This window comes from Salvelinus namaycush, chromosome 40, assembly GCF_016432855.1.
Source record: "Salvelinus namaycush isolate Seneca chromosome 40, SaNama_1.0, whole genome shotgun sequence".
Classification (NCBI taxonomy): domain Eukaryota; kingdom Metazoa; phylum Chordata; class Actinopteri; order Salmoniformes; family Salmonidae; genus Salvelinus; species Salvelinus namaycush.
Window position 1 is genome coordinate 9,468,869 of NC_052346.1, and position 144,179 is coordinate 9,613,047.

A 144,179-nucleotide genomic window follows, 5' to 3' on the forward strand; every position below is an offset into this window, starting at 1 on the left:
AACCTATAAAATAATCAACAAAACGTGAGGAAGTTTGCACTGAGAAGCCAGACCACTTCCATTCGGCTGGCGGCACTATTGCAATTTAGGGCTACTATATCTGTCTGTCCAACCTGGTAACAGAGCATTTCACATTATTCTGTGCGTAAATCTGATATACTGTTTTTGGTATGATATGTTTGTTTCATATGGTATGTATTAATTAGTGAATGTCCACCACCCATTTTGTATGATATCCTACAAATTACAATTCTTATTATATGTTACGAATTTACAAAACATACAAAATGTTACGCTTTTTCAAATGTACAATATGTTACTGATTTGTAAAACGTTCGATATGTTACGAATTCTTGCTAGGTAGCTAGGTGGCTAACGTTAGCTAGGCTAGGGGTTAGGGTTAGCTAAAACGGTTAAGGTTAGCAAACATGCTAAGTAGCTGCTAAGTAGCTGCAAAGTAGTTGAAAAGTAGTAAGTAGTTGAAAATAGCTAATTAGCTAAAATTCTCCATGATGAGATTCGGCTCACAACCTTCAGGTTGCTAGACATTCTCGTTATACACCTACTCATCCCCCCCGACCAACCACCTTACTTTTGGTTTTGCTTTAAGTAACCATCTGTCTTATACCAAACAACATATCATACTAATTTGAGTGTCCCAGGTTTTCATTTACTATGTTACATCTTGTCTATGAGACCAGGCTGGTCTGTATGCCAGTGGAATAATACTGTACAGCGGATTTACCTTTTGATGTCTCAGACCCAAGATATAATCTGCCCTAGTAGGAAATAGCAGTTTCCCGTGTGTGGAGCCAGGAGAGGGAGAGAGAGGCTTATTTTTCCCTGGATGCATATTATAATCCCACACCAATTAGAAAGCAAGCACCCATCTCTCCCATTTTGTCAAGCTAATGCATTTTGAAAGATGTTCATGACATATAAATACATCTGAATCAGGAAGTATTCTTCCAAATTCTCCAACCAGTAGACCAGTACCCCTGCTTTCTCACAGGTTTGATTCAAATAGATGGATTATGTGGCTTTACTGTGTAATACAAGTAGCCTGATATAGGCTACTGTATAGCCTATCTACATGCAACATGCATACACAGAGGATATAGGCTACTGTGACTGAAAACCATCCATTCTATTTGATAATTTCTCCCCCCTGAAAACAGAATATAATAATATGGTTAAAAGCGATCTCAGTGTACTAATTTAATCAAATAATGTACATACATTTATTGACACTTTTTAGTCACATAATCCATTGATGCATCAGACACACACATGGGTGGTAGTGTATGCACTATGCTAAGCTACGTCCTCATATCGATGAGCTATCATGTGTCTTTTTCTCAGCGTAGCATTGCAATTTTACATTTCTCCCTGCCTGCTAACACGCACCGCAGCTGTCCACTGCATAGGAGCACCACCATTTGTCATCAGTTAGGGCTTAAATTGGAGGGAAGCACACAGGGCTCCTGAATGGAAAAGCAACTTAAGCGGAACTAAATCCTTGACAAACAGATGTATGGCAGATGTGGCTGCCACAGTGACTGATGGGATGGAATCAGTCCTCTCTCTCCCTACACAACAGGACCTCATGGGCCAGTATTTCTGTAATACATCGAGTCACCAGTGCAGTCCCTTCCTCTCCCATCCTTTGCTAGTTGCTATTAGTGACAAGGGATAGCTCATACATGACACCTCCATGGGGTCATGTACCATTTGTCCCCTTTAAGATGTACTTTAAGTCTGATTGGTGGATTTTCTTTCAGAGGGATGCTTCATTGTCAAGTGTTTAACAAAATTAAAACATTTGACTGCAACCTCAAATTATGTACACATTTACACTGGTACAAGGAGAATAGTACACATAACTAATTAATATACTGTATCTGAAATTACTTTAAATAGGTTTGATTTGTATTGGAATGAGAGCATGTAATGGTGTGGCTAGTGGCAATTTACTTTGTGAAAGTCCTTAATCTTGAAAACATGATTGCTGACATGCAAAACAATTTTGGGACTGTGTCAATAGTGGACTAATGAAAAAAAGACATACAAGTTCTTTTTTTGTGGATTATTCCTTTAACACAAGATGTCACAGAGACATACAAATAAAGAAGCATTTTAGTCACTGCCTCTATATACATGAAGAATGTCTTTGTTGCCTAGGAGATTTGAATATAAAATAATAATAATAATAATACTACATGTAGTTATTGCATTATCTACAACATGATACTTTAATGAGAACTGTAACGTCAGTGACATTTAAAGTATCCATCCGTCACCAATATCATATCCATAATTATCCATCTATTCTCTCTCTGTACATGCTGTGTCGACGAGTTTATATGATTCTAAGGAACAGCTTGTTACATATAGGCTGTATCTCCATCTTTTACTGAAGTAGGGATTCTTTTTTCTTCCCAGTATGGTGACCTTGAAGCACAAACTTATTCTTTCTTGTTTCATCCATTATTCTTCTTTCTCTCTTTAAAAAAAAGATACAGTCTCTCGGTCTCTTGAGTCTGTAACAAGAAAGTAGGTGTTACCACAGAGGCACCATGCCCCAGAGCCATACCCACATGCTCTCCTTCCCGTACCCTGAACAAAGCGCCTGGGCCTGGGGTGAGGGTGGGTGGTCGGTCCCATGTGGTTGGTTCTCTCTCCAGGGGCCATATCAGATAGTGTTTAACAGGTACAAGCTCATTATCCCAGGCTAATTAGATCCTAGCGGACTTCGGGGACTGGGGCCAATCTGGTCATGACACAATGAGGATAGGACAGCAGTGTAGGAGGGCTGTGTTCAGTAGGGCAAAGTGTAGCAAAATGTTTTGAAACGGTAAATGAAAATAAGTGTTTCTTACTGGACAAATCCAGGAAGTCCCTCCCTGTTTCAGTCCGTTTTTCCCCCCATTTGATGCCTAAGGAACACGACCCTGAAAACGTATCCTGTTACAGTACATGAGTTCAATCTTTCACACCAAAGGGCAGCTCAATACTTCAAATTAGGCATCCACTCCCTCTAGCTTAGGGAAAACACTTTCATTGCAATTGAAAAAGTCAGACCTAATCAACCAACCATTTTATAACTTGGTAATGATTAGAATGATCCGACTGTGCACTTTCACCTAGGTTGATTAGACTGTACCATCAATTACATCACAGCGTTGTATCTTGCTAGCTTATTTGGCCTCTGTCTCTACAGTTAGACCCACGTTTGTCAAAAATTATTAATCTGTACATTATATAGAGGTAAGAAATAGTAACATTTTAAATTGTACAAACAGTACATGTGAGATGGGCAAAAATGACAAAAGTTTAACAACGTATGTATCCAATAGAGATAAGAGAGATTTGTCCGCAGTATTATACAAACTTTACAAATTGACTGGAAATTACACTGAAAAATCATTATTCGCCACTTTCCGTAACAGCCTAGCTTCCCCTATCTTACTTTATACTACTAACACAGCATGTGTTTCTCAGTCTCCTATTCTTCAAGATGACAGGGTTATAAACAACAACATAATTGCCATGACCGTTTTCAATTCATTTGAGGCCAGGACAAATGTCCACACTGCAGCATTTCAAAAGGTCCTTGTCGAGTTTCACTTTCAAAATGCCATTTATTTTCACTTTCAAAATGTCATTGTTGAATTAAAGCAATGTACAGTAGGTATAAAGAGGGAACATCAAGGCAAAGATGGTTAGAGTATCTCTCTAAAAGCTTCATGCAAATGACAGTATGAGAAAGACAGAACCCATGACATCTCCCATCCTTTGGGACACAGTAGCATTTTTTTTAGCAGTTTGTAGGCCAGTATGGTTGAAGGTAGGGTCGTGTGTTTGACAAAGACACTATGTTGGAGCCAAAATGTTGACTCCTTTGATGACCGGTTCTCTGTTGAGGTAAGTAGCCCAGTACACGAGGTTAAAGGTTCCAAATAGGACAGGGAAAACTATCCGGGACATTTTGTCGATTTTGCTCACGCTGTTGTAGGTTTTCTTGGGGTCCAGGACTTCCGTTTCAGACGATCTTAGTTGTATGGAGGTGCTGTTGGAGATGGTGGAGATAGAGATATCCTTAGTGATGTTGGGGGTGTAGTTTACTCCTGCTGTACAGACGTTGTTGGGCTTCTTAGAAAGCACCATAGGGTCCCTTTTCTGTTGAGATAAAACATTTAAAATGTATCATTTAATATTTAATACGGTACTATTTGTGTTGGATGGATACAAATAGTCCGTGTTACAGGTAGACCCACACAAACCGGGGCGAAACGGTTTTTTATTTTAACTTAACGATTTCTGTCAGTAATTATTATGCATGTACAGCGTCAACGTTTCCATCACGTCATCCCAAAAACACGACTATAGCTCTCTATCACTTTTCAATAGTGGGATACGTGCTGGGACCCTCCATGGACTCACCTTTGGGTGCTGAGCCTCCATGGCCTTCTTGCCATCCCACGCCCAGCTCCTCTTGGTGAAATAGTTGACGGTGGCAAACTCGATAAGCGCGGAGAAGACGAACGCATAGCACACAGCGATGAACCAATCCATGGCTGTGGCGTAGGCCACCTTAGGCAGCGAGTTGCGAGCGCTGATACTGAGAGTAGTCATAGTCAGCACTGTAGTGACACCTGGTAGAAAAGCAGAGAGGTCATGTTCATTAGGGCACACAGTGGAAAAGGTTTTCAAACGTTTTGCAATGGAAAAAATGCAATAAGAGTTACTAATTGGACAAGGCCATGTAATCCCTCCCTGTTTCAGTCCGTTTTCTTTCATTCTCTGCCTAATGAACCCTACCCATGTATGATGAGTGAGCAACAGGTTGTAATATAGTATTTAGTGTTTGGGAATCGAGTGGTTGACATAATCTGTAGTGACGTGTGGAAGCATTTTGGGATCATCAACTACATTCAGCCACGGGCACATTTGTTCTTGAGCGGATGGTCAGGGGGCCGGAACATAATTACAAATCATTTGTAGACTGCAAATTGACTGCAAGAAGACCAAACCAGTATAATATTTCACATAAACATAATAATTTCAAACACTGCTACATTTGTATTCAATAACATACAGTATATACAACAGTATGTGGACACACCTTCAAATTAGTGGATTCTGCTATTTCAGCCAAACCCATTTGCAGACAGGAGTATAAAAGCAAGCACACCGCCATGCAATCTCCATAGACAAATATTGCCAATAGAATGGCCTTACTGAAAAGTTCAGTGACTTTCAATGTGGAACCGTCATACAACAGCTCAGCCGCGAAGTGGTAGGCCGCACAAGCTCACAGAACGGGACCGCCGAGTGCCGAAGTGCGTAGCATGTAAAAATCATCTGTCCTCGGTTGCAACATTCACTACCGAGTTCCAAACTGCCCCTGGAAACAACGTCAGCACAAGAACTGTTCATCGGGAGCTTCATGAAATGGGTTTCCATGGCCGAGCACACAAGCCTCAGATCACCATGCGCAATGCCAAGCGTCAGCTGGAGTGGTGTAAAGCTTGCCGCCATTGGACTGGAGACGCGAATGCATAGTGCCAACTGTAAAGTTTGGTGGAGGAGGAATAATGGTCTGGGGCTGTTTTTCATGGTTTGGGCTAGGCCCCTTAGTTCAAGTGAAGGGAAATCTTAACGTTACAGCATACAATTACATTCTACACGATTCTGTGCTTCCAACTTTGTGGCAACAGTCCTGTTTCAGTCCCGTTCCAGCATGACAATGCCTCCGTGCATAAAGAGAGGTCCATACAAAAATGGTTTGTTGAAATTGGTGTGGAAGAACTTGAGTGGCCTGCACAATGCCCTGACCTCATCCCCATTGAACACCTTTGGGATGAATTGGAACGCCGACTGTGAGCCAGGCCTAATGCATCTTGTGGCTGAATGGAAGCAAGTCCCCGCAGCAATGTTCCCAGAAGAGTGGAGGCTGTTATAGCAGCATAGGAGGTACCAACTCCATATTAATGCCCATGATTTTGGAATGAGATATTCGATGAGGTGTCCACATACTGTTTTTGGTCATGTAGTGTGTCTTCTCTATTATGGGTGAGAATACTTTGGAATAGATTTTCAAAATTAAAATCACTTAGAGCTGATTTGCTGGTGTTTTTACAGTCTTATTTCCAACAATAAATAAATAAAAGTATTAAAAAAACAAAGCATTTATTTTTGCTCAGAAAACAAATAAAATCACCCGCCAGTTAGGGAACCCTGCTGTAGACATTCAGTTTTTTTTAGGGACAAGAGAAAGGTGGTCATCACCTGTGATGTCTATAATTGCCTGAAAATCTATTTCAAATTGGCGTCATCATGGATGATACAGATCATTGTAGTTTAACCAGGTCGTTATTGTGAAAGATAATGTGTTCTCAATGACTTATCGGGCTAACTAAAGGTTTAAATAAAAAATCTAACAGGATTCATGAAAATTGTGATGAGTGTATGTGTTGGGTGACGGGGCAACACATAGTGTCCATTTTGAGTTGAAAGTACACTTTTAGCTAGAGTTGATCCAAGTGGTTGTGTTGAGGTCATACTAACCAAAAACGGTCCTGGCTGGTACAGATTCACGGTTGAGCCAGAAGGACACCTGGGACAGGATCACGGTCATGAAGCAGGGCATGTAGGTCTGAATGACAAAGTAACCAATCTTCCTCTTCAGGTAGAAGTGACACATCATGACGGTGTACTGTCCTGTTGGTTTAGAGGACGGTGGGACAAAGAAATGAATTATTGCGGTGGTAACAATGATGGAGATATACAGTAGGACATAGTGAATCGCTAAGTCATCCTGCATTTTTATATAATTGTATTATATATTTGATAATTTTATCGAACTTTATAATATGCATTTTTGTAAAAATGCATTTAAGCGTTATATAAAAAAAACACATGACAAGGATGCAACAATCGGCAACAAATATAATTATCTAAGAAAATAACTATGCAGATGAATAAAATATGATAGAAAATGGTGTCGCTAAAATATGTATGTTTTACACTCAATAATGTGACAGTTGTTGTGTGAGGTAAATGTTAAGTGGTAAAAAAGCGGAGAGGAAAAAAACAAACATATCCTGTTAACCAACTGAAGATTGCATTTGAAGCTTTATAAAAAATCCTTTCCAGCTTCCCACAGCCGGCGCCTGATAAACTATAGAAAATCCACTGATGACTGCTGCGTTCTCCAGGCAAAATCCGATTTCTGTATCTCACTAATCCCCTGTCACAATCTGCATCCTGCCATCAGGGAAAACGCTAGCTCAGTCCTGCCCACTCACTCAGCTCGGCTCTGCTCTGCTGTGCTCTGGCCTCGCGCACTCGACAAGGACGCGACGCTACCAAATCTCCAGCGACTGACGGACAGATACCTGCACACCTTAGCTCCTAGTTAATCACAATTCTCCCAGGGGTGTGATGGAGGGGGGCTGACCTGGTGCCCCATGGGAAGTTTGTGTTTCTGTGAGCCAAAAGGACGCAGGGCCAACGCAGGCACCATGTCTCCAGCCCCAGAAGCCCCAGCTAGCCGGCGTCTTCTCGGCCTACCGGGGAGACACCCATGACTCCCAGCCTCTCTCCGCCTCGAGCGAGCGAGCGAGCGACTGGGGACCGATCCTCCATCCGGACTGTTTGCTATTGATGCATGGAGCCCGATGAGACTCATAGAGGAATGAACATGTACCTTTGGTGGATTTTATTGCAAGGATTTTGGAGCGTTTATGGGGAACTTCCATTCATTGCAGACAATAACGCAGCCATGTTGGTCAACTGGTGAGTACTAAGGCAACGGTGGTCCCAGAATGTTCTTGAAATACTAAGTAAAATTTTTTACTTACATGTAAATATGCAAATATAAAAAGAAAACAACTGGAATGGGCTGGGTTTTGGGATTATGTCCAAAGGAGACATTGCATAAAGGCACACTGTTCTAAACCCAACTAAGGCACTCCATTTTGCAGGCTATACTATATTTCCCTCTTTTACCAAACAGTGTACTATATCATTTTAGGGGAGTACGGTACTTATTTTGTAAATGTACTGTGAGGGGGTATAGGATGTCATGTCCCTAAACCGAGCCGTTTGATAATCTCGTCTTGATTTAGCCATAGAGGGATTGTACCTAAGATTAGGCACATGCTAATTCAAGAACCACAACAGAACTGACCCAGTGGATTCCCATTGGGGACAGTGAACTCTACAGACTTGGCCCTGGGCCAGACAGACGGCCTACAGCCACCGCCTGACCTCCGCAGCTCCCATTTGTCACTGCTGGCAAGCAGAGAGGAGCAGGTGGAGGAAAAGAGATGCACAGAAACACACTTTTAGCTCGCGGGCCTACTGAAGTTCGGGGTCAGTCCACAAATGGACTATAGTTTACACTTTACAGTGGCCCCGCAGGGAAGCTTATAGGATCCCGCTGCCTACTTAACAGGCAGGGAGGGTTTTAGTTCTTATCCATGATCAAGGGAGATTGCCATGGAGGGACTGTCCTGCCTCTCCTCTCCTTTCATGGCCAAAGTGTTAAACGGCTATGATGATGACTCTGACTGGGCTGGATGGTTTCTGCTATTCTACGCACAATACCAGGGAAATCCACACTTTTAATAGCCATTCTGCAGACAGCAGCTGATGTGTAATTACAGTTCCACTTTACATAAGGGTATTAAGCCTTTCAGTCCCACGTGTCCCTGCCCGGGAGCCTGGAATGTCCAATCCCTTGTGGGGCTGTGATGTCGTCCTCTTATGCAAAAGCCTGATGGGACAGTCAACACGGGATTAACCCTTGACTGAGGACAGGAATAAGTGAGTCCATGTGTAGCCTAAGTGACAGCTGGCTACTTCCCTTCCTGCTCTTGCTCCTTCTCCAAACTATTTCCCCCCCTCTAGCCTACAGTGAAGTACAGTGGAGTTTGGAGAAGTCAAACTAAAAATGATATTTGAGGAAGGAATAGGATACTTTCCCCAAAATATAAATTCCGCCAACGTAATCGTTAAGAGTCTAGTGACGCACCTGTGCGTCAATCTAAGTAGCATCATAACAAAATCCCCATGAAAATCGGTCAGTTTAAGATGGAGATATTTGCATGGGCTGTGTCTTAATCCACCTCGTCCGCCTATGTCAGCGTTCCGCACCTCCGGTGGAAGGTGGCCGAGCTACATCGGTGTTTGTCAGACCATGAGACATCCCGGGCTTCGGTCTTCTCACGAAAACGTCTGTAGCGTCCGAACGGTTTGGCCTACCAACTAAGATGACCACTCTATGGAAAGATGAGACTTTCGTTTTGCTCTACGACCCCCACTAGTGTCACAGGACTCGTCTGAAGGTAACCCATACAAATGAACGGAAGAATGGAGGTAGTTTTGTGGCAACAAAAATAATGGGTTAAATGTGTCCAAAAAAACACATATTTCCTGAGCTTTCTTATGTCTCCTAGATATGACAGACAATTCAAAACCTTCTTTTTAATCAATTTTGAATGTGTTACTCAATGCGTTTCTATGGGGTATAGTAGTAAAGGCCAAAATACAATATTTAATCAAACATTTTTTTGATTTAATCTTTGATACCTAAAGGGGTCCTACAAATCTAAATCAAAATGTCTCAGTCTACATTCCATTCCAACATCCATATGTGCATAGCAATTAGAATGCATACCGTAATACATTGCTTAATTCTAGGGTATGCTAGTGTGGATATTGGAAGAGACCTGGAACAGGTTGAGTGTATATACAGTTGAAGTCGGAAGTTTACATACACCTTAGCAAACACATTTAAACTCAGTTTTTCACAATTCTTGACATTTAATCCGAGTAACAATTCCGTCTTAGGTTAGTTAGGGTCACCACTTTATTTTAAGTGTAATGTCAGAATAATAGTAGAAATAATGATTTATTTCAGCTTTTATTTCTTTCATCACATTCCCAGTGGGTCAGAAGTTTACATACACTCAATTAGTATTTGGTAGCATTGCCTTTAAATTGCTTAAAAGCTTCCCACAGTAAGCTTGGTGAATTTTGGCCCATTCCTCCTGACAGAACTGGTGTAACTGAGTCAGGTTTGTAGGTCTCCTTGCTCGCACACGCTTTTTCAGTTCTGCCCACAAATGTTCTATAGGATTGAGGTCAGGGCTGTGTGATGGCCACTCCAATACCTTGACTTTGTTGTCCTTAAGCCATTTTGCCACAACTTTGGAAGTATGCTTAGGGTCATTGTCCACTTGGAAGACCCATTTGTGACCAAGCTTTAACTTCCTGACTGATGTCTTGAGATGTTGCTTCAATATATCCACATCATTTTCAGTTAGCCATGCTAGCTAATAAGTTAGCACGTTAGCGAGCGTACTCGGCAAGTAGCCAATACTATGGCATGATATAATCTATTTTGTGATGTGCACCAGTCCCTCCTGCAGCAAAGCACCCCCACAACATGATGCTGCCACCTCCGTGCTTCACGGTCGGGATGGTGTTCTTCGGCTTGCAAGCTTCCCGCTTTTTCCTCCAAACATAACAATGGTCATTATGGCCAAACAGTTATATTTCTGTTTCATCAGACCAGAGGACATTTCGTACTCCAAAAAGTACGATCTTTGTCCCCATGTGCAGTTGCAAACCGTAGTCTGGCTTTTTATGGTGGTTTTGGAGCAGTGGCTTCTTCCTTGCTGAGCGGCCTTTCAGGTTATGTCGATATAGGACTCGTTTTACTGTGGATATAGATACTTTTGTACCTGTTTCCACCAGCATCTTCACAAGGTTGATTTGCACTTTTCGCACCAAAGTACATTCAGGCGTTTGGAAATTGCTCCCAATGATGAACCAGACTTGTGGAGGTCTACAATTGTTTTTCTGAGGTCTTGGCTGATTTCTTTCGATTTTCCCATGATGTCAAGCAAAGAGGCACTGTGTATGAAGGTAGGCCTTGAAATACATCCACAGGTACACCTCCAATTGACTCAAATGAAGTCAATTAGCCTATCAGAAGCTTCTAAAGCCATGACATAATTTTCTGGAGTTTTCCAAGGCAGAATCAAGTTACTGTATGTAAACTTCTGACCCACTGGAATTGTGATACAGTGAATTATAAGTGAAATAACCTGTCTGTAAACAATTGTTGGAAAAATTACTTGTGTCATGCACAAAGTAGATGTCCTAACCGACTTGCCAAAACCATAGTTTGTTAACAAGAAATTTGTGAAGTGGTTGAAAAACGAGTTTTAATGACTCCAACCTAAGTGTATGTAAACCTCCGACTTGAACTGTACCTCACCTCGACTGGTGTAGATGTCCTCAGAGCCTGCGGTCTGGCCAATCAGGTGGTACTGGTTGAGACGGGATCCGTCTTCTGCCACCACTACAGACTTGGCAGCACCAGTTTGCCAGAGGTACACCACCTCAGAGACTGGATAGGCATCTGAAAGAGAGAAACAGGACACTGTGAGGACGCTAATGAGATATTATACAGGCCAGGGCACATATCAGGAACTAGCATGTCTCAGATCGAAATTATAGTTGAAACTCAGATGTTGAGTCAATCGACACTAGGATGAAGCTATTTCTAGGGCTAAACGTTCTTCTGGCAACACAATCGGAGGCCTATATCGTGTAAGCATGACATGCATGCTGGGAAAGGAACATAACAGTTTGTTACTTATGTCCAGGACACAAGGTTCCTCATATCCTACTCTAAGTGAAACTAAGTATTGGTTTGGTGTTCAAGTTGATTTATTTAGCAAATGCAAAGTCCCAGTGACAAAAAGTTGCTTCTGATCCTGCTGTGTTGAGTACAGCTAGGCATCCATTGCGTTTGTGGATTTGTCAGTTATGTGGTGAATGGTTTTCTCTCTAAGAACAGATCTTAAGAGACAACACAGCTATACCCAATCTCTTTTCCTTTACCATAGTAAGGAAATCCACCGGAAGCTGTACAGTATAGACTAGAATAAGGGACTCTGCCAACTTTGCCCCTCTGGGGGCTTCAGGCTTGGATTGAATTGTGGTTGAGCGCATGTTTGCAACGCAACACAGCTTGTTAATCACATAGCCACAGTGGCTGATTGGCGCTGACAGTGTCGGCTAACGCTGACCCCCAAGGTCTGGTCCAAATTACGCCTCTGCCACAGCAGAGAGGGTCATCAGGCATCGTGACATACAGAAAGACACAGATGCATACGTAGACAGACAGACAAATGGGCAGACGGACAGGTAGACAGACAGGCAGGCAGGCATACACACACACAAACCCACCAACTTCAGATTGTAGCCTACTAGTTTTCTGCTCAAATCAGTGATCTGTAATCAAATTATTTCCCAATTAATCTTAAAGGGAAATGATTTCTCTTGTCAGCTCTCTGTGTCGATTTTCCACCCTTAGGACCTCATCCCTCTTACCTAGAGGATTACAGGAGGGTCCAGTGTGGAGGTCATTCTAAAGCTGGGTCAAAGCCCTAAAGACTCATGACATCCACAAGGAGTTGCATTGGCTCCTCTCCTGAAACACTGACCCAAGATAGAACACAAAGGCCTGCCAACCATTAGGATCTCTTAATAGGCTGTATCAATAGAACAGTCTGGATCGATGAGTAATACAAAGTTCAGGTCAGCTATAGTTTACAGTAGCCAGGTAGAGCATATTAAATATGAAGATTTTGGAGATCTGTTACAACCAGAAACACACTTTTACACTACTCATGATGTATCTATTTTTCCTTTTTTAAATGAATTAACAAAAGTATTGTTACTCTCAAATTTCCAATCATCAGATATATACTATGTACATTATACACTGAACAAAAATATAAATGCAACATGTAAAGTGTAGGTCCCATGTTTCATGTGCTGAAATGAAAGATCCCAGAATTTTTCTAAACACATAAAAAGCGCAATTTTGTTTCTCACAAATTTGTTTACATCCCTGTTAGTGAGTATTTCTTCTTTGCCAAGATAATCCATCCACCTGACAGGTGTGGCATTTCAAGAAGCTGATTAAACAGCATGGTCATTACACAGGTGCACCTTGCGCTGGGTAAAATAAATGGGCATTCTAAAATTAGCCGTGTTGTCGCACAACACAATGCCACTATAACGACACAGGATAACACCCAAATGCAGACACAGGAGGCAGATGGTTCGAGTCGCTGATATTTATTAATAGACAAGGGGCAGGCAAGAGGCACGTCGAGGACAGGCAGAAGTCCGTAAACCAGGTCAGAGTCAGATGGGTACAGGACGGCAGGCAGGCTCGAGGTCAGGGCAGGCAGAATGGTATGGCAGACAGGGTCAGGGCAGGAAGAAAAGGTTGGAACCGGAAGGACTAGAAAAACAACAGGAGTACGGAAAGATACGCTGGTAGGCTTGACGCGACAAGACGAACTGGCAACAGAAAAACAGAAACCACCGGTATAAATACACAGAGGATAATGGGAACAAATAGAAGACACCTGGTGGGGGGTGGAGACAAGCACCAGACAAGTGAAACAGATCAGGGTGTGACAGTACCCCCCCTCTAGGGGCGCCACCTGGCGTCCTACCCGGGCGCATACCTGGTTGACCGGGATGCCGGCGGTGAAAGTCAGCGATGAGGGCCGGGTCCAGGATGTCCTTAGCGGGGACCCAGCACCTCTCCTCCAGTACATAACCCTCCCAGTCAACCAGGTACTGGAAACCCCTGCCCCGAGGTTGAACACTCACGAGGCGTCTCACCGTGTATGCCGGATGGCCATCAATGAGACGGGGAGGGGGGTGGGCCTGGAAACAGGAGACAAAGGGCTGTGAGACAAAGGTTTAATCTTAGACACATGAACCATGAGATGTATACGGAGGGAAGCAACAGAAGACGAACAGCAGTGGGACTAAGGATTTTAGAGATGGGAAAGGGGCCGATAAAGCGGGGGGAAAGTTAACGGGATTCCACCCTGTGGGGCAGATCCCGAGTGGAGAGCCATACCCTCTGCCCGAGACGATAACGGGAGGAGTTCTTAAGAAGAGCGGACCGGAATCTCTTCCAGGTACACCGACAGCGACGGACTAACATCTGGGAAGATGTCCTCTTGCTCTGGGAAGAGTGGAGGCTGGTAACCCAGGGAACACTCACAAGGTGAGAGCCCAGTGGCCGAGCAGGGAAGGGTGTTCTGGGCATACTCCACCCACACGAGTTGCTGGCTCCAGGTGGTGGGATTGGCCGAGACGAGGCACGGAGAGTCGTCTCCGGGTCCTGATTGGCACGCTCCAACTGGCCGTTGGACTGAGAATGAAACCTGGAGGACAGGCTAGCCGACGACCCAATGAGGGTGCAGGTAACTTGCAGGTAACTTGAAGGTAACTTGGGGAGGGGAATGAAATGGGCGGCTTTAGAAAACCTATCCACCACTGTAAGGATGGTTGCTATCAGACAGAGGGAGACCAGTGACCGGGATATATGGGACCAGGGGCGATGAGGCACAGGGAGTGGTTGAAAGAGGCCAGCCGGTGCTTGCCGCTGAGTCTTGTTCTGAGCGCACACAGTGTGGAGACATCAGAAACCATAGTGGGCCACCAAAAACTTTGTCGGATGAAAGCCAGGGTCCGGCGGGAGACGGGATGCTAGGTAAGCATTGAGGAATGTTCCAATTCCAGGAGTTGGGGAGCGGGTCCGAATCAGGGCCCTCTGGGGTCCGGCTGGGAATGCTGCACGTTGCTCTTGATTCCCCAGACACTTGTAGTAGGGAGACAGGAGGTAGGGGAGGATGGTCTCTGGGTCTGCTGGTGTAGCCGCAGAACTATACAGGCGAGAGAGAGCATCAGGCTTAACATTATTGGACCCCGGGCGGTAAGTGATGGTAAAGTTAAACCGACTGAATAACAGAGCCCAACGAGCTTGTTTAGAGTTCAGGAGTTTGGCGGTGCGAAGATATTTACGTTTCGTACGGTCAGTCCAAACTAAGAATGGGTGTTCTGCCCCTTCAAGCCAGTGCCTCCACTCCTCCAGCGCCAACTTGACCGCAAGAAGCTCTCGATTACCAATGTCATAGTTCCTCTCAGCAGAATTCAGACGATGAGAAAGGAAAGTGCAGGGGTGCAACTTTTGGTCCTGGGCCGAACGTTGGGACAAAACGGCCCCCACTCCAATGTCCGAGGAGTAAACCTCCACCGCGAACTGACAGGATGCCCTGTCGGCAGCTTGGGACCATGGGAACCGTAGGAGAAGTGAGTGCAGAGAGGGATGAAGCCAGGGTGCTGTGGCTCCGAATGAAGCAGCAGTACAAAACATTGCAGCTGCACTCTAGAGGTGGGTTGGGGCCAATCCATCACCACTCTCACCTTGTCAGGCTCCATCTGAATGTCCCTTTCAGCGATGACGTATCCCAGAAAAAAGATAGTGGAGCGATGGAATTCACACCCTTCAGTTTTCACAAACAACTGGTTCTCCAGGAGGCGCTGGAGGACTTGTCGGACATGGAGGACATGCTCTTGAGCAGAACGGGAGCAAACAAGGATGTTGAAGGCGTTCTTCCACTTGTCTCCCAGCAGCCAGAGAGGGAATATAGCCGCCCACGAGGCAGTGTGGTGGAGGAAGTCATTGGCGCAATCATGGGGCGATGTGGAGGAAGGGAGGTGGCGCAAGCCTTGCTGAAAACCTCCAGGAGGTCCTGGTCCTCCGTGGGTACGGCGGAGAAATCCAAGGCTTTTCCAGAGCCCGCAGGAGGACATCCCGGGGCAGACTGCGCCGCTTTAAGGCAATGTGAGTGGCAGAACGGACTCCAACCCAGGATAGAACCAGTGGTCCAGTCAATCAGGGGGTTGTGCCTCTGGAGCCATGAAAATCCCAAAACAACAGGAACATGGGGAGATTCAATATGTAGAAGCTGTATGGACTCAATGTGATTGCCCGACACTCACAGGTTAATGGAAACCGTACTATGAGTGACCCTGCCAATGGAGCGTCCGTCCAGTGTTCTGGCGTCCATGGGAATGGAGAGGAGTTGTGTGGAGATGCTCAGATACTAGAGTAGCGTACACGAAACTCTCATCAGCCCCAGAGTCAATGATCACCCGGAGAGATTTAGACCAATCACCCCACAGCAGGATAACATGGAAAGGGGTACGAGTAATAGGAGTTAGAAGACTCCCAGTATGGCCCACCAGCGTACTCGTATCTACTGATGAGCCTGGTCTTTTACTGGACAGGTGGATATGTAATGCCCTGTAGCACCACAATACAGGCAACTGTTGGAGCTCAGCCTGCGTAATTGTTCCATAGGCGACAATCTAGCCCTGCCCAGTTGCATAGGCTCTGGAGTAAACGAGTCGTCCGTCCCTGATGATTCCCGAGGGGGCTCGGATGACTCGGATCCTCTCGAGAATGCAGGCGTCGGGGAATTCCTGGGTTCTTCGGAGGCGAGGAAGCGACCAGTGTGGTCGAGAACAGATCTCCCCCTCCTGCGTTCCCAAAGGCGCCCATCGATCCTTATGGTTAAGGCTATGATGGAGTTGTGTCTACGGGTAACTCCAGAGCTGCGAGTTCGTCTTTAATCTCCGCCAATAATCCATGAAGGAAGATGTCGAACAGGGATTCCATGTTCCAGGCACTCTCGGCGGCCAACGTGCGAAAGTCTACCACGTAGTCTGCCACACTACGGGAGTCTTGACGTAGTAGAAGTAGCTTTCGGGCCTCCTCTCTCCCAGACACCATTGAATCGAACACCTTCCTCACCTCCGCCACGAAATCCTCCAGACGAAGGCAAATGGCAGATTGTTGCTCCCAAAACCCCGTAGCCCAGGTGAGAGCCCTTACAGACATCAGCGTTATTAGATACGCTATCTTCGAACGATCCAAAGGAAACGAAGAGGGTTGCAGCTCAAAAGATGAGGGAGCACTGGGAAAGAAATGCCCGGCAGGTTCCAGTATCCCCAGCATAGCGCTCCGGAGGAGGTAAGTGGGGTTCTCGGGAAGCCGGGGTAGGCTGGACAAAATCACCACTGGTAGCACGATTACTGAGCATCTAGGAGGTCTCCGTTGTGGCATGCTGCCTGATCGATAGTCCACGGAATTTCTCCAGTAATGATTTGAAACACTGGACATGGCGTTCCGCCAAAGTATGTCCTTCCATAAGGTTCTGGAGTAGCTCCTAATTCTTCCAATGGTGGCTCCATGTAGGGAGAGTGCTGGGTCAGTCATGGCCAGTTCATACTATAACGACACAGGACAAGACCCAAATGCAGACACAGGAGCCAGATGGTTTGAGGCTCTGATATTTATTAATAGACAAGGGGCAGGCAAGAGGCAGGTCGAGGACAGGCAGAAGTCCGTAAACCAGGTCAGAGTCAGATGGGTACAGGACGGCAGGCAGGCTCGAGGTCAGGGCAGGCAGAATGGTATGGCAGTCGGCTCAGGGTCAGGGCAGGCAGAAAAGGTCAGTACCGGGAGGACTAGAAAACAGGGACTAGGAAAACAGGAGTACGGAAAAACGCAGACGACGAACTGGCTACAGATAGATGGAACCACCGGTATAAATACGGAACCACCGGTATAAATACACAGCGGATAATGGGAACAAATGGGAGACACCTGGTGGGGGGGTGGAGACAAGCACAAGACAGGTGAAACAGATCAGGGTGTGACAGCCACAGATGTCTCGAGATTTGAGGGAGCGTGCAATTGGCATGCTGACTGCAGGAATGTCCACCAGAGCTGTTGCCAGATAATTTAATGTTAATTTCTCTACCATAAGCCGCCTCCGACATCATTTGAGAGAATTTGGCAGTATGTCCACTCGGTCTCACAACTGCAGACCCCGGGTATGGCGTCATGTGAGCAAGCGATTTGCTGATGTCAATGTTGTGAACAGAGTGCCCCATGATGGCGATGGGGTTATGGTATGGGCAGGCATAAGCTAAGGGCAATGGACACAATTGCATTATATCGATGGCAATCTGAATGCAGAGATACCGTGAAGAGATCCTGAGGATATTTGTCATGCCATTCATCCGCTGCCATCAGCTCATGTTTCAGCATGGCAATGCACAGATTAGGGCCTAATGAATTTATTGCAATTGACTGATTTCATGATATGAACTGTAACAAAGTAAAATCTTTGAAATTGTTGCATGTTGCGTTTTATATTGTATGTAAAGTATAAGGGTGCAACCTTTAGGCTAGTCAGTAACCTAGTCTCGGGATTCAGGAAAGCACTGGCTAGGACATTACCTGCAGTCCAACAAAGAGAATTCAATCAAGTGCAGATGAAGGATTTACGCTTTATCAGAGGTGTTAACCTCATTTAAACTGAAACAACTAGCAAGCTGTTCCTCTCTTGAACACTGTCACTGTTGAAACAGTGTTGGATATTTGACGTGAAACCCCACCTGTCCTAAAAATACAGCGCCAACATTCTGAGAGAAACCTCAGAAACAGCACCTTTCCTATCTGTATCAATTTGAGGCCTAGGTCTCTTTAAGCATGCAGGGAGATGCAGAGGAAAGTGGATAGGGAGGAATATTGGGCCAGTCAGAACCATGGGAAATACGTGGAAGTACAGATATAGGATCTTAATTTGAGACAGTTTGCTATAGCAGGAAAATAATCCAACAGCAACAGGACATTTGAATTGTTATTTTGATTGTAATTGACGGACATTTTTCGTAAGTTAAAATCCAGTCTGAAATGAATTTCAAGGTGGAAATTACAAACTTCAGAAGCCTTTTAAATCCTCAAATACACTACATGTACATGTTCTGCATTGCAGCAAAGTTCTCCTGCAACAGGCTGATCAAAATTAATATCCTGCATCTGTATCGATTCCTCAGCATTTGTAGATGGTTTGTATATAAAATTGAAAAACACAAAGGCCTAGAGAACCAGGTTAAGAAAGGGATGAACCACAGGAACCTGGAAGAAAGAAAATGAGACAGAGAGAGAGAGAGAGAGAACACTGAGAGAGAGAGAAAGAAAATGTGAGGGTGAGTCATGTTCTTCAAGGCTATACACTGTACCAGTCTACTTCATTTCAACTTAATTTCCATGTTCCATGTCATTTAAAAAAAAAATATCTTCTTTTTTTTCTAATTAAGGATGAAAAGAATGACTGTAGTTTAATCCCCGGATGACAAAGTGTCTTTCTGGATTAAAGAAAATAATCAAAATGAGGTACACTGTGAATGTTCCTAGGGACTAAACAAGCATTTCTCCCTAGTTGTAGGAGGAAAATGCCTGTGTGTGCGCGTGTGCGTGCGTGTGTGTTGGGTGGGAAGAACAAAGAAAAAGAAAGTGATGGATCAATGTAAAGTGCAGTAACTAAGCAACCAAGCTCAATAGCATGTCATAGCACTTTGCTGTAGTACTGGTACCACTGGCCATGCCTAGTGGATTGCTATTTACAGTCAGACTTCTTGGATGGCTTTAGCCGAAAGCCAGGGCCAAAATGTAAAGTTGGGTGGGTTTAGAAGCATTAAGGATAATGACGCGGGAGATACCACGATTTAGTAGTAGAGCTAAAGGATTTGGCAGGCGGTGCCTGTCACCTATGCCAACTTAACGGCAACCTCTTCCTGACTGAGATTGCACGATACAAACCCATCTATTACGTAACATGAACATTAGGAGTTGCGATTGATGAATGAGTAACTGAATGAATGGATGAATGAGTGAATAAACAAATGAATAAATGAACGAACAAATACATGAACAATGAACAAATGAACAAATGAAATGATGGATAGATTTGATATAATCTTTGTTTAGATACTGTCCACGCACTCATATATCATAATCTGAAAACCTGAGCCATCTACTGTACCTGCGAGGAGACTGTGCTAGTACCTAATAGTAATAGGAGGGTTTACCAGCGTCTAAAACCAGCGTGATTTACCAGCGTGATTTTAATTGACCATGGGAATAGAAAAGAGCTACACCGTGTATGCACTGATTGAGCCTTGCCTGTAATATGCAACCCATTTAAATCAGCCTCGTATATCAAAAGAGGCTGTGCCTAGGTCCCAAATGGCACGCTATTCCCTATATAGTGCACTACTTTTGACCTGGGTCAAAAGTAGTGCACAAAATAGGGAATAGGGTGCCATTTGGGGCGCATACGGTCCTCTGTACTCTCCACACAGATAACCTTGTGTTAGTAATGCATGGATGACAATTGAGAACCCGGCTCCTAAAAGCACTTCAGTTCACCACAGCTCTGATTGGTTGAAGACTGAGAGAGACTTGAGTGTCATCATTCCATAGACTTCAATGACTGTTTATTACAGCACTATTGTAGATTATTTCTGTATCATGATATAGTTTTTTACATCAATTTAACCATTTTATGAATTTAGATGTGGAATAGTGTCAAAAGGGCCCATTTTTGACCTGTGATGTATTTTTGCTGGTCATTTCAATATTTCACTGTTCCTTGTGTTACAGTGCGCTAATTATGAGTTAATCTTAGAAAGATTGCCTGCTAAAAATACAATATACAATAGTGTGTCAAAAAAGCAGAAGAAGGAGATCCCACGTCTCAAGTATGACCGTTGCATTGACCCCCGAATGACCTCTTAGCAGCAGCAGCATGGTAAGGTCAGACATTTTCCATGCTAATCCACAGACCTATACAAATGTAGGCTCTTAATTTGTTCCAGTTTGTTATAGCAGGAAAATAATCAGGAAACAGGAAATAATTAATGGACATTTTTGTAGAGGTTGATACATTTTTCATCAGGGCAAATCAAATCTAAAATTTCAAAGTGGAAATGACAAACTTCAGAAGCATTTTTAACTCTCAAATAGACTACACATTTGAAATGTCCTGCAACAGTTCTCCTGCAACAGGGTGATCAAATTACAATCCCACATCTGTACAAACATACACACACTCCCTCCTCCCCACACACTAGCACATACATTGTACTTAACATGAACATTATTTGATAAAACTTAGTTTTTCTGTGCCGCTTGAAAAAAGGTCAACTGTGGGCCAAGCGAGTTAAGGCAAGATGCACTTTCCATCATCCTTCATATCCCCTGTGAGCTGGGCTGCACAGGAAAGCAGTTGTATCTGGTGGTGAAGTGGGATGTGTGGGTGATGGAATGAGAAATAGAGCCTGTGGTCACAGTGCTTAGACAACTGTTATACCGTAGTAACTGTATCGGTATGCTCTGTATGTAAATGACTCAAATGCAAATGTTTTCTGAGTGTCTGTCCTTTTTCGTTAGGGCAAATCTAGTCTGAAATTTGAAAGTGGAAATTCTAAACTTTAAAAGCCTTTTTAAAACTCAAATACACTACAAGTGTGCGTTTCCTGCTTAGCAGAAAAATTCTCAGCAACAAAACAGTGATCAAATGAAGATCCTACATCTGTAGGGGCAGTCCAATCAGCTAGATAATCTGGCTATATACGTCCTATGGTGTGACAAAGCCCAGGGTTTACTATAGTGTGACATGCTCAGGGTATTCCTATTAGCTTCCCTGGGACTATCCATCTGTGGTGTCCCCGTCTAAAAGGTCAAGGTACGGCTGAGCTATTTCAGGACAGCACTTAAACCAGGCAGGCAACACCCATATACCTTGCCCCAACCCACAACACTTCAGGAGAATGTTAACATAACAGGATGAGATGCTTAGCCGCAGATGCTGGTGTGACTGCTGGATACAACAGTACAAGCAGTTTCCAGTTCTGGAAATCCTCTGGGTTTAGGAACTTATGGTTTTCAACTTGAGAGGGGGTTGAGGGGTTTCACTGTTGAGAATTCAAATAGTAGAATACACGGGGTGCAATTTCAAAACTCGGTTGTGCATACGCAATTTTTTTGTTTGTTATGCCAGTCACTGACAGTCACTCAATTAGCCCATGTCAGCATAAAAAAAAGGTAAATAGATCTAGCCAGCTATTTAAACTTGTAGTAGTGGCAGCAGGTAGCCTGGAAGTTTAGAGTGTTGGGCCAGTAACCGGACGGTTGCTGTTTGAATCCCTGAGCCGACTCGGATAAAAATCTGTCTGTGCCCTTGAGCAAGGCACTTAACCATAATTGCTGCTAAAAGTCACTCTGGATAAGAGCGTCTGCTAAATGACTAAAATGTAAATGTAGTAATCATGGCTGAATTACCGAGCAGGCACGAAGGGCCATTGATTTTGTTAGTCACTCTCACTCAAATATTACATTAACATGGCATAAGTTCTTGCAAAATGTGTCAAATTTCTGGACACTAGCTTTAAAACTGCAAATAATTTGCTCCACCCCAATAGCAAAATGTGTAGAATTACAGGAAATTAGCTGTAAAACGACAACTTTTTTTCTCCGCTCCATGGCAAAATGAGTAGAATTGCATAGAATGAGTTCTAAAATTGCTAAATGTTCTCTTCGCCCCATGGCAAAACTTGTAGAATTGCAGAAAACATGCTTTAAAATTGCTACATTTTTTCCCCTATGCCCATGGCAAAATGTGTGGATATGCAGGAAATGTACTTTAACTTTTTCTCTCCGCCCTCAAGAGGGGGGGCTACTAAAATGTTTTGCCAGCGGTGTGTGGGGTCCCCCAACCAAATCTCGCTGAGGGTGCACAAAAAGGCTAGGCCCTGCCTGACCATAGTCTGCTTTTAGGTCTAATTGGTAAATGGTAATACAGCCCTGGGAGCCCTGGCGAGGTGGTACAGTAGGATAGCCCAGGTGCCGAGGCCACAGGCCACGTGCCAGGTTACCAAAGGTAATTAAGGGCCAGGTTACCAAAGGTAATTAAGGACAAGCAATTTGATTAAAGGATGGATAAACCTTTTGACCCTCCACCTAGTTTAACTGAACCAGGTTTAGCTCGTCCGGTTTCACGATTCAGGTCACTCCTTATTGCGGCGCAGTCGTTGTGGCTGGATTCTGTGTTCTTTCCTTGTTCCATATGTACCATCCTATACTGTGCAAGCTCAATTGTCTCTTTAGAGGAATTGATTTGGTAGTTTACTGAGTTGGAGGTTTACCGAGGTATATATAATGCTGTCATTGTCTCATACGCCGATCATAAGAAGACTGGGCCAAGTAATGTTTATATGTATGGGATCTGTGCCGTTGTATTATTAGTGTGGCAAAGTGTAATACACAAAATATCAACAACATGGAATTTTACTCACAGCTTCCAAACTTCAAAGGGCAAGCATGAGCATCCATTGGGAAGTCCTCCAACTGCATGGGACACTCTGCCGATATGGTTAACCTAGAGAAAGACCCAAAAGATCAAGACAATAAACCCAAATCTCTTACGGATATACTATAATAATCCTGTTCATTTCAAATCCAGTGCTGCCGTCATCATCGACATCTTCATCTCCAGCGCTAATGTTAGTTGCATAGATAGTACAATGCCTGTACGGTTACATCACAGGCCGAATTTTTAAATTTTATTTGTTATTTTTATCCCTTGTAGGCCTCATCATTTCTAGACAGAAACACCAAGAATTCACCCTGATCCAAGCACATGGCATTACATAGATTATACTGCCATCTTGTGGTGGTTGTATTATTTGTGAATTCCCAGCTGTGGTTCACGTCAAATCCCCCATGTGCTGTATGTCAAGAGTGTATTCACAGAGAACTTCTCCACAAAGTAACCACATATAGTGACACATGTAAACACATTGATATAGCAATGAAATGAGGCCACCTCTAGTCCTTGAGGACCATATGGACTCAGGTTCTGTTCACTTCACTGCATCATTATTCAATGTTATTACTTTGCTTATATTGTGTCAAAAACAGCTGACATGTTTCAAGATCTTATTGGATCATATGAAGTCCAATTCTCATGGGTCTGTATTATGAACAGGGAAGGCTGCCATCATGTGGTTACAAGAGAAACTGCAGGACTGGAAATTGAATAACCTGATTTTTCTGTCTCACAAGGAAAGTATACTGGTATACAGGTATGATTAGCTATATCCTAATGTAGGTCCATGCATAGAGAGCTGCCTTTTCCCCTTACAAAAACATGGAACAGTAACATGTAACATGGAACAGTAACATGGAACAGGTGTCATCAAGTAACATGGAACAGGTGTCATCTATTCTATTCTATTCTATTCTATTCTCTTTTTGCATTCACAATAATGAACCTGCATTTGTTGTGCGATGAACATTTACATGTTATGTGTTGATGTCACCAGTGCACGTCAAAGTAATGAACATGCCAAAAAGACTGCACCAGCTCCTTAATATATATATTTCATGAATCAGAGGTACAGTTTGCTATGGAAATAAGAATACTACATGATGCTCTCTTGCTTCAACCTTTTCTGCATCATAATATAATGGGGTGCAGCCTGACCTTGTTAAGCACATACATTATGATGGAAATGGATTAGAACACTGTATGAATTATTTGTGGCGACAAATGTATGACTTGCTCTGAAAACTCTGTTGCTCTCGGGCTAATGTTTCGGAAATCGGGGGAGTGAGAATGCAATCACATTTAGTCATTATCTCCACTGGAGAGAAGGAGCTTTCCCCTGATGTCGGTGGATTCTGAAAGGCTGGTACCATGCAATAAATCTAGGTAGAGCGCTAATCTCTTTCCTGGTAATGGAAACACATTAGGAGACAGGAGTAAAACCGGACCGATTAAAAGCAGAAACGTCCTGATGTTTCATTTCCTGAGTCGTTGGGAAATCTATTATCTTTTCAAATGATGGGCCTGATATCCGCTTCTTCTTCTTCTTCTTTCACTCATCAGACTTTGATTCCAGTGACGGCGATGCCTGATTGTGCTTAATAGTGCCAGGTCACATGGCTATAAGGGGTTAATATGGTTCATCTATTTCTCTTGCATCTATTTATCTGGCATTAAGATGATCTTAGTGGGTGGTATTGATCTGGAATAAATTATACCTCCTAAAATGATACCAGGAAGTCCTGATCTATTGCTATTGGTTGTCATCACTTCCTGTTCCTGTCTATTATGAATTCAAGGGTGAATATTTAATCTAATCTGCCACATATTGGTCAGTGTTCCATAACATACATAATACAGCATCACAAAGAACAAAAGAACAGAAAATTGTATGAGCCTACGTTACCAAGAGCTGGACTGAGTAGAATAGCTGTGCAGAGGCTCTTGTTACCTCCTACACACACAACAACAATAACCAAACCAGTTCAGGGCCATATGTGAATCGTGGCTGGCTGTATTTCAGTGAGCATAACGTTTGTTTTTCAGACACAAAGCTCAGATATTATTCTCTATAAGTCTAAGCCTTTGGGTGGGGAAGGGGAGGTTCAGCTAACATATGGAATTGTTTTAAGATGGTCATACCATGGATCATTTAGCTATTTGATTTGGAATTTTAGGATCCACAAAAATATTTAATTTGGTCTTTACTACTATAGCCCATAGAAACGCATTGAATAACACATTCATAAATGGCCAAACAGACAGTCCAAAAATAAAAGGGGAATACGATTTTGAAGTGTCTTTCCTTTATCTACAGTCGTATGAAAAAGTTTGGGCACCCCTGACAATTTCCATGATTTCCATTTATAAATAATTGGGTGTTTGGATCAGCAATTTCATTTTCATCTATCAAATAACTGATGGACACAGTAATATTTCAGTAGTGAAATGAGGTTTATTGGATTAACAGAAAATGTGCAATATGCATCAAAACAAAATTAGACAGGTGCATAAATTTGGGCACCCCAATAGAAACATCACATCAATATTTAGTAGAGCCTCCTTTTGCTAAAATAACAGCCTCTAGACGCTTCCCATAGCCTCTAATGAGTGTCTGGATTCTGGATGAAGGTATTTTGGACCATTCCTCCTTACAAAACATCTCCAGTTCAGTTAGGTTTGATGGTTGCCGAGCATGGACAGCCCGCTTCAAATCATCCCACAGATTCTCAATGATATTCAGGTCTGGGGACTGGGATGGCCATTCCAGAACATTGTACTTGTTCCTCTGCATAAATGCCCGGGTAGATTTTGAGCAGTGTTTTGGGTTGTTGTCTTGTTGAAATATCCAGCGCCGGCGTAAATTCAACTTTGTGACTGATTCTTCAACATTATTCCCAAGAATCTGCTGATATTGAGTGGAATCCATGCTACCCTCAACTTTAACAATATTCCCAGTACCGGCACTGGCCACACAGCCCCACAGCATGATGGAACCCCCACCAAATTTTACTGTGGGTAGCAAGTGTTTTTCTTGGAACGCTGTGTTCTTTTGCCGCCATGCATAATGTCCCTTGTTATGACCAAATAACTCAATCTTTGTTTCATCAGTCCACAGCACCTTATTCCAAAATGAAGCTGGCTTGTCCAAATGTGCGTTTGCATACCTCAAGCGACTCTGTTTGTGGCGTGTGTGCAGAAAAGGCTTCTTCCGCATCACTCTCCCATACAGCTTCTCCTTGTGCAAAGTGCGCTGAATTGTTGAACGATGCACAGTGACACCATCTGCAGCAAGATGATGTTGTAGGTCTTTGGAGGTGGTCTGTGGGCTGTTTTTTGACCGTTCTCACCATCCTTCGCCTTTGCCTCTCCGATATTTTACTTGGCCTGCCACTTCTGGCCTTAACAAGAACTGTGCCTGTGGTCTTCCATTTCCTCACTATGTTCCTCACAGTGGACACTGACAGCTTAAATCTCTGCGATAGCTTCTTGTAGCCTTCCTCTAAACCATAATGTTGAACAATCTTTGTTTTCAGGTCATTTGAGAGTTGTTTTGAGGCCCCCATGTTGCCACTCTTCAGAGGAGAGTCAAAGAGAACAACAACTTGCAATTGGCCACCTTAAATACCTTTTCTCATGATTGGATGCACTTGTCTATGAAGTTCAAGGCTTAATGAGCTCACCAAACCAATTGTGTGTTCCAATTAATCAGTGCTAAGTAGTTACAGGTATTCAAATCAACAGAATGACAAGGGTGCCCACATTTTTGCATAGCCTATTTTTCACATCTGATTTAATTTCATACAACATAATATTGCTACACTAAAAATCTTTGTCTGGACAATACCCCAGTACTCAGCTTTTATTAGAAAATGAATGGCATGCCACTGTGATCATTTTCTGTGACGACAGAGTAAATTATTATGCAGCCTCAGAGGGGTGCCCAAACTTTTTCATACGACTGTAAGAGATATAAGAAAGCTAAGGAAATATTTTTGTTTTTTGGATACCCCCCTTTTTTTTCTTCCATTCATTTCTTTTTTTTACTAGTTACCTTCAGACGAGTGACACTTGTGGAGATCATAAATCCAAAACGGAGAACACCATCGTATTTGTGAGAATCTCTCCTTTCCATAGTAGGGTCATATTAGTTTGTAGCCCAAACGGTTCAGACGCTACAGAGGTTTTCGTGGGAAGACCGATTTTCGGGATGTCTCATGGTCTGAAAAGCACTGCTGTAGCTCGGCCACCTTCCACCGTAGATGCCGAATTCTGACATAGGCAGATGCGGTAGTTTGAGACGCAGCCCAATCAAAGAAACGGATATCTCCAGCTTAAACTGACAGATTTTGATGGAGATATTTTTACTATGTTATTTAGTTTGACGCACGGGTGCGTCAATAGACTCTTAAGGATTATGGTTCAGGGTCAGAGTTTCTCTTGGTCAGTCCACATGGTCAGAGCTCAAATTCAAGGATGTATTCAGTGAGGTGAAACATTTAGAACGTTGCAGATGGAAATGTGATGAATGATTACTGATTTAGAATGACAGACAATCCTATCTCTGTTCTACACCATACCTTTCTATCAGATAGAAATGTGATGAATAGACTTGACACGACCGGGACTCCTATCTGTCCTATGTGATACATTTCTATCTGAAATAGTAGTGAACGGTCCCGTGGTTGGTACCTCATAGTGTAGAGCAGCGTCCCGTCATCCTTCAGTCTCAGTAGCTTGTTGGGTGTGGTCATGTTGTGGGCGATAGACTTTTTCCCGTTGAGGAAGAATGTGTCTGGGGTCCAGATGTTACTGGCCAGGAGGTTGTTAAGAGGCAGCATCTCCATGGGTCCTTTGAAACACAGGCGCTCATCTTTCCAGCTTTGTCGGAAAAACACATCAATGGTGTATTCCTACGGTGGAGAGCAACATGGTGTTGATACATGGTGATAACACTCAGGGTCAAACCCCATGGGGCCAATTACATGGACACATACAGATTTGCTATTTTAATTTGATCACTCTGACTCAGAGGATGTTCCTGTGCAGGAGGAAATGCAACGTGTGGTGTACCTGAGGTGAGAGCATAAAAAGGTTTTAAAGTATTTTTTAATATATTTTTTTAGATGTATTATTTTCTACTAACCTTACAACCCCTCTCCTAATTGGAGTAAACTAACGAACAACAACACTTAAGCTTCTACTTCCAGCTTATACATGCTATCTTCGGGAAAGTATTGACTTTTTCAACATTTTGTTAAGTTACAGCAGTTTTCTAAAAATAGATTTACAAATGAATAATCCTTCGCAATCTACACACAACACCCCATAATGACAAAGCAAAAACAGGTTGACATTTTTGCTAAAAAAAAAATATATATATTTACATAAGTATTGAGACCAATTGCTATGAGACTCAAAATTGAGCTCAGGTGCATCCTGTTTCCATTGATCATCCTTGAGATGTTTCTACAACTTGATTGGAGTCCACCTGTGGTAAATTCAATTGATTGGACATGATTTGGAAAGGCACACAACTGTCTATATAAAGTCCCACAGTTGACAGTGCATGTCAGAGCAAAAACCAAGCCCTGAGGTGGAAGGAATTGTCCGTAGAGCTCCGAGACAGGATTGTGTCAAGGCACAGATCTGGGGAAGGGTTCCAATTTTTTTTGCAGCATTGGAGGTCCCCAAGAACACAGTGGTCACCATCATTCTTAAATGGAAGAAGTTTGGAACCACCAAGACTCTTCCTAAAGCTGGCCGCCCGGCCAAACTGAGCAATCGGTCGAGAAGAGTCTTGGTCAGGGAGGTGACCAAGAACACAATGGTCACTCTGACAGAGCTCTAGAGTTCCTCTGTGGCAATGGGAGAACCTTCCAGAAGGACAACCATCTCTGCAGCACTCCACCAATCAGGCCTTTATGGAAGAGTGACCAGACGGAAGCCATTCCTCAGTAAAAGGCACATGACAGCCCACTTGGAGTTTGCCAAAAGGCACCTAAAGACTCTCAGACCATGAGAAACAAGATTCTCTGGTCTGATGAAACCAAGATTGAACCCTTTGGCCTGAATGCCAAGCATCATGTCTGGAGGAAACCTTGCACCATCCCTACGGTGAAGCATGGTGGTGGCAGCATCATGCTGTGGGGATGTTTTTCAGCGGCAGGGACTGGGAGACTAGTCAGGATCAAGGCAAAGATGAACGGAGCAAAGTACAGAGTGATCCTTGATGAAAATCTGCTCCAGAGCGCTCAGGACCTCAAACTGGGGGGAAGGTTCACCTTCCAACAGGAGAACGACCCTAAGCACACAGCCAAGACAACGCAGGAGTGGCTTCGGGACAAGTCTCTGAATGTCCTTGAGTGGCCCAGCCAGAGCCCGGACTTGAACCCGATCGAACATCTCTGGAGAGACCTGAAAACAGCTGTGCAGCAACGCTCCCCATCCAACCTGACAGAGCTTGAGAGGATCTGCACAGAAGAATGGGAGAAACTCCCCAAATACAGGTGTGCCAAGCATGTAGCTTTATACCCAAGAAGACTCGAAGCTGTAATCGCTGCAAAAGGTGCTTCAACAAAGTCCTGAGTAAACGGTCTAAGGCTGTAACCTAACAAAATGTGGAAAAAGTCAAGGGGTCTGAATACCTTCTGAAGGCACTGTACTTTTTAGACACAATATATCTTACAATAGTTATCTTTTGTTTGTTTTTACTCCTATCCTTCCACTACCCCCGTCTATTTCTGAAGACCATCCAGTTTGATTTCTATTTGCCATATATTTTTTACTGTGCTTTTTCAATAAAGTTTTGAACCTATATACATTTTACGGACAGTGTGTATTTACATTAGTTATCTTGTTGTTATTAGTCCCACCCTTCAGCTCTAGTCAACCCCTCCCATACAGTTGAAGTCGGAAGTTTACATACACTTAGGTTGGAGTCATTAAAACTCGTTTTTCAATCACTTCACAAATTTCTTGTTAACAAACTATAGTTTTGGCAAGTCGGTTAGGACATCTACTTTGTGCATGACACGAGTAATTTTTCCAACAATTGTTTACAGACAAAATATTTCACTTATAATTCACTGTATCACAATTCCAGTGGGTCAGAAGTTTACATACACTAAGTTGACTGTGCCTTTAAACAGCTTGGAAAATTCCAGAAAATGATGTCATGGATTTAGAAGCTTCTGATAGGCTAACTGACATAATTTGAGTCAATTGGAGGTGTACCTGTGGATGTATTTCAAGGCCTACCTTCAAACTCAGTGCCTCTTTGCTTGACATCATGGGAAAATCAAAAGAAATCAGCCAAGACCTCAGAAAAACAATTGTAGACTTCCACAAGTCTGGTTCACACCTTGGGAGCAATTTCCAAACGCCTGAAGGTACCACCTTCATCTGTACAAACAATAGTACACAAGTATAAACACCATGGGACCACGCAGCCGTCATACCACTCAGGAAGGAGACGCGTTCTGTCTGCTAGAGATGAACGTACTTTGGAGCGAATAGTGCCAATCAATCCCAGAACAACAGCAAAGGACCTTGTGAAGATGCTTGAGGAAACAGGTATAAAATAATCTATATCCACAGTAAAACGAGTCCTATATCAACATAACCTGAAAGGCCGCTCAACAAGGAAGAAGCCACTGCTCCAAAACCGCCATAAAAAAGCCAGACTGCGGTTTGCAACTGCACATGGGGACAAAGATCATACTTTTTGGAGAAATGTCCTCTGGTCTGATGAAACAAAAATAGAACTGTTTGGCCATAATTACCATCATTACGTTTGGAGAAAAAGAGGGTGGCTTGCAAGCCGAAGAACACCATCCCAACCAAAATAGATAGCATCATGAGGATGGACAATTATGTGGATATTTTAAAGCAACATCTCAAGACATCAGTCAGGAAGTTAAAGCTTGGTCGTAAATGCGTCTTCCAAATGGACAATGACCCCAAGCATACTTCCAAAGTTGTGGCAAAATGGCGTAAGGACAACAAAGTTAAGGTATTTGAGTGGCCATCACAAAGCCCTGACCTCAATCCTATAGACAATTTGTGGGCAGAACTGAAAAAGTGTGTGCGAGCAAGGAGGCCTACAAACCTGACTCAGTTACACCCGCTCTGTCAGGAGGAACGGGCCAAAATTCACCCAACTTATTGTGGGAAGCTTGTGGAAGGCTACCCAAAACGTTTGACCCAAGTTAAACATGTTAAAGGCAATGCTACCAAATACTAATTGAGTGTATGTAAATGTCTGACCCACTGGGAATGTGATGAAAGAAATACAAGCTGAAATAAATCATTCTCTCTACTATTATTCTGACATTTCACATTCTTAAAATAAAGTGGTGATCCTAACTGACCTAAGACAGGGGATTTTTACTGGGATTAAATGTCAGGAATTGTGAAAAACTGAGTTTAAATGTATTTGGCTAAGGTGTATGTAAACGTCCGACTTCAACTGTATCTCTTAACACCATCAATGTTGGATTTCCATTTATTTGCCATATACAGTGGGGAGAACAAGTATTTGATACACTGCCGATTTTGCAGGTTTTCCTACTTACAAAGCATGTAGAGGTCTGTAATTTTTATCATAGGTACACTTCAACTGCGAGAGATGGAATCTAAAACAAAAATCCATAAAATCACATTGTATGATTTTAAGTAATTCATTTACATTTTATTGCATGACATAAGTATTTGATACATCAGAAAAGCAGAACTTAATATTTGGTACAGAAACCTTTGTTTGCAATTACAGAGATCATACTTTCCTGTAGTTCTTGACCAGGTTTGCACACACTGCAGCAGGGATTTTGGCCCACTTCTCCATACAGACCTTGTCCAGATCCTTCAGGTTTCGGGGCTGTCGCTGGGCAATACGGACTTTCAGCTCCCTCCAAAGATTTTCTATTGGGTTCAGGTCTGGAGACTGGCTAGGCCACTCCAGGACCTTGAGATGCTTCTTACGGAGCCACTCCTTAGTTGCCCTGGCTGTGTGTTTCGGGTTGTTGTCATGCTGGAAGACCCAGCCACGACCCATCTTCAATGCTCTTACTGAGGGAAGGAGGTTGTTGGCCAAGATCTCGCGATACTTGGCCCCATCCATCCTCCCCTCAATACGGTGGAGTCGTCCTGTCCCCTTTGCAGAAAAGCATCCCCAAAGAATGATGTTTCCACCTCCATGCTTCACGGTTGGGATGGTGTTCTTGGGGTTGTACTCATCCTTCTTCTTCCTCCAAACACGGCGAGTGGAGTTTAGACCAAAAAGCTCTATTTTTGTCTTATCAGACCACATGACCTTCTCCCATTCCTCCTCTGGATCATCCAGATGGTCATTGGCAAACTTCAGATGGGCCTGGACATGCGCTGGCTTGAGCAGGGGGACCTTGCGTGCGCTGCAGGATATTAATCCATGACGCCGTAGTGTGTTACTAATGGTTTTCTTTGAGACTGTGGTCCCAGCTCTCTTCAGGTCATTGACCAGGTCCTGCCGTGTAGTTCTGGGCTGATCCCTCACCTTCCTCATGATCATTGATGCCCCACGAGGTGAGATCTTGCATGGAGCCCCAGACCGAGGGTGATTGACCATCATCTTGAACTTCTTCCATTTTCTAATAATTGCGCCAACAGTTGTTGCCTTCTCACCAAGCTGCTTTCCTATTGTCCTGTAGCCCATCCCAGCCTTGTGCAGGTCTACAATTTTATCCCTGATGTCCTTACACAGCTCTCTGGTCTTGGCCATTGTGGAGAGGTTGGAGTCTGTTTGATTGAGTGTGTGGACAGGTGTCTTTTATACAGGTAACGAGTTCAAACAGGTGCAGTTAATACAGGCAATGAGTGGAGAACAGGAGGGCTTCTTAAAGAAAAACTAACAGGTCTTTGAGAGCCGGAATTCTTACTGGTTGGTAGGTGATCAAATACTTATGTCATGCAATAAAATGCAAATTAATTACTTAAAAATCATACAATGTGATTTTCTGGATTTTTGTTTTAGATTCCATCTCTCACAGTTGAAGTGTACCTATGATAAAAATTACAGACCTCTACATGCTTTGTAAGTAGGAAAACCTGCAAAATCGGCAGTGTATCAAATACTTGTTCTCCCCACTGTATATTTCAACTGTGCTGTGATGTTTCACAAAAGTTCTGAACCTTTCTATTGTCATAGTTTCTACAGATTTGCAAAGTCATAATCAATCGATCAGTAATATAATAATATTTTTAGCAAAAAAAATCTTTGATTTACAATCTGTATAAACTATGAGAATAAAAAGCTTTTAAAGTTTGCAATTTCCACCTTAAAATGTCAGACTTGATTTGCCCTAACGAAAAGTGTTTCAACGCCCACAAAAATGTCCATTAATTATAATCCACATAATAATTCACATTTCCTGTTGCTGCAGTATTCTTTTCCTGCTGTGAGAAACTGGTCAAATTAAGATAATAAACTGTAAACCTAGTCCTGGACAACAACAAAAATACTAAAAGCAGATTCTCCATTGAAATAACGTTTCAGTCCAGGACTGGGCTTAATCTGCATCCAGGAAACCGGCCCATCATGTATTTCTTTATAAGATATTGATTTATTACTTAACAAAAAACTATGAATACATGTCATTTATATGCATCTAGGATAATTGTTGTGTGTTCGTAACATTTACAGGAGGGTTTGGGGTTGCTCCTATCGCAAAATAATTACATTAATGGACGTCATTGAAACAGTGCATTATGAAATGGGCTGTAAATTGACTCACCATTTCAGTATCTGAAACTGGGCCAAAGCTTGTGACAAATATATTGGTTTTGATCTCCGTGACCTTTTCTGTGGATAGAATGGGATTTGGAATATGACAGTGAACATGAAGAGACAAGGGACAGGGACAAATTCAATTTATGAGTAATCATCATCGAGATTTCCATTTCAAATCTTTACAGCCTTCAATGACAGAAATAATTCTGTTCTCCAACCCCATTTGGCAAATCCATGTTGGATGTATCCATGTTACATTAGCGACATTATAAGACAAGATTTAGAAGGGGGGAGAAAAAGGGATAAAAAAATCACTAAGACCAAATCGGTGGAAGAACATTTTATTTTCTCTAAGAGATGCAGGATATTTCTATCTTCCAGTGAACACTCTTCGACTCCCTCTCTCTCGCGTCTGAATAGAGGTCTGGATCTCAAGGTTACTTTTTGCAGATGGAGGTGGTGGTCATGAGGGGGGCTGTGTGATATATATGGCGTGTTGGCAGTGCAGTTCCTTCTCACTTAGGATTGATCTATTACTGTGATTGCTTTGCTCTTGGAATATATTCCAGTCAATGCAAATCAGTATATTAGAACAGTCTCTTTTATTTTTTCTCACTGAATCCAAGAAGTCTATCGAGTGTGATTTTACAGAGGGGGAAAATGCTATGCTGGATCACAAATTATGTATGAGGCTAAGCATTGGCATACTGCAGTTTCACGAGGCCCCCCCGCAAGGTCCGAGCAAGTTTAATAGCTTATCTCATGCAATTCTAAACATTTTGCCATGAAACTGAGAGAAAATGTTGCAGTTTTAAAGTGAATTTGCTAATCATTTTGCCATGGATTATGACGTGTTCATATGCTATCTGGGGGAGAGGTGATCTCCAGGGGGCCCCCAACCAAAAAGAAAACGCCCCAGAGCTTGCCCCCCCCCCCCCCTCCCTGCAAGTGAGGGGGTGTTTCCAAAGCATATAGTTGGTCCCACGTGGGGCCACACAGCACATCTCGATATGGAGCGCAGTTCACTATGCATTTATCATCTCATCAGCTGGTGACTTTTTTTCTTGTGACAGGTCAATTTGCTGCAGCAGAGCCTGCATAGTCTTTAGGCTCCAGTAATATAATTGCTTTAAATCAGTGCACACGCAGGCACACTCTCTTAGTATTTATCTTCCCCATCAAATCCCTTCAAGTTGCAAAAGAACCACAATACATTCAGTATAAATTCTAACAAAGACAAACTGTACGTTGAAACAGAAACATCCACATTTCACACTGTATTTTGGTTCTATAAATCTCCTGCATCAACATGCAACAATGGTTCTGCTGCACCTGGCTTGAGTGTACTCTGAGGAAATCTAATGTCAAATAAGGGATGTTCCAGAACACAAGAGTATTAGTGAATGACATTTGCCCCAAGAAAATGAATACTGATATAATACTGCATTGTACTGTATTGTATTGCATTGTATTGTACTGTATTGTATTGCATTGTACTGCATTGTACTGTAACCTCTAGTGATATGAGTTTGGATCAGAGTGGTATGTAAGTCGGTATACGTTACCTCCAAGTCCTGGTCTGAGTCTGTTGTCGTAGCCGTCCAGCAGTCCGTCCAGTATCCGCGTGAAGATGGTGATGTTGTCATTAGCCTCCGCCTCTTTCAATGCCTCTGCTGTGGTCTGGCCAAGACTTGGAAAGACAGAACATCAATCAGGCTGGTTAGTTCCACATACTGTAACATGGAGACTGCTTGACAAGGCTAGTGTCGATGTAAATAAAGCACATCATAGTTGGACATGTACAGTCTATCTGCTGTTCAAATGAGGATGCAATGCGGTGTATAGACAGATTGGATTGTAAACGTTTCACTTACCCCACGTGACATGTAATACACACCAGCAAGACAGAGATCCACACGTGTTTCATTGTAGAAAAGCTGGGAATGTTGTCCTCTATGTCTGGAATAACAACATATAATCCACAATCAGTACTTTCAGTAGTATGTATTGTCATCATACTTACACTCCTACTTGTCCTTCTACACTATACTCCTACCAGACAATTATTACTACAGTACTACTAACACTATAGTACACTAATGATACCGTAGGTACGTTGGTGTTATACTGTACCCCACCCTCCCCCAATACACACACCTGACCACACACACCTTCAACTAGCAGCCCTATAATGGACCTACAAGAGTAATCAGTAGGCTAACCGTGATACAATAACTGTTTGGAACTGTGAATATACCAATCGTGTCTTTCTACATTCCTGGCCGACGTCCTTGTGTGCATTCATTTTGCCCAATGCTAAACACCTTGTTGCAGCAGTATTATAACATCTCCCCATTTTGCTGCAACTGTTCGTGTTCGCAGGAGCATTGTATTGGTGATCCTCACTGCGTATGAATCCGCAGGCAATGCAATAGGTTTTCAATGTAGGCTAATGATGTACCCTCGCTGTTCCCTTTCCCCAGACCCCCCCCCCCCACTCATACCCCCCTAACAAAAGAAAGAAGGAAGGTGGGGGGTGCTTCTGATGCCATCCTCGTGCATAAAAGAGGGTTGAAAATCAATTACCTGTAGAGAGAGCCATCATCTTGATTTAAATCCAGGTTAGAAAACGATACAAAACCCGCAGCAATGAAAGTCAAGGGTATGCTGCGGCTCCTTCAGAGGGATATAGATATTCTCCGTTTATATTTGCCACCGCAGGCAGTCTCGATCGTGTATTGTTCTCTCCTGATTTGCTTGACTGACTTCTTACTCATACCAAGCAGCTGTTTGCGTCTTGTGCTGCCACCTCCTTCCCGCCTTTTGGAGATGAGAGGTTTTAATGCCAACCCTCATCTTCGGTTGTGACAACAACGTTTTTCGTGTTACATACCCTTGGTCTCAAGTCATTTGTCCACTCAGAGCGGACTAGCGGCCCGGCGCCCCATCTAAATCAGAAATCACACTCACCTCCAGTTGCCGCTCACATGCACACACTGCAACGATTTGCTAACCGGTGCGTTATCATAGGTGCGACAGTGAAAACGATCCTCCAGGAACTCCAAGCGTCACTTAACTTTCCCCTGTTATCTTACTTGCCACTGTAGGCTACTCTAGCCTATGCACATTGCTGTGGTTAGTTAAAACGTCATCCTCTCCCGCAAGCTAATAAGCTGTCTAGTCGAATTCAATTTAATGAATGAGGGGCAGTGGGTTGATCCATCCAGAAGGAAAAAAATAAGGCTATATCCCAAGGACCCATTAAAACGGTATACCTATTCACCTACATGTTCAATTTTGGTCCTCTCTGTTCACCTAGCCTTTTCTCTCATTCAGTGGGAAATGCGTCAGCTTTGTCGAGAAGAAAATTACCGCTTATAACAGCTTTAATGCACATGGTACTGCTGCCTCCAGAGTACTGCCTATGATTTCGATCCGACCTATTATGCCACGATGACTCACCAGCCTAAGGTCCATCATTGAGAATTATAACGGTAATGACCAGAGGAAATCGAGAATGAACGCACTCAAATGCTAAAAGAAGGATCGCAATAAATCGGTCTATCAAAGGGTGTGATTACACAATCGTTCCTGAAAAAAAAAAAAAAACGTTTTATTTGTATTTTTTTACAGTTAGCCTACATCAAACAAAGTCGTTATACCAATTGCCATAAGAGGGTACTCTAACTCCATATTTTCTGACAGAACATTGTGCTGACTAATCATATTTCACTCTACTGTAGCACGGTATTCATTACAATCAATAGTTGACAGTTCAGTTTGACATATCTATAATGCGTGAATTATTTGCACCAAGTAGACACATGTTGCACTGTCTTGTAAATTGCTAGGTACGTCTGAGTTATTTAAGTGGTGCTAAGGTGTTTCAGCCCCATGTTTGAGCTGTACAGCTCCGTCCCTATAGCGCGTTCTGACCCTACCGTAATTCCATCGGGTGGTGCTGAAACTAACTTGTGCATGGAAAACACTCATTCCTAAAGTACAATGCTTATCATATAAAGCACTTCCAGTGTTTGGGAAAGAGAGTATGCCAAGTGTGTCCTATTATAAGAACATCACATGGTCCAAAAACAATTAACCCACTGCATACCTACTATAGCTACGCCTAAAACTAAATTGACTCAATAACAGACTTTACACTGTGTTGTATGTTACCAGGTGTGAGTTATCACCGTATATAAATCATAATCACCATGTGTGACTGTGCAGGTGTAAATGAAAGTGTTGTATTGAGTCATATTTCCTCTTGTTTCTCCCCCCCCCCCCAGGAACGCAGTCGATGGAAACAAGAAGTTGTTTGCAATCTATGATACCAGGTAAGATACCAGGTATGATACCAGTAAGATACCAGGTAAGTACTGACAGCCCCCACGGGCTAGAGTGGTCGATTTGATTATTGAATGGGACTTGGAGGAAGGGAGATAGACCCCTTATGACACTTTGCATCAGGTATAGCAATTCAGTCTAGGCCTACATCTATTTAGCCCATTATGTGAAATCTTATAGAGATTAGAAGATATTCAGGTTTATAGTCAATTAGATGAATATCTGGAGTGAGCGGGGTTGGCTCCAATCCAAGCCATTACCTTTACTGCCTCCACCGGTGGCGTCTTTGCCAGTAGCCTATATTCATTTCAGTGAGGAGTATAGTTCTTTCATGTCTCCCGGTTGCATAGAGAGAGAGGAGAGAAATCCGAAATACGAGGGATGTCAAACCGAACAGATCTGAAGGGTCTGAAAAGCCAACGACTTCCTCCACGAGAACTTGCCAATGGAATAATCTGATTTGTAAACATATTGTACCGTTTTTGCGTTGCACTTTTTTCACCTAAACAGTAAGGAATGTGGGCTTTTCTGAGTGGAAAATTATTTAGTGTTCTTTCAGCACCAGTGATTGTAGCTGTCGTTTGTTGCGCACAAAGGTGAGTGATTTCTCCAGTAAAAGTGTGACGGGAAAAACGAACGTGCAAGTTTTGTAGTAACACAATCTTTTTGTTGTTGTTTCAGCGTGAATGAACCAGGGAACATGTCGTTTGTGAAAGAGACGGTGGACAAACTACTAAAGGGCTATGATATTCGTCTTCGACCAGACTTTGGAGGTACGTTTTCAAAAGTAGGGCAACCATGTTGCAGCGTGTCCATGTTTACTATGCAGATTCGCTCATCTTGGGCTCATATTGCAGCCATTTTTCGAATTCACTGTCATTGTAAATGATACCATTGCATTTGCATTACAGGGGCCCCTGTTGCAGTTGGCATGAGTATAGATGTGGCGAGCATAGACATGGTATCGGAAGTCAACATGGTGAGTGAACCCCCCCATAATGTAAACATTAGGACTCACACAATTGTGCTTTTTGCTTTGCTCACTTTCATATAGTACTTGAATATGTTTCTCCTGGGATTCACGAACTGTGTAAACTTTCATTCAAAATCATACAATAATGTCCTACAATTTGATTTATTGTGCGCCTAACTATGTTTCACAATGTTTGTATTCGGCCAATATCACGTTAGATACCGGCCGCTGTCCATCAGACTAGTGCTGAAAATGGTCTACATTTAGGATGCAGAGTGGTACTCTGCTCTGCACTCTTTTGTCAGTTGTCTTGTGTTTGTATGTGTGTTTTTACTCTAACTCAATTAACATTTCTGAGTCATTCTCCCCTTGATCTTGTTCGTCAGTTGTGCTAACTCTGTTGGTATGTGGCATTGGAAATTGAAAAGTACAGTATGTTCAGCAACTCCAGCACTTCAAAGAGGAGTATTAGAAGCTCTCTCTCTCTCTCTCTCTGTCTCTGTCTCTCTCTGTCTCTCCAATTTGCTTTATTGACCTGAAGTAACAATGTACATATTGCCAAAGCTTACTTTGGAGATTTACAATATTAACATCATTAAAATAATAATAATCTATTGTCAACAGGACAACAGCAACAATGATAATCAAGGGTCAAAATAACCATACATTGAACAATGGCTTAGAGGACATGTGCTGGTTGGTTGGTGTGACAGACACTGTACCTCATCTTATGCCAGGCAGCAATGAAGTGCGCTGCCAACGCAGAGCTCTCTGCGTCCTCCCTCAACAGGACGGGTAGTTTGTTCTCATCAGAGAGGTCTTTGAAACCTTGAATAAGTTTTTTTTCTCTCCCCCAGCTCTCTCTCCCCCAGCTCTCTCTCCCCCAGCTCTCTCTCTCTCTCTCTCTCTCTCTCTCGCTCTCTCTCTCTCTCTCTCTCTCTCTCTCTCTCTCTCTCTCTCTCTCTCTCTCTCTCTCTCTCTCTCTCTCTCTCTCTCTCTCTCTCTCTCTCTCTCTCTCTCTCTCTCTCTCTCTCTCTCTCTCTCTCTCTCTCTCTCTCTCTCTCTCTCTCTCTCTCTCTCTCTCTCTCTCTCTCTCTCTCTCTCTCTCTCTCTCTCTCTCTCTCTCTCTCTCTCTCTCTCTCTCTCTCTCTCTCTCTCTCTCTCTCTCTCTCTCTCACACACACACACACACACACACACGTACCTCTATACCCGCACACACCTTTACCACCCCCTGCATCTGTGGCTTGTCTTTGAATACACCTGCCTGGGCTCAACTTCTTACAACTGTGCCTGTGCAGTGTGTATCCTGTAAAGTGGCGCAGCATGTGCACAGCAGCTGTTCGCGTTTCTATCAGAAATAATGATCTCTGGGCTGCTCCCCTATCTGGGACTGGCATTTCAGGTGAGAAGCCACTTAATTCGCCATGTGCGCAGGATACAACAGGTGTGAAACAGTACAGTGAAATTCTTACCCTGAGAATGCAGTGTTAATAATAATTAATAATAATAATAAAGATAACAAAAAATCTTTTAAATAATAACTACGATGTGAGATAAATAAACAAGAGAATACTGGAGTGGTTGAGATGGGTTTATACATAAAAAAGTGAATGGTATTAGGATATACATGTGAACAGGACTGAAAAGTACCTGGTAGTAGGATATAAATTTTGCTACACACAATACCCCAGAATGACAAAGCAAAAACAGATTTTTTTTTTTTTTTGCTAATTTATATTAAAAAAAAAAAAAAATACATATCACATTTACATAAATATTCTGACCCTTTACTCAGTACTTTGTTGAAGCACCTTTTGTAGCGATTACAGCATCAAGTCTTTTTGGGTATGACGCTACAAGCTTGGCACACCTGTATTTGGGAAAGATGGGGAGTTTCTCCCATTCTTCTGTGCAGATCCTCTCAAGCTCTGTCAGGTTGGATGGGGAGCGTTGCTGCACAGCTGTTTTCAGGTCTCTCCAGAGATGTTCGATCGGGTTCAATTCCGGGCTCTGGCTGGGCCACTCAAGAACATTCAGAGACTTGTCCCGACGCCACTCCTGCATTGTCTTGGCAGTGTGCTTAGGGTTGTCCTGTTGGAAGGTGAACCTTCCCCCCAGTTTGAGGTCCTGAGCGCTCTGGAGCAGGTTTTCATCAAGGATCTCTCTGTACTTTGCTCCGTTCATCTTTGCCTCGATCCTGACTAGTCTCCCATTCCCTGCCACTGAAAAACATCCCCACAGCATGATGCTGCCACCACCATGCTTCACCGTAGGGATGGTGCAAGGTATCCTCCAGACATGATGCTTGGCATTCAGGCCAAAGGGTTCAATCTTGGTTTCATCAGATCAGAGAATCTTGTTTCTCATGGTCTGAGAGTCTTTAGGTGCCTTTTGGCAAACTCCAAGTGGGCTGTCATGTCCCTTTTACCGAGGAGTGGCTTCAGTTTGGTCACTCTACCAAAAAGGCCTGATTGGTGGAGTGATGCAGAGATGGTTGTCCTTCTGGAAGGTTCTCCCATTGACACAGAGGAACTCTAGAGCTCTGTCAGAGTGACCATTGTGTTCTTGGTCACCTCCCTGACAAAGGCCCTTCTCCCCCGATTGCTCAGTTTGGCCGAGTGGTCAGCTCTAGGAAGAGTCTTGGTGGTTCCAAACTTCTTCCATTGAAGAATGATTTTTTTTTAAAAGTGGGTTTGGCGACGAATATGTAGTGAGGACCAGCCAACGAGAGCATACAGGTCGTAATGGTGGGTAGTATATGGGGCTTGGGTGACAAAACGGGCGTGTGCGGGCAGTGATCGGTTGACGAGCATGCATTTCGTTTTACTAGCATTTAAGAGCAGTTGGAGGCCAGTTGAAGGAATGTTGTATGGCATTGAAGCTCGTTTGGAGGTTTGTTAACACAGTGTCCAAAGAAGGGCCAGATGTATACAGAATGGTGTTCTATGTGTAAAGGTGGATCAAAGAATCCCCCGCAGCAAGAGTGACATTGATATATACAGAGAAAAGAGTCGGCCCGAGAATTGAACCCTGTGGCACCCCCATAGACTGCCAGAGGTCCAGACAACAGGCCCTCCGATTTGACACACTGAACTCTATCTGAGAAGTAGTTAGTGAACCAGTCGAGGCAGTCATTAGAGAAATCAAATTAAATAAAATCAGATTTTATTTGTCACATACACATGGTTAGCAGATGTTAATGTGAGAGTAGCGAAATGCCTGTGCTTCTAGTTCTGACCATGCAGTAATATCTAACAAGTAATGTAACAATTTCACAACAACTACCTTAAACACACAAGTGTAAAGGAATGAATAAGAATATGTACATAAAAATATATGGATGAGCGATAGCCGAACGGCATAGGCAAGATGCAGTAGATGGTATAGAGTACAGTATATACATATGGGATGAGTAATGTAGGGTATGCAAACATTATATAAAGTGGCATTGTTTAAAGTGGCTAGTGATACATTTATTACATCCAATTTTTTATTATTAAAGTGGCTAGAGATTTGAGTCAATATGTTGGCAGCAGCCACTCAATGTTAGTGATGGCTGTTTAACAGTCTGATGGTCTTGAGATAGAAGCTCTTTTTTCAGTCACTCGGTCCCAGCTTTGATGCACCTGTACTGACCTCTCCTACTGGATGATAGCAGGGTGAACAGGCAGTGGCTCTGGTGGTTGTTGTTCTTTGAGGATCTTTTTGGCCTTCCTGTGACATCGGGTGGTGTAGGTGTCCTGGAGGGCAGGTAGTTTGCCCCCGGTGATGCGTTGTGCAGACATCACTACCCTCTGGAGAGCCTTACGGTTGTGGGCAGAGCAGTTGCCGTACCAGGTGGTGATACAGTCCGACAGGATGCTATCGATTGTGCATCTGTAAAAGTTTGTGAGTGTTTGTGGTGACAAGCCGAATTTCTCCTGAGGTTGAAGAGGACCTGCTTCGCCTTCTTCAGCACGCTGTCTGTGTGGGTGGACCATTTCAGTTTGTCCGTGATGTGTACACCGAGGAACTTAAAATTATCCACCTTCTCCACTACTGTCCCGTTGATGTGGATAGGGGGCTGCTCCCTCTGCTGTTTCCTGAAGTCCATGATCATCTCCTTTGTTTTGTTGACATTGAGTGTGAGGTTATTTTCCTGACACCACACGCCGAGGGCCCTCACCTCCTCCCTGTAGGCTGTCTCGTCGTTGTTGGTAGTCAAGCCTACCACTGTAGTGTCGTCTGCAAACTTGATGATTGAGTTGGAGGCGTGCATGGCCACGCAGTCATGGGTGAACAGGGAGTACAGGAGAGGGCTGAGAACGCACCCTTGTGGGGGCCCAGTGTTGAGGATCAGCGGGGTGGAGATAGTTGTTTCCTACCCTCACCACCTGGGGGCGGCCCGTCAGGAAGTCCAGGACCCAGTTGCACAGGTCGGGGTCGAGACCCAGGGTGACGAGTTTGGAGGGTACTATGGTGTTAAATGCTGAGCTGTAGTCCATGAACAGCATTCTTACATAGGTATTCCTCTTGTCCAGATGGGTTAGGGCAGTGTGCAGTGTGATTGCGATTACGTCGTCTGTGGACCTATTGGGGCAGTAAGCAAATTGGGGTGGGTCTAGGGTGTCAGGTAGGGTGGAGGTGCTATGGTCCTTGACTAGTCTCTCAAAGCATGTCATGATGACGGAAGTGAGTGCTATGGGACGATAGTCATTTAGCTCAGTTACCTTAGCTTTCTTGGGAACAGGAACAATGGTGGCCCTCTTGAAGCATGTGGGAACAGCAGACTGGGATAAGGATTGATTGAATATGTCCGTAAACACACCAGCCAGCTGGTCTGCGCATGCTCTGAGGACGTGGCTAGGGAGGTCGTCTGGGCCGGCAGCCTTGCGAGGGTTAACATGTTTAAATGTTTTACTCACGTTGGCTGCAGTGAAGGAGATCCCGCAGGTTTTGGTAGCGGGCCGTGTCGGTGACACTTTATTGTCCTCAAAGTGAGCAAAGAAGTTGTTTAGTTTGTCTGGTTTTCTTTTTGTAGTCCGTGATTGACTGTAGAACCTGCCACATACCTCTCATGTCTGAGCCTTTGAATTGCGACTCCACTTTGTCTCTATACTGACGCTTAGCTTGTTTGATTGCCTTGCGGAGGGAATAGCTACACTGTTTGTATTCGGTCATGTTTCCGGTCGCTTTGCCCTGTTTAAAAGCAGTGGTTCGCGCTTTCAGTTTTGCTGAAGGTAGCCAGGTGGAAAGCGTGGCCAGCCATAGAGAAATGCTTATTGAAATTCTCAATTATCGTGGATTTATCGGGGTGACAGTGTTTCCTAGCCTCAGCTCAGTGGGCAGCTGAGAGGAGGTGCTCTTATTCTCCATGGACTTTACAGTGTCCCAAAATTTTGGGGAATTAGTGCTGCAGGATGCAAATTTCTGTTTGAAAAAGCTAGCCTTTGCTTTCCTAACTGACTGTGTATATTGGTTCTTGACTTCCCTGAAAAGTTACATATCGCGGGGACTATTTGAAGCTAGTGCAGTGCGCCACAGGATGTTTTTGTGCTGGTCAAGGGCAGTCAAGTCTGGAATGAACCAAGGGCTATATCTGTTCTGGTTCTACATTTTTTGAATGGGGCATGCTTATTTAAGATGGTGAGGAAGGCACTTTTGAAGAACAACCAGGCATCCTCTACTGACGGGATGAGGTCAATATCCTTCCAAGATACCTGGGCCAGGTCGATTAGAAAGGCCTGTTCGCAGAAGTGTTTTAGGGAGCGTTTGACAGTGATGAGGGGTGGTCGTTTGACCGCGGACCCATAACGGACACAGGCAATGAGGCAGTGATTACTGAGATCCTGGTTGAAAACAGGGCAAGTTGGTCAGAGTGCAAGTTTAGAGGGCAAGTTGGTCAGGATGATATCTACGAGGGTGCCCATGTTTACGGATTTGGGGTTGTACCTGGTAGGTTCCTTGATAATTTGTGTGAGATTGCTTAGATTGTAGGACGGCCGGGGTGTTAAGCATATCCCAGTTTAGGTCACCTAACAGTACGAACTCTGACGATAGATGGGGGCAATCAATTCACATATGGTGTCCAGGGCACAGCTGGGAGCTGAGGGGAGTCTATAACAAGCGGCAACAGTGAGAGACTTATTTCTGGAGAGATGGATTTTTAAAAGTAGTAGCTCGAGCTGTTTGGGCATAGACCTGGATAGTAGGACAGAACTCTGCAGGCTATCTCTTCAGTAGATTGCAACTCTGCCCCCTTTAGCAGTTCTATCTTGATGGAAAATGTTGTGAATGGGGATGGAAATCTCAGAATTGTTGGTGGCCTTCCTAAGCCAGGATTCATACATGGCTAGGACATCAGGGTTGGTGGAGTGTGCTAAAGCAGTGAATAAAGCAAACTTAGGGAGGAGGCTTCTGATGTTAACATGCATGAACCCAAGGCTTTTCCGGTTACAGAAGTCAACAAATGAGAGCGCCTGGGGACACACAGGGCCTGGATTAACCTCTACATCACCAGAGGAACAGAGGAGGAGTAGGATAGGGGTACGGCTAAAGGCTATAAGAACTGGTCGTCTAGTGCGTTCGGAACAGAGAGTAAAAGGAGTAGACTTCTGGGCATGGTAGGATAGATTCAGAGCATAATGCATAGACAAGGGCATGGTAGGGTGCGAGTAGAGTGGAGGTAAACCTAGGCATTGAGTGACGATGAGAGAGGGTGCATCTCTGGAAGCACCAGTTAAGCTAGGTGCGGTCTCCGCATGTGTGGGGGGGTGCAGCAACTGAGGCATGTAGAGTGGCACTAGGGGCTCCACAGTAAAACAAAACAATGAGAGCTACCCTTAACAACAGTATACAAGGCATATTGACATTAGAGGGAGGCATAAAGTAATCACAGGTGTTGATTGGGAGGGCTAAGACAACAACGGATAAACAGCTAACACAACAACAACAACGGGTAAATGGCGATGAATGGGGGGTCAGTTAGCTACACACAGGGCCTGAGTTTGAGGCTAGGGCCGACAGATAAACTAAATGAAGTACCGTGTTAAAGAACAGTCCAGTAGGTATCAGCTGTGTAGCCGAGTGATCATAGGGTCCAATAAGCAGCAATGGACGAAACAGGGAGCTGCTCGGCAGTCGTCACTACGTTAGGCGAGCGGGAGACACGGTGCTCAGAGAGTTAGCGGGCCGGGGCTAGTAGCTGGGTCCTCACCGACATCAACGACGCAGAGGCCGGTTGAGAGCACATCGGCCAAAATACGTCAGCAGACCAGTCATGATGGATCGGCGGGGCTCCATGTTGACAAAGGGTCCAGGCCAGTTGGCAAGAGAGGTATTGTAGTTGGTGTACTTCGTTTGCTAGCCGGCGGAATGGGACTAGCTCGAGGCTAACTGGTGCTTGCATCTGGACAAAGGTGTTAGCCACGATAGCCACTCGGTAGTAGCTAGCTAGCTGCGATAATCCGGTGTAATGGTCCAGAGCATGCGGCAGGAATCCAGTGATATAGTGGGGGGGGGGAAAGCAGTTCGATATGCTCAGGGCTGATATCGTGCTGTGCAGACTGGCAGATATTATCCGGGCTATCCAGGCTAAAGCGGCTGGTGTCTGTGCTAAAGGTAAAGACTGCTAGCAGTGGCTAACAATAGCTAGTAGCTAATTAGCTGGCTAGCTTCTGAAGGATAGCTTCTGATGCAGGTTTCAGTTATAAGGTCTAAAAAAAATAGCAGATCCGTACCACGTTGGGTGAGGCGGGTTGCAGGAAGGTATATTTAATTTGAAAATGGAAAAAGAGGGGCCTCCCGGGTGGCGCAGTGGTCTAGGGCACTCCATCGCAGCGCTAGCTGCGCCACCAGAGACTCTGGGTTCGCGCCCAGGCTCTGTCGCACCTAGCCGCGACCGGGAGGTCTGTGGGGCGACGCACAATTGGCCTAGCGTCGTCCGGGTTAGGGAGGGTTTGGCCGGTAGGGATATCCTTGTCTCATCGCGCACCAGCGACTCCTGTGGCGGGCCGGACACAGTGCGTGCTAACCAAGGTAGCCAGGTGCACGGTGTTTCCTCCGACACATTGGTGCGGCTGGCTTCCGGGTTGGAGGCGCGCTGTGTTAAGAAGCAGTATGGCTTGGTTGGGTTGTGTTTCGGAGGACGCATGGCTTTCAACCTTCGTCTCTCCCGAGCCCGTACGGGAGTTGTAGCGATGAGACAAGATAGTAATTACTAACAATTGGATACCATGAAATTGGGGAGAAAAGGGGGTAAAATTTTAAAAAAGAAAAAAAAGAAGAAAAAAGAAAATGGAAAAAGAGATTGAAATGTATACAGAAACATTAAAAAAGCTGAATATTTACACGGGACAAAAACAAACACGTCTTGCTGCTACGCCATCTTGGTTGAGGCCACTGTGTTCTTGGGAACCTTCAATGCTGCAGAAATTTTGGGGAACCCTTACCCAGATCTGTACCTTGAGACAATCCTGTCTCTGAGCTCTACGGACAATTCCTTCGACCTCATGGCTTGGTTTTTGCTCTGACAATGTAGTAGTGTAATAGTGGCCAGTAGCAGGATAAATAGATACAAACTAATGGTAATGGCAATCAATAATCAATGGACAGCAGTGTGAAAAATGTGGCAATTTTTCATACACATGACATTCTCAAGAACGAGGCGCAAAATTGAAAATACAGAGAGCCAAAATAGAAGAAAGAGATGAACTAATTAATTCACTGATTACACAATGAATGGTCTGGGTGATGTTCAATTAAGACAACAAGTTTTGGATTATGTAATATTCATCCTGGAGGATGTTCAAGCGTCTCAGGACGCTGATCGAGGATCTGTTTTGCCCTTTAGATCATAATACATTGAGGTGACGTTGACACGGAGGACCTAAACCTGGATCAGCACTCCTCCTTTTGAGCCACTTGACACATACGGACCCTGGTCTTGTAGTGATTGCGATCCTTCTAGTAAGCACTGTAACCCGACCAAGTAAACCATTCATGTGCTTTGATCTTCCTGAACCCAGGGACAGTTGTTTACCTTGCAACAGGAGGCACTTTTGCTCCGCGACAATGGAAGTAGCCTGTAGGAAATGTGTAAATGAGATACTCCTCTTTCCCTTTGATAGAAGAATCTCTTTGAAGATAATATGTAGTCCCATGGGGACTCTATATCTTTGAAATGGCAGAATTAGCTCTAAAACGATGGCTGGTCCTACATGTGTAGGTAAATACTGCTTTGTGTATAGTCAGTGATCTTGGGTTAATAAGCTGTTCTCTCTCTCTGTGAGAATCTCAGTGATGGCTACATTTGCAGTTTGTCTTCCAAAGGGATGTTTTCTCTCTACTCTTAACACTGCATGGAGGAAGCAGGGGAGAGACTGTCATAGCCGTAGCCATCAGTTACCATGGGAACTAGGGTAATTACTAGCACATACTGTATGACTGTGTATTGACTGCACCCAGGTGATGGTAGAACTTGAAAAACAGTATTGACCAAAGCAAATTGATGAACCATCTGAATGGCCACTCTGCACTTTCTTTGTTATGTTTCCGCAGTTTATTGAACAATAGATTTTTACTTAAATGACTGTCCATTTCAGGTTAGTTGAATCTCAAGCAACTGGAGTAGAAAGAGAAGAAATGTTGTAGGGTAGCTTCAGTCAAGTTGTTGTTGTATGGAGAAGATACGAACCCATAAGGGACTGCAGAAATGGAGAACGATTTGAATTCGCTATGAGATAACCAGTAACCAGCCGTCAGTCCCTCTGCAGAGTGTGTGTGGGTGGGTGGGTGTAGAAAATCTGTCATATGAAGTGGATATTTTTCCTCTCTCCAACTGTTCATGTCATTACTGTTTGCTTTTCTCTGTCTATCGGAAGAAATCCTGCCCATAGACCATACTGACCCTGGAATTTGCATATAGGTTCATTTTAACGTTCCATCAGGAACTATGTGTAACCAGATGTCGAAGGGCACCATTCTCACCATAACCCCTATGAATATTGGCAGGTCTACTAGGGGTTGTGAGGCAATTGGTCTCCTGAAGTTACGGCCGTAATTCCCAGAGTGCTGTAGGAGAGTTATAAGAGGTGTAATGGGGTTATGCTTAAACGCTGACCCCCACTTTATCATTTTGGATTGCTATCGGACATGATTCTATCGATCCATGAAGCCAGCTCTCTGCAGTAGCATGATCCCTCTACAAAGTCTATATAGTGTGTGTGTGTGTGTGTGTGTGTGTGTGTGTGTGTGTGTGTGTGTGTGTGTGTGTGTGCGAGGGCCTTCTTTTGTGCATGGCAAAGCTGAAGATGAGTGCCCACATTTCCGGTGCAATGCTTTGGCCCAGCATCTTATCATTTTATTTGTGTCGGTGTACACAGGCAGCTATTTATCCCATCAGTCTTCTGTGTAATTCTTGGTCGCTTCCTGCCCCTTGGGAATCACTTGTAAATCCTGTATGAATCCTTTTATCACAGTTTTAATTTATCTATCAAACCCCACTAATGCACATACAGAGAGATCCATTGTTATCGCAGCCAAAGCTCTGTGTGTTTAGAAGCCATTATTATCCATTACATCTCTATATACGGCTCTGGGTCTCCCCTCTCATAGTGTATTTAAGATCATTTCTGGGGTAATCAGCTCCTCCTACTAAAGGACATTAGAGTAGATCAGAGACCATGCATGCTATTTTTAATATGATTTTGAGGTTCACCACAGAAGTGGGGATTGAGGGTGATTTCCCGCAGTGAAAAATGGGCTTCCAAGAAGAAACCTCTTGGGGAAGCCTGTGGAATTGCTTTGAAAATGACCGACTGCGTCAAATGATTCTTTACTGAGTTTGGATTGACAATAATGTATAACCGAATTAGCTACATTGATTTGTTTTTATAACTGTGTTTGCAATTTGAGGGTCACTGTTCGTGTAGTTTATCGCCGTTTGGCTTAGTATGTTGTTATTGATGGTTACTATGGTTACTAAGGTGGCTATTATTTCTAACACTAACCAAAAGGCGTTTTAGCTAAGAGACTTCAGTTCAGTTATGAGCGACATACTGTAGTTAATAATAGAGAATGTTTACGATCAGTCCGTCAGCTGACTATTGTCACTGCACTATGAATATCTCATTTTATGTATTTCATTTAACTAGGCAAGTCAGTTAATAACAAAATCTTATTTACAATGACAGCGGGTTAACTGCCTTGTTCAGGGGCAGAACGACAGACTTTTATTATGTCAGCTCGGGGATTCGATCTAGCAACCTTTCTGTTACTGGCCCAACGCTCTAACCACTAGGCTACCTGATTTACATAAATCTGTTTGATAATATATAGCTAAGCACCTTATAGAGGTTGTGTTTGTGCCTGCAGTACATGATGGCATGTGGGGACTGCATGCAAATAAGCCTTACATATCTACTCACAATGTCAATTGGTATTGTATTGGCTAATGACCTTGGGGTCTACGCATAACTTCCTCTTTCTACGAATGCATGATGTCACAAGGAGACCATTTGTAAATGCACTAAACGTACACGGATTTACGGCAAGGGGTGAGATCATAGAATTACGGACGTTGTTGGTGGGATAGGGCCGGTTCATAAAGAGTGGTTTTGTGTGAAAGCATGATCATGATAAGCCAGTTGTTTGATAATGAGGAGCATCTGTTGGAGACAGGGAGCAGATGCAATGACAAATGAGAATAGTAGGCTACTGCGTCGGTCAGTATGCAGGGATCATCACACACTGTAGGCTGAATAAACGACGCCACCAAACAAGAGCAGGTTCAACTCCCCCAAAGGCTGCGTCCCAAATGGCACCCTATTCCCTATGCAGTGCACTACTTTTGCCCAGGGCCCACTGTGTAAGGAATAGGGTGTCATTTGGGACGCGCCCAGTGTCATCATTAACATTGGGTCACTAAATGAATTACAGAAGGACAAAAAAAAAACGCTGTCTTGGAGAATGTAGTAGCAGTAAAATCGCAGTAATATGGACGACCATGACTGATAAGTCCTTACAGGGTGCGTTATTGAATGAAAATAAATCCAAGGCTATACACAAGCATGCACACACACACACACACACACACACACACACAGCTAAACAGTGCGCAGTAAACATGTAAAGAGCCTTCCCCTCAGTCCTTCCAGGTTGATACTTTGAACGGAATTGAAACTGCAGATTCCTCCTTTAAGGAGATCACCACAATTGCCACTGTAGCATGTCAGCATCAGTGTGATAAACTGTCTGATTCAGAGTCAGACTTCACAAGGTGAGCAACTACTCCTTTATTTGAAATGATCTGTGATTGTCCCCGTGCAAGATTTATAAGAATTCCAAGGCAGCTGCGGCTTTGAATGCAGGACCCGGCTACAGTGGTTATTTAAATCATTCATGCTCTTTCATGTAAAGACTTATCTAAAACTACATCCCTGACTGGTTCACACTTCTCACCCCTGGAACACTCCCATCTTGAAATATCTGAAATAATCTCCAGGGACATCATTGAACAGTTGGTTGGAGGTATACGGAGTCATACATTTAGTGTACATTTTGTATCTCTTTATCCTAAAAACTGATCAAATGGAGGGAGTACGTGCCCCCTCACTTTCAATTGGCATGATGTCTTGCCTCTGGCTTTCCTCCATAGCAAGCTGCAAGGACTGAGTAGGCTGCACTGAAATATTGGACCCAATACTACACAATGTAATTGGCTTTAGTCAGAGACCATGTGGTTGGCTCCACTCATAACAGTGCTGCTGGCGTAGAGAGAGAAACACATTGCTGTTGGGTATTTTGGAGTGTGTGGCGGAGCCACTTGGACAGACTCCTGGTACAGCCTGGCCCTGCCTACAGTATGGCTGTTGTGTAATCGCCATTAGGACTGTGGCTGAATCACACAGCCATGCCACACTGTTCCTCCTGCTACCTGGTGGGAAGCGTTCTACTGCGGCGGCCATTTTGACACAGAGGGTCGGTATTGAGGAGAAGTGGAGTGGGTTGAGTGGGTCTGAGGGGAAATTTGGAAAATCAGTTTGGTTGGCAGGAGGATGTGTCAGAGTAGAACACTGTGCGCCATCACGTTGCAACCTTTCCCCTCACCATTCAGACAGCTTGTGACTGTAAACTCCTCATCTCTCCTCCCAAAATAGGCTTATCCACAATCATTCTCAGAACTATGGGTTGCAGACTCAAGAAACACACACACACACACACACACACACGCACTGTATGTCAATAAAAAATAAGGAAGTGGATATACTACAGTATATTAACATCACCATATGTTAATCTCCTTCCAGGACTACACTTTAACCATGTACTTCCAGCAGTACTGGAGGGACAAGAGGCTGGCGTACTTAGGGATCCCACTGAACCTCACCCTGGATAACCGGGTAGCAGATTCACTCTGGGTCCCTGACACCTACTTCCTGAATGACAAGAAGTCCTTCGTCCACGGTGTGACGGTCAAGAACCGCATGATCCGCCTCCACCCGGATGGAACAGTGCTCTACGGCCTGAGGTGGGTTCCAAAGCAGGGGAACCAATGGGTTCTAGATTAATGCATCCAAGACTGATTCATTTGAAGGGATATCACAATATTTTATTATTTTATAGTAATAAATGCTGTATGGTATGTATGAGCTGCTAGGTTTTTTTTAAAGAAGTGGGGCATTCCCACTCCTCTCTTTTTTTGTCTGTTTATTGGATAGCATAGACGGAGAGGAATACTAGAGGAGAGAGCCCAGAAATAGCAGTGGACCAGATTTTTAACCATGCTGCAGTGATCTTTGTGTTCCGGAGGCAGTGGCTTAGACCACTGGACCACCTCTAGGCCACCAGCTGCTATGTTTTTGGCTAGTAAATATAATCCCTTCCTATAGGCTCAATTTAGCTTTTCCCTCGACATATTGGTGCAGTAGCGTGTACATTGTCGAGCTTTGTTGAAATGTGCATTTTTAAAACATATGGTAAGATGAGAAGAAAACAACATAAAACAAGAAAATGTATAGATGATGATGCAAGCTCAGCTGTTGCTTTGTTATGATTCCCTGTTTCAATATCCTTAGCCATTGGTCTTTGTTGTTTGACAAGTCCTGAATTGTTCATCGGGCTAATAAATATGTATAATGCATGGTTTTCTTCCAAATTGAGCCATCCAGCATGGAAATTCAATAATTTTTGCATATTAATAATTTGCACTGGACTAGTTTTGAATTATACGTAGTTGGATTCAATACAATGCATTGATTCTGTTCTTTTAACATCCTGTCAATCTGTTTCATGTACCCCCTCTAAAGAACATGCGTGTGTGTGTGTGTGTGTGTGTGTATGTGGGTGCATGAGCTTGATCCTGTTTACAGCTCATATAGAGTTGTGTTATTAGCTGTGTGTGTGTGCGCGTGCGTGCGTGCGTGCGTGCGTGCGTGCGTGCGTGCGTGCGTGCGTGCGTGCGTGCATGTGTGCATGCTTGCACGTGCGTAGGTGGAATCATCCATCTTGTCTAATAGCTTCTGACAAACACACTCGTCTGGATGTAATGCATTTCTGAGATGACAGTATAGCTATGTGATCTGGCATTCTTATCCATAAAGACGTATATGACGTATTGTTTTAGATTGTGGAGCTTATACTGTCTAGTGGTTACAGATTTACTAATGGACTCCAGGAATTCAGCAACTTGTGCAAACATGATTCGATTTTGACTTCTTCAAGCCAAGGGCACGTCAGGGAGATCAATTGTTGTTGTACCGAAAATATTCAACCTCATGATCTGACCAAAAGAACAAAACCCCTAGGGTTCATAGCTATACCATTTAGCAGACACTTCTATACAAAGCAACTTACAGTCATGCGTGCGTATATTTCACGTATGGGTGGCCCTGGGAACAAACCCATTATCCTGGCGCTGCAACACCCTGCTCTACCAACTGAGCCATACAGGACCACACAGTCCACATCCCAACTCAATCAATCACTCACCCTGAAACCTACGGTCCACCTGTAAGTCATAATGTATGGAATGGAATGCCAGAGTAGGATCTCCAGACATTACTATGTGGAATGTTCAGATGTTACATTACCTGTCCAGTAAAGTAACCGAGGCGTGAGTGTACTGTAATGACGAGTTCTGGTTCTGAAGGCTTATTTCGTCATATCTTAAGGTAATCTGGTCTACCTGGCTGAACCTGATACCAACTGAAACACTATGAGTAAAAGATCAATGCACATATATAGTTTCTCTTCAACAATTATAGTCTATACTGGAATGTATTCAGTTTCAGCTCTTCTTGCTTACAAGTGGGAGCAGAGAGCTGTCCTTTCTCTCTGTGGAGTTGACTGTGGTTGTTCAGGAGATCATAACGTGATGGTGAATAACATTATAGTGTAATTATATGGTTTCATGCACAGGTGAGAAGTTAAGGTGGATCCACAGCAGACACTATGGCTGGAGAACGTGTGTGTGGGCTCCGGTAAAGCTTATGTTAACGTGATCCTCTTTCCCCCTTGTGTGTGTGTGTTGACCTCAGGATCACAACGACGGCAGCCTGTATGATGGACCTGAGGAGGTACCCTCTGGACGAGCAGAACTGCACTCTGGAGATCGAGAGCTGTGAGTGACCTCAATACCATCAACCTCTGAAATGACTATTTCTCTATTAGATTTCAGTATTTCAATATATAAAACAAAATGATGTGTATACCATTTTACAATTTCAGTATAAAAAATATTTTAGTAAAAGATATACAACCACAATGGAGATTACTGTGACACTGTATGTTAAAGGGCCAATGCAGCCTTTTTTATCTCAATATCAAATCACTTCTGGGTAACAATTAAGCACCTTATTAAGCACCTTATTTTCAGTTCAAATGTTAAACGAGAAACAAAAATGGACTCTTTGGGAGTGTTCGGAATGGGGAGGGGAAAACGGAAAACTAGCTGTTATTGGCAAAGATGTTTGGAACTCTCTTTCTTATTTGTCTATTATACTAATTTACCACATGGTGATGTCACCAGCCAGGCCAAAACTCCATCCCACCAAAACACGCTGAAATTTCAGGTGGTCTTTTCAAATAGCTCTTACTCTAAAAGGGCATTATCAAAATTTTCACAATTTCACAGTATTACTGCAACCTCTGAGTATGGAAATATACACTGAGTACACCAAACATTAGGAACACCTTCCTAATATTGAGTTGCAAGGACTCTACAAGGCATCGAAAGCATTCCACAGGGATGCTGGCCTATGTTTTAACTACATTGGCAGCACGTTTCCTCCATGTGCTGCAAATGCTTCCCATAGTTGTCAAGTTGGCTGGATGTCCTTTGGGTGGTGGAGCATTCTTGATACACACGGGAAACTGTTGAGCGTGAACAACCCAGCAGCATTGTAGCTCTTGACACAAACAGGTGCGCCTGGCACCTACTAACATACCCCGTTCAAAGGCACTTACATTTTTTGTCTTGCCCATTCACCCTCTGAATGGCACACATACACAATCCATGTCTCGTTCGTCTCAAGGCTTAAAACTCCTTCTTTAGTCTGTCTCCTCCCCTTCATCTACACTGATTGAAATGGATTTAACAAGTGACATCAACAATGGATCCTAGCTTTCACATGGATTCACCTGGTCAGTCTATGTCATGGAAAGAGCAGGTGTTCTTAATGTTTTGTATACTTGTATACAGAACACAGAAAAATCACGTTTCTGATTGCCCTGGGCCTTTTTAGCAGTTCAATTGAGTGAGTGGAGATTTAATGATCTGTGACTTAGTTTCTTCACATGGTATCCCACTCCAGGAGGTTCATTCTAACCCTGTCTTTCTTTCTGTGGTTCAGATGGATACACGACAGATGACATTGAGTTCTACTGGAAGGGAGGAGACAATGCGGTGACGGGGGTGACACGCATTGAGCTGCCACAGTTCTCCATAGTGGACTACAAGCTGGTGTCCAGAAATGTTGTCTTTTCCACAGGTAAAAACACATTCTCAGAAAATACACAGCTTTACCATGTTATTTTCCATCTAGCTTTTTACCAAACCAGTGCTTCACTGTGAAACTCTTCACTGCTACTTCAGTTTTCTAGTGGCTGTATCTTCCAGTTCGGAAGAAATGTTATCGGTATCCTTGACATCATTTGGTGCGTGGGTGCGTGCATGTTCATGTATGCGTGCACATGCATGTCAGGGTGTGAGAGTTTGTATGTATATGCACTTGCTTGTATGTGAGAATTCCTCACCATCCCTACCTTTATTTGAGAACCCGATGGCAGCCATTAAATTTGAGTGTCCAGTGTGGCCCCTCTATAGCCTTTCCTCTCTCTCTTCTCCCTGGCTCCTCAGTGTGGGCCCCCCTCTTCCCTCTCCCTGGGTCCTCGGTGTGACCCCATGTCTCCCTGGCTCCTCTGTGGCCCCCTGTCTCCCTTTTCCCTGGCTCCTCAGTGTGGGCGCCCCTCTTCCCTCTCCCTGGGTCCTCGGTGTGACCCCCTGTCTCCCTTCTCCCTGGCTCCTCTGAGGACCCCTGCATCATACTTCAAAGGCCTGTCTCCCTCCCCGAGCCTGGCCAACTTTCCTCCATGTGCTGCTGTTGCTGGCTTCACTCACAGAGACTCACACAGGAGCAGTGAATGATGGTAGGATGGCAATTACCCAGCTGTTTTCTTCAGCTCTTTAAAAGAGAGACAGCATGGAGAAGCAGCCTGGGAAACAGGGCATCAGACATTCATGTGGAAAATCAGGCCCAGAGCATCAATTATTCCCCTCCAAGCTCACAAGGAAACATTGCCATAAGGATTTTAAGTTTTAATGTCATGTACACGAGTACAGTGAAATGCCTTTCTTGAACCCAACAATGCAGTAATCAATCAACAATATAGTGCTAAAAATAACATAAGGTAGAACAAAAACACACAGGAAACAGAAATAAGAAGAACACAAGAAAGTAAGTAAGCATACTATATACAGGGTTAGTCAGTTCCAGTAGCATATTTACAATGTGCAGTGATACTGTAGCGGTAGAGGTAGATAAGTATAGGGGTAAGGTGAGTAGGCATATATGATAAACAGAGTAGTAGCAGCGTATATGATGATTGTATGTGAGTGGGTGTGCGTGCGGGTGTGTAGTCAGTATAAATGTATGTGCATAATATTATGTGTGTGTGAGCAAATTATGAATTGAGTGTTTATGTGTTGCAGTGTCTGTGTGCGTGAGTGTGCAGGGCCCTGTGAGTGTGCATAGAGAAAGTACAATGTAAATAAGTGAAATACAAAGGTCAACTCCGATTGGTTGTTTTCACATGCTTTTTTCCCCCTCTCACTTTAGTAGTGGATAAAGGGGATCTGAGTTGAACTGGTGAACGTTGTCATAACGTTGTCGGACATCTCACACTTTACATTACGAGAGTTTTCACGGTCGTGGTCGTCATGGGTGTTGTCATGGTTACCATATCACCATCATCACCATCCTCCTATTCCTTCCTCTCCTCCTTCTCATCCCCCTCTTCCTCCTCCTTATAACATATGGTGTACTCTCCCACTCACTGACGTACGTCCAGAGACACAGCTAGTGTGAACGCTTAATGCACACCTACATCCTCTGTATCACCAATCTTCATTCAACACCTACTTTCGCATCCCACTATTCCTTGCATAATGTTACCTTTTTTAAAGGGACAGTTCCCTCCCATGACGAATGTGCCTCATCTCACGTATACAGTACACGGACAGCAATCCATGGCTCCAGATAGTTTGGGATTCGAGAGTTTTGATTGGTTTGTTTAGAATGTTTGTGTGCAAATCAGTGGGAGTGGTATGATCCGTGTTAGCGTGACTCAAACCCTGTGCTTAAATAAATAGCCATGGTAATGTGTAGTATTGGAGAATATTTTTTAGGTCAACTTTTCTTAGTAGCAGTGGAAGGACTCCCTCCTATCGCTTAGAGGTGCACAACTGACACCCTTGAGTTCTGCATTCCTTCTGGTACTCGTTTTGTCCTTGGCTCTTAATGGATCAATAAGTGTCATTGATTGGCTGAGGAGTCCACACACTTGGATACCCAGATGTTAATTTGTCTCTGATTAACAAGGCACGGCATGGACGAAAACCAGCAGACGCTATGACCCTTGAGGACCAGAGTCAGGCATCAATGTTGTAATGCGACGCAGAGAGGAATGTGCAACTCAAATGGACATTTACGATGACAGATATGTGATAAAGTGTGTTTTTCATAAGCCAGGTCAGAGAAGAAATACGTACATTACCAAATGCCTAACAGATCAAGCTCCAAGACTTTTATACATGCATAAATTCTGAAATAGTTTAAAATAAATAATATATGTCGATTGAAAGTGCAACATTTTCTATCATCACAGTTTTATTATTTGCCTCGCATTCAGCCACCGTGTGTCAAATTGTTGTGAAGTATGGTTCAAGGATGCTTGTTTCCATAGCGATAAATCCAACCCATGCTGCCATTGCCATAGAAACAAAAACAAAAACACGAGGTGTTCCAGTATGCTCCTCGAACCAAGAAGTCGTTCATTCTATTCAACCGCTCAACATCTTGTTTTCATAGGTGCCTATCCACGACTGTCTTTGAGCTTCAAGCTAAAGAGGAACATCGGCTACTTTATCCTGCAGACCTACATGCCCTCCATCCTGATCACCATCTTGTCCTGGGTCTCCTTCTGGATCAATTACGATGCCTCGGCTGCAAGAGTGGCATTAGGTTGGTGTCAAAGCCCCATATGTTACACATTGTACAATATTAACAAGCCTCTGAATCCCGTTTCCCTATCATTGTGACTGATCACAACATCCCACTAATTATACAGTCTTAGAAGAAAAGGTGCTATCTAGAACTAAAAAGAGTTATTCGGCTGTCCCCATAGGAGAACCCTTTGAATAACCCTTTTTGGTTCCAGGTAGAACCATTTTGCATTCCATGTAGAACCCTTTCTACAGATGATTCTACATGGAACCCAAAAGGGTTCTACCTGGAACCAAAAAGGGTTCTCCTAAGGGGACAGGCGAAGAACCCTTTTGGAAACCTTTTGTAGGGTCACACATACGGTCTAGTCCGTGAGATAATTATATTCTAATTATATTTTGATGGTCTGCTCTGTATTACTGAGTGGACAGATTCCCCTGCACTCTCTCATGAACATAAAGCTGAGAAATGGGGGGTCTTTGCAAAGGCCTGCAATATCCGGTGGCTTGCTAATAAGGAGTCCACCAGAAAAAAACATGAACTCCCTCAGTGATGGATCGTTATGGGATTTCCGTTGCCACCCAGAAGGGTGCTTTGTGGAGGCTGCATGCCGGTAAGAGCAGCAATCAAGATATCAATGCAGGGGGAAAACAATTGAATTGTTTGAAGGTAAAATTGATTAGGGAGCAGTGTTACAGTGAATTCCAAATCCAGACGACCCACTTGGCCCTAATCTTGTTCCAGCACATTTTCTTCACTCTCTCGTGGTGTACCTTTACTCAATAACTCTGAGCAAAAAGAAATAAAACTCCCCATTGAGTTACAGTGCATACATTTTAGCAGACTCTCTTATCCAGAGCGATGTACAAGTGCATATATTTTCATCCTCTTTTTCATACTGGGTCCCCTGTGGGAATTGAACCCACAACCCTGAGCATAGCAAGCACCATGCTCTACCAACTGAGCCACTCAGGACCTACAGCACATTCAGTGTAGCTCACCTTCACCATGCATTCAGTGATATACAGGATGCACGGTGTGAGTAAAGCAGGGTACAATAACCTGGACCTGTACATGCAGTGTTCAGCGATGTAACACTCTGAATGTTTGTTCAAAGTACCAGTGCTGTTCCATGTACTGATACTGTTTTAAAGTACTGCATGCCTTTGGTTAATGTCCTCTAGAGTTGCTAAGGCTCTGTGATCATACTTCCTCACTTTTAGACTAGAGTATCTTCTGACACTTAAGTGTGGACCAAATCTCATTTCTTGATAACCTCGTACCCAATTTCAGAGAACAGATGATAGGAATAATGTATCAATAATGCCATTAGCAAGCAGAGTGCTACAGGATCTGAAGTCATTTGCACGATGCTTTAGTGGCTCCTTCATGATGATTATGCAGCAGAAATAGAGTATGGGGGCTGTCTGAAACATACAATTAGAGAGACGTTAAAGGGGCAGTCTGGGATTGGTGGATCAATTTTTTTACTTTTAAATAAATTATATGTACCCATTGATTCTTATAAATGCCTCATGAGCTTAGTTCAACTGTCATACCCCATCAGAAACCGACGCATTAGCTTGTTTAACGCCATAGTTTGTAAACAATGAAATGGTTAACATACACTGTATAGCCTGAAAACATGGTCGCAACTATGATTTTGGTATCATGTATGGTCAGTCCTTAGCACCAAAGTGACTTACAGTCATGCGTGCATACATTTTACGTATGGTTGGCCCCGGGAATTTAACCAACAACCCTGGCGGTGTAAGCTCCGTGTTCTACCAACTGAGCCATACAGGATCACAAAGGCTCTATACCACAGTAATTACCAGTAGAATAACCCATATAGTGTATTGTTCAGTAGCAGACCAGTATGTTAGCAGATGTGGAGTGCCTACCACTTTCTCACTTTGGGAGGTACTATTTAAATGCATAATACCTACACACCTAACATTTTTCCTTTGAAAGTGGCTAGAGAGAGAGAGAGAGAGAGTGCAAGAGAGAGAAAGAAAGAAAGAAAGAGAGAAATAGAGAGACAGAGATAGACAGAGGCAGTGAGAGTGAGAGAAGCTCCATAAAAATACATTTATCCCCAGAGAGTCCGGTCTCCTGATGAAAAAGGAGGGAGGCCCACGGGCACATGGCCCTGTGATTAAATTGTCAGGTCGGCGGGTGCAGTGAAGGACAGAGAGTAATAGAACCACAGAGGGAACACCGATAAAGAAGATGGCTGCCGTTCAGCAAAACCCCAGAGATCTCTGCAATGAATAAAAGCGAAAGGAGGAGAATGCTGCTATTCCTCAGAGCGAGAAAAACACACACACACACACACACACACACACACACACACACACACACACACACACACACACACACACACACACACACACACACACACACACACACACACACACACACAGCAAACCGGTAATACTTAAAACTGTCCCCTTTAATGTACCAATAAATCAAGGAAAGGGCCAGATTGATCCTACACTCTAACTACCTCCAATGTTGCTTTATGACAGTACTAGCTACTGGTGCACATGGTTTATATTTCTTGTAAAGGAAAATACATTTCTGCATGGACAACAGATTAAGCATGTGCAAAGAAAGCATTGTCTCCATAAAGAGACCTTTCTTTAGGACATAACGTATAGTATATTTAACATGAGACATTCAATTCAACTCCTTCCACGGTTAAAATGTCACTCACAGCTGGAGGCTGAATGTACACAATTATTCAATGAGTTATTTGGGGTTGGTGGTGTCCAAGGGGCAAGTAGAGGACACATTTTTGAATTTCTACTAGGGGAAGTTATTTTGGCTCAGAGCACAACAAGACCAGCCAAGTCCCATTAGTTATATACTGTAGCCAACTCTTCTACCATTGTCACACCATGCGTGTTTTGGAGGAGGAGTTCATTGGCCAAAGCACAAACAGACTGGAGCACCAAGCTACAATGAGGCAATCCAAAATTCTATCAAATAATATTCTGCTCTGTCCTGGGAGGTGGTTTGGCCACGTAATTACAAATAATTAATAGACTGAAAATTGACCACAAGAATCCCAAACAGACATAATGTTTGACTAAAACATAATTATTTAAAACCTTGCTTACATTTGAATATGATCACGTGTCTCTCCATTAAACGTGGGAACACATAAATAATTATGTTTTAGTTCCCATACTTGGGAACATATTTATTTAATTAAAATCACTTGGGAGCTGATTTCCTGGCTTTTTTACAGTCTTTATGTCCAACAATAAAAATTCGAAATATTCTCAGAAAACTTGTGGGGCCAGTTGGGGAACCCTGCCTTAATCTGTCTGTTGTAATCCAGGGATCACCACTGTGCTCACCATGACCACCATCAACACCCATCTGAGAGAGACTCTCCCCAAGATCCCCTACGTCAAGGCCATCGACATGTACCTGATGGGCTGCTTCGTCATGGTCTTCCTGGCCCTGCTGGAGTACGCCTTCGTCAACTATATCTTCTTCGGCCGAGGACCACAAATGCAGAAGAAGCTGGCAGAGAAAGCCGAGAGGGCCAACAACGAGAGGGCGGCCAAATACGACACCAATCGGGTAAGTCTTCATGAAGATCTCTGTCGAGATGCTCTAACTTCTTAAAAGTTCTTCCAAGTTTCTTGGGTTTCAGGTTAAGAAGTTATCGGGTGTTATCTTTGCGGTCCGCACACTCATGCGACGGCAGATTCAGAAACTCTATAAATATGGTGTTGTGTTTCTTGTGGTTAGTCTCCTCAGGAAGGAGGTAAAACGTCATCTCTTAAGCTGACTAAGCAGCCTAATAGAGCAAAAACGCTCCGTGTCTCACAGTCGGTGAGTCTTGACCAGCGGACACGTCTTTTTTCACTATCTGTCTGACTTGTCTGTCACCATTGACTGACATTACATGTTTCATGTCCGCATGAGAATTTAATGAGTCTGTACGTGTCGCTTGTTACCCAAGTTGTCATTGTCCTTTGTTCAACTTCTGGTTTGACGTTTGCACGTCAAATGCAAGTCTGCAAGCCCGCTAATGTCTATGTTCCATAGTGTCGCTACAAAAAAAAGATATTGTGCTGTGATGTCCATTCAAACGTTCCTTCAAAGTGCCTTGTTCTCATTCCTCCATAGTCTCATATCTTGATTCTCCAATGTATGTCATTCGTCTAAATGGGTTTATAATGGACATAGTTCCGGTTCTCATCTCACCCTTGAACCTGTCCAGAGCAGGACCATCATGTTGTCGTAGCTCCAGATCAAACATCAATCCTCTACTTCTATCTCCAGGCGGAGTCCCACGGTAATATCCTGCTGACCACCCTGGAGATCCACAACGAGGTGGCAGGAAATGAGGTCACCACCAGCCTGGCGGACAGCAGGAACTCCTCCGTCATGGGATTTGACAACACCAGCACAGGTACCGGCGTCCAGTGCAGGAAGGCGAGCCGGGCCTCGGTTCCTCGCCACAGCTTTGACAGGCACGCCCAGCTCAAGAGGCACAAACTGCGGCGGCGCTCGTCGCAGCTCAAAATCAAAATCCCTGACCTGACGGACGTAAACGCCATCGACAGGTGGTCGCGGATTATCTTCCCCTCCGTCTTCTCCCTCTTTAATTTAATCTACTGGATGTATTATGTCAACTGATTGACTGATTTTAGGGTTAGATGGTGTTAGAATATTTTTTTTTCCTTCGTCATTGTTTTGTCTTTTTTTACGTGACAGGAAATGTTTTGCTATCGCAAAACAAAGGACTGCCTCTATGTAACACGGACAAAATGCTTTGACTTCTTTGTTAAAGTTTTTATATTTGCAGTCAGACTCAAATTATGGATTGTGGTGGATTGCTAATTCTTAAAACTTTGTACAGAACTATGTAGATAAATACCCATACTGTAGGACTGGGACTGTACACTTCCCAGTCTTTTTGCCCTCTCTGCAGTTTGATAATGGAGATCTTTATACCCAATTCAATATGTGCAATTTGCAAGAAAGAAAAGGTAACCCTGACTTTTTTTTTAAACAAACCCAAATAAAATACAAATGTTATGTAATGTATTATGCATATACACAATGAATTGTAATGTATACTTTATAATGATTTACATATTATTTGTCATGAATGCGGATCAATGCAAAAATATATACTCATGTTTTGTGATGCTTTATCACGTATATATTTTTGTCTTGGTCAGATAATATAATTTTCAAGTGCACATACAGTATTTGCAAATTTGACAGTGAAGTGGTCCTGTTTATGTATGTCTATGTACAGTGTATTATTATTATTATTATTAGTAGTAGTAGTAGTAGTATTGCTATTATTATTATTATTATTATTATTATCATCATTATTATTACATACTGAAGTATACCATTTTAACATAGGTGCAAATTAATGTCTACTGTTGAGGGTTTAATATCTCAGGTTCTGTATTTTGCTAATTGGCAACCATTACGTTTTCAAAATCCTGTCAAACAGTCTTGAAATTTGAATATTGATTGGCAATCTAAACATACCCACCACTGCACTCAATGAATCTGTCACGGTTCACATCTTTTCTACCTGATATTGTGAATGCTTGACAGGATTTCACTCAGTAAATTGACGACATTCCTTGAAATCAGCTCCATCTTTGATAGCTGTCGAACTCTCCTGCCAACGGCCTAGTGCTATATACTGTATAACATGTCTTTGTGAAATGTTCTGATATTTTTGTAAGGTGTAACGTTGACTAAAGCTACAGTATATTAACTCCCTCTGTTGCGCGCTAGCATTGTAGGAAATAGATTCCCTCTGTTCACAGCATTCCATGGAAGTGGCAGGGTTGAGGGTTTGTTTGGTTTGGAGCATTTCACTGATCTTTACTGCTGAAATGACCTCCAACTGTAAATCTAATGTATATAACAGATTTGATTTTGTGTGCAAATTTTTGTGTGCAAATTTTTATTTGGGGTTGTCTAATTAGTTGTCTGTTTTATAAGACAATGTGAAATACCGATGACATTTCTGTCCTCTTTAAATGCTTGAAAATCTATTGAATGAACATGTCTACTGTTGATCATATTTTGTTTGATTCCTTTCTTCAGGTTTAGAAGCGATGAATGCCATGAGACTATCTATCAAATGCACAGACAATATAAATAATACAACGAAACGCATTGTAAATCAAGGGCATTGCGAACCACTGATAGACACAGTATATCATCCATTTCTATATTTCTATAATCTATTCTGCACAGCTATCATAGAAGCACATGCGACGTGTTAGTCTCTCAGTTTACAACGGATGCATGAATTCTGTTTCTACAGGGCAAGGACAGCGAGCCATAATCATTAGATTGTGACAAAACATCTAACGCATGCCATTAGGAAATGTAATCAACGGCATGGAAGTAGCTAACATTTGGTGAAACATTGCCGTTGTTCATATCATGCTGCTCTGGGCGAGAGACAATGCCAAGATGGCACTGTCTCTTGTTTCTCTATGCATGTTATATCGCATGAGTAATGTCGATTAAAACAAAAGAACCTTAACCCTATTATCTTAGACCTGTATCTCAGGTGACAAGTACAGTTCAAGAGATTGTGATAAACTGCCATTCTCTGGTTGGTTACAGAGCAACCAATCATATCCTGGGGTCAATGGCTGGGATTCACAACGACAGTCTTCAAATATATAACACATTTATATACGCATAAAGAATAAATCGTGTGCCCATGTATTTTACCATTACCAACTTGCAGCCAATTGCTTATAGTAGTGACATGTATCTCTGGTATGTGAATATGCTTTGCTACTTGATCATTAAGCTTGTTGTGCGTTTTGGTTTTGAGTGATATAATGGTAATGTGTGTGGTTACACACGCTGGCCTATAACAGTTACAGACCCTGGGGTTTCTCTTCTCTACTGTGTAGATGAGGCAGTGTTGGTGTAAGATGACTAATATCCCTTGTTCTTGGTGTAAGATAGGTAATATCTCTTGGTCTTGGTGTAAGATGAGTCATTTCTCTTGTTCTTGGTGCAAGATGAATAAAATATCTTGTTCTTGGTGTAAGATGAGTAATCTTTCCCGAGACGTAAAGACTTGAGTTAGCCCTTCAGAGCTAATGCCTAGTCTTTAGCTCAGAGGGCTGACAGTCTTGTGGCATGCAGGAGACCTGGGTTTGAATCCCAGTCAGTCACATTGGCACATTCAATCTGACACTGTTTCATGCATTAAGTGCACTCATCATTGCTGGCTTCTAATGTTGTCTGGCCCATTATGGAATGTCAACATGTTCTGTTCTGCCATAAATGTATATTTAGGTATAGATATCTGTGTTTATGTTTTTCTCCCTTATTTCTTTAGGTTATAATGTTGCTCTATTAATGAAATAATATCAATTGTATGACAGTAATATCGGGTTTTGCATCCATTCAAATCCATGTTTTCTGTAACACATCTGTTATAACCTATAGCAACAGGATGAACAATGGACAGATTTCAGAGACGACATTTCTTGTTCCTGATGCATTTATGTTGAATGATTGAATCTAGACAAAGAGCAATAGTTTATGATTTATATGTCAGGTGAAGATAAACAAATGATTACCAGTATTCCTGGATTGTGATTAAAACTGCATTTATCAATGAATATGTGTGTGTGTGTGTGTGTGTGTGTGTTGCATGTTCTGATGCCTTCCGTGACTTTAAATACACAAAATAGGTGTTCATAGCCATGAACACTGAATATAAATGCATTTGAACTCTCACAGTGTACAACTTCATGTGTACACTGAAAGTGTTACATTTAACACTGTCCCAGTTTAATTTGCTATGTACAATTATGATCTTCGACGGTAATCATGGACTGTAGGTCTGTGCCTCCTACAAATTGGGTATTCATGTCCAAACAATGCTTCACACTCTGCCTCTCCACCATCCAGCCACCTAGCTTGATTAAAGCAAGGGCCCTGGGCTGTGACCTACAGTACAAGTCGTCCATTACTCTGAAGTTGGACCCGCCAGACATACTATAATTTTATCAGAGTAAGGAACCATCCACACTTTAGGTCAACCTGCCTGGGGCACAGAAACAACACACTTAACCCGCATGGCCGAGGGATTATACTAGTCATGAAGTGCCCCAAAACACAACCCTTTCCCTTGAAAGTTATGGCATCAATGAATCATGTGACTCCGCCTCCTGAATTTATCCTTGTTCAGGGTCAGAACGACAGATTTTTTACCTTGTCAGCTCAGGGATTTGATCTAGCAGCCTTTTGGTTACTGGCCCAACGCTCTAACCACTAGGCTTATTGCCACCCCTGTTACTAGTAAGGCCAATAGGGTTTTGTATGCCAAAGTGCAGCCTACTCATCGTGGTTGCCGCCAACAAAACAACACATCTAAGGAGACATTGAGATGTAGCCAATAAAAATCACTCATACAATATAGGCAATATAACACGATGGAGTCATAACTGTTATGATTCTGATTATTACCAGTATCCTTATGGGGCAAGTGGTGTGATTGTGGGGGTTGCCATAGAGTAGGCCTATGTTGTGTAGGAGGTGTGGTTGATACATTGGTTGTAATAACGGGCTGAGGGAAAATGATTCTGTATTTCCTGGAGGGGATCTAAACCCAGCATTAGTGTACAGCTGTCAGAAAGGTGACAGAGGCAGCTGTGGAATAATTGTCACACCCTGATCTGTTTCACATGTCTTTGTGATTGTCTCCACCCCCCTCCAGGTGTCACCCATCTTCCCCATTATCCCCTGTGTATTTATACCTGTGTTCTCTGTCTGTTGCCAGTTCGTCAAGTCAACCAGCGTTTTTGTTCTCAGTTCCTGCTTTTCCCAGTCTCTCTTTTTCTCGTCTTCCTGGTTTTGACCCTTGCCTGTCCTGACTCTGTACCCGCCTGCCTGACCACTCTGTCAGCCCCTGAGTATGCCTGCCGACCTGTACCTTTGCCCCACCTCTGGTTTACTAACCCCTGCCTGCCTTGACCTGTCTATTTCCTGCCATTGTTGGATTATTAAACCGTTGTTAATTCGACGTTGTCTGCATCTGGGTCTTACCTTCATACCTGATAATAATGGTGATATTCAGGCTTTGACTGACCAATAGGCACCATTGAACTAATTCTCACTTTTATTACACCAATGATCAACCTCATTTGATCCATTACTAATATGATTCGACAGATATGAATGCACAAATCCCATGACAAAATACAGCCAATCACAAGCACTGTAACGGAATTCCTCCTCCTCTTCATACGAAGAGGAGGAGTAGTGATTCGACCAAAATGCAGCGTGGTTATGTGACATAATGATTTATTAAACAAGACGAAGACGAAACGAAATACACTTGATAAACTACAAAACAAATAAACGATGTAGACAGACCTGGACACGAACTTACATATAACGTGAAGAACGCATGAACAGGAAAAAGACTACATACAAAACGAACGAACAAACAAAACCGAAACAGTCCCGTGTGGCGTAACATACAGACACTGACACAGGAGACAACCACCCACAAACAAACAATGTGACACCACCTACCTTAATATGATTCTCAATCAGAGGAGATGAAAACCACCTGCCTCTAATTGAGAACCATATCAGGTACCCATTAAACCAACATAGAAACACAAAACATAGACTGCCCACCCAAACTCACGTCCTGACCAACTAACACATACAAAACTAACAGAAAACAGGTCAGGAACGTGACAAGCACTCTACGTTGTGATTAAACTTTACGTACTATCGGTATAAAATACCTAATATGCAGTGGTTTCAAGAGTTAATCATATACAGTATGCAATATTTATCCACCCTCAGGTACCGTGAGGATCTGGCGACTACATACAGACTGTGGAAATGAATTTCTTCGCAGCCTTCTCTCAGGTAAAAAACAATAGTGTATATGAATAATTACAGGGGAAACTGCTGCGGTAGGCAGTCAAACCCCAGGCACCCCCAGCTTCAACAGGGTTGCTCATGATAGATTTGTATACTTTCTTATTTAAAACTTGGACTCCATGGATCTCGATCCCTCAGTTGCATTACGTAACATACCATTATTAAAATCATCTAAAAATAACAGGACTCAGCACTTTGAGCAGGCAGAGGTATGGTAATTTGCCCACCCAGTTTGTTTCATGAAATAATTATCAATACATCCAACCCTGGATGATATTCCTGTAATGTTGAAATAAGGCATACGTTCTTTGAGTCACCTACACGTAGTCTAGGATACGGCTACCAAATTCTCCCCAAACAGAACACTCTCTCCTCCCTTCTCCCCATACAGTACACTCTCTCCTCCCCATACGATACACTCTCTCCTCCCTTCTCCTCACACAGTACACTCTCTTCTCCTCCCTTCTCCCCATACAGTACACTCGCTTCTCCTCCCTTCTCCCCATACAGTACACTCTCTTCTCCTCCCTTCTCCCCATACAGTACACTCACTCCTCCCTTCTCCCCATTCAGCACACTCTCTCCTCCCTTCTCCCCATACAGTACACTCTCTTCTCCTCCCTTCTCCCCATACAGTACACTCCCTCCTCCCTTCTCCCCATACAGCACACTCTCTCCTCCCTTCTCCCCATACAGTACACTCTCTCCCACCTTCTCCCTATACAGTACACTCTCTTCTCCTCCCTTCTCCCCATAGAGTACACTCTCTTATCCTCCCTTCTCCCCATACAGTACACTCTCTTCTCCTCCCTTCTCCCTATACAGTACACTCTCCTCCTCCCTTCTCCCTATACAGTACACTCTCTTCTCCTCCCTTCTCCCTATACAGTACACTCTCTTCTCCCACCTTCTCCCTATACAGTACACTCTCTTCTCCTCCCTTCTCCCCATACAGTACACTCTCTTCTCCTCCCTTCTCCCCATACAGTACACTCTCTCCTCCCTTCTCCCTATACAGTACACTCTCTCCTCCCTTCTCCCTATACAGTACACTCTCTTCCCCTCCCTTCTCCCCATACAGTACACTCACTTCCCCTCCCTTCTCCCCATACAGTACACTCTCTTCTCCTCCCTTCTCCCCATACAGTACACTCTCTTCTCCTCCCTTCTCCCCATACAGTACACTCTCTTCTCCTCCCTTCTCCCCATACAGTACACTCTCTTCTCCTCCCTTCTCCCCATACAGCACACTCTCTCCTCCCTTCTCCCCATACAGTACACTCTCTCCCACCTTCTCCCCATACAGTACACTCTCTTCTCCTCCCTTCTCCCCATACAGTACACTCTCTCCTCCCTTCTCCCTATACAGTACACTCTCTTCTCCTCCCTTCTCCCCATACAGTACACTCTCTCCTCCCTTCTCCCTATACAGTACACTCTCTTCTCCTCCCTTCTCCCCATACAGTACACTCTCTCCTCCCTTCTCCTCCCTTCTCCCCATACAGTACACTCTTCTCCTCCCGTCTCTCCTCCCCATACAGTACACTCTCTCCCCCCTTCTCCCCATAGAGTACACTCTCTTATCCTCCCTTCTCCCCATACAGTACACTCTCTTCTCCTCCCTTCTCCCTATACAGTACACTCTCCTCCTCCCTTCTCCCTATACAGTACACTCTCTTCTCCTCCCTTCTCCCTGTACAGTACACTCTCTTCTCCTCCCTTCTCCCCATACAGTACACTCCCTCCTCCCTTCTCCCTATACAGTACACTCTCTTCTCCTCCCTTCACCCAATACAGTACACTCCCTTCTCCTCCCTTCTCCCCATACAGTACACTCTTCTCCTCCCTTCTCCCCATACAGTACACTCTCTTCTCCTCCCTTCTCCTCCCTTCTCCCCATACAGTACACTCTCTTCTCCTCCCGTCTCTCCTCCCCATACAGTACACTCTCTCCCCCCGTCTCCCCATAGAGTACACTCTCTTATCCTCCCTTCTCCCCATACAGTACACTCTCTTCTCCTCCCTTCTCCCTATACAGTACACTCTCCTCCTCCCTTCTCCCTATACAGTACACTCTCTTCTCCTCCCTTCTCCCTATACAGTACACTCTCTTCTCCTCCCTTCTCCCTATACAGTACACTCTCTTCTCCTCCCTTCTCCCCATACAGTACACTCCCTCCTCCCTTCTCCCTATACAGTACACTCTCTTCTCCTCCCTTCACCCAATACAGTACACTCCCTTCTCCTCCCTTCTCCCCATACAGTACACTCTCTCCTCCCTTCCCCCCCATACAGTACACTTTTCTCCTCCCTTCTCCCCATACAGTACACTCTCTTCTCCTCCCTTCTCTCCTCCCCATACAGTACACTTTTCTCCTCCCTTCTCCCCATACAGTACACTCTCTTCTCCTCCCTTCTCTCCTCCCCATACAGTACACTCTCTTCTCCTCCCTTCTCTTCTCCCCATACAGTACACTCTCTCTTCCTCCCTTCTCTCCTCCCCATACAGTACACTCTCTTCTCCTTCTCTTCTCCCCATACAGTACACTCCCTCCTCCCTTCTCCCCATACAGCACACTCTCTCCTCCCTTCTCCCCATACAGTACACTCCCTCCTCCCTTCTCCCCATACAGTACACTCCATTCTCCTCCCTTCTCCCCATACAGTACACTCTCTCCTCCCTTCTCCCTATACAGTACACTCTCTTCTCCTCCCTTCTCCCTATACAGTACACTCTCTTCTCCTCCCTTCTCCCCATACAGTACACTCTCTTCTCCTCCCTTCTCCCCATACAGTACACTCTCTCCTCCCTTCTCCCCATACAGTACACTCTCTTCTCCTCCCGTCTCTCCTCCCCATACAGTACACTCTCTCCCCCCTTCTCCCCATACAGTACACTCTCTTATCCTCCCTTCTCCCCATACAGTACACTCTCTCCTCCCTTCTCCATATACAGTACACTCTCTTCTCCTCCCTTCTCCCTATACAGTACACTCTCCTCCTCCCTTCTCCCCATACAGTACACTGTCTCCTCCCTTCTCCCTATACAGTACACTCTCTTCTCCTCTCCTCTCCCCATACAGTACACTCCCTCCTCCCTTCTCCCTATACAGTACACTCTCTTCTCCTCCCTTCTCCCTATACAGTACACTCTCTTCTCCTCCCTTCTCCCCATACAGTACAGTCTCTTCTCCTCCCTTCTCCCCATACAGTACACTCTCTCTTCCTCCCGTCTCTCCTCCCCATACAGTGCGTGCGCTCTTCTCCTCCCCCACATACAGTGCGTGCGCTCTTCTCCTCCCCCACATACAGTGCGTGCGCTCTTCTCCTCCCCCACATACAGTGCGTGCGCTCTTCTCCTCCCCCACATACAGTGCGTGCGCTCTTCTCCTCCCCCACATACAGTGCGTGCGCTCTTCTCCTCCCCCACATACAGTGCGTGCGCTCTTCTCCTCCCCCACATACAGTGCGTGCGTTCTTCTCCTCCCCCACATACAGTGCGCGCGCTCTTCTCCTCCCCCACATACAGTGCGCGCGCTCTTCTCCTCCCCCACATAGAGTGCGCGCTCTTCTCCTCCCCCACATACAGAGCGCGCGCTCTTCTCCTCCCCCACATACAGAGCGCGCGCTCTTCTCCTCCCCCACATACAGAGCGCGCGCTCTTCTCCTCCCCCACATACAGAGCGCGCGCTCTTCTCCTCCCCCACATACAGAGCGCGCGCTCTTCTCCTCCCCCACATACAGAGCGCGCGCTCTTCTCCTCCCCCACATACAGAGCGCGCGCTCTTCTCCTCCCCCACATACAGTGCGTGCGCTCTTCTCCTCTCCAACATACAGAACGCGCGTTCTTCTCCTCCCCCACATACAGTGCGTGCGCTCTTCTCCTCCCCCCCATACAGAGTGCGGGCGCTCTTCTCCTCCCCCCCCATACAGTGCGTGCGCTTTTCTCCTCCCCCACATACAGTGCGTGCGCTCTTCCCCTCCCCCCCATACAGAGTGCGGGCGCTCTTCTCCTCCCCCCCCATACAGTGCGTGCGCTCTTCTCCTCCCCCACATACAGAACGCACGCTCGTGTCCTCCCCCACATACAGAACACGCGCTCTTCTCCTCCCCCACATACAGTGCGTGCGCTCTTCTCCTCCCCCACATACAGAACGCACGCTCGTATCCTCCCCCACATACAGAACACGCGCTCTTCTCCTCCCCCCATACAGAGCATGCGCTCTTATCCTCCCCCCATACAGTGCTCGCTCTTCTCCTCCCCCCATACAGTACTCGCTCTTCTCCTCCCCCCATACAGTACTCGCTCTTCTCCTCCCCCATACAGAGCGAGCACTCCTCTCCTCCCCCCATACAGTGCTCACTCTTCTCCTCTCCCCATACAGAGCGAGCACTCTTCTCCTCCCCCCATACAGTGCTCACTCTTCTCCTCCCCCCATACAGTGCTCACTCTTCTCCTCTCCCCATACAGAGCGAGCACTTTTCTCCTCCCCCCATACAGTGCTCACTCTTCTCCTCCCCCATACAGAGCGAGCACTCTTCTCCTCCCACCATACAGTGCTCACTCTTCTCCTCCCCCCATACAGTGCTCGCTCTTCTCCTCCCCCCATACAGAGCGCACGCTCTTCTCCTCCCCCCATACAGTGCGCCTGCTCTTCTCCTCCCCCCATACAGTGCTCGCTCTTCTCCTCCCCCCATACAGAGCGCACGCTCTTCTCCTCCCCCCATACAGAGCGCACGCTCTTCTCCTCCCCCCATACAGTGCTCGCGCTCTTCTCCTCCCCCCATACAGTGCTCGCTCTTCTCCTCCCCCCATACAGAGCGCGCGCTCTTATCCTCCCCCCCATACAGTGCGCCTGCTCTTCTCCTCTCTCACATACAGAGCGCGCGCTCTTATCCTCCCCCCATACAGTGCTCGCTCTTCTCCTCCCTCCCATACAGAGCTCGCTCTTCTCCTCCCTCCCATAAAGAACACGCGCTCTTCTCCTCTCCCACATACAGAGCGGGCGCTCTTATCCTCCCCCCATACAGAGCTCACTCTTCTCCTCCCCCCATACAGAGCGAGCACTCTTCTCCTCCCCCCATACAGAGCGAGCACTCTTCTCCTCCCCCCATACAGAGCGAGCACTCTTCTCCTCCCCCCATACAGAGCGAGCACTCTTCTCCTCCCCCCATACAGAGCGCGCTCTCTTCTCCTCCCCCCATACAGAGCGCGCGCTCTTCTCCTCCCCCATACAGAGCGCGCGCTCTTCTCCTCCCCCCATACAGAGCGCGCGCTCTTCTCCTCCCCCCATACAGAGCGTGCGCTCTTCGCCTCCCCCCATACAGAGCGTGCGCTCTTCGCCTCCCCCCATACAGTGCGCGCGCTCTTCTCCTCCCCCCATACAGAGCATGCGCTCTTCTCCTCCCCCCATACAGAGCGCACGCTCTTCTCCTCCCCCCATACAGAGCGCGCGCTCTTCTCCTCCCCCCATACAGAGCGCGCGCTCTTCTCCTCCCCCCATACAGAGCGCGCGCTCTTCCCCTCCCCCCATACAGAGCGCGCGCTCTTCTCCTCCCCCCATACAGAGCGCGCGCTCTTCTCCTCCCCCCATACAGAGCGCGCTCTCTTCTCCTCTCCCCATACAGAGCGCGCTCTCTTCTCCTCCCCCCATACAGAGCACGCTCTCTTCTCCTCCCCCCATACAGTGCTCGCTCTTCTCCTCCCCCCATACAGAGCGCACGCTCTTCTCCTCCCCCCATACAGAGCGCACGCTCTTCTCCTCCCCCCATACAGAGCGCACGCTCTTCTCCTCCCCCCATACAGAGCGCACGCTCTTCTCCTCCCCCCATACAGAGCGCACGCTCTTCTCCTCCCCCCATACAGTGCTCGCTCTTCTCCTCCCCCCATACAGAGCGCACGCTCTTCTCCTCCCCCCATACAGTGCGCCTGCTCTTCTCCTCTCTCACATACAGAGCGCGCGCTCTTATCCTCCCCCCCATACAGTGCGCCTGCTCTTCTCCTCTCTCACATACAGAGCGCGCGCTCTTATCCTCCCCCCATACAGTGCGCCTGCTCTTCTCCTCTCTCACATACAGAGCGCGCGCTCTTATCCTCCCCCCATACAGTGCTCGCTCTTCTCCTCCGTCCCATACAGAGCTCACTCTTCTCCTCCCTCCCATACAGAACACGCGCTCTTCTCCTCTCCCACATACAGAGCGGGCGCTCTTATCCTCCCCCCATACAGAGCTCACTCTTCTCCTCCCCCGATACAGTGCTCGCTCTTCTCCTCCCCCCATACAGTGCTCGCTCTTCTCCTCCCCCCATACAGTGCTCGCTCTTCTCCTCCCTCCCATACAGAGCTCGCTCTTCTCCTCCCTCCCATACAGAACACGCGCTCTTCTCCTCTCCCACATACAGAGCGGGCGCTCTTATCTTCCCCCCATACAGAGCTCACTCTTCTCCTCCCCCGATACAGTGCTCGCTCTTCTCCTCCCCCCATACAGTGCTCGCTCTTCTCCTCCCCCCATACAGTGCTCGCTCTTCTCCTCCCCCCATACAGAGCGCGTTTTCTTCTCCTCCCCCCATACAGAGCGAGCACTCTTCTCCTACCCCCATACAGAGCGCGCTCTCTTCTCCTCCCCCATACAGAGCGCGCGCTCTTCTCCTCCCCCCATACAGAGCGCGCGCTCTTCTCCTCCCCCCATACAGAGCGCGCGCTCTTCTCCTCCCCCCATACAGAGCACGCGCTCTTCTCCTCCCCCCATACAGAGCGCGCGCTCTTCTCCTCCCCCCATACAGAGCGCGCGCTCTTCTCCTCCCCCCATACAGAGCGCGCGCTCTTCTCCTCCCCCCATACAGAGCGCGCGCTCTTCTCCTCCCCCCATACAGAGCATGCGCTCTTCTCCTCCCCCCATACAGAGCGCGCTCTCTTCTCCTCCCCCCATACAGAGCGCGCTCTCTTCTCCTCCCCCCATACAGAGCGCGCTCTCTTCTCCTCCCCCCATACAGAGCGCGCGCTCTTCTCCTCCCCCCATACAGAGCGCGCGCTCTTCTCCTCCCCCCATACAGAGCGCGCGCTCTTCTCCTCCCCCCATACAGAGCGTGCGCTCTTCTCCTCCCCCCATACAGAGCGTGCGCTCTTCTCCTCCCCCCATACAGTGCGCGCGCTCTTCTCCTCCCCCCATACAGTGCGCGCGCTATTCTCCTCCCCCCATACAGTGCGCGCGCTCTTCTCCTCCCCCCATACAGTGCACGCGCTCTTCTCCTCCCCCCATACAGTGCGCGCGCTCTTCTCCTCCCCCCATACAGTGCGCGCGCTCTTCTCCTCCCCCCATACAGTGCGCGCGCTCTTCTCCTCCCCACATACAGAGCTAGCACTCTTCTCCTCCCCCCATATAGTGCCCACTCTTCTATTCCCTTCACTTCTCTTCTCTTCAACTTCCATGCTAAAATAAAATGGTGTTTCCACTTATGAGAACACTATTAATTTCTGTCTCAACATTTTAATTCCAGATATTTGTCTTGGACTTCACCTCTCTTTGACCTTGTGATACCACCTCAATACTTCGCAAATAACCCCGCCAACACGAGAAGAGCCAACCCAAATGCCATTACCAGCTGGGTTGCTGTTTCCAAAGCCTGCCAAGTGAACTGAACTCAATTACAAACATGTCTTTGGGGCTTGAGAAAATGGTGCAATTCTCTAACAGTATCCCTTGCAAGACGTTGAAACGCCTCCTCCATAGAATGGTCCTATGTTTGTGTACAGCCAGTTTACTTTTCCTGACCATTCACAGCCTTTCCTCTTGACCAGAACACCCTGGTCTAATCCATTGATCTGCTAGATTGACAAAACCTGCTTTATGCTGCATTCTGTCATCTAATTCACAATCTCTCACCAAAGTTTACCTGGCCCTACATCAATCAATGTGACAGTATCCAAGTGCATCAAACACAGCTCTTTGTGAAAGCCAGAAGAGTCAAAGCCAGTAGCTTGCAGGGCACCAGATAACAGCAAAGCTGTTTTGAACCACAGGGATCACTATCCAATAAAGCTTGAAAAGCTAAAAACATGTTGTTGGCCTGAGAGAAGTCCTCATCTGGCAAGACAGTACATGGCTTGTCACTAAGGGAGTATGAACATATTTACATTGAGAGTATGAGAGGAAGCTGTGTTCGCAGTCCTTGCATTATCACATAAACCCATTATTTGGTGGCAGAAAACATTTTGAACTTGAAGTCTACGCTTCATTTGTGCAGTTGTTTAAATGCAGAGTTGCCTTTAAACTTTGCAAGAGATTGTTCTATCGTGAGGTGTTACAGTTTAGGGTTCCTTATATTCAATATCGGAAGTGATGGCTCGGGTATGTCACCGGTTTTGACCTCCATATGGTCAATATTTGTTGTTGTGTCTGAAATAGCAGTCCTAGTTCCTGTCAGGACGTGTCACAACTAATAACAACATTAGTTTCCTTTAATCTAGGGACCTTCCAGTTTGTTCATTTTTATAGATACAAGGGGGTCTTTGGAGGGATGACAGGCACATTGTGATAGATGGCTGAAATGTTTGGCCCCGGAAAGTCACAGAAACCACTCTAGAGGTCAGTAGACGCCATGTTGTGGAAGAAAAATATCTACCTCTGTATCTACAGAATCTAACCCAAAGTTTGTCCTTCACCATATTGTCCTTGAAAAAGAGACCAAATTCCAAATCCTACCTTTACTCTTAGATTTATAGTAGACAAGACCCTGTGGATCAGAAATTAATTGTGTACGGCATTTAACATACAGTTGAAGTCGGAAGTTTACATACACCTTAGCCAAATACATTTAAACTCAGTTTTTCACAATTCCTGACATTTAATCCTAGTAAAAATGTCCTGTCTTAGTTAGGATCACCACTTTATTTTAAGAATGTGAAATGTCAGAATAACAGTAGAGAGAATGATTTATTTCAGCTTTTATTTCTTTCATCACATTCCCAGTGGGTCAGAAGTTTACATACACTCAATTAGTATTTGGTAGCATTTCCTTTAAATTGTTTAACTTGGGTCAAACGTTTTGGGTAGCCTTCCACAAGCTTCCCACAATAAGTTGGATGAATTTTGGCCCATTCCTCCTGACAAAGCTGGTGTAACTGAATCAGGTTTGTAGGCCTCCTTGCTCGCACACGCTTTTTCAGTTCTGCCCACAAATGTTCTATAGGATTGAGGTCAGGGCTTTGTGATGGCCACTCCAATACCTTGACTTTGTTGTCCATAAGCCATTTTGCCATAACTTTGGAAATATGCTTGAGATCATTGTCCATTTGGAAGACCCATTTGCGACCAAGCTTTAACTTCCTGATTGATGTCTTGACATGTTGCTCAATATATCCACATAATTGTCCATCCTCATGATGTCATCTGTTTGCCATCTGTGAGCAGCCTTTCAGGTTATGTTGATATAGGACTTGTTTTACTGTGGATATAGATACTTTTGTACCTATTTACTCCAGCATATTCACAAGGTCCTTTGCTGTTGTTCTGGGATTTAATTGTACTTTACACACCAAAGTACGTTCATCTCTAGGAGACAGAACGCATCTCCTTCCTGAGCGGTATGACGGCTGCGTGGTCCCATGGTGTTTATACTTGCGTACTATTGTTTGTACAGATGAACATGGTACCTTCAGTCGTTTGGAAATTGCTCCCAAGGATGAACCAGACTTGTGGAGGTCTACAAGTTTTTTTTCTGAGGTCTTGGCTGATTTCTTTTGATTTTCTCATGATGTCAAGCAAAGAGGCACTGAGTTTGAAGGTAGGCCTTGAAATACATCCACAGGTATACTTCTAATTGAAGTGATGTCAATTAGCCTATCAGAAGCTTCTAAAGCCATTTTCTGGAGTTTTCCAAGCTGTTTAAAGGCAGAGTCAACTTAGTGTATGTAAACTTCTGACCCACTGGAATTGTGATACAGTGAATTATAAGTGAAATAACCTGTCTGTAAACAATTGTTGGAAAAATGACTTGTGTCATGCACAAAGTAGATGTCCTAACCGACTTTGCAAAACTATAGTTTTTAACAAGAAATTTGTGGAGTGGTTGAAAAACGAGTTTTAATGTCTCCAACCTAAGTGTATGTAAACTTCCGACTTCAACTGTATAAACCATTCTCACATCAGCGCGATGGCCATCTGCACGACTCGTGCACTAACATGTGACTGTCAAACAAACACAATACACCAGAGACACATCTCATTTGTTTTTCTACTTCATAGCTTGAAAGAGATGGCATTGGACATGCTGCACCAATTAATACAAATTGGTAACAATGCATTCATAATGCTGTTGTACTGTATGTTTTGGTATATATATTTGAGTACCCCAAAGTGCCTAATAGTAATTCATCTCATCGGCTTTATTGTGATAGGCTTTTCTTCAAATAATCCTTCTTATGGTCCTCTTTGTTTCTCCCATTTCATTTGATTTGGGGGTGTTTCTGTTTGTGGGATGCCAGTGCAGATATTATACCATGCAGTTCTGAATTTGTCAGTCCCTGCGCTAAATCCATTATGGGCCAAGCCACTCTTTCAGTGTTACGGTAATGACCGAATCACCATTGTTACATAATGACGGAATCATTGTCACAACTGGGAGATGGATGCGATCTAAAATGGTCAGTGTAATTTTAGTCCACAGTTCCAGTTTACTGACCCCACAAGTCCTGCTCATAGTCCTAAAATCCACAGGAAAACATACATGCTAATGTGTAACTCCAGCCACTGAAATGGAGATTTAGTTCTACAGAAAACCCCTCTGAATAAATTCTATCTGATGTTTCCCTCTTTCTCTTTTTTTCCAGGCCTCCTGACACACTTTCTGCTCATTCATCAACAGCATAGTGAGTGAGAGGGAGGAGGGAAGGTTCTGCATCAAAAGACTGTCTCGGTGACTGGGGGAATACATCCCTCTCTTCAGTGTGTGTTTGATGATGCCTTTCTGTTTTAAGAACTCAATGACACACTTTAGCTGGGTATTAGCCTACTTACTCATCTCTCCTGTGTTGTCTTCTATTCAGACTTGGGTTCAAATACTATTTGATTTTTCAAATTCTTGCAGTGCTCGTTTCAGTCTGCTTGGAGTGCCAGATGGGCAGCGTTAGCACTTTTGCAACTATTCTATTGGTTCCATTGCACCAGGTAAACTCAATCAAGACCATATCAGAAATCATTTCCAAAAGTATTTGAACCCAGGTCTGGTTCTCTTTGACATACAGACAAGCTGCTGGATTTTTCCTCTTACTGTATATACTGTACATTACCTAGTACGTCAGAAGTTATGACCTAGTTCATGTATTGTATCAGTTGTACACTTGAATATAACTGCAACAACTTTTAAGGTTGACTTTCAACTTCAAAGGATGCTACCTTAACGGTGTGCCTTCTTTTGCTAAATAACATCCTCTTATATAAGATCATCTTGACGAGGGGCCGTGACGAAGCCTGAAGCTACCCAATGGAGCATAGCTTATTGATCTAACTTAAAAGGGTAGTCCCATGAGATACCACAGCGACGGAAACCAGTGAACATTGTTAGTAGAAGTCAAACTATTTAAGTTTGATACCAACATTATAGGCTTGTCTTTGTCACAGAAGGGGAGGCTCTGTGGATTTGGAGAGGAGGAGAGTCTTGTCCAATGTTTTCAAATGATACCCACTCAATAAATATTTTTTTTGTGGCAGTGAGAAGAGAAGACAAGATTGTGGTGGTTGTGTGTTTGGATACTGGGTGATGTGGGAGGCTTGGCCACAACTGCCCCTGACTGATTAAAAGGTAGAGGAACGTGTCTTTGGGCCTGAATGTACTGTATAATCAAAATAATGACTTACTCTTTAGCAATACAATGCAGAATCCATTCCGCACTAAAAAAACAAAGAGTGGACCTTTACCGAATTCGAAGTATGGTTTGGCCGTCTTATTTTCAATGGGAAGAGGATGCATTAGTGTTTTATAAGTTAAAGCTGCACAATGCAGAAATTTCTCCACCATTTCCTGGTTGAAAAAATGTGAATAGTTCCCCTAATTTCCGTTTGACAAAACAAGTAAGTATATGTTTTTTATTTTCCATAACCAAAAATATTGTATTTTCAGCTGTTTGAAGCTGGTGTACTAAACTGAAAGTAAAAGACATAAAAACTCAACGCAAGAACAGGAAGCATAGAAATGGCGCACATATAGCGCTTCTTAGACTTGCTTTCAGTGAGTGACAGATCTATAACTCACATTTCTATTTGAATTTGGTCGGGTCGCCCAAAAAGTTACATATTGCAACTTTAAATGACTGTGGTTTCTGCTTTACCTCCTGTTTCTGCATTTGTCTCAACCAAGGATGCCATGTAAACGTCACTACCTTTGGTATACTGCCTTTTCTCAACTCATGTAGATGATGAATCCATTCTGCTGCCCAGTAAGGATATAGGATTAAAGACATGCTCCTGAACTTTGGCGACTACTAAGTATTTTTTAAATCCCCGCTTTGGGCTGGATGTGTGAATGTGTAGTTCATACATGCATAATCTATGACCAGAATTATTGTCTTACCACCAAATCCATAGTTTGAAAGCCACTGTATTCCTGAAAGCTGTGCTGCCCTACATTTCCCCCCACGTGGGTCAGCCCCCTAGTAATTTGAGTTCAACAAACGAGCTTAAGCCCCTCGCCATGTGAGTGACAGCTAGCAAGAGGCACATAATGCACACACAGGAGAGAGAGAGAGAGAGAGACAGAGAGAGAGAGAGACAGAGAGAGACAGAGAGAGAGAGAGAGAGAGAGAGCAATGACGTTGCTGTATCTGTGATGTAGTACGCAATTTTCTGGGACCACTTTTGGATCGTGAGTGCTACTTTCAGAACTACTGGCTAAAAAGTAAACTAAAGTACCGTAAAAGTTCCTTTTTCACTCAGTGTAAGGCGTTACTTGTAAGAGGTAATTTTAGGATATGGCCTACTGTATGAATCTTGTAAAAGTCACATGATAATTTAAGCTTTGGACGTTTCTGTTGAAGTCTTTGGTGGCTTTTTTAATGGATACATGCTAAAAGAGACAGCTGGTATGTTTAAGGACAGAATTCAAAGGAGAGGTTTGTAATTTAGTTGCTGCCAATCAAGAGTGAACGGAGGAGCTTGACACAATGGAAAACTGATCATTCTTCAAAGTTGTAGACAAGAAAACAATGATCCATGCCAGCTTACCCTGTCATTTCTTAAGCAAGTGATACATGCCTTTTCAGTATCCAGTACAGTTTGTAGTATAGATTTCTCAGAGATTCCGCTCAACATTAACCTTGAATCACCAGGCCTTTCCTCAATGAAAGCATACATATTTCTCCACCAGCTCCATCCAAAATCGTTCATTCTGTACATTCATCCCGTTTCTCCAATCTCCTGTGAGTCTTTAAACAGCATTACGGCAGATTGATTGGTGACTTCGCCTGGATCAGCATGTTTGAACCGAGCAGCACTCAGAGTGAGCACTGTAGCGGGCTTCCATTTGTTTTCCCCGTGACAGAAGCAATATCTATCCTGTAGACTCATTAGAAGACAGGGGACAGAGTGAGTAGCAGCTGGGCTCAAGGGAGAAGAGGAGTGGAGGAGAGGGATTGGGGGGGAAGACATTTCTTGCAGAACATGCCTTGAGATGGTTTAATGTTAGCCCTTTGCTGATAGCACCTTGGCCCCATCTATCAGCCATTGAGGGTTTATTTATGGGTGTCTCTGAGGCTGTAGTCACTGTGACAGACAGTGTGGGGGAGTGAGAATAGCTCTGTCTTGGTATCCCCGGGTCTTTGAGTTGATCTCTGTACCCACCGGGAGAGAGCTATGTCTCAGCTCAAGTGAATAGGCCCACTGAGACTCTGACACTGTCCTAATATGGACACCACGTGTATTGAGTACCAAATGTATGTAATGGTAACCAAGACACACAGCCAAAAGCTGTCAGTCAACTGGCAGTCAACTAAACCAATTCATGCTGAAAGGTATTCTAGCTTTCCAAGGCCGGACAAATAAAGAGGAGTTATTTTGATGCTCTTACAAGACATACTGTACATCCAACCTGGTCTCAGAGCATTTCGTATTATTCTGTATGTAAATCCGCAAACTCCGTTTAGTATGATATGTTACGTTTCATATGTTATGTATTTGCAAAACTTATGATATGTTATTAATTCTAGCTAGGTGGCTAATGTTGGCTAGCTGGCTAACATTAGCTAGGCTAGGGGTTAGGAGTTAGGGTTAAGGTTCGGGTTATGTTTAGAAGTTAGGTTAAAGGGTTAGGGGAAGGGTTAGCTAACATGCTAAGTAGTTGCAAAGTAGCTAAAAAGTACTAAGTAGCTGAAAAGTTGTCCATGATGAGATGTGAACTCGCAACCTTTAGTTTGCAATAAGTCCAAGTTATATGCCCAGCCATCCACCCCAACTATCCACCCTACTTTCGTTTCTGCCATAAGTAACCATCTGTCTTACGTAACCATACGAAATGTAACATATCGTACTATTTTGATAGTCCCGGATTAACTTTATACTACGTCTGTATATGCAATTCTCTGAAACAGTAAACAAACTGGAGTTTCACTCCCTCTGCTGTACACTCAAGGTACATGTGTAGTGTGTGCCTGCCTGCCTACCTCCTTTCTAACTGTCCACCATATTCATACCATCAGGACCTTAATTAAAAGAGAACCATACCCAGTAATTATGAAATGTTCTCTAACTATATCTAGCTAATTAAAGTATTACAAATAATCTACTAATGAATACCAAGTCATTGAATCCATTAGGTGACATTATGTGTATGTTTGGACATTTCAGTAGATTCAGCTATGTGATAATTACATATTTAATCAAGAGCAATAACAGACAGAGGAAACCTGCAGTTGAAATACATGACATGATGACCTAGGAAACTATTAAAAGTGTTTCATTGGTTCGTACACTGTCTCTAGACAACTGCTGACATATGTGTGTGTACAGTAATGCAGCCAGAGTTCCCAGCATTCATTTTCTAAGCAATCTCTTCTCTTCTCACAGTAATTATATTTATTTGGAGGCTGCTATTATTCAGAGTAAAACGCTTTCAACCTTGCAAGAGTCAAGAGAGGGTGTCTTTGTCATGGCGTACATCTCAAATGGCACCTTATTCCCTGTCTAGTGCACTACTTTTGACCAGGGCCGATAGGTGCACTATGTAGGGAATAGGGTGCCAATTGGTATGCACAAAAGGTACTAGCCGCTGGACAGAAAAAAGAAATACACTCATCTTTTGTTGGGTTTTCTAAAGTCCAGTTACCTTGTCATGTTGCCAGGTAACTGCAGCCATGTGTGAGGGGTTTGTGTCAAATACATGGTTAATGGCATTACTGGGCACTGAAACAGGGCAGACGCCCTGTGAAATGACTTGAAGCATCACACATACATGTACACACACACACACTATACACACACATACACACGACTGCACGCATGCACTTGGCGTACAAACACACAGAAAAAATACTAGAGCCTACAAAACCCAGAAACATATCACTACACCTTAATCCTTATTAATAACCCTAATGTCTTCTCCTCTTCAAAGGGCAAAGCTCATCCCCCTCTCTTTTAACATGCTGATGTTGGATAATAGGAACTGAAGGAAGGCTCTTAGCAAAGATGTCAGAACTACTTAGCTAATACAACTTCCAGAATGTAATCCTTTATTATAAAGCAATGGGATTAATGTAAGGCTTATTTCAATATCCCCTATGTAGTCATGATTCACTGTATTTGATATGTTCGCCAAAAAAGAAATCAATTGTGGGTAAAAGGAAGACTAGACATAAGTCAATAACAAAGCTAATCCCCTTTATCCTCTCTGCAACAGCCCAACAGATACAGGTATAACATGCTTAGGCCAGTAACATGCAATCTCCAAATCAACTTTTGTCAGAATTCTCACTTCCGTACTGCACTATCAATACGTTTTGTGTCTTTAGGGGAATCCAGGAATGTGCTTTAATGCGATCTGACAGTCATTGGATTATACACACTTTACAGAAAAGGATAGATTTTCCAGGATGGACATTCAGGCTTTAATTTGGCTCACCGAGAGGTAGGTTCAGTTTTGAACTGCTGTGAGGAGAGATATCCGTCCCAGCTCTGTGAACCTTCAACAGGGCATGAGTCTGCCCGACATCTACCTGGGAGAGTCCAGAACCTAAAATCTCCATATTTAAGTTATCTTGATTCTGTCCACTCCTTTCCCTGTTGAGGTTGGTGATATTCCAATCACAGACACCCACTTGCCAAAAGCCAATGTTTCTTGACCCTTCACAGTATACCATTGGGGTCTCTTTACTGAAATTTCCAACTATGTTAAAGCTGGAATCCTTATTTGAAACAATTACAAAGTGCCCCCCCCCCCACTGTGTTTTTGGTAAAAAGCTGAGGGATGGAGCCTGAGAAATGGAGCCAGTCTCAAATTCAAAGCGAGAGCTATGGTTGCAAGGACTGACCATCCATGATATCAAAATGATAGTTTTAACCATGTTTTTAAGCTACATGGTGTTTGGTTACATTTACATTGGAGTAAAACAAGCTCATATTTTGTGTTCTGATGGGGTATGACAGTTGAGCTCATGAGGATTCTAGCTTTAAACCACCTAATTGAAAAAGGTACACCTAGTTGTTACTAGTCAGTGCAACATGCAAAGTGCCATACAGACACATTTCATTTCACTGCTTTCCTGTTTATATACAGCCTCCCTCTTCATGCCCTTACAGGAGGGCTGCTTAGCGAGGGCTTGCCATCTCTTTTGCCTGAAGCATTACGGATGGAAAAACATTTTGGGGTAGGCTTTGTAAGTACCTTGAGAGCGTTGGGTGCCTCTGGAGTACTCTGCCGGGTTTGGATCCGACTCTGCGTTTAGCTCTGTGGGTGTGATGCGGCTCTCGTTTGAAGTACAAATGTAGAATGTGGGCTCTCCTACATGAAGGGCATCTGAAGAAGTTATTGCCATGGGCTGTGTAATGTTCATCTTATCATCTTATGAAAAGAACTGCGGGTAAAGCATGAGTCAACACAGCCCAGTCTAGTGTATCTTATCTGCATGGGTTATCATGATTCATTGGAGGGTAGCATCACTCACTGTCCCACCTACTCAGCTAAAAAAAGAACCCTGATTGAAGAACCCAGTTTGTAATGGATACACATGGAAACAGTAATAGCCTGGAGAAAACAAACAGTAATCAGATCACTGGCTCACCTGAACACATTAAAACAAGTGAGAAATGTGAACGTCATGGAATACCCAGTCAAATGTTCACATCATAGGTACAATAGCATTTTATATATTTGTGAAATCATTTTGTTCAAGCAGGACTCCCACTGAGACGAAGAAGAATACCTGGTATTCCAGTGTGTCTTGTCTATGCCTACAAGGACAAATGAAACAAATCTTCTTGAAAGTTGCATGCATCATTTCCCACAGCATCATGACACTCTACACTTTGGTTCCAGTACACCAAATGCATGAAGCATATCAAGATTTTGCTCAGCAGTATTATGTCCTTGCAGTGTTCCAAGCAGACCTGGGTTCAAATACTATTTTGAATCTTTCAAATCCTTGTTAAGCCTGTCTGGATTGCCAGATGGGCGGGGTTTGTTATTTTGCTTCTATTCTATTGGTTCCATTACACAGAGGAAACTCAATCAAGCCCAGATAATATATTTGAAATTACTTCAAATAGTATTTGAACCCTGGTATGGTTTCAGTAAGCTCACCTGATTTGTTTCAAATGAGGAGAGCTGTTTAACTACACCATTTGTACTGATCAGCATGATGTAAGCAGCTGAGTCAGCTTGTTAGCCAAGGCTAAATGGCTGCCATGAGCACTAAACTTGGTCAGACATCACTGGTCTCAGTTGTAAGGAAGTCAGCATTCAGTAGCCTCAGGGGTGAGAGTGGTATATCTATTAAACTGTAAAAGCAACGTATGTGGGTGGATCTTGGAGCCGTCTAAGACAAGCAGACCCATCTCTGCTGACGACCTGCCTGTGACCCACAGGTCATAGGGCCTCTGGGCAGAGCACTCTGTTGTAATGATGGGCTATGAAATGTCTCACTATGTTCATGTATCTGGATAACTGTGCACTCATCTAATCCATATTGTATTTCTTACATAAAAGGGCAGCTATGAAGGCATCCTGGAGATGTTGATCAGTGAAGGTTTTCAGCTGTTGCATGTTTGCGTGAGTGCCCTCCTCAGATGGTCCCAAACTCCCAGCGGAGTGAGTTAGTCTCAGGTGCCTATAAAATCCCATGGGTTCTGACCACCAATCCCCTCTCTCTCTAGATGATTTATATGCACACAGTTCTCTTATAATCAGGTGAGACAAAACTGGCCTGGAATAAAAACCTGCTCACACTGTAGCTGTATGGGACAGGGTTGGTCACCCCTGTTGCATGTAGTCAATGTTTTACATACATTTTCAGACAAGGACACCTTTACTAATTGGTGTGATTATGGTGACTACCTGTGGTCATGTATGAATACTGCAATTTAAAGTAACAATCAATTCCTTTCAAACTCACACACTTGTTGCGGTCATGAAGCTATTGATTTACTTTTGATATGTGGCAACTATCCAACAGTTCCAAATGTAGCAGAAACTGGAAATGTTGCTCTTATATTTGTTGTGTTGTTTGCAAATGTTCTCTTCTCTATTTGGTCTGATTGGATAGCTATAATCTACTGCTCAGTTACTCCCATTGTGTTTGTAGTACCCATGAGCCTAGATAGACCATATCTTGCACAGCCTGCATTGGATATAATTTACAACTGTCTTAGTCGAATTAAAGACAGAAACAGCCTGCAATTGAAAACTCTCCCTCCTTCTCTCTCTCCCCCTTTCTCATTTAATGGCCAAGTTGATTGTTCTCTGGGTTTGTTTTGGATCTCTCACTCCATGGTGGTAGGAGCCAAAGGGGCCTAATGTATTCTCTATGAAATCAGGGCCTCATACATTCCCAATATCACCAATGTTTTCTAACAAGGTCTCTCCTTACCAACGCTTACAGCAGGGATCATCAACTAGATTAAGCCGCGGGCCGATTTATTCTTGACTGGATGGATGGTGGGAATAGTTTGGAACAATCAATTGAAGATGATTTCCTGGTGCTTTTAGTCTTATGTCTAACAATGAAAATTGTACCTTAAAAAATAATTTAAAAAAATAAGTGTTTTGGCTCAGAAAACTTGGGGTGCCAAATAAAACCAACCGCAGTCCAAATTCGGTCCACGGCCGCCATTTGGGGAGCCCTGGTTTACAGTTACAGCAGCCAATCCAATGAGTCCTGATAGACTATAAACCAAGAGTACTACCAAGTAGGCCTTACCTGTCCAAGTGCAAAGTCCCACAACCCAAAATGGGGAAATAGCTCTTTTGCCGACATCTACGGTGGGATTATTGCGAACAGTCTGTGTGCGTGTAGGCTTCTGACCGTCCGTCTCTGCTTCTCTGAATAACTATTGCGTTTTTGCACCACCTAGTGGTCAAATGTTTTATATTCCCCGGTAGAGTAGAATGCCCAATTCCAATTCGACCACTAGCACCTATTTCCTAGCCTATACACTGTCTTGTCTACAGTCAAATCTGATGAGATTGGATAGGTATTAAGAATAAGATGATATTTTATATTTTCACTTTATTGTTTAGATTCATCCAATATCTTTCAGATCTTCAGGGATGAGGTAAGTGTAGTGGATAGGAGTAGATTTGGAATTCGGAGGCATTGCGTCACAAGTCAAAGAGCCCTATGTGTTTCCACTCACTCGACGTTTCCTATCAAAAGTAGTTTTGCTTCAGTTGAAGCGTAAATGGACGGTTTATTGTACGCCCCGGCGTGTATATTTAATCTACTTCACCCGAATGCTGACCATTAAAAAGTAAAATCGAGTTACGAAATAGCTAAATACACGATTGTTGACTTTTCGCTTGCTGGCTAGCTCCGCCAGCTGAGTCTAACGTCAAGATGGACCAGGCAGCGAGCCGATACCAAGTGGTGAGCAAAAACAATCGACATTGCCATCTGTTTGCGAACTCCAACTAATATAAACAACCTATTTACAACATTACTTGGTGTCAACCTAGACTATACATGTTTAAATTGACGGCTTGTATAATCAAACGGATGTTCCTCGTGCCTATCACTTCCGCATTATTCAGCAGCAGATCAACAATACAATAGCTAACCTAGCTAAACGTTAGCTAGCAAGTTCCAATTCAATTTGAGTCGTTAATCATCCACATGACAGCACTTTAGCACTTAGTTAACTCAGTTTGTATTTGTTTTCTGAACGGATAAGTAACTTGGCTAGCTAGCAAACGTTAGTTCACTGTATGTCAGCAAGTGCCAGGTAAGTTAACTCAGGCTAGACTTCAATTATATGCAGCCATTTGTGGCAACACTACCTTACTCAAGTATAGTTAGAGCCCCCAAAACACGTACATAATACAAACAATGTTCTATGACATCTCTGTAGTGCTCAATAATTGGCTTTCCATGAGAACAATATACACCCCCACAAAGAAGATGCCATTCCTAGTTACATAATAATGGTCAGAAAAACAAGGTGGTTAGGTTATTGTTCAATCCAGTTTGCTAGGTAGTTATTAGCTATTTCAGCAGTGGTGGGGAGGCGGTTTGAGGTCGCACTCTTGGCCGCAGAGACATGTTGCTGTTTTAATTCAAATTTCTTGCAATTCTACACAATTTACCATGGGGTGGATAGAATATTCTACAGTTTTAAAGCAAATTTCCTGCATTTCTATACGTTTTGCCATGGGGCTGATAGAAAATGTGCAGTTAAAAGTACATTTTCTGCAATTCACACATTTTGGCATGGTTTATGTCGTGTTCTTGTGCTGTCTGAGTGACTCAAACATAACATGCCATGACATTTGTTTTATTTGTATTCCCCCAGTCTAGTTTTCATTTTGGTGGTTGTTAGTTCTCAAAGATGGTCTTATAAAAAAATATATAGCTCCGTTATGTTCTCTACATTATTTCTGGTCTTAGTCATTAAAGTTTACACTGAAAATGTTTTAACATCCCCCAAATTATTTTCACCCCCCCAAAAAAACGAAATATAAAAGATAGAAATTACAAAAAATAAATGTATGTACTATATATACTGAACAAAAATTTAAACGCAACATGTCAAGTGTTTCATGAGCTGAAATGAAAGATCCCAGAAATGTTCCATATGCACAAATTTGTTTACATCCCGGTTAGTGAGCATTTCTCCTTTGCCAAGATAATCCATCCACCTGACAGGTTTTGCATATCAAGAAGCGGTTTAAACAGCATGAACACTACACAGGTGCACCTTGTGCTGGGGACAATGAAAGGGCACTAAAATGTGCAGTTTTGTCACACAACACAATTCCACAGATGTCTCAAGTTTTGAAAGTGTGCAATTGGCATGCTGACTGCAAGAATGTCCACCAGAGAATTTAATGTTAATTTCTCTACCAAAAGCCACCACCAACGTTGTTTTAGAGAATTTGGCAGTGCGTCCAACCGGCATCACAACCGCAGACCACGTGTATGGTGTCGTGTGGGTGAGCGGTTTGCTGATGTCAACGTTGTGAACAGAGTGCCCCATGGTAGTGGTGGGGTTATGGTATGGGCAGACATAAGCTACAGACAATGAACACAATTGCATTTTATCGGCAGCAATTTGAATGCACAAAAATACAGTGACAAGATCCTGAGGCCCGTTGTGAGGTCAATTTTTATTAAAGGTATCTGTGACCAACAGATGCATATCTGTATTCCCAGTCATGTGAAATCCATAGATTAGGGCCTAATTTATTTAAAATTACTGATTTCCTCCATATGAACTGTAACTCAGTAAAATCAGTGAAGTTGTCGCATGTTATGTTTGATCTTCTTGTTCAGTATATACACTGCTCAAAAAAATAAAGGGAACACTTAAACAACACAATGTAACTCCAAGTCAATCACACTTCTGTGAAATCAAACTCCGCCACTACGCTGACAGACACAGCAAACCTTCTTGCCACAGCTCGCATTGATGTGCCATCTTGGATGAGCTGCACTACCTGAGCCACTTGTGTGGGTTGTAGACTCCGTCTCATGCTACCACTAGAGTGAAAGCACCACCAGCAATCAAAAGTGACCAAAACATCAGCCAGGAAGCATAGGAACTGAGAAGTGGTCTGTGGTCACCACCTGCAGAACCACTCCTTTATTGGGGGTGTCTTGCTAATTGCCTATAATTTCCACCTTTTGTCTATTCCATTTGCACAACAGCATGTGAAATTTATTGTCAATCAGTGTTGCTTCCTAAGTGGACAGTTTGATTTCACAGAAGTGTGATTGACTTGGAGTTACATTGTGTTGTTTAAGTGTTCCCTTTATTTTTTTGAGCAGTGTATTATAAAAAATACAAAATTGGAGTGGAGTTTGTCATTGAGAAGTGCGGCCCACCGCTTCTATATTAATATAGAGGAAACACTGGGGTTCTAGAGTAGGATGGGTAATGGATAGGGGAACAGTGTTCAACCTACTTTTCTACTTGGCGATACTTCCATAATTATCGATTTGGTAGGCACCGGTGTCTTATAAACACCATTTTCCAGTTTCAGGTGGAACTCTGATAACGAGGAAATATTCAGAAAGATATTGAATCCACTTTTTGTGCCAATTGAAAAATGACTCTTACATGTGTTTAAATATTTGTTTGGGTGTGATGCTCTGTCATCTAATTCACTTGGCCTCTAGCACCAGCTTTAGCTATGCTGCTGGAGGTTTGCTATTGCTCGGATGTGTAGTTGTCAATGTGAATGCCGTGTATCCAAGGCTAGGGTCACTTCTGGTTTAGTCCTGTATCGGCCCATCACTCTCGAAAGCAGAAAAATGTTACTTTCACAGTCGTTATCATGCCAATGTGTATTTAGGTTATCAATAATTACTTCCACAGACTGATTTGATATGGGATAAGTTAATTAGGCAGTTGTTGTAAGCCTTTTGAATAATGTTGCCTACTAGCCTTAAAGTCAAAATGCCCACTGCTGCACTATGCTGGAATGCTTGCTCACGTCAGACATACCATGGTATGTATGCCTTACCTTTTTTGCTTTTCGAAGTGCAAAACTTTTTCAGCCACAGCCGTGCTATTTTGATCCTGCCTCTGCACTTTCCTCAGTCGCTAGGCAACTGTGGATTTGCCTCTGTGTCATCTCTTTCAGGTTTTGAGGGTAACCTGTATTTAGATGCGTCATATAGGCTGTTTTATAATGTAAACTCCCCAACCATCCTTGTTATTTGTGTACACTCATTCTGAACAGGTCTTTAAACATGTAGGCCTAACCTAACTATTTGGACTTATATCCAACACGTATACGAGATGTATCAGATGAATATTGGACATACTGAGATAACCTTAGGAGTTTGTGTTTAGGCCTTGGTGTGCCGATGGTGAAATAACTCATTCACCCCTGGCCAATTATGCAGTTGTTTAGCTCTTGCATAACTGGTGTCCTTGACACCGGATAGCATCGCACTCACTCATTCTCCTGGCTTTGCACATTGACCCGCAGTGCATAGAGTGCTGCTGGACATGATGCCAAACTTCATCTACAGCTAAGCCACAAGTTAAACGCTGGTCTGTTGACCTAAGCAAACGCCACAGCCTCAAGTGAGCTGCAAGACTAAAGCAACATTTGGCACTGCTGCCACACTGATCAAGGCCTAGGTTATGCATCCGCTTAAGCTACGTAATTTGTCATTGGCCAGATATAAGGCTGTGCTCTCTTCTCTATAACATTACCGTCACCCTTCTGTTTCCCATGACCATGTTGTCTTCTTCCAACTGGATGCTATGCTGGCAATTAGCCTAGATCACATGTTTTGGATGTCTTCAGCGCCCTTAGCACTGGAATCAAATTTTGCCTTCTTAGTTTATTACAAAACACCAGATGATCTTTCAGTGTTGGGCCATGACCATATCTCTCCAAGCGTCTCAGTTTACAGGCTTCCCTCTCCTTCCTCACCTTTGACATTCTGTGTCGTGAACTTGTGACGTGGGTTTTATTGAAGTGACACTTAACTCCTTCTCTCTACCCCCCCCCCGCCCCCCTTCTCTCTCAGTTTGAGAATGATGAAGACGACTCCTGTGAGCCCTCCACCAGCGCCCAGCAGCCGTGCACCTCGGCCCAGGCCAACTCGTCCTCCCAGGCCTGCCCAGTCCCAGTAGCCCTGGAGGGGGACGCAGAGGCTCCACCTCCCCCGTATGCCAGCATCGCCCTGGGAGCCACCGCTGCCATGCCTGGTACAGAACCAAAGACTCCATATACTGTCTGTTTGGCTCTTTTATCCCCGTTCTACACCTCAGTTTAGCTTATGTCTTTGCTTCTGCCTTTTTCTGTGTCTCACTTTGTCTTTCTGCCCCTTTCTCCATCTCATTCTCTCGCAGCGTCTGTAGCTCTCATGTAGTTCTTTCAAACACGTTGGAACCAGCCAGTTGCCCTAAGTATAGGCCGATAGTTCACACTCCTGGAATTAAGCCGATGTGATTTCCTTATTTGATTGAATTGATTCCGAACTCCATCTTCACCTTGTGAACAGTGTTCATTTGCCCTGTTGTAGTCTAATTGGCCATGTCTCTTCCCTGTGGTCCCCCAGTAGAGAGCAGTTGTTACCCAAGTGATTTCCCCGTGCCGCCCCCCTACAGCGTGGCCACCTCGCTTCCCACCTACGATGAGGCAGAGAAAGCCAAAGCTGAAGCCATGGTACTCTCTTCTGTGGAGGTGATACCAGGGGTAGGACACACACACACACACACACACATGTTTTTGAGTATGGGATGTTTACCCATGAAAACAGGATTATTCTGCTGGAATGCTGTAAGAAAAACTTTAATGCTGCTATTAACTACACAGTGTAACAACATATTTCAAGACCAAAATAACTTTGATAGCTATATTGTCCAAGTCATAGCTACAACAGTATTTACAGTATGTTAGCTCTATTTTATGTAGTTCTAGTACAAATGCCCATTGAGATTTATTTCTGCTTTCTCAACAACTCTAAAAGAAGGAAATGTCGACACACAACAGTACTATACCGCCCAGCTCCTTATTCATTGGGATGACTGAGCTATTGCGACGTTTCTGCAGAAGAGATGGATGAGTTGTTTTCTGTCCTATGTCTCTTAATTAAACAGGAGGATGACTTCCCTCCAAGGGATGACTTCAGCGATGTCGACCAGCTGAGGGTGGGGAATGACGGCATTTTCATGCTGGCCTTTTTCAGTGAGTGGATCTGTTGTTGGTGCACAAAACCCCCCGATTCTTCAGTGAGTTGACAAGCCCAAATAGCCTCTTTCACTGAGCGGACTGGCCCATTTCAGTCTGAGCAGGGGAACATAACAAAAGTTTGCTTGGATGAAAATGTGAGTAAGCAGTTGAAGGTGTTTTCTATGGATTCACCACAAGGTGGCAACAGTCACTCATTGAAGACAACATGATCTCTTCCTCCAATAGGAATGGAGGTGGGAAAGGTCAAAGTAAGTCAGCTTAGCGATTCTCTGGCTGCATTCATTTGGCCTCAGAATGTGTCTTTAAGTGTGTATAGAAGGACATCCAATTTGTGATATACTGAACAGTGTCTCACTCAACAGAAATGTTAGTCAACTTTGAGAGTGGTGTCTGTTTGTCTGTTGGTCTGTGCTTGTAACTGCATGCTTTCTTCTGTCTCCAAACAGTGGCCTTCCTGTTCAATTGGATTGGGTTTTGCCTGTCATTCTGCCTGACCAACACCATCGCTGGCCGATACGGGGCCATCTGCGGCTTTGGCCTCTCTCTCATCAAGTGGATTCTCATCGTCAGAGTAAGTGCTGTATTGGGTTGAAGGGGCCTAATCAATGTATCTAAAACAACGTACAGAGTTGATTTCAATATGGGACAGGACATACAGTCCACAACTTTAAAAGCAGCCCATACAAAGTGTCTACTTCAAACATCAATGTTACAAATGGTTTACTTTAAATGAACAAGCTGGCTAGCAGTATCCTGCTTAATCCAGACAATTCTGTGCTCGTAATTGCGGCAGGTAGCCTAGCGGTAAAGAGCGTTGGGCCAGTAACCAAAAGGTCGCTGGTTCAAATCCACAAGCCGACTAGGAGAAACATCTGCCAGTGTGCCTTTGAGCAAGGCACTTAACCCTAATTGCTCTTGTAAATCGCTCTGGATAAGAGCGTCTGCTAAATTACTAAAATTTTTAAATAAAAAACTTAAAAGCTTCACTTAGCTACTAGCATGTTAATGAGTTGAATGTTAGAAAATACATTTCAAGTATGTCCAGTATATTACTGCATATCCAAAGCATGGCTTGTGCAGTAGGAAGCAGATGCTTGCTAAGGCTTGTTAGCCCTAGATGTGAGGAGGATGCCCTTAAGAGCAGGAACCCAGTGTGATCTCTGTGCTCCGGGCATCAATCAAAGCCCTGTACAATTTCCACATGAAGAAGCAACACACTGGTGGGCATAGAGTTATTAACCCCGGGCTTTCATCATTTATCTGGTGCACACAGCTACTCCCACTAGATGTTGTGCAATACTAGGCTATACAGGAGTTTAGGCCTTTATCTGAGCAGTGCCAAATATAAGGCCTGGTTTCCTGGTGTCTGGGACTAGGCTTCTTTTTTTTGTCCTGGAAACCGGCCCATAGTCTCAATTAGGACACCCAACATTTGAGGAATTGAGGCTTGAGGAGGCCTAATCCTAGCGCATGTAAATTTCTGCCATGGTGATTCTGATAATCTGTATGTGTTTATAGTAACTGATTGTCATTCAAAAGTATTCTCATGATGGTAGGACATGTTGAATTTCCATTTCCTGTAATTTCTACTTTCCCACAGTTCTCTGACTACTTTACTGGATATTTCAATGGGCAGTACTGGCTCTGGTGGATTTTCCTGGTCCTCGGTAAGTTTACTGATCTGTATCGCAAATGCTGCATTCTTCAACTAGCCAATTGCTGAGGAATTAAGTTGTACTAATATATCCACCTAGAATGTTGTACAACAATGCCATCTGGTGGCTGAAATGATGTACTACTAATCTTCCCACAGTAAAGTGAATTCCTTGACCTTGGATGAATAGTGGTGTTTTTTACTAATGATTACGAATCCCTTCCTCAGGTCTCCTGCTTTTCTTCAGAGGGTTCGTGAACTACCTGAAAGTGCGCAACATGTCTGAAAGCATGGCTGCCTCGCACAGAACACGCTTCTTCTTCCTGTACTGAGGTAAAACATATATATTTCAATTGAACCTTTTATTTAACTAGGCAAGTCAGTTAAGAACAAATTCTTATTTACAATGACGGCCTACCCCGGACAAACCCGGACGACACTGGGCCAATTGTGCGCTGCCCTATGGGACTCCCAATCACGGCCGGATGTGAACCAGGTACTGCAGTGACGCCTCTTGCGCTGAGATGCAGTGTCTTAGATCACTGCGCCACTCGGGAGCCCAACTACTAATGAAGACCTTAGTACGGTCACCGCATACTAACATGTATAGTAGATATTATCCTTGAGACTTGACATTCATATAAAGACATGCATATAAATGAAGTTATTGTTTATGAAATAATACTATATATTGTGGTTACCAATTTGTCTTTCTGTAAATGGCATGTTGTAACATCTGCTACCCGTAGTCTGCGAATTCTACAACAGTTGCGCTTTCAGAATTATTTTCCCACTTCCTTTGCTCCAGGTTGTCGCTCCAAACATTCCTCCTTAATGTGAAATTCCCTGAGGATTTGCGACCCTCTTCTCAAATGACCAGGACAAAAAAGAAACACAGTGAAAAGACGTGAGGAAGAAAAGAACCAGTGCGTCATTACAGCTGCGAAAGTCTGGCGTCTTTCATTAAAAGCAAAAACAGCTGACTCGTCTCTTTTTCAGAAAGTCCGTACAATACAGATTAACCCAGCTAAATATACCCTGTGTGTTTCTGATATTTTCACCGGCTTTGTTTGGCTCTTTAGATTTCAATTGCCTTCCTGATCTAACCCCTGTAATGGTCCCATCCTGCTTAATATCCCAAGTCTTGAACAGTGAATACACCTTAACAGGGGGAAGTATAGTGCAGCGTAGTACCTGGGTCTACCTGTTGTGGACGTTTGTGGAAAAGCACACACAAGAAGATGGAAGAAAACAGTATGCAGCCAAGAGGTCTTATGCAATTGTGTCCTTACCTGAACTGGATATCTGCTCCCAATGAGGAGGATGATGATGATGATGATGATGATGATGAAACGGTTAGTCATTTAAAAAAAACACTTTTAGAGCTCTATCGGAGTATCAATATTACAATTTGAATTTTATCCCTTGATTTTAATCCCCGTATTTAATTGTCTTTGGTATAAAAACATGTTATTTGATGAAACTCATGACTTTTATTGTGAAATGATTGAACTGTATCACAGCTTATGCCAATTTATATGTGCAACCTCTTTCTCCATCAGTGAATTGCTTACTTGTCATAGTGCGTGTACTGATCTCTTTGTCCAATTTTGAACTGGAATTTGTGTTTATCCCAAAAAAGGATATCTGCCTTTTGCACTTTTTTTTTATTTTCAAAAAATTACATTTTCATTAAGTTGATTATTGCAATTAGCCTGAACTGTGACATTTTAAAGTATTGTTGCCTTTCTTTAATGCTTGAATGATGCCTTTGTCATTTTGTTTCTGTTACACAGAAGCCTCATCAGCAATATCGAAAAACCCAACTTAAATGCACGATTATTCTGGCCGAGTTGGTTATAATAGTATTCAGCTAAAGCAACGTTATTAATATTCTATATGTATGTTTGTAGAACAACCAAACTGTTTTTGTCAGAAATGATTCTTGGAACATCTCTGGTACTCCGAGATGCTGATGCGTGCTTGTTAACGCTTTAACCTGAAGTCTTGCAAAATGCCAATAAAGTTCCAAATGCACCCTGTGACTGCCTCATGTCAGAATTAATTTGATGTTGAATAGCCTCTCTTATTTAGGGCTGTGTCTGAAAACGCTACTAGCCGTTAAATCCTTGCTTCCGTCCTTGTTTCCTCAATTGCTCTCAAAGCGCATTAGAAGACAGGATACAAGGTACCTCCCTCCCACCTCTTCCTCCATTGGTCTTTGAGAGGAATTGAGAAACAGCCCATGACTGATTCTCTCTAAACCCTCAGAGGTTATAGTTTGGTTGTTGGTTTCGTTAGATGGCGTACATTTACCTCACTCTGGCATTTGTCCAACCAAATATGTTTTTATCGAAATGACAAAGTATAAACCTCTTCCTGAAAAGCTCATTGTTTGCCATACAGAGGCCTGCTTCTACTGAATGCATGTGGGTTTTATTAGTTCTTTCTTTGGCTGTCCCCAATCCAGCCTCTTTATAAACTGTTAATGAGTGACCCATTTACAGAACTCTCTTCCGGTTGGCAAATGTTCTCTTTTATGAGGCACTTTTTTTTTTCTCCCTTTTTATCAGGCCGGGATAGCTTAGGCCCTACTTCTCACAACCTCAATACTCACCCACCTCCTCCCTCCCTCCCTCCATCCACCCTTTAACTAGAGCGATTTGGAAGAGAGGCCAGGGCACAAAGTAAACTATGTCACACGCACAGGCCCAGGGGGAACAGTGCTGACAATCGCTGTCGGCAGCATATCTGAGGTCTCGTTAGCCTATAGGTCCTTACGGGCAAACTAAGCATGCGCCTGCCCTGCTGCTACAGGTTCCCCGCTTCCCGGCCCGTTGTGGACGCTACCGGGGCTTTAAGTCAACACTCTCCTCACTCTCTGAAGGGTGATCAAGCTGAGCTCTTAGAATCAGTTGACTCAAAGATGACAACTCCAGGGGACAGGAGAGAGCGAGAGGGGAACTGAGTTGAAACTATATAGTAGACAGTAATAGGGTTGCTGTGTGTGCTTCCTGATGACTTTGGAAGTCGGTGTGTATAGGTGTAAATAATCGTGTGTGGTGTGGATGCATAATGTGTACTAGTGAGTTTCATACATTCTATGTTGCTGATTTCTATGGTTGTGCCTGCATACATGAGGATTTGTGTGTGTATGCGTGCCTCTGTGAATGTGTCTCTGTGATAGTGTGCATGTATTAGCACACGCGCAACAAGCATGTTGACAAGAAACGGCGGCATATGTAATCTCAGCAGCACAAGGCTGCTACAGCTTTCAAGTGGGCACAGAACATTGTGGAGGGTGTGGAGGGAAGAGTGGCTTGGTTCACCTGTTGGTTTGGCAGATACACTCTTGTCTCTTTACATCAGAGTAAAGTAACCACAAATAGAGCCTTGGGCTCTCTGCTGTGTGTGGATGGTTTTGGAAGGATTTCCTAAATGCATGCCTGCCTGTCTTCAGTCAAAGCGGGCTGTAGTTCTTAGTTATTGTCATACAGGCATGCTAGAATCCTCATGCATACTGACTACTTCAAATTGGGATGTTGCATTTCACTGTGTACACATTTTAGCTAATTGGCACAAGATCAGGAAATATTCCATCTCACTGAATAAACTGACGTCAAGTGATGCTCATAAAGAATTGCACTTTTTGTGGCCGTTATCAAGCACATTTCCAACTGCAATCAAATCCAAAGGACTTACGTATTGTATGTCTGTGTGCGTTCGTACGTGTGTGTGTGTGCGTGCGTATGTATAGGAATCCAGGCAGGTCTAAACCTACATAGGAACTCTTGGTCATTTCACACATCTGTGGGCTTTGGAAAACCCACCACAGCCTGACCCTATGGTCATCTCTATACCCAAAGAGGAATTCTACACCTGGCTGCAGAAACCAGTTCAAAACCAGCCTTTCCGACACTGCATGCCAAACTATCAATACCTCTGAGGTGTCATGGTACAGTTTTAGGTGCAGGGTTAGTCAGAACGGGCCTAAATATTCAACAACTTCTATTTGGATGAGAAGAATTTCAGGGGAGTGGAAGATGTAGGATGAAGAGTTAAGGATAAGCACATTATGGCTGAGGTTCGTATAAGAGTTTTATAGGGCTGATTTCAAAACGCTATTCCCATAACAGCTGATCCAGGGTTGTTTAAGTTGCGAACCTCATGTTTAGGGGTTTCCCTGAGGTATTGGAGGGCTGATGCTAGACCAGTCGTTAATGGCAGATTTATAACCATAGCCAATATAAAGACTCATCGAGGGGAAGCCAGGCCTCAGGTCTGTTGTGGGGACTGGTGGTGTGGCATTGGAGCTGGCAGGGAGTTTCTTGCGCTCACTTCCCAAGCGCTCTCCACTTTGACAAGGTTAATCTGCTCTGACGATGAGCAGTTGTGCTCGGCTCCTCTTAGATTCCTTCCCATAGCCGTAACATGAACTCCTCCAGCGCGATAGGGAACCTGGAGAAGAAAGTAGAGGAGTGTGAGTGTTTCACGTTACTTCCTTGTGATGTGATCAAGGGATGCATCCTGTCAATGAGTTTGGGTGAAGTGTGTGTAGGTTTGCATCAAGGGAAAGGAATATGGAACAAATAAATACCTTCTATGTGAGGACCAACATGGACTTAGTCCCAACAGATTTGTCTTGAAATGGGAAACATTTTAATCTGCATCAAATAATTTTTTCTACATAATTGTCAATGGAATCAAATCAATCAATTTAAGAGGAACATAGCCTACAGTATAATCTGCAAATAAGCACCTATTCCTGTATTCTGAATTTAAACATCTAATCATAAAAAATACAATAGGTTTCTTGCGTAATAAAACATACAATACATGTTAAACATATTTTTTTTTTTAAACACACATTATTTGTCACGTCTAGCCCCACATAGAAGAGTTGTTCTGGCAGAGCTCCATCAGGAACAGGTTCTTCATGAAGTGAATCAAACCAGCTGTTGCTGAGCTGTCGCCGTGGCAACTGCCACACAATATTTGTATTAGGATGTGCAAGAGACATACGATACAGACAGTTCTGCTCGCGCCGGCCCTAGAGTACACAGCGTTACACACAGCTGTTACGCACAAGAAAAACAGTGCCAGTTTTCTGTGCTTTCGATGACGAGCTTGTTTCACTCAGTTGCATTGGGTCATCTTGAGGATGGGTTCACGAAACAACCAAAGAGATGTTTCCAATTCCGGAACCCCAATGTAACTGTTGCTTTTCTCTTGTTTGTGTTCGACATCATTTACCTCCTGTCTGTTGAGCCATCCATCCAACAGCAGAGCGAGATATCAGCTCAATGTCTGCAAATATTGACATTCTTTGGAAGGTGCCACCTGGCCAACCTGTTGAGTAGTATTGCCCCACTTACAGACCAGACCCTTTTAGCCACACCCCAAATGGCAAGGCTTACTACTGTAGAGTTTGAAGAATTGTAGGCACATAGAGAGAATATAATTCCTTTCAAACACATTTATACAATATCATTCCTTTCAAACACATTTATACAAACAGATGTTGATCTAACGTGCATTCCATATCTCATTAAAGAGTGCCTTGATTGGATAAGTAAACATCTATAACTTGTTCTATTTTAGATTATTGAACGGTGGCCACCATCATCCCCTTTGTTTTCTCCAAGTCCTATAGACTACCCTTTCAAATAGCACATTGCATAGTTATAGAGCTATACAAGTTTGACCCATTTGAGAGCTCTAGCACATTGTCTGCATTTGATCATATTTCCTATTTGGCAATATAGTGATGTTTCATCTTCGCCTGCCTATCTTGGCATATTTCTCTTGAAGCACACCGTCCAAGACATTTGTCCTCTGCATAATACATTTTATTTTGCACTTAGCTAATACAGTGGAGGGTTTCTGCTATTTTATGGGCTCCCATATTTCACAGATACACAGGAAAGCCATTTATGGTACTGCTTGTGTTGACTCAACACAACTTACAACTGAGTGCTAAACCTGCCTTTTAAAAGGAATCTTGTTTTTTTTTAAGTCTCTAAATTGATGGTAGGTGGGTTACAGGCTGAGGGATATAATGTTCCTTTCATTGAGGTTGAAATGGAACACAGTTTTTGCAGTTAGTCGTTTTTGCTTTAGTAACTGATTGAGGATTAGTTCTTTTTAACTCCTACTGCAACCTAATCTTAACCAACAACTCATAATGAAAGCAAAGTTGGCCTTGCACCAGGGAATCGCTATTGTAATCCTCCATTGGGATTAAAAAGTACCATGCTCAAAATCAGCAAAATATAATGTACTGAAACTAAAGTGGTCAATATAGATGAAAAAGACAGAAGTCCAGCTGGTGTCAGGTGATGCTGGAGTTTGCTGCCGTGTTTTAAATGGCACTGGCCAATCATCTACCGTGGTGCGGCCACTTTGGCCTCAATGTTCCGTCTGGGCCACACAGTGGACTGCAGTGTTAGCCTGGCATGAAAGGCCTCAATCACCGCCTTTCACCCACAGCCTGGGGCCAGAGAGAGGGAGTAGGGAAGAGTGAGATGGAGGGAGGGAGGAGAGAAGCCGAGAGAGAAAGTGGGAGAGGGGAGAGCGAGTGAAACCTGCTTTAACTCTTTCGTGTTTAGCGAGCAACCCCTCCATGTTTTCTCAGCAAAAACATTCTCCCTCATGTTCTCTCCATGTCCGAACAACGGCAGCCTTTGATTTGCATCACTTAAGGGCCCTATTAATAATTTGACAAGTTTTCTCAGAGATTAATTGAGGTAATGCCTGGGGCCAGCGATTATGTGTGGCCAAAAGCTCCATAAACCAACTTAAGCTTCATTTCCACCCCTCATTTTCCACTTATCAAACTGTTGAAGGGAAGCATGGCATGTCACCGTGATGCATAGGTGCCGTCTGTTTTTAGGCGTAAATCCCAATACCTCCCCTTAGTCCTCCCCCTTGTTTTCCAGCGTCCCTGGGTGGGGGAGTGTCCCTCAAATGGAGCAACTAGTGGTAGGGAGAGATGCATAATCCTAGAGAATGGGACATCACTCGCGCACAGCAGAATCCACCAAAGGATAGCCTACCACGCAATTCTTCCACCAGCACAATACCTGTACTGGCACCAGAAAAAGCTTTCCTTATATTTCTCATGCAACAAATGAAAGGACAGAAAAAAAACAATGTTCCGTAATGCACCCATCATCTGGCTGTAGTTCAATGTGGGATAGTACTGAAGCAGGACTTTCATTCCACAATAGCAGTTTGACGTGTTTTTCTGCAATTTCCTAGGCATTAATGATTAACCAGTGGAAGCCATAAAAGCCACTGTGCTTAACTAATATTTATACCAAATATTTTAGGGTCCATACACAGATCTGCTACATAGCTATAGGTATACAGCCCTTTTTATCCTCCACTACACAATAAGCATGAAAAGCGTTAGCTACGTTGCTTCCGCTGCATTGCATCCGCTGCATTGCATCCGCTGCATTGCATCCGCTGCATTGCATCCGCTGCATTGCATGACAAATATCTTCAATCTCTAACGTTAACGTTATTACAAAAACGAACAATGACGAGATTGACTTAGATTTTTATTTTTATGAACAGCAAGGCAAGCTTAATAAATTGTTTATTCAATTTCCGGTAAATGCTTCAGCTAGATTCTTAACATCCACTGGGTTTCACAAGATGACAGCCCGGTTTGCTCAGGAGTCCCTCAAATATTAAACCACACAAATTACAATTCCTACAAATGTCAAACGCCCATATAGCAGGCTAAATATATAGGGCAGCGCACAATTGGCCCAGCGTCGGCCGGGTAGGCCGTCATTGTAAATAAGAATTTGTTCTTAACTGACTTGCCTAGTTAAATAAAGGTTAAATTTAAACATCTAAAAAATATAAATAGTTAGCTGGCTAATGTTAACTAGTCAGATAGCTTGTTAAATAGCGATTTTAGGTGCATAATTGTTTGTCTCTACATAAACTAAAATATTCCTCTTAACTGTAATTTTTTTGCATGACTTATGAAGGTATAAATACTTAGATTTGCTTCCATCCTAGTATTTTTGTCAGCCATCTTTTCTGAAGCAAAGCTCCAGCCTTGGGTCGCAGAGCTTCATGGGAGTTTTGGGAACCGCTCGATAGGAAGTCTGCATTTCGATTAACTTTGTTTGAAGGGTCAACAAGGTCTGTAAAGGCACTACGCCTCACTCAAAGTTGAATTGGTATACCACTTCAACTCGATGGGGCTCCCGGGATCGCGCAAAATGGAGGGGTAGGCCTAAGGGTTAGGGCTAAGGGAGGGTATTGGGACCTTAGATAAACCGAACGACAGTCATCCGAAATCGTAATGTCCTTCATGACCTGAACCATTCGGAATGTCAGGATGTTTGCAGTAACCCTATATATTGATGACCTAGCAGACAGACATGCATTACTGCGTCATATACACCGCCGTGGAAGAGTATGGCTCCTGTCCTCCCAGCAGATGTTGGTTAATTGGCAAGCCAGCAGGCGCACAATGCAGTGAGTGTCCCCACTGCACAGGGTATTGGAGATAAGAACCACCTGCTTGTCTCACTCCAGTCTCTCCACTAAGGTTCAGCCGCACTAGGATGGTGTCCAGCCCACAGGCAGCTTTAGGAAAGACACATTTTTTGTTTGTTTCAAAGTATTTCAATCGCATCAAATGTTAACAGCCATAGCTTTTTTAACCACAGACACATTTTACAATAAAAACTACATAAAACTGCCCTTTCACCCATCCCCCCCTAGGATGAAAATTAGATGCAGAAAGACTAATTCAACTCCATCTTTCATTAAATCAGATGTCTCATATAACACAAAACCTTTTGATGCAAAAGTAGAAAGTAGGCAAATTTAGGAATGAAATGCTAACAACAAACTATAAGCCATCATATTCATGCATAAAATACCTAATAATGAAGAGGAAGCATTGTAATTTAGAATTTTGTGGTTGAGGTGGAAAAAATATTGTTATCCATCAATAATGAGAAACCACCTGGTATTAACAGAAATAAAGCTACTGAGGATGGTAGCGGACTGTATTGCCACTCCTATTTGTCATATCTTGATAAAAATTGTCCTCAGATATGGAGAGAAGCCAAAGTCCTTCCGCTACCGAAGCACCCTTTACTGGTTCTAACTGACGACAAATCCGCTTGCTGCAGACTCTAAGCAAACTTTGGTAAAATATGTGTTTGATCAGATACAATGCTTTTTCTCTGTAAACAAATGAACAACAGACTTTCAGGAGGGTTTTCTTTAAATTAAGCTTCTCTAATGTTAAGTGTGGTGTACCGCAGGGCAGCTCTCTTGGCCCTCTCTTTTCTATTTTTGCCAATGACCTGCCACTGGCTTTAAACAAAGCCGATGTGTTTATGTATGCTTCAACCTTATATGTGTCAGTAACCGCAGCTAGTGAAATCACAACAACACTAAACAGAGAGTTGCAGTCAGTTTTAGAATGGGGGGCTAGTAATAAACCAGTCCTGAACATCTCTAAAACTAAGAGCATTGTATTTGGTACAAATCATTCCCTAAGTTTAGACCTCAGCTGAATCTGATAATGAATAATGTGGCTGTTGAGCAAGTTTATGGAGACTCAATTACTTGGTGTTACCTTGAATTGTAAACTGTCATGGTCAAAATATATTGATTCAGTGGTTGTGAAGAGGGGGAGAGGTCTGTTGTCTGTGATAAAAAGATGCTCAGATTTTTTGACATCACACTCCATAAAGTCCTGTGGGGCTCTAGTTTTATCTTATCTTGATTATTGTCCAGTCATATGGTCAGGTGCTGCAAAGAAGGACCTAGAAAAACTGCAGCTGGCCCAGAACAGAGCGGCACGTCTTGCTCTTCACTGTAATCAGAGGGCTAATATTAATACTATGCAGGGTAATCTCTCTTGGCTAAAAGTAGAGGAGAGACTGACTGCATCACTTATTGTTTTTATAAAAACAATGTGTTGAAAATTGCTAATTATTTTCATAGTCAACTTACATACAGCACTGACACACACACTTATGCCACCAGGGGTCTTCTCACAGTCACCAAATCCAGAACAAATTCAAGAAAACATATGGTGTTATATAGAGAGCCATGATTGCATTGAACTCCCCTCCATCAAAGATTGCTCAAGTGAACAGCAAACTTGGTTTAAACAGATAAACAGATAAACAGATAAAGCAAAACCTCACCGCACATCGCCTCTCCCGTATTTGACCTAGATATTGTGTATGCACTGATATACAGTACCAGTCAAAAGTTTGGACACACTTACTCATTCCAGGGTTTTTCTTTATTTTTACTAATTTCTACATTGTAGAATAATAGTGAAGACATCCAAACTATGAAATAACATATATATATATTTTTTTTTACACGTAACCTTTATTTAACTAGGCTATGAACTAGGCAGTTAAAAACTAATTATTATTTACAATGACGGCCTACCCCGGCCAAACCCAGACGATGCTGAGCAAATTGTGTGCCACCCTATGGAACTCCCAATCAAGGCTGGATGTGACAAAGCCTGGATTCGAACCAAGGACTGTAGTGACGCCTCTTGCCCAGATGCAGTGCCTTAAACCGATGTGCCACTCGGGAGCCCATATGGAATCATGTAGTAACCAAAAAAGTGTTAAACAAATCAAAATATATTTGAGATTCTTCAAAGTAGCCACCCTTTGCCTTGATGACAGCTTTGCACACTTTTGGCATTCTCTCAACCAGAATCATGAGGTGGTCACCTTGAATGTGGAATTTCTTTCCTTCTTAATGCGTTTGAGCCAATCAGTTGTGTAGTGACCAGGTAAGGGTGGTATATAGAAGATAGCCCTATTTGGTAAAAGACCAAGTCCATATTACGGAAAGAACAGCTCAAATAAGCAAAGAGAAATGACAGTCCATCACTAATTTAAGACATGAAGGTTAGTCAATCCGGAAAGTGCAGTCGCAAAAACTATCAAGTGCTACGATGAAACTGGCTATCATGAGGACCGTCACAGGAAAGGAAGACCCAGAGTTACACCTGCTGCAGAGGATAAGTTTGAGTTACCAGCCTCAGAAATTGCAGCCCAAATAAATGCTTCACAGAGTTCAAGTAACAGACACATCTCAACATCAACTGTTCAGAGGAGACTGCATGAGTCAGACCTTCATGGTCGAATTGCTGCAAAGAAACCACTACTAAAGGGCACCAATAAGAAAAAGAGACTTGCTTGGGCCAAGAAACACGAGCAATGGACATTAGGACAATGGAAATCTGTCTTTTGGTCTGATGAGTCCAAATGTGACATTTTTGGTTCCAACCGCTGTGTCTTTGTGAGAAGCAGAGTAGGTGAACGGATTATCTCTGCATGTGTGATTCCCACTATGAAGCATGGAGGAGGAGGTGTGATGTGTGGGGGTGCTTTGCTGGTGACACTGTCGGTGATTTATTTCAAATTCAAGGCACACTTAACTAGCATGGCTAGCATCAGGAAATCACACTCACATGCATGTACATGCACATATGTACACACGGACGCAAGCGCATGCAAGCGCTCATCAAGACACAAACATACATGCATGCGTGTACACACACAGGCACATATGCACACACACAAACACACCCACCCACCAAGAGATACAGTGCCTTCAGAAAATATTCACACCCCTTGACTTTTTGGACATTTTGTTGTGTTACAGCCTGAGTTTGAAATTGATTAAATTCAGATGTGTCACTAGCCTAAAATTTGTTTTTCAAATTGTTTACAAATGATTAAAAATGAAAAGCTGAAATGTCTTGAGTCAATAAATATTCAAACCCTTTGCTCTGGCAAGCCTAAATAAGTTCAGGAAAAATGTGCTTAAGTCACATAAGTTGCATGGACTCACTTTGTGTGCAATAATAGTCATTCAAAAATCATGCTAAACACTATCTCATCTCTGTAACCCACACGTACAATTATCTGTAAGGTCCCTCAGTCGAGCAGTGAATTTCAAACACCGATTCAACCACAAAGACCAGGGAGGTTTTCCAATGCCTCGTAAAGAAGTGCACCTATTGGTAGATGGGTAAAAAAGAAAATCTGACATTGAATATCCCTTTGAACGTGGTGAAGTTATTAATTACACTTTGGATGGTGTATCGATACACTCAGTCACTACAAAGATACAGGTGTCCTTCCTAACTCAGTTGCCAGAGAGGAAGTAAACCGCTCAGGATTTCACCATGAGGCCAATGGTGACTTTTTAAAACAGTTACAGAGTTGAATGGCTGTGATAGGAGAACTGAGGATGGATCAACAACATTCTAGTTACTCCACAATGCTAAACTAAATGTCAGAGTGAAAAGAAGGAATCCTGTACAGAATGAAAATACTCCAAAACATGCATCCTTTTTGTAACAAGGCACTGAAGTAATACTGAAACAAATGTTGCAAAGCAATTAACTTTTTGACCTGAATACAAAGTGTTATGTTTGGGGCAAATCCAATACAACATATTACTGAGTACCACTCTCCATATTTTCAAGGATAGTGGTGGCTGCATCATGTTATGGGTATGCTTGTAATCGTTAAGGACTGGGGAGCTTTTCAGGATACAAAAGAAATGGTTGCTTACCAAGAAGACTGTAAATGTTCCTGAGTGGCCGACTGACAGTTTGGACTTAAATCTACTTGAAAATCTATGGCAACATCTGGAAATGGTTGTCTAGCAATGATCAGCAACCAATTTGACAGAGCTTGAATATTTTGCAAATATTGTACAATCCAGCTGTGGCAAGCTCCTAGAGATTTATATAGAAAGAATCACAGCTGTAATCGCTGACAAAGGTGATTCTAACATGTATTGACCCAGGGGTGTGAATATGTATGTGAATTCGATTTTAATGTATTTTAATTTTTTTAATACATTTGCAAAAATGTTTTCACTTTGTCATTATGGGGTATTGTGTGTATAAGGGTGAGAAGAAAATGTATATTTTTTTTATCAATTTTGAATTCTGGCTGTAACACAACAAAATGTGGAATAAGTCAAGGGAATGAATACTTTCTGAATGCAATATTTATCCAACCCAGTGTGAAAGAGACCCATTTCATATTTTACGTGTTTATGAAAATGATGGTGTGGGGCCATGTTGTCTGGCTCACAATAGACCAAGGGGGCAGGGACAATAAACAGGAACTAGAGACAGACAGGATCTCCTTTTTGGCCCTTCACTGAACCTTTGACCTCTTGTGTACCTGGGTACATGATAAGAGCAGGTAAAAGAATAGCACAATCTATTTTACCATAACTACAGAAGCATTTATTTTACTATACATTCCGAATACTATTAAGAAAGGTGTTCAACATCAGGTTCCTATCTGTCATTTCAACACCAAAACACATTACAACACACAAAACTCGGGAAGTTTGACAACTATTTCTGATAATAAATTCATTTCATACATCCTAAGGGATATGCAAACAAGGAGAAATACTCCTGAGCGGAATTGAGGATAAATCATAAGCCTGTAATCTGGGTTTTCAACAAGTCAAATCCACACTGAGAATCCCAGCCAAATGGCAAAATGGCCAATCGTGCCAGGAAACAAAAGGGCAAATATTGAAAGGGGTTGACCCTTCAAAACATCTTCACGCAACACAGGCATGAAAAGTGGTGGAAAATACAACTTGGCACCCCCGACAATAGTTTTGAGAGTGTTGCCAACAAAACCAAGTGCCATGTTTGATAAGGAACAGAGGACATAATGCACACGTTTGTGTACTCTCTGAGAAAAAATAAGTACAATATTTGCTTCATTCTCAACATTCCTTTCATCAAACGATCTGCTTTTGAACCTTATACATACTGTATATAGTATACAATCACAATGTCACACACAAGAAGTGCAAGAAGAGAGCCCTATGTTTCTCTCAAGTGTGCTTCAAAAAGGAAACTCGGCCTACATTTTCCTCCAAATAATAACATTTTACACTTCAGTCCAGTTTCAGTCCAGTTTTTGATGCTATTTTGATAGTACTCTCTCAAAACCAAACAGCATCCCCCATGTGTATTGGCAGATCAACCAGAGAGTATCTGGTTTGATTTACACTATCAGAAATACAGTTTCACAATGCTGACATGTGGATTGAGTCTAACTGGATCAGGGGCGTATTGTTCTCCGAGCCATGGCAGGGAATAAGCTCCATCCAGACTTGTGTTCAAATACTATTTGAAATAATTTCATATACTTTATCTGTGCTTGATTGAGCTTGCCTGGCTTAATGGACCGATAGAGTAGTCCCATAGCTGTAAACCTAAGCACATCTTTCCCTCCAGGCAGGCAAGAGCAGACTCTCAAAAGATTTCAAATAGTATTTGAACCCAGGTCTGCTCCATTGTAATTAGTACCACGCTACAGGAACGAGTCAGCCCAGAGCAGAGCAGGAGATAAGCTTGTTGTGTGCTAGTCTCCTCAGAATCACAGGGGTGATGTCACTGTGCCTGGAGAAGGGTCAGAGGTTACTTTAATAACTTTATAACATGTTTGTGGTTGGACTTGGACAGGCATGCTATATGCTCCCCATCCTATTTCAGAATGTCATACCATTGCTCAGAAGTGGGCTACATTGGCTACCTGGACTCATTAACACATGGCTAGTTCTGGGTTATAATAACTGACTATACATTTGCCTTAGGCATTGACAGCCATTGATTCAGATGAAATCTTCTATAACAAGGGAATCATTGGGGACAGAGTGATAAAATCGCTGGAAAATTGAATTTGCATTATGCAAACACCAGGCATACAAAGATGTTATTGGGTTAGTGGTGATGATGACATTCATGCAAAACGTTAGAACAAGGTTAGTATTGAGACATTAGCTGTTATTAATTATTATGCTACTTTCCTTTTAGACCTCAAAACCCAAATCTAATATACCAACATGCATGCCTGCTCGCACATACGCACTCATACACACACACACAGATAGAGAGGGAGAGCGAGAGATGCCAGCATGGGACACAAAGCCTGGATTGTTCTGACTGTCTGTCCGTGTTAACAATGTGCCATTCTGTACCTCAGCAGAACTTAATGTATTCCAACTCCATGCCCTGACCTGCAATCCCCCTTCCCCTCCTCTCCTTCTTCTCCCCATCCTCTTCTCTGCCACATCCAACTCTTCTATATCTTTATCTCTCATCCTCTAATATCCTTCCTTCATCCCTTTTTCCCCATCCAACTCAACTCTTTCCACTTTTCCTTCTTTTTTCTGCCTTCCATCCTCTCCATCCCCCCATCCTCCCTCCCTGTGCCTCTTCCGACTCATCCATGCTTAATTTCCCCCCGTCCTCCGTATCCCAAACAGTACCCCTGGCCCCGGGCCCTAGTTAGGATCCCCTCTGCTCGGACAGAGCTTGGCTGGGTTTCTCTTCCTGCTCCTTGCATCCGAAAGAGAGACGGTGGGGGGGGGAAGAGAGCGAGAGAGAGGTGGGTGGACCATGAAATGGGGAAGGGGTCATGGTTGGGGGTTTGGGGGGAGAGAAGGGATGGGGGTTGCAGAAGAAGAACAGAGGCTGCTTTGTCGATAGCAACGGCAAACTTTCTGGAAGCACTTTCAATCATTTGCTCTCTCCTCTATACCCCAAACCCTAATGCATTAATGCGATCAGCATCAAGCCTATTCGACGATTTTGCCCCATACCCACCCCTTAAGTGAATAGAGAGCTAACTAATATTCCAGGCATGTATGAGTATCGCCCCCTACTTTGCACCCTTTCCAAGAAACACGGCTTGGACTTTTCGAATCGGAGAAGTGGGACCAGAAAGCTTAGCTTGGCACCAGGGGAGATGATTCTTAATAAGTAACTTCCTATTCTGGGAGCAGAGGCTTCGAGTTACCAAAGTAAAGGTAAATCTGATAGTACTTCACAGTGTAACATTATCTGATGAACTATAGAATAAGCTTTGCTAACATCATCCCTAAATGGTTACAGAGGTTGCTTGAGGGTATTGCAGGTAGCTTCAGGTACGGTAGTTTGTTGAGAGCGTAGACCAGGGGTCGCCAACAGGCGGGCCACAGGACAAAATCGTCCCGGCAAGTGTTTTTTTGTTTTGTTTTGTAAAGAATACAACAAAACAATAATTGTGTAAAATCACAAGGAATTCAGCAAAAAACTTTTAGGAAATCTGTTCCCAAGTATTCCCACGAATAAAAAATAGAGACATGATCGTGTCTCAATATAATGAAGGTATGAAATGATTGTTCTTTTTTTAAATACAATCCCTTTTTGGGATTAGTTGTGGCAATTTTCATTGTTACCATCCGCTCTGACAAAAATCGTCCCGTGGCTGAAGCTAGTTGTCTAACCCTGGTGTAGCCTATACCATAATAGCTAAGCTAGGTGCATACATTATGCTCCTAGCCCTATATAAAAAGGTCCATTGTATTTTTCTCTTGCTCATAATTGGCTTAGAAGTAATTATCAGTTGGCAGTTGTCATTGGGCCAAAAGATGCCATGGAACATCTTCAATGCCCACTTGAGCCAACTTAAGTGAAGATCTAACTGGGATTGTATTGAGCACATGGCGGGCCAATGCACTGGCCTCTAATGTCAGTCTCTGTATTGTAACTGTCACCCCAACCCCCACCGTGACTAGCGCCGCCCTACACCAGCCCATCGGACCAACACTTGGCAGGCATACAGCTTGGCAGCACCCAGGCTTCTCTCTCTCTTTCTCGCGCTCTCTCTTGCTCTCCCTTTCTCTCTCTCTCTCTCTCTCTCTCTCTCTCTCTCTCTCTCTCTCTCTCTCTCTCTCTCTCTCTCTCTCTCTTTCTCTCTCTCTCTCTCTCTCTCTCTCTCTCTCTCTCTCTCCATAGCACATTGACAATCCATGTCATTGTTAGTATAGTCTCACTGTCTGGGTTGTTCTAGAATCTGGTGTGTCCCCATTTTGAGTCTGCCATTTTGGAACATGAGAGAATGCATGGTGGGACAGTAAGAAAAACACAAGGTCTTCGTTTTGGACCTACACTATGTTTTTGTTTCTCCGGCTTGGGACTATATGGCCAATGGTTACTCAACAATCTGTTGGTTCTTGTCTAGGCTACACAGTGGGGTTCAGGACTTTAAGTACCACATTCACTACAATTCTATGGGACTACAGCTCCATCAGCTAATGTATTTGGAAAAATATAGTTGTGCAACCAATCTAGTAGTCTATATCAACTTGAACTTGGACGTGTGACATGGGAAATAAAACATGGCTTCCTGGGGCCCCTTTCTGTATTACAATGAGACGTTCACCTGAAGTTTTGTACAGAGCAGACACCTATAATGACTTTCCGGGAAAACATCACTGGCCTCAACAGGAAAGGGAAGTGTTAAAACAGCAGGGAGTGGGCCATAGGTTTCCACACGAGTGTGAATGGCGTCGGTAGATAATTGGTTACAGTTTTCATATGACTGCAAGGGTTCCCCGATTTTCAATGCCTGTACACTAAACAGCAGCCTAAAACTGGAACAGACTAGAATTGATGAGACCTGGTAGTAAGATGGTACCATTTGTGATTGAACTTAAGTTGATTTCGGTAATGTGTATTTTTAAATGAATGTTTTGTTACAAATGCCATCAAGGTAAGCTTAGGTGTTGTTTGTGTCCTACCATGTCAATCTGTTATAAACTACAATTTGCAATGGTAGACAGAAGTGTTCACTGGAAACTATTTCCCCAAAACATGAGACTACCCAATATGGCCTAAAATACACCTGAAATGGCATAATCACCTTCCCCGAGAACAGGTTCTCATTCTTTGTCTCTCCACCCAAGTAGCTGAAGAAATATTTATCCTTTAAGAAGTAATTAAGCACAAGAGTACCTGTGAGATTTTTTCCCCTCCCTCCTTCCCTCCCTCTCTTTCCTCCCTCCTCTCTCTGTAATTTTCTCTTAAGCCCCTATTCATCGTGGCTCTGCCTGGATGTCACAGCCAAGGTCCGGGCTACTGATTCACTCAGGCCGACGAGGGCCGCCCTCCAAAACCAGCAGGGCTGCGGCTCGGCGGGCGCGAGACATTATTTATGAGGCCCTTTTTCCCTTTTCCTCCCCGTCTACCAAATCACATGTCGGCGGGCTCGCTTGCGGGCGGACAGAGAGGATCAGGGCTTCTGGTGGGGAGGTTTCTAAGGAACCCTTTCTTCTGGGTCACAGAGCCCAGGTGACCACAGGAAGTTGTTGAGAGGTTTTCCAGCCTAGGTGCACAGGTCCGTCTCACCACAGGAACTTCCTCCTTGGGCTTACGGGTCCATTTCAACAGCCGCAGTAGCTCTAGGCCTCCTGTATGTTATGTATAACTTCTAGTGAGAGAAGAATACGTGTCAGCGTGGATTAGCTGGAGAGAAAATCGAGGTGAAAAATACATTCTGTAAGTGGATATGTAAGTCGGTGAAGCTATGAGAAGCTATTGAATTTCATGGATGCTGGACAGTATGATTGCAATGCATGTTCTGAAGGATTATTATCCTGAGATTTTGTAATTCCCTTTTACATACAAACCATTATTGTAACATTAGTCCAGCTTTATAAATGTTTTAAGTATACAAAATCTATACAAGACGTCTCCCAGTATGTGAGTCCAATCTATAGCTCCACCACTTTATCGGAATCTATAGGCAATCTATGTGCAATCAAGGAGACGGGCCTGCCTGCATATTTTGAATGGTATCTTAATTTGGTTGTAAATGGGAATACTTACACATAATCAACCCTAGTGTTGGACTGTGTGTTCTGTATTAATCAAGCAGAAATTCCAAGCTGAAGGAATTCAGTTTGGCTTGGCTCCACTCCAGCAGCGCCATTCCTTGGCCCTCTCATTGGAATTGCATTTTAAGTGTGCGGCTTATTCGACAAAGATCGGTACAGTGCACAACCCATTAATATAATGATAATGTTACATTTCAAGATTGGTGTTTCTCCGCACGGCTATATTTTTTTGGGGGGGGAATGAACAGCAAAAATCCACCTCTCCGATAGCCTTTCTTCACATTAAGCTCTTTGTTCAAGTGAAATATTGCACCTGTGTTTGTTCCACAGACGCTACCTTTGGCAGAAAGGGGGCTTCCTTTCTCCCTGCTCTCTTGTCACTGCTTATTTTGAGTTGGGAGGAATCCCAGGCACGCTGACAATCTCTCCTTGCCATTGACAAATGTCTTTCTTCGGGGCCGTGCGTGAGCAAACCTCACCTTGGCTGCTGTCAGCGGCTTGTCGGAGCGTTGCACCTGCGCCACGGAAACCTGACACCATGCCTTGCAGCACCTCATAGTTGGGTGACAGGCTCCAGAGATCAATTTCCGCCCGTCAGGAGAGACTCATGGTCCGGGTGGCTGTTCTAACATGGCTGAACTCAGGGGGCTTTCAGGCTATCAGGAAGGCATCAGGGAAAACAGTGAGAGAGGACATTTATGGTTATTTACCACCATGATCATTTATGGATTCATGACTTAATGCTTCAGATACTGACATTGATTCACCATATGCAAGGGAATAATAGGCATTCTGTCTAAGTTGATTGGAGTTTTCTTCCAATTCTTCAAAGTATCAATATTAAGTGTAACAATAGCCAATTCTTATAAACCTCAATATTTGTTTGATCAAATTGTATTTCATTTTTTCCTTTGCAGCATCAAATTTGCTGACAAACATCATGAATAAGCCAGAGCCTGCTATCTAAGAGCAAGCTGTTTCTAATGAGATAGAATTGCACATGGTTTCATCACATCTGTTCACACATCAGGTTTCTCCCTTGGTTAGCTCCGGGCGTCCATCTGAGGAGAATGTGCTGCACAGCTGTTTCAGTTTTATGTCTCACCAAGCACGTCACACCAACAAAAAACACCATATTACTGAGAGGGGATGAGGGGAAAGAATACCATTTATTCAAGGAAATGAACCCCTGCAACAACAACAAACTCTACATGAACTTCCCCAAGCCACATTCTATGCTAACACTGAATATAGGTACTATTAAAACTCATCTGCCCGTCGACTATAGTCGGCCGCATTGATGTCCTAAAATGGACGCTGTACACACGGCCAGTTTGTCAAGCTAAAACATATCACAACCTGCCACAGAGAAGAACACACATAGCAACGTAAGTGGACTTCTTTTATGTCCTTGCTAACCAGCAGCACTAAAATTAATCAAAAGATGAATGTTTTCATGTGCTCCAGAGATATTGGGACCAGCTTGAATTCAACCCCATACGGGCCAGCTTGAGGGCAGACCTCCGCGGTGACTGGGGGAATCGCTAGAGTCAGCCACAAATCCTTTCGGAAATTGCTGGTTTGATAAAATAACATGACAGGAAACCACTCAAGATGTCACCATCTTTTGGTGTGCTTGTGTGGGTTCTTGTCCATTTGCATCATGGGTCTAGCTGGTAAACGTACACAGCATGGGACTGTATCTTGGACATTGTGTGGATTTGGTTGTACATTTTATAGCATAATGTACTGGAGGTAGTTCAGTGAAGAGTTGCATTAGCTACCTGAGCCAATCCCAAGGTTTCGGCCTAGAGGGCTAAAAAGGTCAGACACACAGGATGTGCTCTTCTGGCATGTAGAAGACCCGAGTGTGAATCCCGTCAGTTGCAAGGACATTATGGATTTTCAGAAGACTTTGCAGAATGGGGTAGTCAGTGTTTTCTAACAGCAGTGCGAGAATCAATGAGACATCTGTATGAATGATCAGCAGCTGCAGCTTCCTGTTTCCTCCTGTGTAACTTCACCTCTTTCTTAGGCTTATTGATCTTATTAGTTAGACTCAAATGCTATTTCATTCAGAGCTGTAGAAATAAGCACTACTAGCAATCCATGTCGCTCCACTATCTCCACAAAATATCTGTTGCCACCTTTCTGGGTGGTTGCTGCTTAGGCTACATCATGGAAAGGGCTTGTGCCAGTTACATCACTGGGTGTTTGGCTTGCAAATTCCCTCATGTATCTCACTGCTGGATTTTGAATATGTAAGCCGGGTCTGAAAGGATCCATTGAAGCGTGAGGTTTATGACACCATTGAGGCGAATGAGCCCCCTTTTCTTTTGACGAGGAAACACAAGCCCAAATTATTAGCATGATCACGAACACCCAAAATGACTTTTCATAACTGTAATACTTTTTGCATATATTTGAATTAGCTGTCGTACCTCTGTCTGTTTGTTCCCCTTGGAAACAAGAACAAAAACACATTGATTAGAAAAAGTTCCGCAAAACACATTTTGCGGCCAGGTCCCACAACTTTAGTTCCTGGGACAAGATATGCTGATCGAGAGCTAATACAATGATATTACTGCACCTTTCTGAATTCCAATTTCTTTCATATTTTGACCCCATGCAAATGTTACTGTGCACAAAAGTCTGCATCTAGACCATTAGCAAATGTCACATTTATACAGTGCATTTGGAAAGTATTCAGACCCCTTGACTTTTTCCGCATTTTGTTACGTTACAGCCTTAGTCTAAAATGTATTAAATAAATGTTTTCCCTCTTCAATCTACACGCAATACCCCATAATGACAAAGCAAAAACAGGTTTGTAGAAATTTTGGCACATTATTACAAATAATAGAACAGAAATAACTTATTTACATAAGTATTCAGACCTTTTGCTATGATTCTCAAAATTGAGCTCAGGTGCATCCTGTTTCCATTGACCATCCTTGAGATGTTTCTACAACTTGACTGGAGTACGCCTGTGATACATGCAATTGATTGGAGATGATTTGGAAAGGCACACACCTGTCTATATAAGGTCCCACAGTTAACAGTGCATGTCAGAGCAAAAACCAAGCCATTAGGTCGAAGGAACTGTCCGTAGAGCCCCGAGAAAGTATTGTGTCGAGGCACAAATCTGGGGAAGGGTATCAAACAATGTCAGCAGTTTTGAAGGTCCTCAAGAACACAGTGGCCTCCATCATTCTTGAATGGAAGAACCTTCCAGAAGGACAACCATCGCTGCAGCACCAATCAGGCCTTTATGGTAGAGTGGCCAGACGGAAGCCACTCCTCAGTAAAAGGCTCATGACAGCCCTCTTGGAGTTTGCCAAAAGGCACTTAAAGGCACTCTCACACCATGAAAAACAAGATTCTCTGGTCTGATGAAACCAAGATTGAACTCTTTGGCGTGAATGCCAAGCGTCATGTCTGGAGGAAACCTGGGACCTCAGACTTAGGCGACGGTTCACCTTCCAACAGGACAACGACCCTAAGCACACAGCCAAGAAAACGCAGGAGTGGCTTCAGGATAAGTCTCTGAATGTCCTTGAGTGGCCCAGCCAGAGCCCGGACTTGAACCCAATCGAACATCTCTAGAGAGACCTGAAAATAGCTGTGCAGCGACACTCCCTGTACAACCTGACAGAGCTTGAGAGGATCTGCAGAGAAGATTGGGAGAAACTCCCCAAATACAGGTCTGCCAAGCTTGTAGCGTCATACCCAAGAAGACTCAAGGCTGTAATCACTGCCAAAGGAGCTCAACAAAGTAAAGGGTCTGAATACTTATGTAAATGTGATATTTACGTTTTTCATTTTTAATAAATCAGCAAAAATGTCTGAAAACCTGTTTTGCTTTGTCATTATGGGGTATTGTGTGTAGATTGATGAGCGGGAAAAAACGATTTAATCCATTTTAGAATAAGGCTGTAATGTAACAAAATGTGGAAAATGTCAAGGGGTCTGAAAACTTTCTGAATGCACTGTACTTCTTGGATGGAACTTCCAAGTCCAACCATTGTTTGTGAGCACAAGTATTGTAGTAGGGAAGATCTATGCTTTGTAATTAGAGTGGGCTTTTATGTGTGTTTTAAAGGGAAGTAGCAGCAGGGTTCAATGCAATATCCCTCCCTTGAGATGAAGGGGTTTGGTTAACTTTTGAGGACGAAGTTGGCGCCTAGCCTCATAGGCGGAAGGCAGTAAAAAAGTGTTTGATATGCAGCTGTTAATTTTTTTTTTTAACAGCCTCAAATCAAAATAGTTTGGTTGGCCACGACATTTCACACTTACTAAAATGCCTTATCATTGACATCATTTTAATTCATGTTCGTAGAATGTTCCAGCTAGACACGGACGGTGTGTCTTGTCTGGGTACAGAGATCTAATTTAATGAGTACTTGTAGCAGTAGAGACTTCATTACTTCAAAACAAAGTTCAGCTTATCCTCATTTCACCACAAGCACACAACACACACCAACCCAACCCACACCAATCCCAGTCTGGCATTTCACCCCCTACCGCAGTAGGTCCTATATGTATTTATATAGAATTCATATTCTCCCCTAACAAGGACGGGAGGATCATTGTTGCTTTCACGATAACAATTGCCCCTAAAGCTGTAAAGCACATCCAGCGCCTCGGTGTCGCCATCAAACGTGCACTGGTTAATTATTTGCCAGCACAGCGCCTCGCTTCCTGCCGTGGATTTATGTTAAATGACTGTTATTAGTCTTGCCTCTCCAGCCGCCCATTGTCTGTGAACTGGGACAGAGAGGGGTTGAAAGGCTACAGTCAGCCTTTTATTACACAACGTGTCAATCAGGACGGCGGGCCAGCAAGCCCCACACTGCTTTATGTAATCTCTCCCCCTGAGCCTGTGCTTTTGAACACACACACACACACACACACACACACACACACACACACACACACACACACACACACACACACACACACACACACACACACACACACACACACAAACTTTTGCACGCACATACGCACACACAACTGTAAATGATTGACTCACCCCTCCCCTTTTTCACCTAGTGCTCTCTCAGATTTTGCTGATCATAGACTCAGCCACACGGAACATGAACTAAATGCACCACACGTTAGCTGTGTTCTTTTTGATTGCGACGCTGAAGTGGTTGTGTTGTGGCGGTTGACTGATCGTCCATCTGTTTCATCAGAGTGCGTGCTTCATGTGCTGTGTGTATTTGGAGAGTGGGAAGGATGAAGAATGAAGGATGAAGTATGAAGGATGAAGGATGAAGGGGATGACTTGTGACTTGTGACATGCTGTTTGTCTTAGTGTCAGTGTCCTTGAAGGTATATTTAGAGTTTAATAATGAGTGCACATTTGACAACATTCTGATAATCCATTAAAGGGGATATACTGTATACTGAACAAAAATACAAATGCAACATGAGCTGAAATAAAAGATCCCAGAAATGTTCCATATGCACAAAAAGCTTATTCTCTCAATTTTTTTGCACAAATTTGCTTACATCCCTGTTAGTGAGCATTTCTCCTTTGCCAAGATAATCCATCCACCTGACAGGTGTGGCATATCAAGAAGTTAATGAAACAGTCAGTGGAAGGCCCAAAAAATTGTCAAAGACTCCAGTCACCCAAGTCATAGACTGTTCTCTCTGCTACTGCACGGCAAGCTGGTACCGGAGCGCCAAGTCTAGGTCTAAAAGGTTCCTTAACAGCTTCTACCCCAAGCTATAAGACTGCTGAACAATTAATCAAATCGCCACCTGGACTATTTACATTGCTTTTACAGTGCTGCTACTCGCTGTTTATTATCTATGCATAGTCACCTCACCACTACCTACTTGTATGAATTACCTCGACAAACCTGTGCCCTGCACATTGACTCGGTACCGGTACCCCCTGTATATAACCTCGTTATTGTTATGTAATTTTATTGTGTTACTTTCTATATTATTTTTTACTTTAGTTTATTTCGTAAATATTTTCTTAACTCTATTTCTTGAACTGCATTGTTGGTTAAGGGAATTGGTGGACTCCCGAGTGGTGCATCATTCTAAGGCAGTGCATCTCAGTGCTAGAGGCGTCACTACAGACCCTGGTTTGATCCCGGGCTCTATCACAACCAGCCGTGATTGGGAGTCCCAAAGGGCGGCGTACAATTGGCCCAGCACCGTTAGAGTTTGGCTGGGTTAGGCCGTCATTGTAAAGTAAGAATTTGTTCTTAACTGACTTGCCTAGTTAAATAAAGGTTAAATAAAATAATAAAACAATTAAATAAGGGCCTGTAAGTAAGCATTTCACGGTAAGGTCTACACCTGTTGTATTCGGCGCATGTGACAAATACCATTTGATTTGATCATTACACAGGTGCACTTTTGTCACACAACACAATGCCACAGATGTCTCAAGTTTTGAGGGAACATGTAATTGGTATGCTGACTGCAGGAGTGTCCACCGGAGCTGTTGCTAGATCATTTAATGTTTATCTCTCTACCACAAGCCACTTCCAAAGTTGTTTTAGAGAATTTGGCAGTACGTCCAACCGGCCTCACAACCACAGACCAACGTGTAACCACGCCAGACCAGGACCTCCACATCTGGCTTCTTCACCTGCGGCATCATCTGAGACCAGCCACACAGACAGCTGATGAAACTGTGGGTTTGCACAACCAAAGAACTTCAGGGAAGCTCATCTGCATGCTCGTCGTCCTCCCCAGGGTCTTGACCTGACCCGACAGCGTCGTAACCAACGTAACCAACAACTCAGTGGACAAATGCTCAACTTGAAATGCTCACCGGGCAGATGGCAGACAGCGTGTATGGCGTCGTGTGGGCGAGCGGTTTGCTGATGTCAACAGAGTGCCCCATGGTGGCGGTGGGCTTATGGTATGGGCATGCATAAACTACGGACAGCGAACACAATTGCAATTTATCGATGGCAATTTGAATGCACAGACCTTCCGTGACGAGATCCTGAGGCCCATTGTCGTGCCATTCATCCGCCGCCATCACCTCATGTTTCAGCGTGATAATGCATGGCCCCATGTCGCAAGCTGAAAGTGTCGCAAGCTCCAAGTTCTTCCATGGCCTGCATCACCAGACATGTCACCCATTGAGCATGTTTGGGATGCTCTGGATTGACGTTTAAGAAAGCGCGTTCGGGTTCCCACCAATATCCAGCAACTTCGCACAGCCATTGAAGAGGAGTGAGACAACATTTCACAGGCCACAATCAACAGCCTGATCAACTCGATGCAAAGGAGATATGTCACGCTGCATGAGGCAAAATGTGGTCATACTAAATACTGACTGGTTTTCTAATCCACGGCCAATTTATTTTTGGGGAAGGTATATGCGACCAACAGATGCATATCTGTGTTCCCAGTCATGTGAAATCCATCGATTAGGGACTAATGAATGAATTTCAATTGACTGATTTCCTTATATGAACTGTAACTCAGTAACATTTTTGAAATTGTTGCCTGTTGCGTTTATATTTTTGTTCAGTATAGATCTACTGTGTGTCTAGTTCTTTAAATCACATACAGAGACATTAACATACAGACACATTAGCCCTCTGAAATCCTGCTCCAAACCATTGACTTGATAGGTTTTTTTAAACATCCACCTAACCACTTTCTTAGTTAGTTTCTTGGTTAGTTAGTTTCTTGAGTATTTCACTTACAATTCACTGTATCACAATTCCAGTGGGTCAGAAGTATACATACACTAAGTTGACTGTGCCTTTAAACAGCTTGGAAAATTCCAGAAAATGATGTCATGGCTTTAGAAGCTTCTGATAAGCGAAATCATTTGAGTCAATTGGAAGTGTACCTGTGGATGTATTTCAAGGCCTACCTTCAAACTCAGTGCCTCTTTGCTTGACATCATGGGAAAATCAAAAGAAATCAGCCAACATCTCAGAAAATTTCCAAACGCCTGAAGGTACCACGTTCATCTGTATAAACAATAGCAGGCAAGTATAAACACCTTGGGACCACTCAGCCGTCATACCGCTCAGGAAGGAGACACGTTCTGTCTCCTAGAGATGAATGTACTTTGGTGCAAAAAGTGCAAATCAATCCCAGAGCAACAGCAAAGGACCTTGTGAAGATGCTGGAAGAAACAGGTACACAAGTATCTATATCCACAATAAAACGAGTCCTATATCAACATAACCTGAAAGGCCGCTCAGCAAGGAAGAAGCCACTGCTCCAAAACCGCCATATAAAGCCAGACTACGATTTGAAACTGCACATGGGGACAAAGATCGTAGTTTTTGGAGAAATGTCCTCTGGTCTGATGAAACAAAAATAGAACTGTTTGGCCATAATGACCATTGTTATGTTTGGAGGAAAAAGGGGGAGGCTTACAAGCTGAAAAACACCTTCCCAACCGTGAAATACGGGGGTGGCAGCATCATGTTGTGGGGACGAGAGTGCTCACAAAATAGATGGCATCATGAGGATGGACAATTATGTGGATATATTGAACAACATCTCAAGACATCAGTCAGAAAGTTAAAGCTTGGTCGCAAATGGGTCTTCCAAATGTACAATGACCCCAAGCGTTCTCCCAAAGTTGTGGCAAAATGGCTTAAGGACAACAAAGTCAAGGTATTGGAGTGGCCGTCACAAAGCCCTGACCTCAATCCCATAGAACATTTGTGGGCAGAACTGAAAAAGCGTGTGCGAGCAAGGAGGCCTACAAACCTGACTCAGTTACACCAGCTCTGTCAGGAGGAACAGGCCAAAATACACCGAATTTATTGTGGGAAGCTTGTGGAAGGCTACCCGAAACGTTTGACCCAAGATAAACGATTTAAAGGCAATGCTACCAAATGCTACTTGAGTGAATGTAAACTTCTGACCCACTGAGAATGTGATGAAAGAAATAAAAGCTGAAATAAATCATTCTCTCTACTATTATTCGGACATTTCACAACCTTAAAATAAAGTGGTGATCCTAACTGACCTAAGACAGGGAATTTTTACTCAAATTAAATGTCAGGAATTGTGACAAACTGAGTTTAAATGTATTTGGCTAAGGTGTATGTAAACTTCCAACTTCAACTGTATGTATATATATACACACACACACACTACATGACCAACAGTATAAGAACACCTGCTCGTCCAACATCTCAAAATCATGGGCATTAATATGGAGTTGGTCCCCCGTTTGCTGATATAACAGCCTCCACTCTTCCTGATTAAATGTCAGAAATTTTGATAAACTGAGTTTAAATGTATTTGGGTAAGGTTTATGTAAACTTCCGACTTCAACTGTATATATTGGTCAAAGGTGTAGTTTTGAAGGGCTTCTCATTCCTATACCATTAGAATCCCAGTCAGTCCATATTGATCAAAGGTGTCGTTTTGGAGGGCTTTTTATTCCTATACCATTAGAATCCCAGTCAGTCCCCAGACATACATCCCCCTCACACCCCACACAACAGATTCACACAGTCTCCATCTGTCTGTCTGTGTCACGACTTCCGACTTCCCTCCGCCTGCCCTGTCGGAAGCTGGGTCCGCGGTTTGTGGGGCCTTTTAAAGTCCTGAGGAGAGTGAAAGAAGTATGTTACAGCTTCCCCCTGATTACCGCATTAATCCCTTGTTCCATGTGTCTCTCCTCAGGCCGGTGGTGGCTGGCCCACTCCAGGAGTCTCAGGTGCGGGAGGTTCCTCCACCCCTTCTGGACATCGAGGGGGCCCCGGCATACTCCGTTCGTTCCATACTGGATTCGAGACGTCGGGCAAGGGGCCTTCAGTACCTCGTGGACTGGGAGGGGTATGGTCCGGAGGAGAGATGCTGGGTTCCGATGGAGGACGTGTTGGATCCTTCCATGCTGCGAGATTTCCACCGTCTCCATCCGGATCGCCCTGCGCCTTGCCCTCCGGGTCGTCCCAGAGGTCGGTGCCGACGCGCGGCATACTGTCACGACTTCCGCCGAAGTCGGTCCCTCTCCTTGTTCGGGCGGTGTTCGGCGGTCGACGTCACCGATCTTCTAGCCATCACTGATCCATTTTTAATTTTCCATTGGTTTTGTCTTGTCTTCCTTTACACCTGGTTCCAATCCCATCAAGTACATGTTGTGTATTTAACCCTCTGTTTCCCATCATGTCCCTGTCGGAGATTGTTTGTTTGTATATTCGTGTATTATGTATTGGTGCGCGACCGGTTCTTGTACCCACTTTTATTTATGTTGTATCTTGGTTTTGAAGTTTTGTTACGTTTATTAAACGACTCCATTTATACCAAGTTCGATTCTCCTGCGCCTGACTTCCCTGCCACCTACACACACGTTGTTACAGAATCTCCAAACACCTATGGAGTCAGCAGGAGAAGGTACCCCAGCCTTGGAGGTGGAGGAGCCTTGGAGGTCCAGGATCATGCGGTAAAGCTTTACCATCTGGCCGCCGCCATGGATCGCGTTGTCCAGACTATGGACCGCTGGGAGAGACAGGGAGTTCTTCCAGCGCCTCTACCAGCACAACCGCGGTCTCTCTTGAGCGCCCCTTTCCCACCTGAACCCAGTGGGATCCGTCTCTCCATGCCACAGGAGTATGATGGGAGTGCTGCCTACTGCCAGGATTTCCTCCTCCAACTAAACCTCTATCTGGCCACGGTCCACCCAGCTCCATCGGACCATGAGAAGGTGTCCGCCCTCGTCTTGTGCCTCACCGGGAAAGCCCTGGAGTGGGCCAACGCCGTGTGGAGAGAGGGAGATGCTGCGTTGGACCATTTTGAGGAGTTCACCTTCCGTTTCCGGGCAGTCTTCGACCACCCACCCGAGGGTAGAGCAGCGGGTGAGTGTCTATACCAACATGAGACATGAGACTAGGAGCTCACAGGAGTTTGCCCTGGAGTTTAGGACCCTGGCTGCCGGCGTGGGATGGAACAACAGGGCCCTGATCGACCACTACCGCTGCAGTCTGCGCGAGGACGTCCGTCGGGAGCTGGCCTGCAGAGACACCACCCCCACTTTCGACCAGCTGGTGGACCTGTCCATCCGGCTGGACAACCTGCTGGCTACTCGCAGACGTCCAGATCGGGGTCTGGTGGTTCCATCCTCCCACATCCCCTCTCCGATACCCATGGAGCTGGGAGGGGCGGTGCGCAGGGAGACCGGAGGAGGTTTCCGCTCGTGCACCATCTGTGGCCGCAGAGGTCACACTGCTGGTCGGTGCCGGGTTGGTTCCTCTGGGAATCGAGGCAGCAGGCAGGGCACTCTGGCGTCACCCCAGGTGAGCTGGCACAATTCTCACCCAGAGTCCTCTGTTGCACATATGTTTGTTTCTGTCACTTTTCCTGAGTTTTCCCTGCATTCCCAGCATAAGGCGCTCGTAGATTCAGGTGCAGCTGGGAATTTCAGTGATAGAACGTTAGCTCATAGTTTCGGGACCCCCATTGTTCCCGTGGATGTGCCCTTCCCCGTTCATGCCTTAGATAGTCGACCATTAGGGTCAGAGTTAATTAGGGAGGTCACCGCTCCTTTGGGTATGGTGACACAGGGGGGTCACACGGAGAAAATTTGTATTTTCCTTATTGACTCTCCTGCGTTTCCCGTGGTGCTGGGCCTACCCTGGTTAGCTTGTCATAATCCCACTGTTTCTTGGCCACAGAGGACTCTCACGGGGTGGTCGCAAGAGTGCCCAGGTAGGTGTTTAGGGGTTTCCGTTGGTGCTACTATGGTGGAGAGTCCAGACAAGGTCTCCACTGTGCGCATTCCCCCTGAATATGCCGATTTGGCTCTCGCCTTCTCTTAAAAGAAGGCGACTCAATTACCACCTCATCGACAGGGCGATTGTGCGATAAATCTCCTGGTAGACGCTGCACTTCCCAGGAGTCACGTGTATCCCCTCTCACAGGCGGAGACGGAGGCTATGGAAACATATGTCTCTGAATCCCTGCGTCAGGGGTACATTCGGTCCTCCACTTCACCCGCCTCCTAGAGTTTATTTTCGTGTGAAGAAGGAGGGAGGTCTGCGCCCGTGTATTGACTACCGAGGTCTAAATCACATCACGGTGAGGTATAGTTACCCGCTACCACTCATAGCCACAGCGATAGAGTCAATGCACGGGGCACGCTTCTTCACCAAACTAGATCTTAGGAGCGCTTACAATCTGGTGCGTATCCGAGAGGGAGACGAGTGGAAGATGGCTTTCAGTACCACCTCTGGGCACTATGAGTACCTCGTCATGCCGTACGGGTTGATGAATGCGCCATCAGTCTTCCAAGCTTTTGTAGACGAGATTTTCAGGGACCTGCACGGGCAGGGTGTAGTGGTGTATATTGATGACATTTTGATATACTCCGCTACATGCGCCGAGCATGTGTCCCTGGTACGCAAAATGCTTGGTTACCTGTTGGAGCATGACCTGTACGTCAAGGCTGAGAAATGCCTGTTTTTCCAACAGTCCGTCTCCTTCCTAGGGTATCGCATTTCCACGTCAGGGGTGGAGATGGAGAGTGACTGCATTGCAGCCGTGCGTAATTGGCAGACTCCCATCGCGGTAAAGTAGGTGCAGCGATTCTTAGGGTTTGCCAACTACTACCGGAGGTTTTTCCGGGGTTTTGGTCAGGTAGCAGCTCCCATTACTTCACTGCAGAGGGGGGGTCCGGTGTGCTTGCAGTGGACAGCTGAGGCGGACAGGGCTTTCAGTCACCTGAGGGCTTTGTTTAACTCGGCTCCCGTGCTGGCCCATCCGGATCCCTCTTTGGCGTTTATAGTGGAGATGGACGCGTCTAAGGCTGGGATAGGAGCTGTGCTCTCTCAGCGCTCGGGTATGCCACCGAAGCTCCGCCCTTGTGCCTTCTTCCCGAAGAAGCTCAGCCCGGCGGAGCGAAACTATGATGTGGGGGACCGGGAGTTGTTGGCTGTCGTCAAGGCCCTGAAGGCGTGGAGACATTGGCTTGAGGGGGCTAGACACCCTTTTCTCATCTGGAGTGACCACCGCAATCTGGAGTACATCCGGGCGGCGAGGAGACTGAACCCTCGCCAGGCAAGGTGGGCCATGTTTTTCACCTGTTTTGTGTTTACCCTTTCTTACAGACCAGGCTCCCAGAACGTTAGGGCAGACGCATTGTCCCGGCTGTATGACACAGATGAGCGGCCCATGGATCCCACTCCCATACTACCCCCCTCTTGTTTGGTGGCGCCGGTAGTGTGGGAGCTGGACGCGGACATTGAGCGGGCGTCACGTGCAGAGCCCGCTCCCCCTCAGTGTCCAGATGGGCGTCTGTATGTTCCGTCTGCTGTCCGCGATCGGCTGATCTATTGGGCCCACACATCACCCTCCTCTGGTCATCCTGGGATCGGTCGGACGGTGCGCTGTCTTAGTGGGAAGTACTGGTGGCCCACTTTAGCTAAGGACGTGAGGGTTTATGTTTCCTCCTGCTCGGTGTGTGCCCAGTGCAAGGCTCCTAGACACCTGCCCAGAGGTAAGTTACAACCCTTACCCGTTTCACAACAGCCGTGGTCGCACCTGTCTGTGGATTTCCTAACCGATCTTCCACCTTCACAGGGTAACACCACGATCCTGGTCATTGTGGATCGTTTTTCTAAGTCCTGTCGTCTCCTCCCTTTGCCCGGTCTCCCTACGGCCCTACAAACTGCAGAGGCCCTGTTTACACACGTCTTCCGGCACTACGGGGTGCCTGAGGATATAGTGTCTGATCGGGGTCCCCAGTTTACGTCAAGGGTCTGGAAGGCGTTCATGGAATGTCTGGGGGTCTCGGTCAGCCTTACCTCAGGTTTTCACCCCGAGAGTAACGGGCAGGTGGAGAGAGTTAACCAGGATGTGGGTAGGTTTCTGAGGTCTTATTGTCAGGACCGGCCGGGGGAGTGGGCGGCGTTCGTGCCCTGGGCAGAGATGGCCCAGAACTCGCTGCGCCACTCCTCCACTAACCTTTCTCCCTTTCAGTGTGTATTGGGGTATCAGCCAGTTCTGGCTCCTTGGCATCAGAGTCAGACCGAGGCTCCTGCGGTGGACGACTGGTTCCGGCGCGCGGAAGAAACATGGGACGCCACCCATGTCCACCTTCAGCGCACCGTACTGCGCCAGAAAGTTGGCGTAGTGAGGCCCCGGTGTTCGCACCAGGGGACAGGGTCTGGCTCTCGACCCGAAACCTGCCCCTCCGCCTGCCCTGTCGGTTACAGCTTCCCCCCGATTACCGCATTAACCCCTTGTTCCATGTGTCTCTCCTCAGGCCGGTGGTGGCTGGCCCACTCCAGGAGTCTGAGGTGCGGGAGGTTCCTCCACCCCCTCTGGACATCGAGGGGGCCCCGGCGTACTCCATTCGTTCCATACTGGATTCGAGAGTCTGCTCCTGTTCCATACTCATTAGTACGCGCTCCGGCTAACGAGCACTTCCCTTCAGCTCTCTGCTAATCTATTAACGCAGGCAGGCAGGGCTCTGCCCCCCCTCCCTCTATCTCTCCCTTTTTCTCCCTCTGCCCACCTCTCTCCCAGAATCATTCGGCTCAAGGCAGATTGTTCATTTGGAGGTGTAACCAAGACATAATGCGTGGTGACGCTGGTTACGTAAGTTTAAAGAGCCCCATTCTTTGATTTCACAGCGCGGCTGCCCCTAAATTCCCCATGAGCTGGTCGCAGTTAATTCTAATGGGGCAAACTGATACCCTATAGCTATATAACTGTGCTATAATTGTATGGGTTACACGCCATGATAACAATTATCAACAGTAGTGTGTAAAATTATGTTTTTGAAGGGAAATCCTTTACATTTCAGACTGATAGTGAATTATATAAATGTGAAAACTTATACAGTGTATATTTTTATTATACGGCCTTGCAGCCTGCAGTGATTAGACATTTAAATACAAACATTGAAAGTTCATTTTAGATGTCCCACAAGCAGACACACATAATAGAAATGGAAACAGAAGTCAGCTAGGGACTAGAACCCGACACACTGAGCCTCTGTCACCCACAAACATCTGCCTGCACTTCTGGAAACAAGAACTCTGCTTCTGTGAAATCCACGAGTCGTGGTGTTGGCGTTCTGATGCTCAGGTTTATACACCAGGTTGAGGTCTGAGGGCTGTATCCTGTCTAGGTCTCTGAGAGATTGTGAGCGCTCATTGTCACATATTGACATGCTTTCATATATTCCAGGAAGGGCATGCGAACAACCGCAAGTCAGAGACACAAAGTAAAAGCACTTTTGATTTGGATGTTTGGATGATTTGAATAGTAGTTGGCCTGTACTGCTGAACATACTATACATCCATTTCCTGCATTGCATCTTCTAAAGTGAATCATTTCAAAATGAGGTTATTATCTTGCACTGTAGTTCTTGGAGAAGGATGTATTCATTATAGTATTACATATTTGCGTAATACTATAATCTGTGCCAATTAGCCAATATTATAGAGAGCTTTTGACATGTTCTACTTGCTTGAGTGAGAGGAAGAGCGAGAGTCTCTGCAATTCTGGGATGTTATCCCATTCTCACTCTGAAACCCTGTCTGTAGGGCCTTTGGGTAGAGCTGTAAGATCATTCAGACAGGAACGGTGCATGGTAATAGCTTGAGATACGATTGAAAAGAGCTTGCTGATGCCACGGTAAAGACTTACAGATGGGGCTAGTGAAGTGTTTCGCTAAATTTGCCGCATTCAACCACAGCTCCCCCGTGACCACTCTGAAAATGTCTCATTCCCTCTCTCCCACTTAACATGGTTCATATTTAAGTTCTGGAATATAATCCTTTTCTCCCAGCTCCGAAATACAGGATGTTTATGTGAAGTGGACATTTGAAGTGAGGACTGGTAGAAAGTATATATGAATACAGACAGGGCTTAGATACCTACCCCTTCCTTAACTCCCACAGTACCCTGCCTATTTGGTGAGCTCTCTCTCTCTCCTTTGTGTGTGTGCGTGAGTGTGTCTCCCTACTCTCTCTGTCTCTCTCCTTACCCTCTCGCTCTCTGTGCTCTTTCCCCACATAGCTGTTTGATTGCTTAAGCCCAGTGGTCAGACAATGGGGGTATAAAGAATGTCTGCTTCCTTCCTTCCTTCCTGTTGAGTGTTCTGCCTTGGTGAGCAGATTCGATAGCACTCCGCTTCACAGCAACGCTGGAGCGCGGGGGCCTGGCTACAACCAACAAAGAGCCATTCTGGGGCCCGCTCCAATCGCTGCCTCTGCCAAGTCACTGGCTGCAATGAGGGACACACACACGAACCCTCTCTCTCTATATCTCTCTCTCTCTTTCTTTTTTTGGATGAGTGAGCAACCGATCTGTGTTTTTCGGTGCATGTTAAGGAAGAAGTGGTGGGAGTGGAGGGGTAGTGTGGTAAATGTAGGTTTCCTAGGAAAAAATGTAGTTTGTCAGGTTTTTATCATCAGAACGTGACATCATGGCTATTCGGTTCAGAGCAGTGATGACACACCAGAAACAGTATATGAAATATTCCTGAGAGTCTAGGACCATGAAAAATTGGGGGATATCATTTCCCATCTTCTAATCATTGTCCATCGCTGAAAAAAAGTAGTCTGCTATATTTAATAGAGTCGTGTAACAGTGAAAGGGACACATCCAGGATGTAGGCTCCTGTATTCAGGTTAACCCAACTCTTATTCATCTGACCCACTCATCATCTCCAATATGCAAGTTCCATATTCCACGCCATCGTGAACTCCTCATGCACCCATAATGGCATCTTTTCAAAAGGGTGTCAGTTTTCAGCTCCCCTCCCGGTCCTGCTTTTGTTGCTGGTGAACCCATAACATGTTGACGACTGGTGTCCCTTGCTTGCAACCAGAAATGCTTGTGCGCGTTCAGACACACACACACACGCACACACACACACACACACATACTGAATGAAACTCAAAAAAATGTTGCTCCGAGAATACCAAGTAGGGGCAGGTAGTTGAGAGGGGCTTAGAGAGCCAAAATAGTAGAGGCCATAGAAAATAGGATGAATACATGAGGTTGAATGCGGGGTAAACTGTTAGCCCTTTGTCATTTAAAGTGATGTCTTTAACCCTTTGCGGGCCTTCCTCCCAACTACCTCCAACCGCCTTTTCCCTCTATTCACCATTAAGACAAAAGCGGCAAGGGGAAGCCTTGCCAAACTGTGACATTAAAAACCCCATGCACTCCGATGGGAGTTTTTTCCCCCCCGCCGCTGATTAAATGGGGGAAAGGGGATAATTATATGAAAGGGGGAGGTGAGACGAACTGTCATTCAAGCTCCGAGACGAATAACAAACAAGTGCGTGCAGGTCAGACTGGGCTTGTCAATCAACGTTCGTCATGCATACCGTGTTCCAAACATGTCCGCGTGTTCTTCAACCGGTAACAGGGCTTATGTTTTAAACAGCTAGCCTAGAGGAACACTCCGTACCAGAGGAATTCCTGGCAAAACCATTGATAATACAACAGAGCAAATGTTATCTTGGTTCCTTTTCTTCTCTATGGGTAAGGCCATCTGCTGCTTGTTCACATGGGACACGTCAATCCCATATTAGTGGTACATTTAAGATATTCACGTTGTAAGACTTATCGTAAGCATGAATGAACCCCTTGTTTTCTTATGACGTCATAATTATCCTGACTAAATAACAGCCACTGATAGACACAACATAATATAAGCCTTATAATAAGGTAAAGGCTTGTACCTGGTTATAACAAGTAATGAAGTGTTATACCTGTCAGCTTTAGACTGAGGGAGCACTTCTGATACGATGTTACCATTGAGCGTGTGAATGAGAGGACAACCAAATAATGTGTTCCCACAGCTACAAACGATGGTCTTCCCAATGCAGAGCAACAGTTCACAGTCCCAGTTAAATGATTCAACGAAAGCCAGGTGTTTCCCTTTAGAGGTGAACTCGTTCAGTGTGGCTCTTTCCTAATGTCATAGCTCTAATCAGTTTGGGGAAATGATCCAGTCTAGTCTGGCTGTCCAAAATAGGAAGTTGGAATCAAGAACAGTGTAGGGGTTTGGAGTTTGACTAAGAAGTGAAAATGTCTGCGTTTTGTTAGTTATGGTAAACTAGATTATTTCCATCAATCTCTCTTGGTTAAAGCTAATGCAGTTACTAAAGTTACAGTTAATTCGGAAAGTATTCAGACATCTACACTTTTCCCACATTTTGTTTTTGTCCCACATTAATCTACACACAATACCATATAATGACAAAGCAAAAACTGTTTTTTTTTTTAAATTTTTTTTAGAAATGTTTGCAAATAAAAAAATAACTGAAATATCACAATTTACATACGTATTCTTTATTGCGACAAATGATGGAAACTGTTTTTAGAATACATTATGATCATTTCGAAGGTACGTAATGTCATCACGTAACTATAAAGCTCCACTCCACATTTAATTCTAAATGCTTACTGCTGGCGAAATACATTTTTCAACGATAAAAAAATCTTGTTTCTTTGCAGGACCAGATTTGTTCTGACTTTCAAGAACGCATTCATTGCTTTGCCTTGCTTTTCTGGTTGGCTGGATGCAAGTTTCACCATCCAATTATATGGCAAATATTAGTCAATTATTGCATTCTATCAAGGCTTTCGCAGGTTACCTGAGATATGAAACCGATAGGTGGGAGGGCATAGGCTAGACTGTCGCCAATTTTTTTGGCCTAATGCGCAATTTACCTAAATGGAAACAGTTCAACCACCTTATTAATTCGACACTGTAGGTTTTGGCAAAAAAAAAAAGTGTTTTTTAGGTGATATGTCATTAAGCCCAGCTAGTTCAAGATAGTTCAATGGAAACACACCGTAGCATGCGCTTTGCAAACGGTAAATGTCGACAATTTTTTTTTAATCACTGGACAAGTTAATGGAAACATAGCTAGTGATGCAACTTAGTAAAGAGTAAGACTAAGTGAGAAATCCTCATTCTTGGTCTCTGAAGTTTTGAGTTTGAAGCTGTGGAACATGTGGGGCTAGGGGGATAAGACCATGTGGTTGTATGTTCCTCCCTACCATCTGGCACACAGGAAACACAGATGGGTTAGTGAGTTACTGCTCTGCTCTAACCCCCCAGCTACATACCTCAGAAGAGGAGGCTATCAGACTTCTCTCAAACATTCTACTGAACTAAAGTGAGTAGAGTGGTGGGAGATCTCGAGTTTAGTCAACATTCTCCTCTCCTACCTGAAGATACATAAATGAGTTCTAATTCAAATCCATATAGCCTTATTGTTCTGCTTTTTAATCCATCTAGATTGGAAAAGTCGAAATGTAAAGTGTCAGTTTCTCTGACAGTGTAGCATTTTGGGTTATTACGTAGATTCCAAAGGATTGGCTCTGGGCAGTGAAGCCATAATGTCAAGCTGGCAAAGTGTCCATTGGAATATCAGTCCCTGCAGAGACAATTCCAAGACAATAAAAGATAGTGTCCCAATCTGATATCATAAAACATTACCCTGAGAAGAGCTTGAAGATACTGGGCATGCACACACAAAAACTGACAAAAACAGCAAGGTTTAATTTCAAACGTTAATATATTTTTCTATTTCATAGTGAACATATGCATCCAATTTGACACCCTAGTCACCCTAACTTGCAACAGAGTACTTGAACAGGTTGATGTTTTTTAAGATGCTTCTCAAAATAAATATTTTCTTTATAAAATAATAAAACTTCAAATAAATATTCTTACCACTAAACAATGTTGATAATAGAAAATAAAGATTTTCTTATAGGGTCACTGTACAATTTACAAGTAGAGTTGATGGGATAAGATGTGTAAATGTCCTTCTCTTGTAAGGCAAACATAAAAAATGATTGATATACATTCCCATGAATGTACAACATTAAACATTGTATTACATAATATATATGGATCTATCATCAAGGTGCCTCTGGTTTGGCAGAATGCTTTTCACAGTTGAAATATTATATATACAAAAATAAAACATCTCTGAGGAGGTCATTTGCTAATTTACATACTTTTGCAATTACTATTCACAAACAAGTTAGTCAGGAGAGTCTGTCCATAGCATATCAGTTGTATTAAATGTCAAAAAAGGGCTAACATTCTGGACTTCAATTAAAACAGTACAAAAATCAGGGCACTTGGTGATCAAGCAGCCAGTATTAACAACCATAGCTGAAAACAAATGACACAAACCACATCAAACAGCTCAGCTTAGCCAATCCCCCAATCAACTTCTGACTACTGGGCCAAAACGTGATGAGGTGATCATTTCAGTCGCCCAAAGTTGTCAACCCCCATCGATTCTCCACAACACCCAAGGTACTTTCCCTTTACGTTGGCTTACAGTCAACGCTCTTACAGTGGACAACGTTAGTGTTCTTACACCGGCACCCCGGTCGCTTGACGCGGTCATAGCAGCTCTGGCATGCGGTGAGACACCCTTTAGCTGGGAGGTAGCACAAGAGACAGGGTAGGAACAGGGAAAGGAGACCCATAGCCGACCAGCGCACGCAGCAGTGCGACTGGCTGCAGGAGAAGGGCTTGTCGGCGCATGTATCCTCGTCGTCACTGGAGCAGTGATAGAACAGGCCCTTGATGCAGCACGCGCAAGTCCCGTAGTCCACCGCGTTCTGCGCCGAGCACATGCACCGTCGGCCGCACATCCAGCAGGCGGGCAGGGCGCGCGGGCACATGCACTCCTGGCACTTGCACCGACCACAGTCCTCACAGCGGTAGGCGTGTTTACCCAGCAGCCCCTCCCTAGCGGCGGGGGCACCGCCACCGGGCACCGTGACCACCACCGCCCCTCCGGCCGTACTCGTCAGGGGCTTCAATTCCTCCTGTTTAAGCTCCACACTTTTGGGCTGGGTCCTGATTATCTGTTCGCTAACCTCCGGGCTACCCAGGAGCCTCTGCACGGAGGACGTGCTGCCTGTACTGGTCCTCGGGCTGTTTCTGGAGCCCTCTGTGCTAGAAGAAAGAGATAGGGCATCCCTAGGGGGAACTGTGGAGTGTGTGGGCTGAGGAAGTTGTTGAAGTTGGGGGAGTAAGTTCCTCTGGTTGGGCCTGGGGTCCTGGGGCTCCAGTTGCTCGTTGGTCTCCAGGCCCAGTGGCACCACCAGGTCGTTCTTCTGCTGGGTGGGCAACGAGCCAGGGGGCCTAGGGACCACAATGGGTCCCACCGTTGGTCCTTCTGTGTACTCATTACTGCTCCCGGTGATTCTGATCTGGTCCAGCGAGAGCACAGGGGCCTGCTGGCCGGGGTTTACCCCAGGATCGGGCTGCCCTTCCTGGGCATGGTGAGGCCGGTGTAGCCTCCCGCTGTCACGCAGAGCACGCAGCAAGCCGGCCGACCCTCCGCCACCACTGCCATTTTGAGTACTGGTCTCCATCTTGGCTCTGAAGAAGGACCCCTCCGGCTGGCATTGAACACATCTGAAGTCCTGGAGAGAAAGACAGGCAAATATATATGAGACGACAAGGTGACATTTGAGTAGAAACGACCCTATGTAAATCATAACTGATGATACAACTGTGTGGGCAAATACATACAATATGCAAATCTCAACTCTACACACACACCACTGAAATTTGCATTGAAGAGATAAGGGTTTGGCAACATGGGTTGTCTAGCTAACAACTGGAGATGTTTTGCTTGACAAATATATCAACACCTCACATTAGGAATTACTGTTCCAATATAAAAGTGTAAGCATATCCCCTAACCCTAGGCACGTTCTGTTTGGTGTTAAAAGGATGTGATAGGTATCAACAACCTATTATATACCTAACAGTACCTCTAAGGCAACATTTCACCATTTCATATGATAGGAGAACAAAAATAAAGATTTGACATAATGAAACAGTCAGTGGATTGATCATGTTTCTGTATGTTGGGAAATTGACAGTAGGCATGTTAGGCCCTTCTGATTGGAGGATTTAGGTACATACCAACTATTTCCATTACATGAGATATAAACAGGGAATATAAAGAGCATGCAAGGAAGAGAACACGAGGCAATGCTGAGACAGGCCTAGTCTACAACTTCAACAAAAGTTGAGGCACTCAAACATCTCTTCATGCACATACTGTGTATCAAAACTTGCATCCTCACGTGTCCCATAACTACAAGTTAGAGACTTTAGACGCGTTGCCACCATTTCCAAATGAGTGAAAAACAAATGATTGCTAGTTTCGTGGGACTCATAATTGAACATTTCTAAAGATTTTTTTATTTCACTCTGGAGGCAATTATTAGCTTAATAAATCATGGTGTGCATGACGCGCGTGTTTGTTTGAGTGCGCGCGCGCGTGTGTGTGTAGGGCAGCGGATGAGCCCAACGACCATGACATTTGAGATGGGCATTTAATAGGCAAATGGTCAGGCGAGTCAGAAGAGTAAAAACCCTAATTTCCTATTATGAAATAGCCTAACATAAACACCAATAGCCCCACCAAACATCAATAGAAAAATATTGACATTTATCATTCCACCGTTCTTCTATAATGTAAGATATTTTTTTTGTTCTGAATATAAAACAAAAAAACAATTTTAAAACTGCGCTAAATCTGTGTTTATGTGTAGGCTACTGTTCACAGATTTGTATTTAATTTATCTAGTCAAAATGCATTATCTACTGACAGGCTATCCATTTTTGAATAAGAGTGTGATGTCTAGAACATTATTCAGAAGGGGGAAAACTAAAACCCTACTTTTTAGAGCAAGAAGCTGTAGGCCTATTCAGATGAGAAAATGCTGGGATTGCAGGGGGAAGGATGGGGAAAGTCAATGCGGGTCGGCAGTTGGAACTCCCGAGTCCGAGAGCATGCACAATGCTGAATTGTTAAAGCTACTCTTATGTTACAACTTTTAAACATTGTAACGGCCATAGTTAGGCTACTTTGTTGTTGAAATAGTACAAACTTGTTTTCACGAACTCACCGTGTTCGCACCACTTCAGCCCCGTTTGTTGTATTAAATTCCAAATTCTGAAAGTGTATTCCTACTTAAATTAATCGGTAAACCCATCCACACGATACAGTGCAACGATAAAGTAGCTACAAACAATATTTCCAGATTCCAATTTTAAGAGATCAAAAACATAGCCACTGCGAGAGTACCCGAGGCGAAATACTGCCAAAAACGAATCAATCACTGGCTCTCCACTTTTTTGTGAATTAGAAAAGTGAAAATGCGCACGCGATACGTTTGAATCCGTTGAGTTTGTTGCACTCCGACGTAGCCTGGATTTCGAAAAAATACTCGCTGTAATTGTTGAATGTTTGGCTGCCTTACACGCCGAGGTGCTTTCAAGTTTTTCTCGTCTTGTTTTTTCCTCTTTCCGGAGAAGAGGTCGGGTTTATGCTGTAAATGGCGTCATATGGAAGTGAGGGAGGACAAAGCAGTTGCTGTTTCAGAGGATATCTCGTATCCGGTCCCAGCTCATTGGCTGTAGCTACAGGGCTCGCATTCACACCCTGTGCTATCAAACTGTTCCCAATTGCAAAGGGACGGGCCACATTCCCAGTGACAAAACTTCAGGCATTGCAAAACGTTCTAACATAGCCTAGGCTACGTTAATTGAAGGAATATCAGGTCTGCCGCTTGATAGGCAGCATTTGTTCAGATCGTGTGTAGTAGCACTGAATCCAGTTCTAAAAGTATACTTTCTTGCAAAACAATATACTATATTTTTCTGTTTCCAATGGTTATTGCCATTGAAACTATTGATAATAGAGAAGGTGTAGGGTAGGCTATTGTCAATCTATTTTAATATGCTTATTACTGTGCTATTGTCAGAGGAGAGGACCATATAGGTTGTAAGAAATGCCCCGGTTTTCACTTGGGCCATTTGCAGAAGTTGTAATTGGACAGCAATTGTGATTATGCATGCAGGGTGGAATTCGATGGTGTGAGTAGGCCATTTCTGAATGAGGCAACATAGAGGGGCATCGTGCATTTCCAAAGGCACTCTCTTGAACTCTCAAATGCCTTGTAAATGTTTCAGCTCTATCAAAGCATGGGAGATACAGGAAGCAAATCCACGTCAGAGAGGGAAAAGCATGGGAAGTGGCAGTCAGAGTATCTCTGGGAATGGGATGATCATTCCTACTCATGATGCGGTACTTGTTTCCCTACATTCTAGTTTGTTATGTTAATGCTTTACTGGAATTAAGAAAATGGTACTGTACACAACGTTTGTGTTGATTGCATCTCTTTGACTGTGTTTAGACCTTATTTACCTCCATTTTTGGGTGTTTTAAATTTACAACGGACATTAACTTTAGGCTGCATTTTATATTATCCACCTCAATTTGTGATTATGTGAAAAGTAGTGCCCTCTTGTGGAATTACAGATGAACAGGACTCTACTTGTTTCCGCAGGAACAACCTTCAGATTATAATTTTCTTGTTCAACTACATCGAACCTACACAGAGATTGATTCATTGATATGGATCGTCTGCAAATACGACCCTTCCCTCCTTCAATACAGCCCACACACTATCATTCTGTCCTGACTCGTTTCCTTCCCTGCATACTTCATCCAATATTCAAAGGCAGTCCTCCCATCCCCCTCTCCCTAGCAGGGCTCATGTAAAGCTGGGATGTTCATACATAGTAGTTCAGGCCTCCGTATAGAAATATCCTTATAACCATTTGATTGACATAAAGTGTACCCTTAGCCACTTACAGAGAGTACAAGTTCGGTCCACCACAACTTGGTTTGCTTCACTGTTTGTGGTAGGAGTTGAACTTTAAAGGAATGGAAGCCTAAACATGGCAACAACATAATTTTTTAAATTATCATCAAAGAAAGAGAGGGAGATAGAGAGAAAGGGGGAACATGCATATACCTCTCTAGAATGCAGTGAAAGAGAAAGGCGAGTGGTGAGGGGTCAAGGTAGGGTTTCTATAGTGATGAATGCCTCTTGTTGGCTGGGAGTGTTCCCAAAAAGCCGGAGACACTGCGACCTCCAGCTGAGGGGGAGCCATTGTTCGGGGCCTCCCTTTCAGCTGCAGAGGGGAAAAGGTAAGTGACAGCCCTATTGTCTGTCTGGAACTCCCGCTGCTCGATAGGTCCTAGATTCCCCTTGTCACATGTTGTCAATGCCAAGCCCCCCGGGCGAGAAGGAAGGAGGGGGAGTGGAGTGACGAGGAGAGAGGGACATTCAGGAAGTTAACTTTAAAAAAATCTGTCAATAACAACAATATCCTGTCTCTTACACCGACCCCCTCCCCTTAGACCCCCCTTCCAGGGGAATAACAAGGACTGTGCCCCCCCAGCTCCATTGGCTTCAGCTGTGTTTCCTGTCTTCACTGCTGTTTCCCATCCATCCCAAAATAACCCTAAAGCCATACTTTAAATCCTGCTTCCTCAACCATACAAGGAACAGCTGTCTCTCTCTCTCTCTGTCTCTCTCTAATTCTCTCTCTCTCTAATTCTCTCTCACTCTCAACCCCCCCTCTCTCTCAACCCCTTTCCCATCTCTACACAAAAGATGAAATGGGGATGCAACGGAAATGGTGCATGCAGAGTTTGGGGATTTCAGGCAAAAGATAAACATGACATGACTGGAGTTTGGCTTTACAAAGCCACCCCCCACCAACATCTGAGACAATCTCCTCTATACTTACACTGTATGGGGTTGAAATGAATGGAAGTTCGCTAATGGAACAAAATAGCATGTTTATCAATTAATTCCACAGCTATCTTGTCTGTCTTTATTTTCACTGTTATTTTACCTGTTAATTTACCTGGTTTAAGACACAGTTTGTTTAGTTTTTCTCATGATGTAAAAATAAGAGATAGCGAAACAAAGAGACATTACTATTATTAATGAGAAAAGCCTATCGAGCCCTGAGTAGAAGCAGGAAGTGGTATGTGGTGTGTGATCTGTAATTAAAGCGCATCACATATTGATAACACAAGTGGGTTAGCCTTCTCGCTCTAACCACAACTGTTGACGCCGAAGACTTTTGGTCCAATTAAGATCGAGTTATGAACAGCCATTACACCAGGTTAGACTGAGAGTGCAGGAAGTATAGCCTCTTATATTAAATCCTGACTGATTTTGAACCAGCTAGGGCATTCTCCCTCCCCACTGTCATAGTAACGGAGCCAGAAATTGAGTCACTGAAGAATGCCAGGTCTGGATTAATGAGAAAGTCCTGGCACTTGATTGGACTGGCGAGGTCAGTTACATAAGATTAGGACACAGTGTAATAAACCCCATATCTCAGGTCATATTGGTTGTGTGATTACTTCTGACAGCTACGTTTAGCTTTTAAGCTGTTCATTCCTTTTTTATAACTGGTTGTGTTGTAAAATATATATGCCATGTTGCGTATTGTGCAGGAAAGTGTACTAGGCTAGGCTACATCAGATTAAACTCAATGTCTATTTGTTAGGGCTACTTATAAATGTGTTTTTCATATATGCCCGTCAGTTAGTTTATTTGACTTCCATCTAGGTTAGCTCAAATTAAGGTTCAACCTTTTCCCATTTGTCCCTCAAAATTCCATAACAAATTCTCAAAATCCCTTTATCTCAGTGTCAGATGAGGTAGAGTAAGTCATGCACAGGTTAGAGTACTTACAATGAATGTCTTCACAGATGTCAGACCCCTATTATACACTTTCTTGACCCATAAAACGGAGCGTTGGTGTACATGAGAGGAATACGTTTGCTGCTGCTTTTGCACACTAGACTGAATCTGGTGCATTGGCTGATGCTTAGGTAGGAGGGGGAGACTGGACAAACCACTAACCACTCATTGGGAATCAATGAGGTGACGTAAGGAGTGGGTCCAACTAGAAGACACTCAGAGTGACACAAATTAGGAGCTTAGTTGCTTTTAAAGGAGTGAAACATTTGTTGTTGCTATATGGGTTGCACCATTGCTTACAATGGTAGAATAAACTATCTATCCTCAAGCCTAAAGTATGATAAGTATTGGACTTTTGGAGCATTTCAGTTTCAGATCAGAGAAATTGATACTTGGCAACCTTGTCCACACTCCAGAATCTAGGAATCCAGACCAACATAAATAACTATTATAATATCCTCAGCCTATTTATCTTAATAGAAGTTTTGCACATAAGAACACAACCAGAGCAACATGACAAAGTTTTAATGACAGTATAATGTACACTAAAGCAGGATAGGTATCACAAATTAACAGCCCAAACTATTACCCTGGAACATTGTGTAACAAATGGAGGTAAAATCCAGAAGGAAATATGTTTACAAGATACAAACTGATTATTCTCCACCCTTGCACACACCTGGGCTATATGAACTTGACTGTGTGCTTTTATTCATTAAAATGTACCTCCCAAGTTGACAGAAATCACTCATTTCTTTTTTTCACTCAGAGTATACCATGCAATCATATCCATCACGTTAATAGATTTGGATCCTTAATAGCACAATGATTCCTGAGTGAGGCCATATCCATAAAACAAATAATAAATCAGTGTGTTTATTCATTAAATAAACATGCCTAATCTCCCTTTAAGTACCTAATTTAATGGTGTAAGCATTACTTTGGAGAAAAAGTGGCAGGCCAGTCTTCTAGAGACACAGTTTGGACTGTTTGGGTCTCTGGAATGCAAAAAGTCTCTCATGAAAATGGATTCAAGGAAAGAACTTGGTCTGCTGCAGCAACCCTACACTATTAAGGGCCTCTGTGCCCATTCACTCTCTGTGCTCACTGTTAGACCGCTGTGTGTGTCTATGTTTTGGCTGATTTATGGATACCTCCCTAAAGACCGGAGCCAAAAACTGTCTCCCTGGGCACTCTCTGTTTATCCACTCTTTGTATCTGAAAGGAGAAAAGTGCAGCAGTACACAATTTCTTGGCAGTTGGGCATGGTTACAATGTGACTATGATCATATTGAAATAGTCAGAGAAAAAAAATGTGCTGAGGTAGAAGTGAAAAGTTGGCTCCACTGTTAGAAATAATACCTCCTTTTCGACTGTGAGGGTGTTTTTTTGTCATTGCTGTTTCTTTTATATGAGTTGCTATTAGCTAAACTTGGACAACATGTTTATGGTAAGAATAGGACACCAGAATAGCAGTCAAAATCTCAATTTGTACATTGTGTTATAAAGTGTCCCCAATGACTAAATCTAACAATACATACCACACAGATCCTCTTTTCTGTTATAAAGTGTATCCAATGACTAAATCTTACAATATATCCACCCACATATCCTCTTTTTAGGGCTAAAGTTGCATGTATTAATGAATTAGTTTAGTATTTACTGGAAATGATCTCTTTAGTCCTCAGAGCCTCTTAGGACACCATACAATAATCAAAACATAATCACATAATTGGCCAATGTTTGGCTATTTGTAACATACTACCATATGCGTTTTCTGTTTTTACCTCACACGAAGCCAATTAGTTTGCTATATTCATTTAGAACCACTCTTCTATTTGTTCCAATGGATGGCATTTGAATGAAATATTTTGTCTCATAATTCAATAAGGTGCCCCAATCCTGCACCAGGACTACAGAGATCATACTCTATGGATTTTAATTAACCACATATCTCTTTTTTGTCAAGTTTCTGGCACACAAGGCTGTCCAGGAAAGTCTCAACAGCACGAGACGTTGTTCATAAGCATGCCATCGATGACATGATTGGGGAAAATGGGGAAAACACTCCCCACAGTGCTTCTACAGGACCATCACTAATTAGATATGTACACACGTCTATAGAAAACAACATTGCTAGAAGACTGACAGGTTCTTACTTTGGATGAAATCCCCAAGCAGTAGCCTAGAGTCACTCAACACCATTTTAGTAGAAGTGTATAAATGCGTAATGTATTCTCTCTGCTTTAGTGGCTAGGCCTAAGTCTTTGCTCTTGCTTTGCTCTCCCACACACAGTGTATGTGACCTTTAAAGCACATTTTTACTCCTGAACTTATCTAGGCTTGCCATAACAAAGGGGTTGAATACTTACTGACTCAAGACATTACAGCTTTTCCTTTTTAATTAACTTGTAAACATTTCTAAAAACACAATTTCACTTTGACATTATTGGGTATTGTGTGTAGGCCAGTGAATAAACATCTCAATTTTAAATTCAGGTTGTAACGCAACAAAATGTGGAAAAAGTTAAGGGGTGTGAATACTTTCTGAAGGCAAATCTGTCTCTAATAGTGCCAGGATTTGATGCAGGGGAAATTGCTACTCTTCTGCTGGTGACACCATGTACGTGTCGAGAAGGTATAATCACATGATGTGTAGACTTGTAATTAGTGTGGCTCTTTTGTTGTCTGTTGTTTCCTGTTTGCACCAAGGATGGGTAATTTGCGAAAGAACTGCTCATTTTGAACAGATTTCTTGGTGGACATGGGGATCACAATCGCATCCGTGAGAGAGCCGTTCATTTGGCTCCCTGACTTGCACACTGCTACTACTGCTTGTTGAGTTTCAAACAACGATTATCTGTCGATCAGTTACACCATCATTCTCTGAAGATGGTGAATCCTCACTGCAGGAACAATAGGTAGGGAGGAGAGAGCCTCATTCTCGTCCACGCACATTTTTTACATTGTCAATTTCTTTTAAATAAATCTTCCTTTTTTTGTAAGCGATTTAATTTTGTC

The 144,179-nt window shown here is 43.8% G+C and overlaps 4 protein-coding genes across 6 annotated transcripts; 2 read left to right on the top strand and 2 right to left on the bottom strand.

Annotated features, from left to right (window-relative positions):
* Positions 1-3,873: 3,873 nt before the first annotated feature.
* LOC120033208 (gamma-aminobutyric acid receptor subunit alpha-5-like) lies at positions 3,874-35,833 on the bottom strand. The gene is made up of 9 exons (XM_038979492.1): positions 35,781-35,833; positions 35,472-35,596; positions 33,911-33,978; positions 27,834-28,054; positions 23,110-23,192; positions 11,289-11,437; positions 6,571-6,718; positions 4,444-4,655; positions 3,874-4,179 (listed from the first exon to the last, which is right to left on the bottom strand). Exons 1-9 carry the CDS (start codon positions 35,831-35,833, stop codon positions 3,874-3,876), a joined length of 1,365 nt encoding a protein of 454 aa, XP_038835420.1.
* Positions 35,834-38,769: 2,936 nt separating this feature from the next.
* On the top strand, positions 38,770-63,591 carry LOC120033625 (gamma-aminobutyric acid receptor subunit beta-3-like). The gene is made up of 9 exons (XM_038980058.1): positions 38,770-38,849; positions 38,935-39,026; positions 39,165-39,232; positions 52,516-52,736; positions 54,745-54,827; positions 56,059-56,196; positions 58,795-58,947; positions 62,279-62,526; positions 63,235-63,591. Exons 1-9 carry the CDS (start codon positions 38,770-38,772, stop codon positions 63,589-63,591), a joined length of 1,440 nt encoding a protein of 479 aa, XP_038835986.1.
* A 25,052-nt stretch (positions 63,592-88,643) lies between these two features.
* LOC120033315 (NEDD4 family-interacting protein 2-like) lies at positions 88,644-97,909 on the top strand. Of its 3 annotated transcripts, none has more exons than XM_038979613.1 (8): positions 88,644-88,928; positions 93,045-93,225; positions 93,579-93,703; positions 94,120-94,207; positions 94,660-94,784; positions 95,814-95,880; positions 96,096-96,200; positions 96,676-97,909. In XM_038979613.1, exons 1-7 carry the CDS (start codon positions 88,899-88,901, stop codon positions 96,197-96,199), a joined length of 720 nt encoding a protein of 239 aa, XP_038835541.1. In that variant the 5' UTR covers positions 88,644-88,898; the 3' UTR covers position 96,200; positions 96,676-97,909. The 3 variants fall into 3 exon arrangements, with proteins under 3 accessions (XP_038835541.1, XP_038835540.1, XP_038835539.1); XM_038979612.1 differs by having other exon boundaries at positions 93,582-93,715; XM_038979611.1 differs by having other exon boundaries at positions 88,645-88,928; positions 93,579-93,715.
* Positions 97,910-134,077: 36,168 nt separating this feature from the next.
* LOC120033703 (protein sprouty homolog 2-like) lies at positions 134,078-137,926 on the bottom strand. Its single transcript, XM_038980135.1, has 2 exons — positions 137,493-137,926; positions 134,078-135,992 (listed from the first exon to the last, which is right to left on the bottom strand). Exon 2 carries the CDS (start codon positions 135,939-135,941, stop codon positions 134,880-134,882), a length of 1,062 nt encoding a protein of 353 aa, XP_038836063.1. The 5' UTR covers positions 135,942-135,992; positions 137,493-137,926; the 3' UTR covers positions 134,078-134,879.
* Positions 137,927-144,179: the final 6,253 nt, after the last annotated feature.

Excerpts from the sequence above, each read along its gene's own strand:
- LOC120033208 (XM_038979492.1), bottom strand. The coding sequence starts at position 35,833 with ATGAAACACGTGTGGATCTCTGTCTTGCTGGTGTGTATTACATGTCAC. Across the intron at positions 33,979-35,471 it reads ACTCAGACCAGGACTTGGAG|AAAAGGTCACGGAGATCAAA; the intron begins GTAACGTATACC and ends TTCTATCCACAG. Across the intron at positions 23,193-27,833 it reads ACGCTGCTCTACACTATGAG|GTTAACCATATCGGCAGAGT; the intron begins GTACCAACCACG and ends GTCTTTCTCTAG.
- LOC120033625 (XM_038980058.1), top strand. The coding sequence starts at position 38,770 with ATGTGGGCTTTTCTGAGTGGAAAATTATTTAGTGTTCTTTCAGCACCA. Across the intron at positions 52,737-54,744 it reads ACAGTGCTCTACGGCCTGAG|GATCACAACGACGGCAGCCT; the intron begins GTGGGTTCCAAA and ends TGTTGACCTCAG. Across the intron at positions 58,948-62,278 it reads GGCTGCAAGAGTGGCATTAG|GGATCACCACTGTGCTCACC; the intron begins GTTGGTGTCAAA and ends GTTGTAATCCAG.
- LOC120033315 (XM_038979611.1), top strand. The coding sequence starts at position 88,899 with ATGGACCAGGCAGCGAGCCGATACCAAGTG. Across the intron at positions 93,716-94,119 it reads CTGTGGAGGTGATACCAGGG|GAGGATGACTTCCCTCCAAG; the intron begins GTAGGACACACA and ends TTAATTAAACAG. Across the intron at positions 95,881-96,095 it reads GTGGATTTTCCTGGTCCTCG|GTCTCCTGCTTTTCTTCAGA; the intron begins GTAAGTTTACTG and ends TCCCTTCCTCAG.
- LOC120033703 (XM_038980135.1), bottom strand. The coding sequence starts at position 135,941 with ATGGAGACCAGTACTCAAAATGGCAGTGGTGGCGGAGGGTCGGCCGGC.